Source organism: Aplidium turbinatum, chromosome 1 (assembly GCF_918807975.1).
Source record: "Aplidium turbinatum chromosome 1, kaAplTurb1.1, whole genome shotgun sequence".
NCBI classification, from domain to species: domain Eukaryota; kingdom Metazoa; phylum Chordata; class Ascidiacea; order Aplousobranchia; family Polyclinidae; genus Aplidium; species Aplidium turbinatum.
This window is the reverse complement of record NC_137472.1, coordinates 35,369,188-35,496,170: the sequence shown is the minus strand read 5'-3', so window position 1 is coordinate 35,496,170 and position 126,983 is coordinate 35,369,188. Positions and strand designations below refer to the sequence as shown.

Genomic DNA, 126,983 nt, shown 5'->3' with positions numbered 1-126,983 from the left:
AAAACGCAAGTGCTTTTTCAGGTTACTGCAAAATATTGAAAAGGTTTCAATTTCAGTGATGGTTTTCGGGAGATGGTTCCACACTTTAACTCCACTAAACTGAATGGATTGTTGAGTCAAGCTTTTGGAGAAGTAGGGGAGGAAAAAGTGATTGTTGCTTCTGGTTGATATTGAGTGCAAATTGTTATTAAGTTGAAATAGAGAATTAAAGCATTGGGGTAAGTGATTGTGTTTGAGTTTGAACATAAATTTTGCAGTTTCTATTGTGTATAGTTCGTCAATTGTGAAGAAATTATGGGATTCAGAGTGATTTGATTCATGTTTTGCAATCATTTTTATAAATTTGTCGCAAATCTTTTGAAGCTTTTTTAAAACAGTTACATGACCATGCTTCCATACACTTATGCAATACCGGAGATTGCTTTCAATTAAGGAATGGTAAAGGCAAATCAAATTGTTGGTGTTTAGGTAGGGCTTAACCTTGCAGATAACTCCAAAGTTTTTGCTAAGTTTTTGCAGTAAAGATAGCATGTGGGGTTTCCATGACAAGTCTTCGCTCAGCAAAATGCCCAGAAAACTAATAGTGTTGACACGTTCAATGGGTTGATTGCATATAGATAGTGTGTAAGAGAGGTTTGAAAGTTTATTTGTATTATTGAATAACATGTATTTTGTTTTTTTTACATTTAGTGATAACTTATTTGCTGCTAACCAATTTGTTACTCCTGTCATTTCCTCATTCGCCATTTCGAAAAGTTTATCATAATTTTTACTGCAAAAGAATAAATTGGTATCGTCAGCAAACATTATAGATTCAGAGTGTACTAAACATCTCGAAAAATCATTAACATAGATTAAAAATAATAGTGGTCCAAGGATCGATCCTTGTGGTACTCCATAACATATTTCTCTTTTAGCAGACATTGAGTGAGATACTTCTACAACTTGAAATCTGTTTTGTAAGTAACTTCTGAACCAGTCATGGGCTATACCCCTAATACCAAAATAGTAAAGTTTGTTTAACAGAATGTGGTGATCGATAGTATCAAATGCTTTGGACAGGTCCAAAAATATACCTAGTGTTGTTTCTTTTCTTTCAATTGCATTTGAAATTTTATCAACAAGATGTAATGCTGCATGACTTGTTGAGTGATTTTGTCTGAAACCAAACTGCTGACCATAGAAGAAGTTATTGCCTTCTAGAAAATTGTATATTCTATTGTACATTATTTTCTCAAGTACTTTTGAAATTGATGGTAATAAACTGATAGGTCGATAATTACTGCAGTCTTCTGCTTTCCCTTTTTTAAATACAGGTATTACTTTAGATGTTTTGAATGATGATATGAATTTGCCATTGGTTAAGGATAGGTTAAATATATGTGCAAGTGCAGTAAGTATATTGTCTGGGGAAGCTTTTATAATTTTTGTTGGTATTTCATCAATGCCACAACTTAGTTTGGATTGAAAGGATGTGGATGATTGAAATGATGTGTAGTGTAGGTCTACAATAAAAACACCGTGAATACAGTCAATTTTCTGTGTTTTAGGAGAGTGATCGGCTCAACCGACCCCATCTCCTGAATCCACCACCGGGGTATATGACCTTTGACCAAATGGGGGGAGGATCTGCTTTCTAGCAGAAAACACGTAGATTCAGCAGCGGATCCAGCAGAAGGATCCACCTAATTCATCATCATGGTCACGTAGCTTTCCACTCTGAAATAGAAAAAAGTTTCTTTTTCAATACTTTTTTGCTTACTCAATCACGACAGATGAACATAACCATGGTGACCTGAACATAACCTACGTTATCAGTTATAAATGCGTCTTTAAGTCAAGACCAGACTTATGGGATAGGAAGGCAGTTATTAGGTTACTTGCTTGCCTTAAAAACCTGAAAAAATGCGGTAGTCACTTTAACATGACAACTCACAGAAAAATCCTATGACACCGTCAACCAATCAGAACATGTTTAAGTGGCCACCGTCCAATTGGAACCCTTGTAGCACTCAGTCAGGGAGTTGGTCCGTTTTTCTTGTTTTTTTTTCTGTGAAAGTTATTGTAGCCTATGTAAAGTGTTTTGCAATGTTGGGAAGCTATTTCTACACGTTAACCGCTAGATATGAGGAAACCACCTAAAGCACACTGAAAATAGTGCTTCTTTTTTAAGATTCAGATTACTAGTAAAACTTCTTTTTGTATTATATGCAAATCAAATGAATTCAATAATACGAATGAATAATGAATATACAAATGACTTATCAAACAAAATGCTTTCCCTTTAGCGACATCTGGCGGATGGATTAATTCACAGACAAAAACTTCAAAACTTTCTTCACACATGTATCATCTATGGATTCTATGCATTCGTATAACACCCGACGCTCAAGCTCCAATTTGTTTTATGCTCAACAGGCAAATACCCAATTATTCCAAAAAAAAAGTTTAAAGTGCATGGGAATTAAGGTATGGGAGAATTTATCTCAAAATTTGCAAAAATACTCTTACTCAATAACAAGGCCTATGAGAGGGGGGTACGGAGGGTACGGCGTACCCTTGAGGGCCAAGGACTGTGATTGTTGGGGGGCCCGAAATTGTGATTTTGTAGTTTACGCACAAAACTGCTTGGTTAAAACCATTCTAAACGAAAAAATTCAAACATAAAAGTTGTTATTCTTTAGTGTTGAGGGGCCCGTAATGTAGAAAAAGGGCCCGGAAAGGTAATTGAAGGCATTGCGCGCAAATTAGGGGCCCAAAGTGGTGATTATATGCTTTACGTGCAAAAATATTTTGTTGAAAGCATCCTAAATTAAATCATTAAAGTTGGTTATTCTCCTGTCCATGGGGGGGGGGGGGGTCATAGTGCAGCAAAAGCAGGTTTGAAAAAAACATAGGTTTTTAAAAAAAATAAACTATTTGAAAAAGGTAGTTTCACGCTTATTTCACTTCAAAATGAATTTCGGAGCAGAAGCCGGAGTGAATACTTACGGAGCAGGAGCGCAGCCGGAGTAAAAAAAGTGACTTCGTTCGCTTCTGCTATAGGCATTTGGTGAATGCAAAAGTAATGAAGAAAGGTTATTGGTCAGATGATTAGGCTACAGTGATTTGATTATGTTTTAACAAGATGTTATGTTTGAGCCTTGGTAGAGAGCTTGACTTGTTGTTCCAGATACATAGCCTATAACACACAGTAACGTTAATGGAGTTAACATTTTTTACTAAACACACAAAAAACAGAAAAAAACTACTAAATCCAACGTTTTCAACACCGTATTATAGTGTCCTCATCTGGAATAATTATAGGCTATATCTAAGAGAAATAAATAAATGAATTTGAAAATTTTATATTAAAGCTGTAGCCTACAAGCGATACCTTTCAACAGCACCATCAACAACTGACACACAAATTCAATGCAGGATACACAAATTGGCGAGGGACAGATCACATGATATGCACATTCAGGGCCGGATTAAGGTTTTATGGGGCCCTGGGCTGAGCTGAAAGTGGGGGCCCTTATCAAGTGACATTTTTCGCTAAAAATTAATGGTGGAGTGGGGCTACGACACGGGCCCAGTTGCATGTATCGGTGGCACCGAGTCCCAAACAGCGGACCAGTGGCGTAGCCAGAGAAAAATTTTGGGGGGGGCGAAATATTTGATGAATTGAAGAGAACAACAAAGTGTTTGATTTAAAGCCATCGCCACTTGATGTGCAGTGGCGTATCCTGGTGGATTGAAGCAATAAAAGTGGTAGGGGAGTTAGAGCGTGCCGAAGGCACGTGTATTCTAGGGGGGTCCGGAAGCATGCTCCCCGGAAAATTTTTGAAAAATTACACTTAAATAATGGATTATAGCGCTTTCTGAAAACACTTTTAGGGTAATATTTGTATGAAATTTATTAGCAGATAAACAGCTATTAACTTATTAAAGATAGTTCTTACACACAAACGAGCAAAAACTGCGGCTAAATTAGAGAACACCAAAAATTCAGCTACACAAAAACTCAATAACTACACAAAAACCCAACAGAGTAAGCCATTCTGAAATTGCTTCCACAAATTAGTTTAAAGAAACGTAAATCGCGCAAATTTTGCGCGATTTACGATTTGCAAAATTTATTGGTGTCTTTCTTTGTGTCTAAAACAAGTCCTTGGGGGTGTTAAAAGCCAGATGTCTTGGAAAACGATATAAATTTCTACAAACTTTATTATATTTTTAACAAAGGGCTCAACTTCGGAATCCAAACTTGGAAAATTTGGGGGGGGGGGTCATGGCCTCTTTCGCCCCCCCTCTGGCTACGCCTATTCAGCGGATCACCTTCTTGTTTGCCTTCGGCTTGTCACCCGGTGCAGTAGGTGGGACCTGTCAGTGTATAACTCAGTTGCAGAAGAATGTGTCAATCTGTGGTGTATCAACAAACTTTAGAAGGCTCGATAGAAGAAGAAGAACTGCATCATATCTAACTGACCATCTTGTATCAGATAATGTCTTCAAAACAGGCAAACCATCTAGGAATTTTGGATGGACTTGCCAACGATGAGTAGACGAGACGAGCCATGAATAAAGGCTTTGCAACAATTCAAAAAGCTCAGCGGCAGAACGGCATGTTTCTACATGACATTTAGGCTACCGATTAAACTAAGTGATTGTGCTGTGCAAGGGACATAATGAGCTACACTACATTTCTAGCGCAGAAGAGCTTGAAGACCGTTATACTTGCCACTCATATTGGCAGCATTATCATAACTTTGACTTGTAATCCGTACCATTTTCGGATATGAAAGTATCAAATAAATATGTTTTTTGTTAAAAAAACGAAGAAAAATTGAATAACTGGGGCTGGGCAGGGGTGCTGCAGCACCGCAGCACATATGGGTGAGCCGCCCTTGCTTGTTTAAGATACGAATTAAAGCAGTAATCTCCAGCTGTGCAACTAAAAAAATTAGTATATTTTTTTCTTTGAGGTGGGGGCCCCCAAAAGTGGGGGCCCTGGGCTTCAGCCCAGTCCGCCCCCCCTTAATCCGGCACTGTGCACATTGCACGACACCAAACACTAAATAATAATTTTATTGCGGTAGCCACTTTAACAAGTCGAAATTCTGCCACTGAAATTGACTAGAATGCATCCGCCAACCAATCATAAGTTACGGTTTAAGTGACGTAAAAAATGGCGAAAAGAAGATTATAGAAAGCAAATTAAGTGATGGATTTTTTGTCAGCTGGTTGGCTTAGGGGTTAGGGTTAGGGCTAGAAAGTAGTCATTTCATTGACGCGTGTTCGATTCTCACCGCTGCTATTGCTCTTTTTCTTCTGTAATTACCAAATAAAGTTCAAAACAAGCATTAACTCTCTGGATGAGTGCTAGAAGGGTCACAATTGGACGGTAGCCTCTTATAACACGTTCTGATTGGTTTGCGGTTGCATTGTAGTCAATTTCAGTGGCAGAATTTCGACTTGTTAAAGTGGCTACTTTTTATTGCAGCCTGATACTATTATTGCGCACAGATGTGTAATTCTGCAGTAAAATGTTGTATGGTGTGCAATATGCCTAAGCAAGCAACACGCGTTTTGACAAAGACAAAGGGGGCCCGGAGTGAGAGGGGGGCTCGGAATGACTCTTCGTACCCCTAGTAAAAATTTCTCTCAGAGGCCCTGCTCAATAATCAAGAGCTATAAAAGCGATATCCACTACCTGACTTTATTTTCAATGTCATTATTTTTTGCATTTCTTGTGTCCGTATTTTTTTTTTTTTTTTATCTGCTCTTACTTCCTTCTCATTCTTTATTGTGTCAATTTGCTATTTAAAATTGCAATACTTGCTTTCATATATCTGTTTGTGTGAGAAAGTGCAGACTCGACGACCTCCTACCGACCTGCGCCTTTTTAGGGCTACGGTCTCCCATTGGATGCACACTGTACGTTTTTGTTTTATGTACGTTTTGTTTCACATCCAACAACGATAACACCAAAACCATTTTTTGTTGTGCTTATTACATAGGCTACTTTTTTTCATGCAAATCGGATTGAATGCCTGTTAAAGAATTTTATATGCACATTTTATTGTCGTATAGTTCGTCCAGGACAAATGCGTGATATGTGCCTTTTATTACATTTCAAAAAAACTTCGTTTACAGTAGGCTACGTACCTAAACTTAGAAAATTATTCACTTGCCGATAAGCAATATAATTTTAATGGATCTTATTTTATAGCCCCACCGGTCTCCTCAGCATTAGGAAAATCTTGTAGGCCTAGTGAGGTATTGAAATGATATCACATCGGCTGCATAGCCGAGTGGTGAGAGCCCTGGAACGGCAATCGAAAGGGCGCTGGTTCGACACCGCTCAAATCTAAATGTTTAACCACCGGGTGAATGCCAGGATACGACAAAAAAAACATAGGTTTTTTACTACAGCAAGAACCAGATATGCCTGTCATGCTGTTGTTCTTTCTGAGTTATCACACCCTAAACATGTAGCTAGCTTAACTTAGTTCCCATCAATTTGTAGTCATAGACCTTTCAAACGATTTCCGGCGCACTGGCTTTTAATTTTCTGTTAGTGACCATGGGTAAAAAGGTTTGGCAAAATTACTACTCCATACTGCAGCGTAGCTAGCCCATATGATTTTTAGTGTTTAATAATTAGTACTTTTTTTTAAATCCACACATTCAAGAGTTCCTTTAACCGTACCTGTTACTGGCGTAGACCCTATGGTCCCACCCTCTGCTAATTCAGCGATTTCACATAGAAGCAGTGACGCTAGAAACCTGAGATTTCTTGACTTTTACTTTTTTTTCTTGCCCCAACTTTTAATCCCGATTATGTTGGTATCGGATAATTGTGAAGTTCACAATAAACCTTTTGTCACAGCCAGTTATGAAATGCAAGAAACTTACTGATATTCAATAGCTTGATTGACAGTTTACTATTAGCGTGCGGTTTCATTTTGTGTTTGTCGGCGGCGCTAAAATTCCATTTTGTACCCAGGCAGCAAAATCCGTCATTTTTACATTGATTCAATGTCGATTTTGCTGTCTGGGTAGGGAGTCGCGATCTGACGCGTTATGAATCATTCTTTGCTTGCAGTGGCAGACAATAATTAGGAAGGTAATTTGTTATTTGCGCAAATTGCTTTGTAGTGCAAAAAGTGCATGGAATACTGTTTGCACAGAAACGGAAAAAAAATTGATGAAATTCTGTGTTCAACGCAAGAAGACTTTCAAAATAAAACGTGAACTGGGAAATTTGACCAAGAAATGGCGAAAATAGGTCAAAAACCAAGTCTTTATCACCTTTTCTACCTAAAATACACAATCACGAATATATTTTGTGAAATAAATTGATTGAAGTGATAGATAAGGCTTTTGACCAACGGCATACTTTTTCCCGTTGTTATTTGATATAAGCCAACGGAGTAATTAGCAATAAGAGAGACGTAGACCTGATGGTCTCGGCCAGTAACTCTTGCCGCCAAAAGGAAGCAGTAACAGATACGGTTAAAACTTTCTACAGACCTCAGAGTGGAATCTATTGTATGGGCCTAGAGAGAGGTAAACCCTTCGGCCAATAGGCTACTTCTCGAGGTCGAATGTTTTTTGCAATTTTATAAGCTGCGAGTGTCCAATTTGATTCCCTGTTTCACACGTTTCATGCAGTTAGTGAATCAGAGGCGTATACTCAATGGAAGCAAGGGAAGCATTGCTTCCCCTGTCAAAATTAAAAAAAGACAAGATGATATTTTTCAGTAAAACAATTTCGTGATTTTTTTACCTGAATACGAATTAAAACAGCTTATAACTCGTGTCCCCGTATGATTTCATCTCGGTTTTAATTTTAAAAAGTTGGAAGCTTACGGAAGCAGATGTTCGTATTGCACCCATTGCTCTCGTTTTTGCTATACGAAAAAACAAGCGAGAAACAAAGAAAAAAAAGCAGCGCAAACTTTGCGCGATTTACATTTCTTTTAATTAATCTGTGGAAGCAATTTTTAAATTGCTTACTCTGTCGCAGGTTGCCAAATTGGCCAAATTCCTCGAATTTGCCTTTATTTAGAGTCTGTTGGCCTTAGAAATTATACATTTGGCCTTTTTCTAGATTTGGCCTTCAATTTGGCTTTTTTTTACAATTAACTCTTCAAAATGCATAATAATCAATATTTCTCATATATCGTAACCTCACCAGATGAAACCATGTTCACCATTGTTCAATACATGTTTTTTTTTTTTTTTTAATTTATTTATTTTATTTTTTTGTTTAATACTCGTAATGTGGCGTCCATACTTGTTTAATACTCGTAATGTGGCGATTAAAACTCATCCGCTACAGTCCTTTTATACTTGCTATTTTTCTGGCTACTTTCAGATTTATTTTTATTACAATTTATCAAAATAAGAGCTACATTTAATAAGTTAATAGCTGTTTATCTGGTAATAAATTTCATACAAATATTACCCTAAAAGTGTTTTCAGAAAGCACGATAATTCATTATTTGAGTGTAATTCCGGTGGGCATGCCCCCGGACCCCTTAGAAAACACGGGCCTTCGGCACGCTCTATTCCCCCACGAGTTTTATTGCTTCTCTTGCTCAACCCACCAGGAGACGCCACTGTAGTGAATGTTTTTAAACAACTGTGTCTGTGAACGCGGAGTAACCGTGTGGTGAAGATATGTCTGATTGTCTGATCAACGCTGTAAAGGTTATTCTTAAAAGTTGTTTCTGGTATAGCCTACCACTTCATTTTTGTCAGTAATGCTGTGCCTGGGAAAGATAAACAACATGAATCACTTAAAATCGTTATTGTGAGAGCAGGTTGGCTAACACGATTTCTACAAGTCCCCCCCCTCGATAGCTCGGTAGGTTAACGCGTGATTCTGGAAAGAAGAAGCTTAAAGATCGACTGCCAGGATTAAGCTTTGCAGGAAAGTTTCCCAGTCCGAGGAAAGAGATTCAATCATCAATTAATCAATCAATCAATCAATCAATCAATCAATCAATCAATCAATCAATCAATCAATCAATCAATCAATCAATCAATCAATCAATGGTACTTTAGCAAGTCTTAAAAGTGGCCTAATCTGAAGTTTCAGCTGTTGTTGTATAATTAGGTGTTATCTGTGTACAGGGTGGAGGCTGTTAAAAAAACATTTCCCAGTGGGTTTTGATTTACTACTAGCTGGGATCACCATTATGTGTGTACAATACATGGTACACAGCCATAGGCGTAGCCAGGGGAGGGGCGAAAGGGGCCATGCCCCTCCCAAATTTTAAAAGTTTGGATTCCGAAGTTGAACTCTTTGTTGAAAATATAATATAATTTGTATAAATTTATATCGTTTTCCAAGACATCTGGCTATTAACACTCCCCAGGACTTGTTTTAGACACACAGAAAGACACCAATAAATTTTGCAAATCGTAAATCGCGCAAAGTTTAAGCGATTTACGCTTCTTTTAACTAATCTGTGGAAGCAATTTCAGAATCGCTTGCTCTGTTGGGTTTTTGTGTAGCTGAGTTTTTTGTGTTCTTTAATTTTAGCCACAGTGTTTGCCCTTCGTGTGTAACATCTAGCCTACCTTTAATAAATTAATAGCTGTTTATCTGCTAATACATTTCATACAAATATTACCCTGAAAGTGTTTCCAGAAAGCGCTATAATCCATTATTTGAGAGTAATTGTGCAAAAATTTTCCGGGGGAGCATGCCCCCGGACCCCCTAGAATACGCGTGCCTTCGGCACGCTCTAATCCCCCACTAGCTTTATTGCTTCCCTTGATTAACTCACCAGGATACGCCACTGCACATCAGGTGGCAATGTCTTAAATCAAACACTTTGTCGTTCTTTTCAATTCATCAAATATTTGGCCCTCTCCCAATTTTTCTTTTCTGGCTACGCCACTGTAGGCTACACAGTACACAGTCATCAGTTTCCATACCGTTTCAATGGCGTAAAAACTTTCCAAGTAGGCTACAAAATTGTTTGCTGTTCGCCTAATAGTTTACGCTACTTGTTTAGTGTGTTTGTGCGCAAAATAGTGAGCCTGGATCCTGCGTCTCCAGTCAAGGACTTCATTTTTTTGACCAATTAAACACATCGTTTTATAGGTTTTTTAAGTTATGACAAAATAAGAATAAAATATATTCTTAAAATCGCTTTATGTTATAAAGATCTACCAATATAAAAGCCATTCATTTTTGTTACAGTGCACCATTAAAGAACACATCTTGCCTGATTTAGCCTATAGGGCTATAAAACGAACGTTCAAGCCGCATAACGGTTGAGACACGTTGCAAACACAATCTTATCTTGTGGCTGCCCGAGAAACGCCCAGACATCTGACCACGATGAAACGTAGTCTACAAACAACAGCTTCTCATACTAAACAAGAAAAAAAATCTCTATCGTTCAAAAGTCAGAATTGTTCGTCAAAAAGCTGGCCAGAATTCAATTTAGAAATGTATCATTTTTATTTGATACTGTATTTCACAAGTGTAGATATAAAACGACCTGTTTCAACCTGATGCTGCGGGTTCGCTGTGGTAATAGCGACTTGTCACGAGCTTTCGAAACACAGTTCCCCAGTCTTGTGCAATGACAAATAGTGTAGGAGTCAGAGTAGCCTAATACTTTATTTGATATATTACAACGCCAATTTAAAGCAACCTTTTAACAATAACGCTAAACTTTGCAACTGCATGTAACCTAGTATCATCACACTTTTTCATAGTCAAGTTTATCACGTAAAGTTTCTGTTACAAAACTTTCATAGCGTAAATGATTGACACGAGCTTCTTTTCAGGATTTGAATAGTGCTCACACTCTTGTGTTTCGAGAAGGACTATTCTTCCACTATCTACAAGGTCTTTTATTGTTTGATCAAAACGAGCTTTGTACTTTTCAATTGTGCTGCCGCGCACGTTTACGACCAGCATGCCATTTTTCTTCACCACTTTAACAATTCCCTGAAACAGTGAATAAAAGTTAATTGACAAAAACAAAATTACCGTGGGCAAATATAAACATATTTTTGTTATATTTTTAAAAATTCTTGATCAGTTTCTTCGTGCTCATAGTCCATTTCAAACGGTTGTCTCACAAACTAAACTACTTCATTAGCCTACTTGGTTTCGAAATACCTTCAACGGTGGCCTTCTGCACGATAGGCTACAAGACAACAACAATGATATAACGCGCACGGCAGCAGTTTTCTTGCTGAATGATGTTTATCTGTCATAAATGGAACTTTGAGAAATTATCTCTTTTTCATTGAGAATTAAAAAAAGAAGATTTTTCCAGATTGTCATGAAATGCCCTAGAAAGTGCATTTGTGTGGAGTAGCAATATATTTTTGTGGAGAGTAGCCTGACCTTCAAAGCTGTTGACGGAATATGATTGGGAAGAAATGACCCGCTGCTCACAACCATATCATACATTCTGTCTTTTAAAGGAAGTGTTCCTTCTTCATCTAGACTGTGACGTATAATATTTCTGAAAACATAAATATAAGTATTTTTCTTACAAAGGTTACTTAACTTTCAAAACGGTTGAAGCTACGGCAGCTGCTTGCGTGTCAGGTCAAAGGTCAAAACGGATACATTTCCTCATTCAATCCTCTCAGAGTCGACTGCTGACATGTCAATTTAGAAGTGTAATGCAAATATTGTTTTTAAGTGGCAAACTTACAATTAGGCGAAGAGAACCTATCCTGCTTGATTTGCGTCTCTTATGCGGAAAAGTAATCTACCCAGAAATGTAAGAGAACATTTCGTTAAACATTAGTTTTGATTTGTCATTTAATGAAGCTTCATGCTTGGCAAAAGCAGGGATATCTAGAGCAGGGGTCCGCAAATACTTGTTCGCGCGACCCAAAAAACAATCGTTCGAAATCTTCGCGACCCAAATGTTTCGGAAGTAGCCTAAGTTATATAATTTTGCGCAAAACACTTTGCAAATTAAAATAAATTTCAATACGGTTGTCCCCACTTATTATGGCCACATCGGGACCGGACGATTTTGGTTTATTAAGCGGGGGACAATTTTCTACCACTCTGATACCTTCAGTAATTCTGAAATGGACCAAATTGGGCTTACTAAGCGGGTGGACCTATTAACCGTGGGCTTCGTTGTCGTCGTGCAAACCTCTGGAGCCGAGGATCTACTCTATCCTTTTACCACTCCTAACTTAAGATGTTCCCGGACTACACTGGAAGGCTACTAGAAAGCAGCCAGTCTTTGATTTCATAACCCATGACGCGTAGACCTTCCACTCCGTTGGGTAGCTTGAAGATGGTACAGCCATTGATGATGTGGTCTGCGGTCTGTTCCTTGGCACCACATTCACAGGAGGAGGAAGAGGCCAATTTCCCAATGGTGCATGATTGAGCGGAAAAGCCCGACGCCCATACGAAAACGGTTGAGGCGTACCCATGCTTGTCTTTGTAGTGTCAGGCCGATGGGGCATGTGTCGGCGTCGGGGATGAACAAATGGAGTCCGGTGGTAGTTGGCTTCTCTTCAGAATTCCATTTATGGTCCGCCCAAGTAGCCGCAGAAATGAAGTTTATCTGCTTTGTTGATCAGAAGTTGTGCGGCTGGCACGAACGGGTGTCTTGATTTCAATCGACGAGGGTGCTGGTTTGGAGGAGCAGAGATTTTGTGGTGAAGAAAATGGTTAGGCTCTAGTGCCCGTCCGCCGAGAAACAGAGTGGCTTCTTCTCAAACGAAGCTCAGCAAGTCGGATGCCAGCGAGAATGGGGAGATTGTCCAATGGTGTGGGACGCAGGCATCCGGTAACTGTGCAAAGGGCGCTGTTTATGGCAGTGTCGATGTTATGGCAGTGAGCACTGCAGTCTGCAGCACCAAACAGGTGCACAGTACTCTGCTGAAGAGTAGACAAGGGCCAAGGCTGTTATACGCAAAGTGTCAGCTCTAGGGTCACCCCAAGATATTTTGGTTCGGGGCAGAAGGACAGAGGTTTTCCATTGTTCTGAACATGTCGCTCACGATCAGCTTCCGGATTGTCTAGGTGGAAAGCTGCTGCCAAAGTTTTGGTTTCGCTGAGTTTCAGTCGACAGTTTTGGAGATAAGCTGAGAGAGTTTTCATGCCCTGGCTCAAGATGTCTTCCAGGTTTTAACCGTGGGCTTAACCACTGTACTACAATCGAAAGTATAAATTTTCTTGCAGCTTATAAAATTGTACGAAACTCAGCATCAAAGACTACATGATTGTATTTATTTTTGCCATACAAGTTATATTTATGGTAAGTTTAAACCGTTTTGCGACCCACTGTGGATGGTCTCGCGACCCAAATTTGGGTCGCGACCCACTATTTGCGGACCCCTGATCTAGAGAAGGGGATATGAAGGCTCGAAGCGATTGCCTTATTCTCATGACACTACCAGGGCGGTAGTTTGTAGTTCTTTAAACATGTGTTTCTTTTTAAAATCATAAAAAGTTTTGTAGTGCAGCTGGTACAATGAGCTACAAAAGACAGTAAGCAAATGTTACGTAGAGTATATTTAAAGAATACTTGTTTGGAAAGACAGTTGAAAAGTTACCAGTAAGCTATTTTTTTTAACAAAGCCTTTGCGGTAGGCTAGATGTAAAGCAAGTATATGGGTAGTTGAATTAACAAGCAACCATGAGCATGCTGTGATTATCCAGGCCTGATGCTAATAGCGCAATGCAAGTTATCATAACAAGATTTATTAAACTACTATCGGTGCCAATTGCCATTTTACTATAAACACAGATTATTTACGATAAACAAAAGCCCTTCTATTGTCAGACGTAATAAAAGCCTTCGTATCCCCTTCTTTAGATATCCCTGGGCAAAAGACTTCCACTACAATGCTTTTATTTCCTCATCTTTCGTATTATTTCTTCTCATTTATAGTATATTAAGTAGATTTTTCTATAATTTTCTCATGATCTCATGCAACATACGTGATAAAAACAATACAAATGATTATTTTTCACTTTTGTTTTAAACATTTGCATATACGCTATGAATATGAGCTATTTGTAGCATATCAACACCGTAACAATAAAATGACGTATCTTCCATAAGTGAACACACTTATAAAAATACTGCCATTGCATAAGAATTTAAAAAAAAAATGGTGAAGTAGGCCTACAGCAGTGTGACCTGATTAACTGAAGTACGTTGAATCAACTAGCCTAGTTTTGTTTATTCAAAAAGAACAGCATTTTTGTTGATTTCAAAACGATTTAAAAATTGGACTTACTCAGGCTGATGAGTGCTCAGCAAAGACCAATTTTCTTTCAACACCAGATTTGTTTTGTCATTTCAATTCGCATTAAATTATTTTTTGTGAAAAATACGATTTCTACCAACAAAAGTTTTGAACAATTAGATTAGATTTATTTGGTTTTCGGCATGGCCACCTGGAGATGCGGCCTGATTTGTCACATTTTGCAGATTTTGATTACAGCTACTGCTAGTGCTTGACTGACATTTTTTGAGATGTTTTTACTTTTTGCGGTTTCCTAATGACATAAAACTTTTTGTTGCCTTGGGGAAGCAAAAGCAAATGAGAAAAAGTGAGTTGAAAAACGCAAAATCAGACTGTTATTGAAAATTAACAGTCTGACTAAAATCTTCGAAATCAAATTTTCTTTGTTTTTCAACATGTGAGAATGTTAAAACCTATTGTGTCGTCTGGAGAAAAGAATAAAGACAGCGTAAAAATCTAATTTTTAGAAAAATTTATTTAAACGTTCGTCCAAAGTTAGAAAAACCTGGAAATTTCTGCAAAATGTGACAAATCAGGCCATATCTTTAGGTGGCCATGGTTTTCGGTCTTTTAGACTGGGTGTAGGCCTATCCTATAACCTACAGTAATGATAGGTTTCCTCCAATGGATAGTTGGATGGTGGGGGTTGCCTCCGAGATACTGCCACGCAAGAACTATGTTTCGTTTGTCTTTTCCTTTAACCTAGTTGGCATAGGCTACATGGCCTTACAAAGAGCAAGTTCCCACTAGCCTATAAATCAAAACTAATTGCAGGCTGGGTAGAACAGATGCAAAAGAGCCATGAAACTTTTTGTGGCATCATCAATCTGTATTCGGTTTTGACTACTAAAGGTCCCTAAGAGGTCTATGAGATTGCAATAGCTTACTCTGATCCGGTAAAGCAGTTGTGTTAGGTTTATAACACTGCAGTCCTGTCACTGTCAGTGTTTATACCGAGAAAGCTTAGACCTAATAATTTTTTGGGTAAGTGCATTGATGGATTAGATGGCAGAGCACTTTGTTGGGTGGAAGCTCGTCACCAAAATCAACTTTTGCTAACAATGCAACAAACTTCTGGGTCATGGGTTGAAGCTGCAAGAGTGTATTGCGTTTCGCTCGTCAATAGATCGACTGCAACACTTAACACGTAAAATTCTCAAATTCACAAAAGGAAGTCACGAAAATGACCACAAAATGCTCGGTAATCCCAATAGATGAGCGCAATGCTTCCACAAACGGGACCCACAGAGGAAGAGACATACAGTACTTATGATGATGATTAGCATGTAACACATACAACAATGAAGGAGGTGGATAATAAACAATGAAAGAAGAGGATTCATGCAAACTAGTCAAACAAACCTTTCATCCAAACGGACTGCCTCAAGTATTAGTCAGTGTAGTTCAAGCTAGCGCGTAGGCTACTCCTTATCATGGAAATCAATGAAAACTATGGTTCACCTGTAATTAAGTTGTTTCTTTTCTCCAACAAGTAACATCTCTAAGTTTGCATCCAAAACATCAATGAGTCCATTAAAATGATGTTTTCGCAAGGTTTCTGTCACACGACCGGTACCTATGTATGTACAGTACAATCGTGCACTATTATACAGCGGAAGAAGTCAAGCTAGTCTGAGAGTCAATTACTACGATAGATTAAACTTATATTTTCGAAAACAATTAGGAGGTCCAATATTTTACAATGACAACCCGCAAAAGGATGATGGATTCTGTAGAATATAGCCTACAAGCTAGCCTAGTTGTTCCAGTCGGTTAAGTTACAAATCAGTTTGAAAAAAAAGAAAACAATTCATTGACAACGTGGCTCAATACCTTGGCGACCTATATATAGGCAGTCATTCTTGGTATCTACCATTTTTACAACAGTGCTTCATCTCGAAATGTTGCCTATAACTTTTAAAATGCTACTCAGTGACAGATCTGTCCTCTGGCAAATCAAGTTTTATTTTCCGCATTTGCAATGTAAAATAAATGAAGTTAGATCGTTAATATAATAAGTAAGCAGAGAATTCTAGAATTATTAAGATGAAAAAACCTGACGCAACTTTGATGTTTATGATTTACCGTAATTAAAATCATAAAATTTTCCACCAACGATATAATGATTTGCGTGTCTGGTCAATAGAAAGCCTTCAATAGTGCAAGACCCATAACTGTGACATTCGCTAGCGGGGTTTTCATCGTAGAACGACGTAAAACCGTGATAATTTTCATCCAAAGATGCAGTACAAAGGATACAGTTTGAACAACAGTAGCTTATACACAAAACGTTTGAGTTGAATTGCAATAAATACAAAGTAATTCTGGACTTTTCAAGATAAAATTTTCAGTTGATCACTTTACACTGTTACAGTATAAAGTGAAAGACAGGAAGTGTTCTCATTCGTTGTGAGAATAATATAATGTAAGTAATAATGATACAGTTGCTTGTAGGCTACAACGCCATGATTTAAAACATTTGCCTTTTTTATCCAAGCAAGATACAAACGATTGCAGTGTTGTTTTTGTTGTTGTATTTTTATAAACTATTGTAGTTTCAACACATGCAACTCCGCTCACCTGAACCAATATCGAGTATCACACTTTCTTCGTTGAGATATTTCAAAGCCACCAACGCTGTTTTGAAAGGAACTTTGCTACCTATGTTCTGATAATCTGCGTCGTAAGTCTTGCTCCATTCATCATAAGCTTTTTGGGCTTCAACAAAAGAAACACTGTCAACTACTTTACTTATGTTTTTCAAAACTTCTGTATGTTTTATTTCCGCCATCTGTGAAGGTTTACTATAATCTACTGTTTATAAAAAAAGCATTAATTTTGTTTTGTTGAAATTTGTAACTAAATTAGATTTTGCAGTGTTCCCAGTGTAGGCAACGTTATATCGACCAAGACGAACTCCAAGCAAATTAAACAAAAAAAAACGGGTGTTATTAGAATGACGAGAGTCTTGGGTCAGCTGGTCTAAGTAGTTTGAGAAACTTTGATATTTCCAGCCTGAAAATAAATCACTTTTTGCATTGATTTTCTGACTGGGTCGATGAATAAAAGGCAAAAAATTCCATTATAGGATTGACTCAAGAAGAGATGTTAGCAATAAAACTAAACTTAATGCAGTGTACAAGTTATACATTCTAATGCAATTACAAAATTTCTTGCGTCTTTCTGGTGACTATATGCTTAGCTAGGCTTCAACATGATGTTGAAAATGATAACTAGTTTTGTTTAGGACTCCGACATTTATTCAAATCAGCACAACTTCCTAAATCTGCTAAAGCGAGTAAAACTTCCCTGTTTTGCAAAACAATAACGCTGCACAAAAATACACTGACAAAGTAAAGAAATTAGCAGTATACAAAATGTAGAAACGAGAAAACTATCGCGTATTTTTTATTTTTAAGTTCGGACATAGAAAAAATGTTCTTGACCACGCAAAATGCTTCCGACGCAAACCTATTCTTCATTCTTTCACGGATTCCTGACAATGCCAATGCCTTGTATTGTCACCACGTGCACAGTTTTATCGATGTCTATCCGTGAGCGATTCGCTTTTTTAGAGCTGTCCACTTTGCACCTCAGTGCAATCTGCACTAAGTTGCAGAGCATGCTCTCTTTTTTGCGGTACAACTTTTCGTTACTGCGGTCATCTTATTGCAGGTTTTGTTTGTTCTGTGTCTAACAGTTTATCTAGCCACGTCGCACTGGAGTGCATTGTACCAAATTGAACTCTAAAGCCATCAAATAGATTAGCCTACTTTTCTCGACCACCACAAAGGGCGATTGACCGGCAAACAAAATAACATTGTTTGCCGACGTTTCAAAGGCAAATTGTCATGTTTTGAGGCTGAAAACTAAACCAGTTACCAAGCTGCTATCGATTGAACGCTATTATTAAATAGATTATATTTGTATAAAAGAAGTGCAAAATGCGCATTTGCTCTTTGTGAGGCATTAGACCATTTGAACTCTTGTAAAATAATGATCTGCTTTTGATGTTCTTCTGCAGCGCCCTTTCAAAACTTTCGGACCCCTAAAACTTCAACAAGTAGCGTCATTATCAAATGTTACGAACGACCTTCTAATGCAGGTTTCTAATTCGAGTATAACATATTGCCTAAGGCCTAAAAGAAATTATTTTGTCACAAAATTGATCACAGGCTACAAGAAGAAGCCCATCGATACAAGAAATAAGTAAGCCTACAACATCGTAAAAATGTTTGATTGTGCTCAGCATTAACGTAGTCACTTACCAGCTACACACGTTATACGGTACGGTAGCCTACTTTAGATTTTATACCAAGAATGTTGCTAAACGGGACGCTTGCTATATATTTTTGAACCAGACTTCTGCCCTGACAGATAGGCTTACGCCCTGTTCATAATAGGCTACACATACACTGACGTTCTTGCTGTGGAAGTAGGCTATAACAGGCAGCATAAAATTTGTTGGTACAGAATGACAGTAATTTTTTCATGCATCACGATTTGTAACTGTTCAAAATCACTCGGACAAAAATCTCCCATGGATGAAAATTCCTCTGATTAGTCATGTCGTGGAAGTAAGGTATTTCAAATATATATTAGGCTAGACTATTGCATTTGGTGAATTTTCAATTTCCTTTTTAGACTGTGATATCTGCAAGTAGCCTATAGTCTAAAAATGGTAGTCTGAGAGTAGGCTATACAATAGTAGTTGATAATGTGGCCTACAGTTTGAGCAGTAAGACTGAACGTTACACGCACCATCACAATGCGCATCTTCCAAGCGAATAAACTAAAAATGACATTTAAAACAAATACAGTATACGGTAGGCTACTGAAGTAGCCCACGGTTGATGAAAAATCCGCGATTGCCTGGCCTCCTGTGGTTGATTTATTCTTGATTTTCAAGAAATATCAACGATCAGCATGAGGATAGCAGGTCTGGACGAGACTTCCTGTTTGAAGTAGGAGACTTATTGTTGCTTACTACAAAACACCATCAGCCGTAAGGGGACTCGGTCGTTGCTTCAAAAAAAGTGACCTGCTGCAGACTTTTACAAAAAAAACATTTAATAAACTCAAAGCATGAGACAGTAGGCTATTGGGCAACGAAAAATATGGCCTATGTGAGTGAGTTATGGTGTGCCAAATCTTGGAGATAGGCTACTTTTGGTTCTAACAGCAAAAATCCAAGTTTCACGTTTTGGAGCCAAAGTAGCTGAGACTGACGTAAATTTTCCATTTATTTATAACAGAACTGATTGTTTCGAGTTTGACTATCTTCAGGTCTACAAACCAATCGTGTAGCCAAACCACAATGACTGTTTTTCTGCTTCTTTATTGGGCAGAAGTTGCTTTTCCCTTCTTCGACCAATGCCGTGCCTGACCAAATATATATTTTTCTATGAATATAGGCTACACCTTTACACAGTGAGGTGGGCCGGACAAAACAACTTTTCGGGCCAAAGCTGGTCCCAAGACCATAGTTTGGTGACCCCTGTTCTAAACAGGCGATTTCTATGATGTTCACAGAGTTCTGTGAGCACAAAAAGAATTGTTTCAATGCTGTACAGAGTCCTTGCCAAACCTAGATAGAATGTAGGCTAGACTGAACGTACTGTACAGTAGCCTATATGCTCATTTGCAAAACAATGTCACAAAAAGCAATCTTGTGCTACCGGTCTAGGCTGCAGTAGGCTAGAAGAGTTGTTCCTGAACTTCCTACACACAAGAAAATCAGAAGCTATCCAGCTACGTAATTCGCTATCATGTGTCAGATCATTTCAAATGTTTAGCATGATCTGAAGCCTGCACTTCGGTAGTAATATTTTACACCCCTAACGTTGCGCATTAGAAATTGTAGCCTATAGGCGCTTTTCTAAGAGCAGTTGTGGGATGCTCGGTTCGACACGATGCAAGAGCATGCGACTGGGTCTTTGTGGATGCAGCTTGCAATGATATGTTTAAAGGTGGACAAGAAATTGGCTTCCTTGGTATCCGTTCCACTTACGGTAATGTAATTTTTTAGTCACACGACGTAGTGGTATTTGTAGCTGTTGTTTTGGTCATGCTTCAGCAGTTACAAATTTCCTGTATCGTAGTATTTCAAAGGCAGTAGTAACATACTGACTGTGCAGGCTGAAAATGCACGATTTGCCTTGTATTTGCAAACCATAACTTTAAATGCGTTTTACTCAAAATGACATTTTTTTGCAGTAAATGTTAACTCATTTGTTTATTTCTTGTCCGAATTGGCTAAAAATTGGAATGCATGCTGGTACAATGGTATTGCATCAAACTATGAGAGCTTTTTTAAAATTTTATTTCTTGACCATTTTATTGAAAAAAAAGTGTATAAATATTTTCGCACACAAGTAACTTTCAAAAAAAAAATTTTTTTTTTCGGAAAGTGACATTTTAGAGAAAAAAGCTCTCATAGGTATTTGCATATAAGGTAGATCTAGCACTTCATAACATTTCTTGTTGCCATATGGTGCTGGTAGTGAGAAACAGTATTTTGTATTAGCATGTCAAAAAATAATTATTGAAATATTGTCTGTGTTTGAAGGAAGCTCATTGCATTAAATTAAACTTTTATTTCATGAGACTTGCATATTCAGATGCGTCTTTTCATGCCCTTTTCAGAAATATTATATGGTATGTGGGGGTTCCCACAATAGTTAGCTTATCTGAGGCAAGCTTCTCAGTCATCAGCGAATATTGGGATTTCATTAGAGGTGTCCCGTTAAGTTAGTTTCTCCTACAGTATATTTCTCCCAGAAATCAAGGTCTCAGTGATGAGAGAGCTTCAAAGAGGAGTTTGCCAAGTTTCCGTGTATAGCATAATTGAAAAAAATGCATTAACTTAGAGGGAAACTATTTTGAAGGCGACAATTTGTAGTTTATGAAAAAAAATCATGTTAAATTTATAATAACAGTCCCATTATTTTGTCATACCTTGTATAGGCTACGTCGGTTATCAGTCTTTTTTGAGTGCACCGCATGGAGGTAAAGCACACTAACAAAGTGCGCCAGCTAACTAACAGTCCGTCTCGATAGCTCAGTTGGTTAACGCGTGGCTTCGTGAAGCTTCAAGATCAAGCGACGCTGGTTCGACTCTCGAGGTGTGCGCTTGAGCAAAGTATTCAAAGGAATGTTCTCCATTCAGCGGCACCTAGTGAATGGAACTGTTTCCCTACAACACTTCAACAATTGGAAACTTCACTCTGCCAATCTAGGTACGGTAACCGGTCCTGTGAAAAGCCTCTACAGTCTGCAAAACTACCAGGAATAACCTATCAAGACTTTGTTAGTCCGAGGATAAATATTTAAAACCAACCAAGGTTAGGAAACAGTATTTTAATCAAGTCAAATTAATTGCCTCGCACCGACTAGTGTTTAATCAAGGTTGTTTTATATATCCATACCGCATTATACCGCATTATACCGCATTTACTATCCATACCGCAAAGCCGTTGCAGCAATAATAACGAGGAAGAAAAGCCACGATCCATCGGCAAATATTTGCTCTGATGTTAGCACAGACTAATTACGAAATTGTCCACGCAATAGCGTGATCAATTAATCTATTTTTCCATGCAGTAGATACAGGAGCGAACACTCAAATCTGAAAAGCGGTTTTGGTCTAACTTTTCGTACAGAAATAGGGATAGCAATCTTCTTACCTGTGCCATTTCAGTTTTTGAGTTTAAACAAACATTAGCGGGATTAGCCTGTTTATTTTGAAATTCGTGTTTCGGGTTATTTCACTAAATATTCGTGGTTAGGAAAATCACTATATGGTAGACTAATCATTCTTAATTTATCCTGCAAAGCAGACTATTGTTTACAAACCAAAATTTGCTTTTTCAAAGCGTAGGCCTATACCAGTACTGCATATGAAATTGGTTGCCTGACCATTGACCACCCATTTCCAAGAGGGATCACGAATATTGTGCTAGTTCCTAATACAAGAAGAATATATTTTATTACAATGTATTGATCGATAAATGTAATGTCTATAGTTGGGGCAATATATGGTTTGACCCCAAAAAAATTGCAACAAAAGGTTTTTCAACTGATTTGATTAATATTGGGTGTCAGTATTGACATATTCAAAATCTTAAGCGATCCAACTTCCGGAAAGTGGTTATTTTCAAGATGGCCGCCAAACCATTAAAATAACAGTAAATTGACCATAACTCGATCATTATATGATTAAAACATGTAGTTTTGGTTCTATATCTAGGTTTTTATACCCTGTAAAGTCAATGAGACAATTCTCAGAATTGTTGAATTATCTGATAGCCTATAAATTCAATATGGCAATCCAAGATGGCCTCCAAACCAATAAAATAACAGTAAATTGACCATAACTCGGTCATCATATGACCAAAACATGTAGTTTTGGTGTCTATACCTAGGTGTTTATACCCTGTGAAGTCAATAAGACCATTATCAGATTTATTGAATTATCTGATAGCCTGTAAATTCAAGATGGCCGCCAAGCCAATAAAATAACAGTAAATTGACCATAACTCGGTCATCATATGACTAAAACATGTAGTTTTGGTGTCTATATCTAGGTTTTTATACCCTGTGAAGTCAATGAGACCATTCTCAGAATTGGTGAATTATCTGATAGCCTATAAATTCAATATGGCAATCCAAGATGGCCTCCAAACCAATAAAATAACAGAAAATTGACCATAACTCGGTCATCATATGACCAAAACATGCAGTTTTGGTGTCTATTCCTAGGTGTTTATACCGGTAGCCACTTTAACAAGTCGAAATTCTGCCACTGAAATTGATTAGAATGAAACCGCCAACCAATCATAAGCTACGGTTTAGGTGACGTAAAAATGGCGAAAAAACGATGATAGAAAGCAAATTAAGTGATGGATTTTTTGTCAGCTGGTTGGCTTAGGGGTTAGAGTTCGGGCTAGAAAGCAGTCATTTCATTGACGTGGGTTCGATTCCCACTACTGCTATTGCTCTTTTTCTTCTGTAATTACCAAATAAAGTTCAAAACAAGCATTTACTCTCTGGATGAGTGCGAAAAGGATCACAATTGGACGGTAGCCTCTTATAACATGTTCTGATTGGTTGGCGGTTTCATTCTAATCAATTTCAGTGGCAGAATTTCGACTTGTTAAAGTGGCTACCGTTTATACCCTGTGAAGTCAATGAGACCATTCTCAGAATTATTGAATTATCTGATAGCCTATAAATTCAATATGGCAATCCAAGATGGCTGCCAAAACAATTAATAATGAACAATAACAATGTAGGCCTATTGGTTATAGAAAAAAAAACGGTGAATTTCTATATATATTTGAGTAAACTAAGCAGGCATAAAGAGTTCATACGATGTGGTCATGTACAGTAGACTCTTGACATAATCAGCGTAAAGAAAGCATATGGATCAAGTATTACTAAAGCTCATCGCTGTCACTCTTGATGCCATCGTCTGTAACTATGTGATTGCTGTATGGGTTGACACATGAACCAGTTTGACATGGTCTACATTCAGCATGGCATGGTAGCCCATATCTCCGGCAACTACAGTGAGGTGGACACGATTCGCAATTGCAGTGTATCATTTTCAGTAGGTTGTCCGGGGCAGCTTTCATGTCCGTCATGATTGGAACCATCTGATTATTGTCTACTGTCCATCCCCAGTCTAGAGCATCCACACCATCGTCAGTAGCCTACCCATCCAGACCATAATCTGGTAGTAAACTCTGAGGCAGTGGAATTTGGTAGAGGATGGTGTAGGTGGCAAACGTTCAGGGTGAACAAAGGACTTGGATGTTGTAATTTTCTTGACCAATGTATTGCAGCGCTGTGTTTCCAGGTTACTACTTCCATCGTTGCCAAACATATCGGTCATAGCTTTGTTTCCAAGATCCTTAATCAAACAGATGATCTCTCCATGCAGGAAGTGATGAAGCACAAGCTCAGTACATGCCAACCCGTCTTGTTTGAAGCTAGACATTTTTTTCGAGAAGCCGATAAGCCTCAAATAGCTACCGCCATCACAGAACATGCCAGCAGTGTGACGTCAGGCGATTATGAAGTAGTGAAAAAATCTGCTCCGAAAACCGATCACTACGTTCTTGATAGGGGGGTTCTTGTTGCATCGAGTGCTATGGAAAGCTGGAGACAGTTGTGGGTCTATTGTACAGTCGTATGCAGATTATACCATTCGTCATTATCGCTTAGCAACGGTGGTCTTTGATGGATATGGTGGTCCGTCTTTCAAAGACAATACCTATCAAAGACGCGGCATGAACGTCCACCGGGTTGTTCACTTTACTGCAGACACCAAGTTCATTAGAAAGAAGGAGCAGTTCTTGTCTCGAGCTTCCAGCAGTGGCCGAGTAGTTAGCGCGTTGGGCTCGCAGTCGAGAGCCTGCATGTTCGACTCCAGCCACCCGCACTTGCTGTTGTTTCTCTGGGCAAGAAACTGCGGTGGTCGAATAAATTTGTGGCAGAATACGGTGCGATACTGATGAGCTCAGCCTCATGGGCGAAACACGTGTCTATCGCTGTCAATTCTTGCTACAAATCGGCTGCCGAGAAACATATTGTTGATTGGATGGTCTGAATGGCTAGCGTGGAAGCTACACCGTTATGGTTGGCGAATCGCAGCTGCTCGCTGTACTAGTGAGTGCTCAGCCTTGTGCTGATAGCCGGGAAGAACGCCCCTTTCTTCACAAACTTTACGATAATTGCCTCTACCCAGTGATCAATTTCGAGTAATGGGTAGTACTAAATTTAAGTCAAAAGTAGAGTAGACAACCGGAAACAGACATTGCCGTCGGCTGCAGCGTGGGTCAGGTGTACGTCGTACACCGATGCATAGCGCTCAAGTCCGCTTTCCCGCAATGCAGGATAAAGATAATAAAACAAACAAACAACAAGCAAGGATTAATTTCTCTAATTTCTGCTCAACTGAGGAATAAAAGCTGCAATGTGATCAACGCACCAGGTGATGCAGATGTTGACATCGTCAAGACGGCAGATGGACAGCCCTCATTGACATAGTACGACTTTAATTGGTGAAGGCACGGCTCTTTTAATATTGTTACTATACTATGCTAACACAGACCCACACATTAAAGACCTTTACTTCCGCTCCGACAAAGCTTACTCAACCAAGACACACGACATCAGCAAACTGAAGGCAATCACCGGACCAGACATAGCCTATGCTCATTGCTCACAGCTCCTCTTCATTCATACATTCACCGGTTGTGATTCAACGTCAAGGATATTTGGTATCGTGTCCACCTCACTGTAGTTGCCGGAGATATGGGCTACCATGCCATGCTAGATGTGGACCATGCCAAACTGGTTCATGTGTCAACCCATACAGCAATCACATAGTTACAGACGATGACATCAAGAGTGACAGCGATGAGCTTTAGTAATACTTGATGCATATGCTTTCTTTACGCTGATTATGTCAAGAGTCTACTGTACATAACCACATCGTATGAACTCTTTATGCTTGCTTAGTTTACTCAAATATATATAGAAATTCACCGGGTTTTTTAATAACCAATACATTGTTATTGTTCATTATTAATTGTTTTGGCAGCCATCTTGGATTGCCATATTGAATTTATAGGCTATCAGATAAGTTAACAATTCTGAGAATGGTCTCATTGACTTCACAGGGTATAAAAACCTAAATATAGACACCAAAACTGCATGTTTTGGTCATATGATGACCGAGTTATGGTCAATTTACTGTCATTTTATTGGTTTAGCGGCCATCTTGGATTGCCATATTAAATTTATAGGCTATCAGATAATTCAACAATTCTGAGAATGGTCTCATTGACTTCACAGGGTATAAAAACCTAGATATAGACACCAAAACTGCATGTTTTGGTCATATGATGACCGAGTTATGGTCAATTTTCTGTTATTTTATTGGTTTGGCGGCCATCTTGGATTGCCATATTGAATTTATAGGCTATCAGATAATTCAACAATTCTGAGAATGGTCTCATTGACTTCACAGGGTATAAAAACCTAGATATAGACACCAAAACTACATGTTTTAGTCATATGATGACCGAGTTATGGTCAATTTACTGTTATTTTATTGGTTTGGAGGCCATCTTGGATTGCCATATTGAATTTATAGGCTATCAGATAATTCAACAATTCTGAGAATGGTCTCATTGACATCACAGGGTATGAACACCTAGATATAGAAACCAAAACTACATGTTTTAATCATATGATGACCGAGTTATGGTCAATTTACTGTTATTTTAATGGTTTGGCGGCCATCTTGGAAGCCATCTTGAAAATAACCACTTTCCGGAAGTTGGATCGCTTAAGATTTTGAATATGTCAATACTGACACCCAATATTAATCAAATCAGTTGAAAAACCTTTTGTTGCAATTTTTTTGGGGCAAGGTCATATATTGTCATATATTGCCCTAACTACTACGCTCAAACAGTCAAAAACATGATAACCTACTATATTTTGTTTTTACATTATAGATTAAACTAAATTCTTATTTTATTGTTTGGTGACTGACGAAGTGGGTTCGGTACCAGGAAAGGGGCCCGGTACTTTACCATATGACGGCTGAAACGGCTGTTTTAACCTCTGATGGCAATTTCCTTGATCTGATTATATTAAGACAGGGTTGTCCAAACTTTATGGGACGCGGGACGCATTCGGCAAGGAAATTAGATCGCGGGCCGCAGTTGACATTTTTCCTCTTATACACTGTCTCACCGTACCAGATGTAAAGTAAAACACGTACATGTGTAAATGAATCTTTATATTTATCATAAAAACATATTAGGGAATAGATTAAAGAAGCTAAGATGTGAATACTACGAATAAGAGAGTTTTGGAAATTTTAAGCAACGTCAGTAGACCAGGAAACCTTAAAAATAACTGACAAGTATGAATAAGAATAAACCATAAATTTATTCGTAAAAAATATTTAAGGAAGTATGTAAAACGGTACAGTTTACTTAAAATTCAGTGAGATGGGTGTGCCTGTATTTTGGAAGCCAGCTCCTTTGTGTCAATGTCAACTGAGGTTAAGGCTAAACGAAGGCAGGCTTCGAGAGATGTTTGTTTAAGTAGATTCCTCTCTTTGGATTTAATCGACTTCATTGCGGAAAATGCTGCTTCACAAAGGTAGGTACTGCCAAACATTGACAGCAAGTGCAATCCAAAACGGCGTAAATTAGGATAATGCTCTTCAGAAAGAAGAGGCCAAAATTGAGTGATTGGCAGTGTAGCTTTGCTTAATAAAAACTGGTCACTTTGCAAGTCACACAATTCAAGCTGCAAATCGTCATCGGCTTCTGATATAGTTATAGTCAGCGGAGCATTGAATACATTGAAGTTTTTCTCAAGGTGCCGGAAATCTTGAAATCGCTTGTTGAAGTCTTCAATCAGGGTATCAGGGTATCATACTTGGTTGTTATGTCACTTATATGCGGATTTTTATAAATTTACCATTTTAAGGTTGTTTTTCTAGGGTCGGCTTATATGCGAGGATATACGGTAATTTTTAAAAGTTTTCTAGAAGAGGCGGCGGGCCGCATTGAAGGAGGTCGCGGGCCGCATGCGGCCCGCGGGCCAGGCTTTGGACAACCCTGTATTAAGATATTGAAAATGTTTGAAGTCGCGGGGAATCTTTTAAATCCGGGCCCCCTATAAGATTGATGGCCCGGGTCCAAAAGTACCACCTAGAACCCTCTGTCAATGCCCCTGATTAAGGTTATAATGTTTAATATCTTTTCAGGTATTACCGATTTATTGTTTTTGCATATTTTTCAGGGCTTTCTGATGATCTCCCTTTTTGGGTGAAACAGGCTGTAGAGGTTTTCAAATTGTTTGTCTGAAACTACATCTTTGTGTTTTAAATAAACTAAATTTTAGCCAATGATGTTCTCAATCTTGTAACCAGTTTTTAAAACACTAAGTTTTCGTTATACCTAACAGGCACAATGAATAGCGTAAGTTATATGTGAAACAAAACGTAATTACGGAATGTTTTAATGGTAAATGGAGAAATAAATAACATACCACTTTAAAAAAAAATTATCGTAAAATAATATTAGAACATACGATTGCTTTGACAATGCATTTTAATTACGATTATCTCATGTCCGATGTGCGTTACACCACAACGTTACACCTGATTGAAAACCACCGGTGTATGTGAAGCCTTGAAGAGGTTGTCCATTTTACAATACTTTCATAACAAAAATACTTGACATGATAATTTCTCTGGCGTTCGAAAAGTGTTCACATGCTTTTATTTCAAGAACATCAACTTTTTCCATTTCTTGAAGTTCCCGCACAACCGCATCGAAACGAGACCTGTATCCCTCAACAGTGCTGTTACGCACGGACACAATAAATATACCGCTTTGCTTAAGCACATTAATCACTCCCTGCAATGAATATTTACCGTTAGGTTTAAATTTATTTGCTCTTTTTTCGTTAATCCACTTATAGTCGTTTGAGTTCCAACCCACATCCTTTCGAACGTCAGGGAGACCTTTTTGCCGCTTAGCAAGCTACCAAACTAACATTTGACTTAGTGCAGTGCTTCCCAACCTTTTTCAGTTCGCGACCCACTTTTAATGCAAGTTTTATTGTGCGACCCACAATGAGATATGACATCTTTATTATGGCAATATGGCATTTTTACAACTGCCGTACGCACTGATAGTTAATGCGACACAACACATCTAATTGTTACATATTTGTTACATGGTTGTATAATTGTTACGTAATGATAATGCAATAATTTCCCGATCTAATAGAAAACAGGGTGCACAATTCATGAAAATAGAAAGTCAACAAATGAAGTGAAGATAAGAGTAGCGATGGCGGGGCGCATTACTGTTCAAGACCAAACTGCGGCTTGTGAGATCCATAGTAATGTCGGTATTTTTTAGATAATTTTAACATTCAGTAAATTTAGAAATGCTTTGCTACCCACCTGAAATAGCTTTGCGACCCACCACTGGGTCGCGACCCACCGGTTGGGAAGCACTGACTTAGTGGACGTTTAATTAATTCGAAGGCTTAAACTTATTTACAGTTTAATTCTAATGTTTTTGAAATAGAAATTTGAAAACAAGTATTGCGATAATTATAATATGTCTCCACACAAAATAAGTAGTCATTGAGAGTGATGGACCGGATGCGACATTTTTTGTAGAAGCCGGAAGCAGGATATTCAAGGAAATGTCACACCGGCCGGGGGTCGTATCTACTTCACACAATCAATGTTTCAATGCCGACTGCCAAAGTTGGTAGTAGGCTACACCACTTTAAGTGGTTCCGGCGCAGAAAATCCACCGTAGATCCGGTCACACTTTGACTCAAGACATCGAGGACTGCTTTGAGACAAAAAAGAAAGCTGGCGCTCTCCGTCTAGATCTCACAGCTACCTATGAAACTGTATGGCTCCGTGGCCTTACTTGCAAGCTGCTTCGCCTGCTTCCTGACCGACACATGGTCCATATGATCATGGAACTTGTCAGGAATCGAAGCTTCACCCTTTCCACCGGAAACTCACGGCGAAGCAGACTGAAACGCCTGACAAACGGCGTCCCACAGAAATCGATCATGGCTCTACTTTTTTTCAACATCTAAACCCACGACCTGCCAACCACGGTCTACGCAAAATACGCTTATGCGGACGACCTTGCAATTTCCACTCCACTAAGTCGTGGGAAGGCCTAAAAGACACCTTGATCCAGGACATGAAAACCTTCTCAGCTTATCTCCAGAATTGGCGACTGAAACTCAGTGAAACCAAAACGGTGGCAGTAGCTTTCCATCTAGGCTACACAATCGGGAAGCTGATCGTGAGCTACATGTCCCGAATAATGGAAAGCCTCTGTTCTTCTGCCCCGAACCAAGGAATCTTGTGGTGACATTAGACAGATCGCTCACATTCCACCACCATTTGGTGTCACTGCGCAAAAAAATGACATTCCGCGCTGCGCTACTCAAGTGTCTGGCAGGCTCCAGCTGCGAGGTGATGGCTGACACTTTACGTATAGCAGTGTTGTACGTTGACGGCGTCAACTTTTTGTTGACGCTGAGGCTAGCGCCGTCAGTTTATTTTTTAGTTGACGGAAGTGATTGCCGATTTTAAGCGTCAAGCGCTATGCGTCATTTTTTGTTTTCATGGAAAATCTCGTTTCACAATAAGAGTTTCACAATGTATTCTGGCCAGCGCGACTCATCCGAATTACCCGATTTCGAGTTAGTTGGAATAGCTACCTGGAATGCAAGCGGAAGAAGTTCGCCAAATAGTGATCACTCATATCGTGATCAGTATCGAGAACGAGGGATCAGAGAGAGAAAGAGAAAAATCAATGATATCATCGCGGTGGTTGAAGGTACTTTATTTCAAGAGCTCTATATGCCCTTGAAAAGAGCGATGTTGGTGCAGTGGACCTTGTTAAAAGATTTATATAATTATGCTAAGCCATCACAGCACGCTTGGAACAGTGATACCTTTCCGAGTAAACGTTTTCAAGACTTGTTTTTGAAATACAACACACCAATACCATTCAGCGCTGCTGTGGAACGCATGTTTTCACTTGGAAAGGACATTATGCGTCCCAAACGCAGCAGATTGTCAGACAAACGTTTTGAAATGCTTGTGTTTCTACAAGGAAATAACTAATAAGCTAAAGCAGCTAATTACAATACAGTCTCAAAACATAAAACCTGCTCTTTATTTATAGCTATTGTTAGCCTAAGCTTGGTTGAAATACTTCTGTTTTGTGAGACCCTGGCTAAAATAGCGCTAGAAATTAGCGCTGACGCTGACGCCGTCAATTTCTTTACGAGCTTACGCAGTACTTTACGCCGTAACGTTTTTAGGCAATTCGCGCTGACGCTGACGCCGTCAATTTATTTCATTGACGCGTACAACACTGACGTATAGCAGCCTCAGCCCTTATTGTCTACTTTTCAGCAGAGTACTGTGCACCTGTTTGGTGCCACAGTGCTCACTGCCATAAACAGCGCCCTGAGCACAGTGACCGGATGCCTGCGTCCCACGCCATTGAACAATCTCCGCATTCTCGGTGACATCCAACCTGCTGAGCTTCATCGTGAAGAAGCCACTCTATCTCCTCGCCTACCGGCTTTGGAGCCTAACCATCTTCTCCATTACAAGATCTCTTCTCCTCTAAATGAGCATCTCCGTCGAGTGAAGTCAAGACACCCAATCGTGCCAACTGCTCAACTTCTTATTAACGAAGCTGATAAACATTTCTGCAGCTAATTGAGCGGACCACAAATAGAATTCTGAATGGAAGTCAAGTACCACCAGACCCCATTCGTTCATCCCCGACGCCGACACACGCTCCATCGGCCTGACACTACAAACACAGGCATGGGTGCGCCTCAACCGTCTTCGTATGGACGTCGGGTTCTTCCGCTCAACCATGCACCAATGGGAAATGGCCTCTTCCTTCTCATGTGAATGTGGTGCTGAGGAACAGACTGCAAGCCACATCATCAATAACTGTACCATCCTCAAGCCACCTAAAAGGTCTTCGCGTCTTAGATGATAAAACCAAAGACTGGTTGCTCTCTAGTATCCTTTCAGCATAGTCCAGGAACATCGTGAATCTAGGGTAGTAAACGTATACCCTTGACCCCAGAGACTCACACGACGAAGAAAAAGAATTTCATTTTTTACACCATTCATTTTTTTCGCTACACCATTTCATTTTTTTCTACAAGACAACAATAAAAGGTAAAGACAACTTTCACGGCTTGAAATTAACTAAGTCTTTCTGAAAAGCAGAGAAAGAGAATTATGATTAAGAAGAACATCATTGCGCCTTAGCATTTTTACAGTACCGTAAATGCAGTTGTGCACTATAAAAGGCATCTGATGACAGATTTATATTGATAGATTTCAAAAGCATCTTACTTTCAAAGCTGTGGCCTGAATATGGTTGGGAAGAAATGCGCCGACGCTAATAACCACATCGTACATTTTATCTTTTAAAGGAAGTCTTCCATCTTCATCCACAAAATGACGTAGGATGTTTCTGAAACACAACTCTAATTTTTCAAAAAAGGTAAGTTAGTGGTACGTGGTGTGCATAAAACATGACAGAATTCTTTAAGCAGCTAGGTACCGGTAATGACTGTTCTTTCCACATAATTATAGAAAAACACATGACCGTGTTGCTGCAAATAACCAAAAGAACCGAAATGAGTTCACAACATTCGAAACACAATCCCGGACAAAATGTGTACAAAATGAAAAAAAATTAAAATTATACATAAAAAATAACTTTTTAAAACAAAAATAAAAAGGGGGTTAGGTATAACTTATGATATACGGGTGATGAAGTCCTTCACGCACCATTGCGCAGTTTTTAATCAGAATGAACCAAAACAAATTTGTTGACTGAGGGCTAAAAGTGTTGAAAGTGTTTCAAATTGCTTCTAACAAATTAAAATGCAGAATTGTGCACAGCAGGTTAAAATGTTCTGCATACCGTTGAAAGTACTTTCTGTATATGATTTTGTAAAAATGACTTTTGTGAACAGGACATAAAGACCAGTCATTTGTTGCAATGACGTTGAGTGTTTGATCTGAGGTTATAGTGGGCCCAAATAGTAGGCCTATCTTTTTCAGAACTTAATTAAGATCATGATCAAAAAATCTCAAAATTAAATACAAGATTTTATTTTCTGTTATGATGTTTTTTAGATATGGCAATAATGTTGCAGCCAGGCAGTGCAAGCTCTTGAAGTTTTAATTTTTTTGAAAACATGCTTGACCTGAGATTAAGTTGTTTTTTATCTCCAGCAGCCAGCATGTCCAAGTTAGCATCCAAGACATCAACGACTCCATTAAAATTATGCGTCCTCAAAATTTCTGCCTCAACGGAAGTACCTATTTGAAAAACGTCAATAATTTAAATATTTTCAACCTAACACATGACTATTGCACACCCCTTTGTTTAAAAACGTCACCTCGCATGCATATAAAAGGCATAGACTCCCCAGGGATGTTCCGTAGTTTCATGCTTTTTTGCCGTGTGGTTTGTTTATGACATTGCAATGAACGAAATTTCAAGAAATTATAATTTATTTTTACTGATTGAAGGAAAAAAGACATTACTGTCTCAAGTTTTACACCTGCGAAGGAACCTGAAATCTGGAGTGACATTGCACAGTTTTGCATTTTTTTACTTTTGACAACGTGGTTATAAAAAAAGAATGAAAAGTGTAGTTTTCCAAGTCCAAGTCTGCAACGTAGCCTATGGAAGAATGTTATCGTTACTGGAATAACACTCGAGAACGTCCTACGAAGCGTTTTGCTAGACTACGTGGGAGAAGGTCTGCGGTTGGCAGAAATGCAGACCTCGTCTCGGTCAACTCTCAATACCGAGGGCATGGAGATACTCCATTAAACAGAATGTAAGATCCTTGGCCACCAGCCCTCGCAATACGGAAACAGACGTTAAATCGCGGAGATAGATAGAACACAAAAAGGTTTTGGATACAAACAACGATGAAATGCAGTTTTCAGATCTCCGTAAAAGAAAAACATCATGTTGTGTTATGTCATTGTCAGTTATGAATACAGATTAAAGAAACACAATGGTTTTGTTATTTACACATGTAAACAAAATTTCTTTTGAGTGATTCTTGAAGGGGGTGCGAGAACTGGTCGGTGATTTCAAAGTGATGCATCCAAGGAAAAAGGTTAAGAACCATCAGAGTGTAACATGCTGTCCTGGAGATGGAAACTCACTAAGCCTCTTGATCAAAGCAAAAAAAAATGCATAAATGGTTTGCAAAAGTTATGAAATTGCATAGGCTACATATAGTTTAAACAATGACGAATTGACAAACTTCCAACATGATACGCGGTTGACATATAGGTTGGAAAACTGTATTCTTATTGACGCCACTTCACTCACCTGCACCAATGTCAAGTATAACACTATCTTCCTTGAGATATTTCAGAGCCAGTAACGCTGTTTCAATAGGAACTTTGAATGCTAAGTTGGACATATCTCTATCATATGCCACACTCCATTCGGTATAAGCCTTTTGAGATTGATCAGAAGATTTAGCAAGATGAAGTGCACTCCTTACATTGTACAACGCAATATTTCGATTTATATCTTCCATCTGTAAAAATTCATTATCATTAACAACCTAGGCTGCATGAGTATAGTCTCCACAGTGGCAAGCAGCTGGCTGATGAGAACGTCTGTGTTACATTAACTTGCAATCATGCAGGTGACATGTGTTCAGTGAAGAGCAATCTGAAAAAGTACTTTGTGCCACGTGTGATTCAATATTTACATAGTCACCACAAATTTACCCTAACTTTTCAGCCATAGCCAATAGCCATAGCTTTTCAGCCAAAGCCATAGCCAGCCAATTGAAGCAAGGAAGAAACGTAGCTACAGTAGGGGAAGGGAAGGTAATTTGATACACTTTTAACATTTTTGCCTGTTAACTGAAAATTACGTGACACAAACTATTGATTTTAAGCTGAAATGAAAGTCTGATTCCTTACACACTTTTTAAAAACATTTTCACTTTTCTCTTTTTGTTAATTTTTTTTAATTGAAATTTTAAAAACGTCACTCAAATGTATCAATTTACCTTCCACGGAAGGTAAATTGATACACCCGGAAGGTAATTTGATACAGTAAAACTAATACAGAAATCCCCTCTGACAGCAAAGCAATAAATGAAAATTTAATATGTGGTTGGCGTGCTTGGGTGCAAAGATGACTGTTGAGGCCTATGTGTGCGGCGAAACTTATGCAGTGGGATGGACATGGGAAGGATCATTGGCTGGAGTTCTTATTCAAGAGGGGTGCTTTGCGCTGTTCTCATTTTTTGACAGCAGATAGCGTGTAGGCTTATGAAAGCCTATATAATAGTTGTTTCCCAAAGTAGCAGGTCTTCTTAATAAGGAATAACTTACTTAAATCAACTAGATCAATGACAACATTTATTACAGTCACAAAAAAGAATTTAATAGACTGTATCAATTTACCTTCTCCACATGTATCAATTTACCTTTTTTTTAAAAAGTTATAAAATTCTGATTTTTGTATGCTTGGATGCACATTGCAGAAAAAATGTGAGATGCCCTTGAAGCCTTATCAATGAGCTGTCAAATGAGTTTGGTTTCATCTTTCAGGAACTTTTCTTTAATTTTCCAGACGAAAATAATCATGAGTTAAAAATTTTACGAAAATAATCAAAAAACACACTTTTACGATTTTATGCCATAAAAGCACGAGTTAGCTGCATGGTGCAATTTTTGTAGGCATTATTTTCACAGATCTTCCACCTAATGACAATATTTTTGACCAATATTTTTGTACATTTCTGTAGGGGAGGTGTGTTAAATTACCTTCCGTATCAAATTACTTTCCCTTCCCCTAACTACAGACAACTGCTTTCATCATTTCATCAACTACAGTTTGTGGTAGCCCACTGCTGAGCAAAGGTCTTCCTCTTTTCTTGCCAATCCAGTCGATCGTGTGTTTTATTGTACCAGTTTGTTGTTCCACATTCTTTCTCAATCTCGTCTCTTCATCTCATTTTTAGCTATCTTCGTTTGCGTTTGTTTTCCTAGGGAGTCCAAGTTGTTAATTTGATAGTCTATCTGTTGTCATGATGTCTATGCCCATGACGATATTAGTTTTTGATGGTTATCACAATATCTCGTAATTTTGTTTCATTTCGACTCCATTCAGCAGTTTATTTGTCTCACCATGTTAAACCAATTTTAATTCGTTCGTGTGCTCTTTGCATTGACCTTAGTGTAAGAGTTAACTTTTTGTAAGTTTTCAAGTTTCCGAGCGATATTTAACAGTTGGAAGAACACAATCATTTGTCGTAAACTTGTTTTTTGAGAGAAAGGGTCAGTTTTGACTTAGATATTGAACTTGCCCTGTTGAAGGCTTGCCAACCAAGTGATATTCTTCTTGTTATTTCATTTTTTTTGCTGGAGTTAGTTGTAATTGTTTGACCAGAGTAAATATATTGATCAACTCTTTCGATTGTTATTCCATCAAGTGTAGCAAGTTATTCCATCAAGTGTAGGAGGGGGGGGGGGGAAGAACAAGAACCTTCTCGTGGTCCCTCCCGTCAGTACCATATCTTCTAAAAAGAAAGATATGCGAAGCGAAGCTTGTCACACCCGAGCAAACCAGGCCCGAGTTCAGCGCAGGGTGGATAAGGAAACGCCCTTCTCAGGGCGCGGCAGCTCCTCTGTCGAAAAGTACCGACGACCCACCGTCCTGCAGCTGAACACCGAGGACATTACGGCCAGCAAGCTCAGCATTATCGAGTACCTGGCCACAAAACATCAGGCCCTCGTTATTCTCCTCCAGGAGACCCACTGCACATCTGTGGATAAGTTAGTATTACCCAACTTCACACTGGCAGGCCCAACCATCAGCAGGAAACACGACCTCGCCACGTTTGTCCATGAGCAACTGAGCTGGACGCCAATAGACCAGTCCAATGCCCAATCGGAGATAGAGTGGCTGTGCATAGACATATCAGGCTACCACATCATCAATATCTATAAGCCACCACCCTCACGCTTAAAGTGCCTCTGACAGGAAAATAAATTCGCTAAATTTACCTAAGATACCAAAGAGATGACACTAACAAACTTCCCTGACCAGCAAATCGTAAAAAATATCAACAGGCTACTAAGTTACACGCTTGTAAACTTTCGTTCACTTTCGGCGAATCCGGCACTCATTCAATTGCGAAAATAAAAACGGCAACACCGCTGTGACGTCACCATGGGTGGGAAGGATACCTTCTTTCTTTGTGGTGAGTTGGTAAGGTATGGTACAACCCGGGACTAGGTACAACTACTGCAAAGCGTCAATGTGTGGGGCTCTGTTGGTCTGAAGAATGTGCAAAATGAGAATTACCGAAATGAAAAAGTCAACTTATTATTACTATCAGGTTTAGATCAAATATGTTGAGTTTATTTTTATCAAACAACATCTCAATTCAATTGAAATTGCAGTTTTTCTAAACTCTTGTAGGGCTACAATTTTGATAATTTTTTATTTGTCCTAATCTGGCTATAGCCGTTTGCAGTGTAACAGCAGTATCTCACAAACAGTACCCTTAATTTATGGTTGAGGTAATGCCTGAAAATTGCTGTTTATGTGACAATGTCGTGACAAAGACGTGTGCTATCTTTTCGCGCTTTCAAACAAAACAAGGTGCTGAGAAGAAAATAGTCAAAGTTTTCTTCCAGTGTTCGAAAGTGGGATGGGCCATACAAAACTAGTCGTATATGTTCTCTTCACTTCATTGGAGATGATTTTGTTAACACGACCAACCCGATTTGGATCTTCTCAGCAATGAGTGGCGTGCTGGGAACTCTAGGTAGTGCGTTTGCCACAAGTGCGAGTCTATGCCCCAGCCCAATGAATGTGTATGTTGCCATGAAGTGCCACAGACGAAAGAACTTTTGAAGAAAGACAAGAAAGAAGCATCTATCTGTGTTACCAATTTGACAGATTTTGAGGCACACTTCCATCCTGCAGTTCTGGGTACTTTTTTTTATGAGGAGCAGGAAGAACTGGAGAAAAAGCAATAAACCGAAAGGAGAAAACGGAGACCCATCAAAAGAGTAAGGATGTTACATTAGGCTAAAAATACCCTAAACGCTAAAGAATGCACACTAAAAGAAGTGATTTTATTTCCTTGCAGGCAGTATCAGTAATTAGTCGCTTACAGGCATGTATTGGAGTGGATACTACAAGGTGATGCTCTCGGAAGCAACAATCGGATTCTTCTTCGTCGTATGAGCTGTTCTTCTGGACTATATGTTTGGGCATGATGTCATCAGCCACTCGACAGTCTCGTCATCCAGGGCCTTCAGTCCAGGCGCTCCATGTGGTGGTTGATGGATTGGGCAGTCATGGACGACATGATCTACTGTCTGGTGTGTGGCGCCACACTCGCATCCCGGTGAGGGAGCCAGGCCCCATTTGCACATGTCTGAACGAAAGCGACCGACGCCGGTTCGTAGGCGGGCCGGACCCACGCAAGTCTTGCGAGGGACATTCCCGGAGGGTGGGGATCGACGTCGGATAGATCCCCACCCTCCGGGAATGTCCCTCGCAAGACTTGCGTGGGTCCGGCTTAACCGCCTACGAACGTGGTGACAATCGGATTGTGCTGCCGTCATGCATTGTTTGGCGAATCCGAAACAATTTTCCAAGTCCAGATGGCCGTTACACCGGATTTCAATGGCCAACTAAAGGCACATTATGAGAGAGAGAGAGAGAGAGAGAGAGACTTTTATTTATTTATGAATAGTGATGAATGATGATGAATTAAATATGAATGATGATTCGTACGATTTCTTCATTTTTCACTTCAAGTATATTTTAGGTTTTGTAGGAACGTATCCAGTAGAGTTTTATTAAACTGCAAAAAACAATAAATCTTTGAAAAAAGCAACCGCTTGTACCAACTCCGACCAAACTGTGATCCACCAATTACATCTAGAAAGCATTTGTTTTATCCGTCGCTAACGACGCCCACCCAGGATGACGTAACACCACCAAAGTCGTCCCAGAGCAGTGAAATATAGAGTTTCGCCAGTGGTGGCGCTGCGAAGCAGTCGTTTTGTATAAATTTCGCCTTAACCAGTCGAGCTTCGAGGTTAAGATTAAAAAGTTCGCTAAGCATAATTCTGCGCAAGGAAATGCTTAGAAAAGTTACTATACTTGGGTCCAACCTGTCAGGGGCACTTTAACACCAACAGCCATCTCAGTGTTTCCTCAACCCAGCCTTTATGCTGGCGCCTTTAATTATCACCACGTTGACTGGGGCTACAATACCACCAATACTGACGGAGATAGCCTGGCCTCATGGTCAGCCAATAATAACCTCACCCTACTGCAAGATCCAAAGGGTGCAGCGAGCTTCCTCTCTCTCCGCTCTCAACCAATGAGAACGTCTGTGTTACATTAACTTGCAATCATGCAGGTGCAGGCCCGGATTTAGGGGGGGAGGGCAGAGGGGGCAGGTGCCCCGGGCCCCCCTACGTGGAAAACATGTGATTTTGTGTTATAATTTTTCCTTTCAGCCTTTAAAGTTTCTGCAAATTGCTGTGCAGTACTGGATTAATGCTACTGTAGTTGTAGAGGTGATTTTTCGCGCCGTAGGTGCGAAAATTTTTTTTGCACGGGGGCCCCCCGATCTAAAAGTGCCCCGGGACCCCATTAGCTAAATCTGGCCCTATGCAGGTGACATGTGTTCAATGAAGAGCAATCTGAAAAAGTACTTTGTGCCACGTGTGATTCAATGTTTACATAGTCACCACAAATTTACCCTAACTTTTCAGCCGTAGCCTATTTGAAGCAAGGAAGAAACGTAGCTACAATAACTACAGACAACTGCTTTCATCGTTTCATCAATTACAGTTTGTGGTAGCCCACTGCTGAGCAAAGGCCTTCCCCTTTTCTTGCCAATCCAGTCGATCGTGTGTTTTATTGTACCAGTTTGTTGTTCCATATTCTTTCTCAATCTCGTCTCTCCATCTCATTTTAGATATGTTCGTTTTCCAGGGTGTCCAGTTTGTTAGTTTGATTATCCATCTGTTGTCGTGATGTCTTTCTATATGACCTGGAGACCTGCCCATGACGATATTAGTTTTTGATAGTTATCACAATATCCCGTAATTTTGTTTCATTTCGACTCCATTCAGCAGTTTTTCGTCTCACCATGTTAAACCAATTTGTAATTCGTTCGTGTGCTCTTTGCATTGATCTTAGTGTAAGAGTTAACTTTTTGTAAGGTTCCAAGTTTCCGCGCGATATGTAACAGTTGGAAGAATACAATCATTTGTCGAAGACTTGTTTTATGAGAGAAAGGAGCAGTTTTGAGTGACCTATCTACAGGGGCGCCGGAACGGTTTTTGACTGAGGGGGCAGGATTATGAAAAAAAGGCACTTTTGTTGCTGAAAGGCCAATTTTTTTAAAAGTTTTAAGACCTAAGTATAGCGATAATGCTCATCCATCGAGTAATGATACAAGCATAGTGGCGTACGCAGGATTTTCTCAAGGGGGGAGGGGCATTGAAAATGCTTTGGAATCAAAACAAAAAATATTAAAAAACGTCCATTTGCTAATAATAGCCGATAGGTTACTGGCATAGGTACTCAGCCAGTGGCGCCGCCAGACCTTCAACCATGGGGGGGGGGCAAAATATTGACAGTGCAAGACAGTGGCGTAGTCAGGAATTTTGAAAGGGGGGTGTTGACGGCCTACGGGCGAAGCTCGATGGCGTGTTCGCCGAAGGCGACACTTAGCGGTGGGGGGTCTGGGGAGCTTCCCTGAGAAAATTTTGAAAAATTACTTTCTGTTTGGTGCATTCTGAGAGCATTTTCAACAAAATTGTGGGTATGAATATTCCTGTAAAATGGTGCTGTCCGGTGGCATAGCAAAAGAATAAGATCATGGTTTCTTCGGCATTTTTCGGAAATAAAGCTAAGTCTCTATGTTTTCTTGTTGCTAATTCCAGGCTGAGATATTTGAATGTTTGGTGTTGGCAAAACTCGCTCTTTTAATGCAATTCGTTTAAAATTAGGCAAACTTTGTTTTAGAGATATAGGTTGATTGCTTTTTTTTGCGAGATTATTACAGTTTTATTATTTATCAATTTTCTCCTTGGTTGATCCAAAAAGCAATCTTATTCCGGTAAGTCACTAACTTTTATGCTTTAAACGGTTAAAAGTCAACCCAAAGTTTAGAAAATGTAACGTCATAGACGTCATACATCTTGAGGAGTATCAAACAAAAAGCTTTGAGACAATGAAGTTACTTTGTTTTTGATATATTCAAGTTTTGTATAACGAATAGCTGTTTAGACGTTAATCTAGATTCAGGGGTCACCAACCTTTTTTGCATGCGGGCCACTTTAGTACTAAGGAGAGCTGTGGCCAGGGCCGTAGCCAGACCGCAGAGCAAGGGGGGGGGGCAACTTTTTGTTAGGGGGGGCCGAAAAAATTTAAATGATTTTGGCATTTTAACCTTTTAAATACCGGTATCCAAAAAAATTGCAATATATCAGATTAGTGTTAAGACCAACACTGGTCTCTTATTTTATCCGCTAGTTAAATCACGGCAACCATATTACAATGACCAACATAACACAGCAATTGTTGACTTGTTGTATAAATAGCGGTACTTGTTATGAGCAAAAACTTTAACTGGCTCGAAGCAGCTAGTGCCGAGGATTTTGATATACAGTATATGATTACATTCCGCCTATACACCCGTGAGCTAGTCTATTGCAATTGCAGTCGTGGATGTTTGGATGCAAACCGTCTCACAAATAAGTCTAAATCGATAGATTTCGATACAGAATGTTCAAAGGCCATAAGCACCAAGTTTGCCTGTCTTGGTTGAAACATGCTCGGTCTAGTGGGAGCGTCAACCCTTGTTAACACTGAGAATCCACACTCACAAACGGCAGTGCTAGATCCAAATGTAGCAATATCTGCTGCAAGGTTCAACACTTCACAGATCAGAAAACTAGAAACAAAATTTACTTACACTGATTGGATTGAAGACAAAAATTTAACACTGCTTAAAAGATTTCGGAAAGTAATCGATTACGGAAGCCCGCCGTCGTCTTCGCCAAAGATGACACCCCGCGGCGGGGGGTCTGGGAGCCCTCCCCAGAAAGTTTTGAAAAATTACTTTGAATTTGGTGCATTCTGAGAGCATTTTCAACGAAAATTTGGGTATGAATATTACTGTAAAATGGTGCGGTCCGGTGGCATAGCAAAAGCCAAAAGAATAAGATCATGTTTTCTTGGGCATTTTTCGGTAATAAAGCTAAGTCTCTGTGTTTTCTTGTTGCTAATTCCTGGCTGAGATATTTGAATGTTTGGTATTGGCAAAACTCGCTCTTTTAATGCAGTTTCGTTTAAAATTAGGCAAACTTTGTTTTACAGACATAGAGACTGAAAGCACCATTCTCAATATCGTGACGTCACACGCGTGCCAAAAGGGGGGTTGTAACCCCCAACTCCCCAACCCCCTTGGCTACGCCACTAGTACCGAGAATAGCGACAGCTGATATCAAATAGCCTTTGTCGGCTGCGTAGCCGAGTGGTAAGAACGTCTGCGCGACGTTCGAAAGGACGTGGGTTCGACACCGCTCCAGAGCACGTGGCTGTGTCTCGGCAAAGACACTTAATGGCAAGCCAAACTAAGGGGAGCAGCTGACTCGAAGACTATATGTCACTTCTCTGCTTCCTGTCGTCTGTTGTATCGCATCTGTGATCGCAGTGTAGGGCAAAGTGGGGCGTGTTGTCACAGGGGCGTGTTGTCACAGCACGATTTCCATGTGATAACCCAAGCGTATAACCACGAGTTTTCAATGGAAGGCATAGTTTTCAGTTCTCTTTCGTACAAGCAGTGAAGGTTAATAAATTTGTCACCACAGCAGAAATTATGAGGGGTGCCATTGAATTTTGGGCAAAATCAGGTTTTATAACTAAACTAAAAAATGGTCTGGCAAACTAAGGTATGATCATAACTCAGGAAAGATACCATTCGTTAGCTTTAAGCCTGCTCTTTTCATCATACCAAACAGATAAGACATGCAAGTAGAGATGTGCACATGGTTGTTGAAACCACGTGATTTCATACCACGGGGCGTGTTGTCACAGCTGTGACTACGCGCCCCGTGGTGTGCATTTTTAATATTAAGAAACATAAAAAATTATTTATACTTATACAACGAGGTAATATGCGTATTTGTTAAAATACAACGCTTTTTTAGGAAATAAAACTTAATATTAGATAATGATACACACATATATTCGATAGTGACACATAATTCTCAAGATGACATTTTTATTGTTTTTGACAATGGGCATAAAATTTTTACCAATATGTTGTAAATTAAATTTTTTTGCATTTTGCATATTTTTGTATTCGTTCAGCCTGTATTAAAACCATTTTTTGTTGGTTTCTGTCATATTTTAGTCATAAAGCATGTGCAGAAATTTTGTGACAACACGCCCCGGGGTGGAGCGTGTTGTCACAGCCCATTAACTTGCATTAAACATGCATTTATGTAAAAACGAAATAATCCAGAAAAACTTTAGCTGTAGCAAAAAGAAGTCGAATGATACCTCTTTCAATTGCACTATCTAGCATCTCGATACCATTGGTACAGAACGAGATATATGCTGATTTGTAAAAATTGTGACAACACGCCCCACTTTGCCCTACTGTATGTTATCGCTATTGGCGCTAATAAAAACACGATTATTATTATTATTAATTTGTACCGGTTTGTAGGCCTGCTGGAAAACCATTCCCTCTTTGTTAGGTTATCATTCTTTCCCAAAACATTTTCATTTTGCACAGTTTCTGACAATTTTTCTACCAACCTAACACGTGTTGGCCTTGGTTGAATTGAACATGTTGAGGTTGCCAAAGGAGGGGGTAGGGGGGGGGGGAGAAATTGTTTAATCATTTTAGCTGTTAACTAAACAAAACAATTGTAGTTAATTGGGCCTAGGTTGGAGCTCTGCAACGGAAAAGATGGTCAAAATCATTATAATTATAGCTGTTGCTCGAAAATGTTGGGATTTTGCCAGGGGGGGCGAATTTTTTTCAGGGGGGGCTAGGCCCCCCCTGGCCCCCGGCTGGCTACGGGCCTGGCTGTGGCGGGCCGCACTAATAAAATTTTAGGTAGATTAACTCTTATGCTAAAAAAGAACGCATTTCTTACCCAGTAGCCAGCATTACATGTTGTTAATATTTATCTTAGAATACCGCAGCAACAAAATTAGTCGAACAACGCTACTGCCAGGCCAAACTCCTTTAACCCTTAGAAGGTTGGGCTCCTGGAGTCTTGCTCAGTTTGGCTTAGTTTATAAAACAACATTGTTACTTGCTTTGACAGTGTAATCCAAAACATATTAAATGCCTTAATCTACGTCGTTAACTACTAAAACATTTTTAAGGGGGGCATGGCCCAATGCCCCCCTGCGTACGCTAGTGGATACAAGTGTCCGGTATACAGGGAACAATGGCAAGGAAGGGCATCATGCTATGTTATAATGATGTAGGCTAACCTACTGTGATACAGAATTTTGTGTAGTGACTCGTGAATATTATTTTGAGGCAGAAATGAAAGATTATAATTAGGCTAAAAGCGAATTGCTGAAATTGTTATATCGTATTGCAAAATGGGCAGTAGCTTACATGACCTTAAAAGGGCACCATTGCCCCTCCTGCCCCCCATCCACAGACAAATTGAGGGCAGGGGGCATCCGTCCCCCCGCTTCCGGCCTATCTATTTTGTTAAAAACAAGGTTTGACTACTTTTGCTAAAACGTGATCAAATCTTTATGAACTAGAGATGTTCGAAGCAAATCCGGTAAAGGACTTTATTTCGTTTGAAAAGTTCAACTCAAAAAGAAAATCAAGGCAAAGAAATTATCAACAAAATAAAGCAATATGCACCATATTTTGCTTGAAACACTGCTACGCGAAATCATTGTTTCTATACCTTGACCAAACACTAAAAGCAAGCTCGCTCGTTTTGCGTTTCATGACTCTTTTTGCGTACCATTTCATACCTTTTCGTACCCTTTCATTTCATACTTTTTTCAAGCGCATAACGAAACCAAATTACTACAATTTCAAAATTGTAACGAAAGTAGCAACAACAGCTCTAGCTATAGCACACAACCGACGTAGGCTACACTACAGTTACACCAGTAGGCGTGGGCTACGACTTTTTCTGCAGTAGAGCAAAGATGATAGATGAGCGCTAACAAAACAGCTCAGGTTATGACGACACAAACCTCATTTTGCCACAGACCTAGTCAGTGACTAGCAGTCACGCGGAACTCTATAACAGAAATGAAGAAAACGAAAGAATTTTCTCTTAAAAAACGAAAGTTTGTGTTAACTTTTTTTTCAACTTAAAACCAACAACGAATTTGCCAAAATCAGATTTCATTGAATTGTCAAGTTAAAATGAATGGTCCCAACACACGTGAAAACTGCTGGAGGGCAGCGGACAAGGCGTTGGCTTTCCAACTACGCAAACCTGGGTCGACACTGAAAAACGCCGCTCAACTCTACCCAGGATGTAATAAATTTGGTGAACATAGTTGCTGAAGGAAAGGCGGCCGAGAGAAAGTAACTGGCCACCCTACTCTCGTTTAGCCGAAGGCTGAGTAGGCCTATAATTAGAACATCTTCTCATTCCCCAAAGCTCAATAACTGAGTATGGGACCTTTATTTTTTTTTTAAATAAAGCAGTGCTTCACCAGTAAAAATAGACCGGTTGTTTAAGTTGGTAGTTTGCTTTTATGGACAGCAGCCTGGTTTTGCTTTAGGCCTGCAATCCAATTAAGCATATAAATAATAAAAGCATATCCTAAAGCAGGCAACAATTTAGAAATTTGATACCAGCTACAAATTTTTTACTTTTTGTTTCGTCACTGAAAACGTTTGCACTATAATTGTTTTTGCATAATGGAAGTATGCTACAAGTTATAAAGATTAACTCAACATAAAACTACTACCATTATGCAAAAACTGTGCTAGTCCGCCCCGATAGCTCAATTGGTTAGCGCGTCACTTCTGGAACGAAGAAGCTTCAAGATCAAGCGGCGCTGGTTCGACTCTCGGGGTGTGCGTTTGAGCAACGCACGTTAAGGACTGCTCTCCATTCAGCGGCATCTAATGGATGGAATAGTTCCCCGGCAACAAGACTTCAACAATCGGAAACTTCACTCTGTCAATCTCGGTGACCGGGCCTGCGTCAGTGATTCAAAGCCTCTACAAGTATGCGAAACTGCCAGGATTAAGCTCTGCAAGAAGCTTTCCCAGTCCGAGGATAAAGATTCAATCAATCAAAGTTAGTCTTTTTCAAGTTTTGAACTGAGAGGCAAAAATATTTCAAAACGGAGTTCAGGCACCAGTGGGACATTTTGTTCAAGGACCTGTAGAAAAGTATAAACGTAGGCTGTACATTTACAACATATGATAGTGTTGACAATTTTTTTTTCTTATAAAAGTGATGGGACATTTAAACAACTCCATTGTGTAGCCTATTCTGTTTCGTTTCAGTAGGCCAGTGTTTGTTTTAGAAGTTTGATAATATAGTCTAATATCTCTTACGAAAAGTTTGTAAATCCAAATCCTCTCATTTGGTTGCGGAAAAAGTCTTTAACATCAACCAGCGTAACATTACGGTTTGGTATGCATGTAACTTCGCCCGCGAAGTGATTTCTGTATAGAAAACGTTAACTCTACCTATTATAAATTTCAGGGAGTTGTTAAGGTGTTGAAAAAGAACGGGACATGCATTGTGTCCACTCGTGGCATGACCACAGATCCGTACAGGATCAAATTCGACAAGACTGTTCAAGACCTTGTCGAGACTGGGAAGATTCAAGTTGTCGAGACAAAAACTTTTCAACGTTTTTCAAACCTCATCGAAGAAAACACAACCACATTATTCGTTTTGAAAGTGTTGTAAAGTATGCCACACAACAAAATCCATCATTTTAAGAATGTAAAATGACGGATTTTGCAGTCTGGGAATGTAGGCTACTGGTTGTGCACGTATATTCTGACTGATTACAAAATCTGCAACTGGGTAATACAACTTCAATACACAACGTAGCTATTGTTCCGCATTGCGAGTAGGCTACATAGGAATAGGATACCGTTAAACATCAAACTATTTTCTTCCAAGCGATATGTTTGTAATGAAAAGTGTATCGGCAAATGTAAAGTGAATGCAGGTTGTCGGGTGAATAGTCGAATGACTTGACCCATAACGCAGCTTTTGCAAATTTGTTCACTTAAATCAAATGTTGGCTTTACTCAATACAGTATCTTTAGTTTGCAAAGGTCGCTACTAACAAAGCCTAGAAAGGAAATGCCGACATACGGAGCATTTCCTGTTTAGTTGGGTCTCTACTTTGCACTGGTCTGGGGTGTAAACTGAACGCGAAGGCTTGAACAACGATGTCAGCTTAAGTTTTGCATCATGGAAAATGTGTTAGCTGAGAAAAAAATCATGGCCATCAATGTGATTACACACCTTTATTTTGAACGTAAGGAAATATACAGAAACAAATTTAATCGAATACAAGGCGTGAGAAAGCTCATTGTTAGCACTTAAAAGGCACGCGAAACTTGGCAAATTTACAACGTAAAAAGATGCACCTTCACTGAGGTAAAATACAAACTGCAGCACCACAAAGAAATGTAATTTCAAGTCATTTAAAACGAACAATTCGATCTCTAAAAACGCGATGAAGTGTAAAATTTCTAATGATAATACGTCGACTGCTCATCCAGGTACAATCTAGATTCTAAGAGTTAAAACAAAAGCACGATTTTCTGTTTACTGCATTTGGCGATGAAATAAAACTGCAGCATAATTAGGCATAAGAGCAAAGAAGGGTAATGAATGGCCCAAAGAATAAAAAGTTGTGCATCATATTCCGAAATAGTCACATCACAATATATGAAAGCGAATTCACAATTTTGATGTCCAAGTCTTCGACCACACAACAATATTGCCCCGATTTGTTCAATCAACGTCGTGTGTGGTTCAATGCTGTCACAACCAGGGCTGTGGAGTCGGGTGGATTTTGGCGTGGAATTAAAAAAGACTGTCTCCGTCTTGATACAAAGCGATAACCAATAGAATTTATGTTTGCAATCTTTTTTCAAAATATTGTTTCTTGTTCTCCGCAATGCGCTCTAAAACTTTACCAGAAATGAGAAGTGTTTGTTCTTATCAGTTTTTGTAAGTCGCCATTTCAATTTCGATCACAACTTAAGTGAAAATAAATGAAAAAAAAAATCGAAAAATAACATTTCCAAAAAGTGTGTTGCCAAAATAACATCTGGCAACACTGAAAGGAGTTGGCCAGTTACAAACCGAAGGATCGGAGTCGTATATTTTTCGCCCGATTCCACAGCCCTGGTCACAATCACCAGAACACGATAGCTTTGCTGGCTGGCAGATAACATGTAATGTCACAATGAGTAACGCAATCACGATGAGTCAGTAACAGGGGAAGGTGGAGGATTGTACAGGAGAGTGCAGTAGCTTCTCTCGGTGATGGAAGGCGAAGTACGACTTGGTTGTGTCAGAAGGACCGTCTCTTCATCGTCCTCTTTTGCATGCTCATTGATCTGGTTTGTGATCTCCTCAACCTCCGGTGTGTCTTCTACCTCAGTTGTATCGCAGCATTCGGACATATACTGGCTGCGGGGAGTCGGAGGAGGTGCGTAGGGATCGGAGTCCGAGTTCAGGCCAGATAACTGACGATTGTAATGTCGTCGTCGCCCACTCCGGGGTCGTTCGCAAGATGGGGGGTCCAGGGTATCACGTGCGCTGCGCCGGGAGAAGCCGGACCCACTGGTTGAGGTGACATGACGGCCGTTGTGTTGGTGGTAGCAGTGCTGGCAGCAAGAGTGCTGGTGATAGTATGGGGGAGGTGGGTCAGGAGGGAAAGCCTCTGGGTTGTAAGAGCGACAGCTTTTACACTCAAAATCCTCGCAAGTATCGGTCGTGCACGGGGTGGGGGGAGGCGGGCCATGTACAGGCAACGACTTCATATGCCTCCTGTGAATATGAAAACGAGTTTTGTAATTAAACAAAGTAACACGAATTCTGTTTTCGCTAAAACAGTTTAGATGCCGCTTAGCATCACCAATTGCCAAAGTTTATCGTGACCAACAGAATCAGCATCGTGATTGCGCCATTGGTAAAGTATGTGCCAAGACAATAAGTGGAACAAAGTTCGTAATGCTGGTGAGGAGTAGTAGAAAGATTCGACGTAATAGCTACGTTGTCATCGGCTAATTCGCGAAAGAAATAAAAACTGAAGACAGTCTGTACCTGTGCCTGTGACCGTTCTTGCACCGGTAGTACGAGCTGTTTTGCATCGATTGACTGTCAGATGAGCAAAAGTAATCGGGACCACAAGTCTCGTCTGGAGTTGAATACAAATCCTACAGAGAAAAATTGAGGATGAGCAAAACTTAGAAATGAACGAATCGCATTTTATGAACAACATCAAAGTCGAACGTACCAACGGTTGCCGCTTCCCGCTTGAAGTGCTCGAAGCACCCGGTATTCCGGGCCGCTCTGCCAATTGCCCGTCCCGGTAGGCAGGCCAGCCGTTCCTACTTGTGCCACCATGAGACGCCGAGCCATTGGCACTGGTCGGTGGGACAATGGAAAAGTTGAAATAAGGTTTTTTACTCCCCCCAGATAGAGTGGTCCGAGTGGGATTGGTGTTGTTGTGAGGTTGAAACTCGACGTTGAGGTTAAGATGACCGTCGGAGTTGGGCGTGAACATGACAGTTCCGGGAGGATACTGGTTGTTGTTGCCATGCAACTGTAAAAAGAACATTTGCCAAAAAACTAGTTATAACATCTCGATATCCATTTGGGCATTAGTTTGTCAATCGATATACTGTAGATCAGATCATCAACAGAAGTTCCGCGGAACATGTAGTGAGGTTCAGTGAGTAAAGGATTCTTAGAGGTTCCTCGTTTCTAAGGGGAATTAATTGCTTGTTTCAGTAAATTGATGCATTATTCTAAACTTTTAGATCACTGAGCCGCGTTCACACTTCAAGTAGGGAAGTTAGTTAAATAAGAGATTAAGTGCAGTCAACAGCCGAAAGAAACATTGATAGTTGTTTATTGATTTATAATTTTTGTGTTTGTGGGGTACCGTGACAAACGGAAATGTAAATCAAGGGTTCCGCCATGACAAGAAGGTTGAAAAGCGCTGGTATAAATAAACATTTTTATTATGTTAGTATCAACGAAATATTATCACTATTTTCATCAATTACAATCGATTATCATTAATTATAATAATTAACCAATTCGTTCATTAATCGACGTTTATGCTAAACTTAGTTCCTCATACGATTCCACAAAACAGTTTTGGTGAAATAAAAACGCGCGATTCAAACGCCAACTTGATCTTCAACTAGGTTTCACAGCCGATGCATACGATCCCGTTGTCAAAACAAGCCAAGCAATATTTATGAAAGCAAATAGCCACAGTCACCATGCAATGTCGAAGAAAGAGGCCGATTCCAATCACAATGACGCAACCACAGGCTATCCCAATGATCACAGGCAGCTTGTTGTCGTGCTCGGTGTCGACGGTTGGACCTGAAGACACAATACTTGGGTAGCAACACGGAACGCATTTGACCATCATCGGTCAAGAATTAAAGTATCAAGGTGTGCGCTACCAGCCAGTGGAAAGTTGCCTTTTTTAGATCGTTTCAAAGTCTAGTGATGTAGAAGCGATGTAAACACGGCGACTTCAACTGGCTGAATTGTACTTGTACAATGTACATGACACATCATTTGCAATTATACGAATGAAGTGAAGTGAGAAAAAGATACTTGCAAGCTGACATACACCAACCACCAAGAAGAGAAAGAGAAACCTTGTCAACTGAAACAAAAATTGAAAACGAAGTTAGATTCAAACAACAGATGTAAGAGATTCGAAGCTAGTCGGATTACCCGTCTACCAAGCAGGTTTCGCAATCGCCATAGTGCGAGGTACAGACAAGTAAATAAACTCCGGCATCCAACAGACTTTTCAATTCAAAAGCTCGACTGCAGCCTAGTTAAACTATTTAAGAATAATGCATTGAAACAAGCGAGGAATATTCAGCAAAGAGCTTTCATCATATCACTGAGCAAGATTTCTTGGCGATTTTTATTCGCTACAGAAAAATGAAAATCCATGACTAAAGTTTTCTGTCAAGTTATCACGACAACCGTCAGGAAAAGCAAAGGCTTTTAAAATAAAGCTAGTCCAAGTAAAGTAAAGTATAAAATAAAGTAAGTCCAAGAGAAAGTGGGGAAGGTCAGATGTAACTACAGTGACTTCAGAATTGCAAAATATGAACAAAGAAGAAACCCAGACGGCAAATCAGTCATTTTTAACATAAAAACGATTGATTTGCTGTCTGGAAACTTGATAATTCTGGCACTGCCGCGGCAAATCATTTTTGTGGAAGCGTCCCGATCGGAAAAAGTTGCCATTTGTGCATTGTTTTAACGCAGTTAGACGTGGAAACGATGTAAAACGGCAACTTCTGCGAGCCGGATGGTGCATTTCTAGAAGTAATCGACCGAAAAAATAGCAAGCGAATTGCAAAAAGATAATTGGGGAACGAGGCAGGACGCAGGAGTCCCTTTTTCAGAAAAACCAGAATTTCAACAGAAACATTGATTTCAATCGTCACACAACTAATGGAAAAGTCAAGCATAGAAACAGCCACCCCTGCAAAAATTTGCGAAAAACAAACAAGTTGATCATACTTGGAGGGCATATTCCTTGACAGTCCTTGCAAGCAGACGCGGCTGGCACACACTGGTCGTTTCTGCAATGAATCTCGCCCGGCAGGCACGGAGCTGTGAGGGATGAAGTGGTTAGTCGATAGATAATTAATTGGTTATATTCAGGCTTGTGTTGGAACATTTTAATTAAGCGGACGTGAAAGCAAAGAAGCCACTCCCCGTCTCCGCCTTCCAGCATGTAATCGCGAGTTATCCAAACACACGGTCGCTATTCCCGGGTAGGTGTCGAACCGGCGTTCTTTCAAGGGGAAGTTTGTAGTCATAAACTTGAATGTGCATAAGCGCAGATGAGAAATGTTCTTTCTACATTCATTTTCCTGCATTATAACATTACAGTCATGTTTGACAGACAACTTTTGTTAGCGAGAAAATTGTGTGAAAAGTTGCAACGAGAGAACATACAACTACAAATGGTATAGATGGCACATTGTTCGAAAACTAAAATCCCATAACTTTTCAGTTTCAGATTTTTCTTGCTTTCTATCAACATTGACAGTGGGCTAAATATCATTCAACTCACAGCAATTCACTTCGTCTTGACCGTTCAAGCAATCAGTCTGGCCATCACAAACCGATTGGTAGTCGATGCACTGCGCATCCTTGAGTCTGTCCAACAGCTCAATGTCAGGGGAGGTGGCAGAAAGTGATCCGCACATAAACTTCCCGCTACATTCCTGTCAACGATAATGTAATCCCAGTCAGCAAAACCCGTCAGTTTTGCTGAGTACGATGTGACATTGTAGTGAATTCCTTTTTGGTATTGTGCAAGGCCATTTGACTAATCAGTCGTTGTGCGCGGTCACCCTAGGCAGCGACACAATGCAAACGCTTGTTCGCGTTTTTGAGTCCTTTCACTTTCACAGTGCACAGTTGTGAGAAGGTGGCTGGTGCTCTTTTTATTTAGAGCAGTTGATGTTTAAAATTGTACTAAGTGATTTGTTAGCTATAGCTTTATTCCGACTCTTTCGTTCATTGAACGTTACAATAATGCTGTAATAATGTGGCTTATAACATTAATATATAAAAATCTAAAGTGTACAGTGATAAATTTATTCTTAAATCATGAAAATTGCAAACAACTACAGCTTTCAATGTCAATGTCTGAAGTGTCAATGCTGAAAGTACACGAGTTACCTTTGAAGTATCACAATCGATTTCGTCTGTGTGATCGTCGCAATCGCTCTCTCCATCGCAGCGCCATGATAGAGGAATGCACTGCTGCTTTTTCTTGCACGTGAAATGTTTGGCGCTGCATGTGGATGGTTCACCTGTAAATGTAAAGCATTCGCTTTTGTGAATAAACTCAAAGGCAGCACATTGCTTGCTTCTCTTTCACATTGTATTGGTTTCTTTCAGCGCGAACCACAACGCAAGGTTGTTGCCAAATCCTGGTCTTATAAATCCCACAGGCAGCGGTCAAACTGTGGGAGAAATGGCGACTTGAAATTTCGTTTGAAAACGCTTCTTATGTTTTACGTTAAAGTTTTGCTTTATTAGACACAAGGCCATGAAAAGATGTCGTCAATTACAGGAAATTGGGCAAAAGATGTTATTCAGCGACGACCACGAAGCCATAGAACTAACCGCAGTCGGAATGATCTCCACCGACGAGAGTGAGATGGTTTGGGCAGGAACATCGTGTGCTCCCGTCATCTTGGACAACGCATATGTGAGAGCATCCTCCATTGTCCATCGAGCAAGGATGAGTCTCTGCGATAACAACATTTCTCACGTTGCGTAACGTGCATTGAACGCTTACTACACATTCTGTGCGTGACGTGCATTGAACGTTCACTACACATTCTGTGCGTGACGTGCATTAAACGTTCACTACACATTCTGTGCGTGACGTGCATTAAACGTTTACTACACATTCTGTGCGTGAAAAAATGGAACTAGACTTACCTTACCTTTACACGTTCGTACTCTAAAACTATTGCAGCACTTTTTACTTTTTCCGCTTGTTATTACAACTAGTTCACGAGCGTATTTCTAACTAGTTTGCGCTAAAATGTTTACTTCTATTGTAGCAACAACTAAAAAGTCAGAACATGCTCTTGCGTCGTTCAATTCAATAATTTAATTCGTTGTTAACTTGTTGTGGTTGCTTAGTATAGATCAGGATAGAGCTTCTGTCAAGATCTCTAGACTAAAGTAAACAAGAAATCGCTTGCTCTTTAATATAAAAATGTTCCGATCAACTGCTTCATTTCTCTAAACTTTACCGCTGCTTTTTCAAACGTTTTCTCAACGTAAATGGACTAAAGCCTGTTACTAAAACAAAGTTTACGAGGCAGCAGTAACGACCGATCGTTCTAACCTGACTGGCAAACGTTAGTGTGATCATGCTTTGCCTTATTGTCAAATGTTGCATTAAAATAACCATGACACTACTACCCACCTAACACGCTCTCATTCACGGAGATGACGCTGACCATGTCACGAAGGTTTCGAATTCGACTTTGTATTTTCTTGCGACCTGAACCATCTAACTTGTTGGCACCTTCCACCAAACCGCCGTCCGTCTGTGCGTCCACCCAGTACAGTTGCTGACCAAACACTGCCAGTCCAACTGGCCGGTTCAGTCCAGTGTTGATAAAGTTTGATCGACCGCTCCCGTCCAAATGCGACCATTCTATCCTGGTCTGATCAGCCCAGTACAGTCTGAGTAGAAAGCAGATGTTACAAAAATGTGTTCGGAAAGATTTATCTTATCGGGAGAGACTCTGCTAAACATATCTGAGCTGTCAAAATTTATTTTCCCATCGCTTTATCGTTGCTGGAACGTCCAAGGCAGGGGTTCTGAAACTTGTTAGACATTTTACCACCCCCGGTATAAGAACTCCTGGTTTACCGGTTGAAATGATGCAAAAAGAGTAACTTTTAGTGAGTGAGTCGCAAAAGAATAGAAAACTCATACTTCCGCGAATCTTGATCGACAGCCAGTGCTGTGACGTTACGTAAGCCACGAGTGAAGAAGACATTGCAATCAGAACCGTCAACAGCGGCTTGCATGATCTTGAAGCGACAAGAGTTAACGCTGCGACACGGATTGGTGAAATAAATCCGACTGAAAATAACGCAAGAGTTAACGAAATTCAACTAAAAGGATATCATAGGATTGAGTTTACAAAACTGACTTTTCTATGGCGTTGACATGTCTATTTCTGTAGCAATATCGAGGGAACACGACTTTCTTCAATATCATTGTTATCAAAGCCACAACTAACAGGCCAATTTGTCGTAGCTTTAGATCAGAAAATCTCCATGCTACTCACCCTCTCATAGAATCAACAACAATCTTCCTCGGTAATATCTCGATTAATTTACCAAGACTGCTGACACAACCAGACAAGATCGTACCGACGGGTCGACCATCCAGACGCATCACTTTGATCTGAAAACAATCATCAAGTTAAAAATGACGTCGCTGAATCACCACAAACAGACCCAGCTGATTGCCGCTCATTGCAAACTCACCGATTGACAAAAAATAAACAACGGACACCTGTCATTGGTGAAAACTTACAGAGTTGGAAGTGCTATCGGTCCAATACAGAAATCGGCTGTAATAATCCACAGCAATATCGAAGGGATGTTGGTTGGTTCCGTTGTTCCGAAGCAGCACGGTTACCTGCAGCAAAAGCATAGTGATCAGCTACAAGCCTTTTAAATACACATTACGCAGGGTATCTGCAATGGTGAACTGCAATGGTGAATAAGTGCGAGTTCAATGGTGACTTTCTGCTGTGTCAAAAGTAGATCAGATTTGTGCTTTATCTAGAAAACCGCCACAAACCGCACCTTGCCTCAAGCAATTAGTTACTTTCTTTCTACAAACAAAAAACAGAAAGCCACCTGTTACCTGCAAATACTAGACAGAATACCTCGCTGTATATTTCAAGCATGGTTGTCTTCAACCAATGTTTTCGGAAGAGCAATTAGAAATAATTTTCATCCCATCTCACCTCTGTGCCGTTTGGTCGGGCACTTTTTAACTCTCCAGTTTTGCAATCCAACCAGTAAATCTTTTTGCCAATTGGGTCGTAGTCTATCGAGCATGCGTCCTGTAATTAAACATGAAACAGCTATGTAATGGGGGGAGGGGGGAGTTAGTCGGCCTTTTTTTTTAAATTCAACTTTCGCCCTGATTTTACAATATAACAGTATATTCTAAGACCCTTGGTAAAAAATTGAACTTTCCGCCCAAAACTAGCCCAGACAGCTATATAGATTTTGACTAGCTTGACCCTATGCCCAAAGACGAACATTTGACTTGTTTAATGATTACAAGTAGGCGATTGTTATCACTATTTTTTCTAGCAATAGTTGCAACTATCACTAATTTATATACATTAGGCCTACTCCTGGGCATGACCTACATAGGACCTTATCATTAAACTCTTCACAGTGTCTAAAAAGTTTAATGTTATGTTGGAACATACAGCATGATCAAACGCCTGTAATTTTTAAAAATCCTTCAGGTAAATATTTGTATGAAACATCCGACGTTTGTTGTAGCGGAGATTATTTTCCTTCCGAAAGTAACTATTTCTACCGTGGGAGAATAGACTATGCCTATTATAAACAATAACATGTTACTTTCAGGGACTTTGACCTGGAGTAGATTTTACATATATTCGCACGAAAATAATACAGAAATATTCATGCTCTTCACTGCACGAAAGAGCAAAAAGCCTTATTTTAAGTGGATAAGGTTAATATACAGTACATGTATTCTCTTATTTCTTCGTCAGTAACGAGGCCTATATAGTATATATCTATCTTATCAACGATAAGGTTTAAAGTTATGTGTTTGTAAGAATGATATGTATTGACGAAGTCATTGTGGTGTGGCAAAAGCTGTGCAATACCCTTGGGTCAATTTAATGTAGTAGCCTACTATCCGTTTCCTGTATCTGTATTTTCGATACGCTCTTGCGCATGTGCGTAATGCGCACAAGTTAAAATGACTACTTTTATGTGTTTTACGATGAAAGCAAAACCAAAAATCTGTTTACGGTTGTCTTGAACATTTTCAACATGTTTTAGCACAGTAGCAAACAATATTTAAACTTTAAATGCCATAAACAAAAAATGACCTCCGAGCAATACAACGCAATTTCACGCGAAAAGTATTTTTCAGGGTAGGAGGGGGAGTTTTGGACAAACATTTAAAAAAAGTGATACCAGAGGTTTTAGAATATACTGTTGTATCCTAAAATCACGGCTAAAGTTGAAATTAAAATTATCCCCCCCTAATTGCAACTAAGTAAAAATTATCTTTACTTTGGCATTTTCTTTTGAACGTCAGAACGTTAGCTTTCACAAATAATAACACTGGAAAGTATGAAGTTTCACTCTACAGTGAGTGTGGCATTAGTAACAACGTTAGAATTTTCTCAACCAACTTGTATTCCTCTGATGGGTAGAACAGCATCCGGACTAGGCCGTGCTCGTTTCCTCCTAGATCCTGATCTTCCATCACCGGGTACAACAGCTACATCGCTTCTTGGAAGCTTAAAAATGATCCTTGTGATATGGCGAGTTTGACTCAGCAAGAGGAAATTCAACGGTTCTGGACAAAAAAAATTAGACAAAAAAATAAGCAATGCCTTGGAATTGCTAAGTGTGTGATTTCAAAGCATGAGAGATTATTGAAAGTAAACTGCCAGTTTCCTTGAACTTTTTCACAACTTAAATAGTCAGAGCATCGCAGAAGTAACAATTGGTTACAGAGCAGGGATGTCCAAACTCTTCCCCAAGCGGGCCAAATTTGATAACGCGGAAGTGCCCCTGAGCCACAAATCTCTGATATACTTGTTTTGCTCGAAGAAAGGTGCATCATATAGTAATACTGTGCAATTTAATATCATTTTGATACAACAGAGCAATATGCAGGTTTAAGTATTTTGTTATATAAGTTACATATCACGGCATGTGATAAGTTAGAATAAGTTATCAGCTTTTCCATTATGAATTAAAGCACTCAGAAATTTTGTACAGTACAGCTGTTTTGATGTGAAAAATAAAAGTAACGTCTTGATTTCAATACCCAGACTAAATTGAGTTCGAAGTTAATGGTAGACAAGCATAAAACAGCACTCAGGTATGCGAGAGTAGTTTTGATCTCAAGCGGTGTTGTTTAAGTCCATAGCCGAGAACATATGCTCCCATAAATAATGTATGTTGAGTCGAACACGCTCAACGTTTTCTTTGCAAAACGTTCACATGTCTAAATTTTTTTTATCCAGTTGCAGGTAAACAAGCACAAGGGAAAGATATTTCTGTCGACTTCGGCACTCAGCGTCGTAGTGAAGCTCAATAGCTGCAGGCAAGCCGGAGACTCATCAAGGTTCACGCAGAAAAAAAATGAACAGCAGTAAGTACGGCATAATCCCGAAAGCGGTCGTTAAATCCGCTAGGAAGAAAATGAACGAATGCTGGACTGTTTCAGGGTATCACTTATAACTATATCTTTAGGACAATAATAGTTGATTTCGCAATTATGGCGCAATAATGATTCAACTGTTCTCGCTGGCTTTACTCTTGTCTGAGAAAATGCTGTCTTAATCTTTTTTAAATGCAAGTTGAATTGGTATGATTTCTGTGTGTCTACGGGCTAAAAATAACGCATTGTGAAACAACAGGCGCGGGCCAAACAAAAACGTATCGTGGGCCGAACGGTGGACGCCCCTGCAACAGAGTTCCTACAATTCCAGGTTGACGTCATAGATTCTTGGTTACCTGTGCAAGTCGTGTTGTCACTATTTAAATAATAGTGAGCAGGGCAAGAACATGTGCAACTTCCACCCGGTAAGCTGAAGCAAAAATACTGACATCCACCATTGTGACGAGAGCATGACCTTGTACCACTCTGGCGTGACGAGTGGTAAACCATGATGTCATCAATGTCCTTCAAGCCCGACTCAATAACGTGTCTGAAAATAAGAAACATAACAATGTCACAATTGTCACAACCAAGTGAAGACAATTTTTGTGTAATAGTCAATTATTAAAAAAAATAGACGCCAAATTTAAATAAAATCGTTTTACAAAAGTGGGAAAAGACCGATTTCTTTGACTACCCTGTGAAGTCTCAAATTTAAAAAAGTGCACTGCAGAAGACACACTGCAACGTTCTAAGTACATGAAATCAATGACTTTCCGCCAAAAACTTGTAGCATAAGAGTACCAGGTAACGTGCTGGTTCTGATTGTTTTCGTTGACAGCGTATACGAACTCGGATTGGCCTGAGAGTGGAGATAACATATTTAAAAGCGAATCAAAACGATTCACCATCTTTCTGCGACAACAGCACTATTGAGTGCCATGTGGCTGTGATGGTGAAGGCCGAACTTAAACCTTATTCACTCACTCGTTGTTTCCTCTGATCTTATTGGCTCTTTCGATCGTCTGCAGCTTGGAATCCGACCAATAGACATACTCTCCATACAACGCAAGACTTGAAATGGTTTTAGTGGCTCCTCCCACCACAATTTCCAAAACATCACCTCCTAAAGATTAACCAATACCTTAAGTAATCATATACGACCTGAAGTTCATACGATTTCACTTATTCTTTCATATAAGCTTTAGAAAGTTGCAACGGTAATTTCTTATATCAACGCACCGTTCATGTCTGAAGACACAATAACATTGATGTCAAAATCCACCCAATACAATCTCTGCTCTTGGTAGTCGATGGTTAAGGAATTGGCTCTCCCGGTCTTTCTTTTGTTAATTTGTACAATGTTGCTTCCGTCCATTTCGGCCCTTTGTATGCAAGGCTCGCTTCCCCATTCCGACCAGTAAATAAACCTGTTGAAAGAATCAAATACAAACAAAATTCTTACAAGCGAATTGATTTCCTGCACTGTGGTACTTTAAATCATAGATTGCAATGCTATGCTGGCTGTGAGATAAAATACCATGAAAAGATAGAAAACTAACTTTTTAACACAACTTGCTTGATCGTATGGCAAAATTTGAACAAATGTACATCGTGAATACGTCACAAAAAGTGTTCAATGCCACACCACAAACGAAGTCGAAAAAACATGCAGCGAAGACGCTCATTTTGACTTGTCGTAAAAACTTAAAATGAAGTAATTGCAATCAGCAGGGAAATTTTATGCTGTAAGAAGGTGAATGTTACGACGCTTAATGGCTGGGTTCCCTATATGTCAGTAACAGGATAGATTAGGAGGCCACACAGAGACTAATCAATGAAAAACGGAATTAGTAATTGGTTGGAATTGGCGAACATGAAAGTTTAACAACTAACATTTGTAAAACAATTTCCAGTCGCCAGTTCATAGAATATAAAAACGATGTCTACCAAAAGCCTTACCCATGCATAGGATCTAGTGCCAGACACCTCGGGCTGTCGATGTCTTTCCATATGACCGATCGTCTGCTGGTCCGATCCATGTGGGCCACCTCTATACGATTGGCAACCGAGTCGGCCCAGTAAACGTTACGACCGATCCAATCCACGGCCAGGCCTTCCAGCATCTCGATTCCAACGTCGATGAAAGTCTCGATATTCGATCCATTCATGAAGGATCGCAATATTGTCTGCGAATAATAGAACAGTGATCGATGTCGAACAACTGCAAACATGTGCTTTTCAAAAGGAACAAGAATGAAACAGTGATGAAGGTAAAATGCGCACAACAATGGTTGCTTCTTCAAGGCATGCAAGACTGTTGCATCATTTTCAACCTAGACAGAATGAAGCGACTAAGTGACGTAGAACTGTGCGATGAGTTCAGGCGACATCCTTAGCATCGACTGGCCATCGGAGAGCATCTCACGATGATTCAATATAAAAACAAAACGATCACAAAGCAAAGCGTGAAAATAAAGGATTTGATTTTGACAAGAACATTTTCCCAAACCCTCATTCACATTCACTTTTCGATTTTTTTTTAACTTTTGAGCTATAATTGACAGTAACGTTGTTTTATCTAATAGCAACAGCTTGTAAGACAGTATTTGAATTTTTGTCTTGTAGACCTATTCTGATTGTTGGCTTCAATACGTTGCTTCACCACAGCCAGGGTAGCATAACTTTGTGATAGACATATCAAGTTTATGAATGCAACACGTGCACAGATACATTAGTTTTTCTTGCCAATCTCATGTTGCTTGAAAAGTAACTTGATGGGAAGAGAATTTTCTGTGTTAAAACACTGACGTAATGTGTGTACGTGCGCGCTTCTGTTTCATGCGTTTCAGACTAAAATTCAATTTTTTTTAGATAAACAAAACAACACAATCGAAGCCTTTCAGTGATGAAAACCTATCAAACGCATGATAACGAATGGCTTGCCGCAAGGGAAGAAATAAGACACATCAAGCTTGAGGAAAATTTTCATTAACCTAATTTTCACCACCCAATACGTTCTCTTAACCTGTCACTTCTTAACGATGGAGCTGGTTTGTGTCTTTTATAATCGATTTTGAAATACTTAGCTTTAGCAGTTCTTGAGTGGCTAGGGCCGAGCCGGAAGGCTTTCCATGTTCCAACTTTACACTGAGGAGCCTTCAAAGCTCAACAGGCGAAAAAGTTACAGATATTGAGCAATAGCAACGTTATTTTTAACGTAAAATCAGTCATTGAAATCTCGTTTCAACATTGGCAGATAGCAAGCAGGCGTAGAAATGAAAATAAGGTAATTTGTTTGTTCAAGCATTGCAAGTACGCGCTTCACAATTGCGGATATTAGCAAAGCTCTTATATCGGCAAGAACACAAAAGTCTTCTTCTAAAATTAAGTTATTCAGATTAGCTTTGCCATTCTTTCGTTGGATATAATTGCTCGGTGTTAGTATGTAAACATGACACAGAAACGCATTTGAAGAAGCTTCGTGTTTTTTAGGTACTTAAAGATTACTGGTAACGCGATGGCGTTTAACAAGCTCAGACCAGAGCAAGGTCGATATTTACTTCTATTAAACAAGGCGCATTTGTAATAAACAAACAAGTTTTGCTGAACCTTATGAGAAAAGCGTGATTGAATCTTGAGTTTCTTGAAGTGTGCTTCCAGTTCCACGTCAAAACATAACAAATGCTTATCAGAAAGCAAAGTCTATCATTTTTACATTGTTCAACGTCTACAGACGTTGAATCAAATATTAATATGTAGAATTTAGCAGTCTGTGATTACCATGTCTTTGGTGTTCGTCCAGTAAATTCGGCTATCTTCGGCAGAGAAGTCCAAAAAGCTCGCGTCGACTCGTCGGGAAAAAGGAACGCAAGCGTCCACGCGGGCGGTGTCCACTGATATCCGACGGATGCCTCCCGCTTTAGTGAACGAGAAAAGAAGGAAAGCTTCGGGAACAATGCAGTCCTTCATGTTCGGTGAAAGTTCCAGGTAGGTAGGACAATGGCATTTCTCACCCTGAAAACAATGTGTGAGTGATGAAGTAGACGCTGATGTCTCTTTGACCTTTATTCCGGTTTCTCGATATTGTTGGGAATGAAAAATCACACAGTCACAAGGATCCTTAATTTAGTATGAATCTGAACGATAAAACATGAGTAAATATTAAAACCAACCAGCGGAAACTTGTATAATTTATAGATGAAGCTTTCGATAAAGTTAAACTTTGCAAATTTGTATCACCGAGAAGGCTTCGTTTGTAACACAACAATTTAAAACACACAATTTGTATCACCGAGACAATCACTGAGCAGGCTTCGTGAAACAATACCATATCAGTTGAAAAAAAACATTCACACAAGTGTTGCCCAGGCAGCAAAATCCGTCATTTTTCCATTGATTCAACGTCTGCAGACGTTGAATCAATGGAAAAATGGCGGGTTTTGCTGTCTGGGTATGGTGTGACAGATACAGTCATGACGTTTTCGAGGCAGCTTTGCTGTCAAACAAACCTCAGGCGTGTAGAGACACAAGTGAGAACAGCCTCCGTTATTGAAAGCGCATGGATTTGTTCCTGGACGAACGGTCATGGAAGTTGCTTTCACTCCGAATATATCTGGAAGTTGATCGATGAGGACTCGTCTGGAGTCGCGGTTACCAATCTTCATTTTTTCGATCCTACGCCTTTGCCAGTCAGTCCAGTAGAGGTAATTGCCGAGCAAACTGGAATTTAACGATTATTAGATAATCACGGCAAAATTCGGCTGCTCGTAGATGATTTGTGGCCTATCAACAAATTCACTTTTGCGGCATTTTATAAGTTTTTCACATTTAGTTTTGAAAGCACTAACATAGAACCAAATTCTTTTTCCCGCCTGTCAATAATGCTGTCATGGAATGCAGTTATTTCGTCATTTTTTGACAAAATGCCACCTACAACTGAGGAATTGTTTCAAGCTGGTAATTAACTGTAAAAAAGCAGTTTTCTAGAGGAAACTAACCCGTTTTAATTGCACATTTGATTAAAAGTTTCAAATATTTCCACATTCGATCGAAATCCATCATTGGTAACTTACCTCAAGCCAAATATATGTGGAATCTCATCAGATAAAACAGATTTTCTGTTGGTGCCATTCAAATTAATCATTTCGATGCGATCACTTCTAGCATCCGCCCAAAACAGCAGCGAGTTATCGTAGTCCAATGCTAATCCTTTATGGAAAGTGGTGAGATTAAATCCGCTTTGAACTTAGCAAATCACAACAAAGGCTATGTTTACGTTGAATTCACATTGTTGGTGATTGGCTTGATGAAAGTGGAACCAACTTGTCACATTCTCAAAATCACGTTTGTATAATTTTGCTGCAGCAAATTAGCGAGCAAAATCGGTCCGTCAGGCGTTGAATCAATATAAAAAGAATACAGCACGATTGAAAAAAAATCTCCAGTGCTGTTTGCATCATGTAAACGTCGTATCCCCGCAAACAAGCGCCGGTTCGAAATAGTTTGTTAAAGCAAACAAGAACAAATCTGACTGTAGCCGTGAGGGAGTATCTAAGGATTGAAGAATTCAAAACTTAGAAAGCTTGGAACTCAACGCAATTTGAAGTGTTGGAAACATTGTTCAAGCAATTAACATCCAATCAGCAAAATTCGCATACGTTAAATCAACGTAATAAAATGACACTTTGTTGGGTATTTAAATTCATTCTTTTAAAGTAAAAAAAAGTAAATTAGCAAGGAGCAAGTTTTCCAGTTCAAACATGCCATTATCACTGTTGGGTCAAATAAAAGTTTGCAAATTAAGACGATTCCAGCAAATGCAATGCAGTAAAGAAGAAACAACATGCAAATACAACGCTATAAAGAACTGGATTAACGAAGTCGAAAATCGAGATAATTTAAAATAAGGCAGCGAAAAAGTTTCAATTTTTTGCAACACGTATTCTTCGTTACGCCACTCATTGACCCCAGACAAGACTGATGAAAGCATCACTATAAAAACGACGTTGAGTCGCAAGAAATTGAAGAAACTGCAGTGTGCGTGCAAACAACTCTTCTCTGCTAAGAGATTTGAAAGCAAACTGTTGCAAGATGATTCACCTTCACAAAGGTTAATTGGCTGTCAACCGCTTACTTTAGTCAAGGGTGATTACTGTTAATTTAAGGGTGATTACTGTTAATTCAAGCGGTTGTGAGGAGACTGACACCTCGCCACAATAAAGCCAAATTTATACTGTCAACCTACCATTGGGCCAGTTAACGTCTGTGTCCACAAATATAAGGCGATCGCTTCCATCCAAGTTTGCTCTCTCGATCTTCGCATTGTCACCCCAGTCTGACCAATACAAATGGCCGGCGACTGGATCAAGAACAATCGCCCTGCACACGAAATGATAGCATCTTCAAAGGAATGACAGTTACAAAGAAACCACTAGAAGTACCAGCAGTTTCAAAAAGAAAACAAAGAACTACAAATCAATCTAATCAAGAGACTAGTGCTTTTTCATATACAGTACTGAAAAAAAACTGCCTTTACGGTGGCAAAATCTTTATCATAAATTAAACAAGTTTTCGAAACTGACTGATTTTGTTTACTTATTATTTATATCAAGCTTTGGTAGAGAATAGAGAGTTTACTTTATTGAACCATCATAGACAAACAAAACAAAGTAACCTTAGCAGGTTTAACATGTTGTATTACACAGAGATACAACATAATTTTAAAAAAATCAACTCAAACGTTTTTGTCACGTACGTGTGTCCTCATCAGGAGATTAAAAAAGCACATCGCCTCTTGTGAAACGTGCACTGACAATGTCTCGATCGACCAATTTAAAATCATCTCTCGAGGCAGATCTGAATTTCAGACTAAGATCATGGAAGTCTTGAGAATCAAACGTAATAATCCTGTAGATCATCGTTCCTTTCGTGTGTGTTCTAATTGCTTGTCACATGCATGTATTTTACACGTCATATGATCTGTTTTCCACCGCATAATTTACTTGCAATCATTCTTGTATCAATTGTCTAGTTTGTGATTTACAGATCGGAGTGTCGTTACAGTTATAGTGCATAGTCAGATTTACCTTACAATTTTAATATTGCAGATTTAAGTAACTCCTGATGATGACATACGTACCTGTCGAAAACGTTTAGGTTGATTTTTTTTAAATTGTACATATTATATTTCTGTGTAATACAACATGCTAAACCCGCTAAGGTTAGTTTGTTTTATTATATCAAAGTGAATATGGTGGCAAAGGATTGCTGTCATTAACGGACACATTTCATTCAAACACCGGGACAGTAAATCATTTGCTTTCTACATTCATTTAACGTCTGTAGACTCAATATGGGTCAATGAGAGCGTCTGTTGACGTTGAATCAATGTAAAAAGCGGATGATTTGCTGTCTGGGCAGAAAATGTAGATGTGAACCTACTTCTAAAGCTGGTTAACTGCAAAATTATAAACGATTTCATCAAAATGAGCTTAATAAAATTACTGAAGATAAGAAAAAAAAGTAAAACCTCGGTTCTTCAATTTTCGTATCGATCAAAACTTTTCGTGAAGTTCCGTTCAGTCTGGAAACTGTGATGCAGTCTTGGCCTGTGTCGGTCCAATAAAGATTTCTGGCTATCCAGTCAATGGCCATGCCGTCCGATTGCTCAACGTCTGGCACAATTGCTTCAGAACCTGCAAATTAAATTTAGATCCGAGTAGTGTGAGCAAGTATGGTTAATATTTCTGCAGGTGACGAACTTGGTCGATGACGTAAGACCAATAATTTTGAATCTACAAAAAAGGTAAAACTATGCAGATACAACGAAAGCGGTTTGTGAACAAGAAATTGAGTTGTAGAAGGTTTACCCTGGACACAGATTAAGAGTCTGTTCGGTTAATTAAATCCGGCTCGCCCGTTTCCGACGTTATGTACAACAAGGAGACATATTTAGATTATCTCCGATCACACACGTAGCGCATATATCATCGCAAAGCGGCAGCAGATGCGGACCACAAAAATGTTTCTGCTCAGGTTGCTGACAAACAATCGGGAAAGTTCTTGGGCAACCTGCAAACTTCAAAAAAGTAAAGAATCTCAAGCGCCTAGTGCGCAAGCCTTTCCAACTAGAAACAATCAGCTCTTTTGCGTTGTTTTAACGTTTGTAATCGTTGAATCAATATAAAAAGAGCTAATCTTTCTAGCTTGGGTTACGCGTGCATAAAAAAAACTTTCTTACCTGAGCCGTTCAAATGAACTCTCCAAATCGCTTTTTGCTCGTCATCTGTCCAATAGACATATTTTTCGACCGGATCGAATTCAATGGCGACTGCATGCATGACGTCATCAACGGGAATTAGTACGTCACTGTAGTCTTCAGTGTCAAGAGAAATCACGCGCAGATCAGCCCGGCGTGCAAGCAAAAGTATCTCACTGGGACCTGCACACGAAAAAATGTTAATTATTTGCCCGCCACAGATTAACGGCTTTCTATGTGCTTAGCCTAAGCTGGCATGAAGCACAAGCAACATCGAGTGTCTGCTTTTGATACAGTACAGTCAATCATGTTTCTTATTTTGTACAGGAAATTCCTACAGAATGTAATTTTTCTGCTACAGCTTCTCAGAAGATAATCAGGTTCTTGAAGAAGAAGTCTGACTACTAGGTAGACCTGCTACAACTTTAGAAGTTTTTTTCATTGTGAAATCACCAACGAGATAACTGCAATCGCTTAAAATAACACTAGTGCTTGAATTTATAAATAAGAAACGTCTTGTTTCGTGGTTATCCAATAAGAAAAGCTGCTTATCAAAGAAGCTTAAAATGAACATTTTCTTCTTAACCTGGAGTTTGGTGGTCTGCAAATCTGCGTAAATCTAACGCCACGGAAAACACGTTGCGGGTTGTTTGCTGCATTGACTTACCGTTTTTGCAGGTTTTGTTATCTGGTAATATTTTCACACCCGTTGGACACGCGCATCGGTAGTTGGGTGGATCCGGTGATAACAGACACAGGTGAGAACAACCACCATTGTTTGGACCGCATGGATTCCGACCTGATGAAGATATCGTTTTAAACCTTTTGAACACATTGTTCGATCATTAATCGTTCGATCTGCGCGATCTGCATATTAGTCAGGTTCGTTATGTAATTTCGTTCAAAATTTTTGGAGATTAGCAAACCTATACATTTTCGGAAAGCTTAGACCATGAGGAATCCGAAAAACGTTGATTACATTTGCAGAAATGTCCCCATGGCCACCATTTTGAATTTTCAAAATGGCCGCCGCAAAATATATATTTTGATATATCTCGGCTCCTAATAAACTTAGAAACTTTATCAAACATGCTAATTCCATATTTTATGGGTCAAGAAATCCATTAGAAGCATACCTAGATACCAAGCGTTAACTACTTTGCAATTATCCGCCATATTGGATTTCAAAATGGCCGCCGAAATTATATTTCGTTACATTACTACTTATATACAGTGTTACGTCGTATTTGTCCGTAATTAAGTACAAAAAATGAAAATAATGAAATGAAAAAGTATTTATTCGTATTTGTTGTCCGCGTACTGGAAAGGCACCACACATGGAACAATCATTGCAGTGCATCAGAAAGCAAATGTTCCAGGAGAACTAATCGCACCAAAGCTCGAACTTAGTGCAGGTAAGAACTTATCAATCCTTCCATATCATGTGCACATTTAGCCATGTGCCAAGCCAAAACCAGAACTTGACAACAGAGCACGGAGGTTTGAGGCCAACACAACAGGTGTTATTCAGTCAAATGAACTGACCCAGTTAGGGTGGGTCACAGCATCTACTTTGTCCAGAGCAAGAGAAAATGATGAACAGACCAAGATCCCCGGATGGGCAGGATACAAGTCACTGATCTCATCTTGCCAACCACTCACTCACGTTGGTGCACTGCCCCTGCTACCTGAAGTTGCTCACGAGTGGCCTACTATGCTGACTGTGATTCTACAAGTATCCCAGCAGAAGACGTTAGTCGTTGGTCAGGGGTACCCAACTGTGATAACCTTCGACATGGCCCTCTACGAAAAGGCAGTATAGTTGCTAGACGCACGGGTCGACCTGAAAAGAGAAATTGTTTCCAGACTGGGTGAGCTGCATGCTGTGATAGGCTGCACTAAGAGCTCTCCGAACTTCCATAGAGAACTCTGGGGTTGATGATGCCTGGATCGAAGCCGATGTGTATAGATCTGCGATCACAAGACAAATTCTCAAGTGTGCGCACTACAAGAAAACTCTTCGTGCACACATCCACACTTGCATAGATTTGTAAAACTGGCCTTGGATCAGTTTTTCACAGAGAAGCCACATCTGAAGTTTATCTGCTCAAGATCAGCAGATAAGGTCCAGGAGGCATGTACAATGTACATCGTTATCTGATAACAGAAACATTACTCTTGAATCCATCTCGACTGCTCATGACCATCTGGAACGAATCCTCATAGATGAAGATGTGATGCAGCAATCGAAAGCATGGGAAACGGAAAAGTCCTCTAATGCGATGTTCAAGTCAATGATGAACTATGTTCACCGTCTGGAAACGATCTTATTCTTTGTCGAGGCATCCCGGAATGCAGATCTCAATCTCCATTTGCAAGTTGGTGAGGAACTGAATAAGTCCTAGATCGGATAAAGTACAAGCGCATTTGGCCACGGTATATTGCAGATATGCATGACCTGAAGATCAACCACCCAGAGACTTGGTGAGAACTTCAAGAAGGCAATGTGTCTGTTAGCAAGGGTGAGATCCCATTTGTGTCCATTGGTGCAGATCGTGCATGAGAGCAGTTCAACAAGATGATAAAAGTCCGCTCTGGACTAATTGGCATTTCTAACAACACGAATGCCCGGCAACGGTTTTTCCTGGCTGCACCAAAAATGTCGCGCCTCTGAGAAAAGTTCAAAGAGCATTTTGGAGACACTTCTTCCAAAAAAAGTCACCCTGAAGTACAACCAGCCATAGTCAGGAAAGAGCATGAAGCTGTTGACAAGATAAAAGCTACCGTACTGAGTCACGGAAATCCATTCGCAGTTGAAGGTGATGAGTTGTATAACTTCATCACACACGTATGTGTTCCACAAGAAAATGTCAAACAGATCCTGACCGTCGATGAGCAGGGACAACAGCTCTACAAAGAGTATGCTGCAGAACGCATTAATGGTGATGTCAGCTTATGGGCACCAGTTAAGAAGTAGAACAATCCCATGTACATGTCAAGAAACAAGTAGGAAACAGTTAAGGTTCGTGACCAGTCGGTCGATTTGAAAGAAACAAAAGATCCCTAAGGGCGCTTCATGGTCCTATCCAGATCAAGCCGGGACATTGACCAGAAGAACGCTATCAGTAACTATGAGTTCACCCTCACACCGAGAGCACTATTTGCTCCAGATGGATTAGTTCTACCATGCACTGATAAATCAAAGCTCATCCATTGCCTGCAGCATCTGGTTGAAACTGATGGAACAGAGCATGATGCGCATGAACCAGCATCGGGTGGACAGAGAGTTGACACTGCTAATGCAGAACTGTTACCATCGGCATCGCACATGAGTCAGAAAATTGCCATTGTCAATAGCATGGTGGTCGTCCAGAAAATGACAAAGAATACGGGGCCATCACGACAGTCAAAGATCTTAGCCAACACTTCAATGACAAGCTCATGACGTTGACAGCAGAGTTTGACGAGATTATTCTGGTGTTCGACACGTACAAGTCTGACTCTTTGAAACAGAAAACTAGAGCAAGACGACGAAAAGACAAAGATCCCGTCTAATACCAAATCATGGATGACACCAGAATCAAGCACATATACCACTGAGTAGGTTCCTGTCCCATGACCAAACAAAAGCAGATTTGACACAGTATCTTGCTGAAGAAGTAATCGGGTACAACAAGCATTCTTCAAAGCTGGTGATAACTTCAGCGTCAGGCCACACAAGAAGCAATCTTCAAACATCACGTTTGAAGTGAACAATCACGAAGAAGCTGACACCTTGATGATCTGCCTCGCAGCATCACAGCGGAGTCTTGGTGCGCAGTTAGTCTTCTTCAGTCTGGCCACAGACTTTCTTGTCCTTGCTGTTGCAAACTACGACCAACTCTGCAAACACTCGTCCATTTCCATGCTATCAGGCAGTGATGTACGCGCATATAAAAAATATTGACGCCGTCAGCGTAAACGCAAACGTTCGAACAAACATACGCCGTATGCGTCAACACTACTTGTAAAAAAATTTGGCGGCGTCAACGTCAGCGCATACACTAGCGTAAACTAATTTTGTTTGCTAGGTGCCAAACATTCACACGGTATAAACCACTCGAAACAAACAAGTTTTATCTTGAATTTCCACAAAGAAACACAAGCATCTGAAAGTGTTCATCTAACATGTTGCTGTGTTTTGGTTCCAATATGCCTTTGTCCATTGAAAAAAGTCTTTCAACTGCAGCGCTGGAAGGTATTGGCGTGTTGTAGAGAAAAAATATATATTAAAAAGTATGCGTTGACGCTATGCACAAAAAAACCCGAAAACTTTACGGCGTAGCCTCAAGCGCAAACTATCCAAAAAAATGTGGCCGCAAGCGTTAGCGCAAACAAAAAGTCTACGCCGCAAGTATGCGGCGTATACGTACATCTCTGCTATCAGGTACACTGGTGATCGCACCAATATGGAGAGCTGTAGGACAAGAGAAGGCAAAAGCATTACCCGTAGGTATTCCATACGTTCAGTGGAGCTGATAATGTTGGCAGATTCTCAGGATTGGATAAAACCAAGTGATTCCAACAGTACGCGAAGGCAGGAATGGAAACAATCAGTGCACTAATACACTTACCTGAGGAGAGCACACTATCTCCGAATGTTAAAGAAATGCTGGCAGCTTTGTCTGCACGATGTACTGCCCGAAGGGTGTCCACATAAACAACAATCCAGAACTGAGATGGCACCTGTTTTGCAAGAACTTGGCGGAGAATCAAAACTTTCCTCCAACAACTGGTGCATTAGACTCTAATGCTCTAATGATTAGAGGAGCACGTTGAAAGCGTGCGAGTTCAGAGTCGTGTCTGGTGCCACACCACTGTCATGTGGCAACAGCTCCTTGATCCACTTCGGCATGGCTATTGGCTAGTTGGCTACCATCAGCATGAAAGTGGGATTTCACCTATCACCACAAAGATTTCACCTGCACCACAAGCCATTATTCAGCTAGACCGATGCCAATGCAAAACCAACTGCTCAACCCAGAGATGTTCGTGTCGAAGGAACAACTTGACCTGCACCGACTTGTGCCTGTGTGGGATAGACTGCGAAAATGACGTTGACTGTAATGCTGGAAATAAGACTCAGGACAGCAGCTGTTGGTAAATGTTTGTCCAAAGTATGACAGTGATGTGCAGGCTTGCTTCTAATGAATTTCTTAGTCAACATAACTTAGTACTAGCATGTTATTGTTGAATGAAGTCTATATCTCAACTAGTCAGTAGTAATGTAACGAAATATAATTTCGGCGGCCATTTTGAAAACCAATATGGCGGATGATTGCAAAGTGGTTAATGCTTGGTATCTAGGTATGCTTCTAATGGATTTCTTGACCCTTAAAACATAGAATTAGCATGTTTGATAAAGTTTCTAAGTTTATTAGAAGCCGAGATATATCAAAATATATATTTTGCGGCGGCCATTTTGAAAGTTCAAAATGGCGGCCAAGCGGACATCTCTGCAAATGTAATCAACGTTTTTCGGATTTCTTATGATCTAAGCTTTCCGAAAATGTATAGGTTTGCTAATCTCCAAAAAATTTGAACGAAACTCTTTTTTTTGACATAGTGAACCTGACTATATACTTGCAACACGTCGCACAAGGAGCATCACGAAAACACGTGGAACATCCTTGTAGCTAAAACTCTCATGCCATTGCACAAAATCAGGAACATAAAAATCAAAATCGTGCGTAAAAAGTGAAGAAACAACTGTGCGACTTTGTGCGTTAGTAATCCACAAGCCAAACAAAGACTATCTCACACTGCGAGTCTGCGACAATGAGTTTTGGCAATGAACAAATTCTCTTTAGTTATCAGTCTAAACGTGGAAAAAATACAGACTGACACATCGGTGCAAGAAAAGCACTACAATTGCAGTGTGAGATTCGGTTGTAAGATTTGCTTTAATGAAACACCGCTTCTAATCTTTTCATCAGATCAAGTGAACCCTATTCGAACGAGAATTGATAATCGAAAAACTTTCCAGCTCTAGAGGTCGTGCACGAAGCCAGCAAGTATAATTTGCTTTATGAAAAGAGAAGGGAGAAAATTGTTTTAGCAGAACGGAGTTTCGACTGAGTCTGTTGCAGACCCCATGTCATGAACTGCAACCCCAACGAAAGCTTGCACAAGGTCGGGTTTCATGACCATCACACGCGAACTTTTTGTTGACAGAAAACTTTCATCAAGCGAAAGTTGCGACGAAACAACTACTGGGTGCCGGTTCGTTCGCGTGGGATGACGGTAACTATGTGCAAAACTGTTTGTTTTTGATGAGCCAACCAAAGCAGACATAGTGGGTCTTGTAAAATGCAACAACACAAAGGGCATAGCAAGATGAGATACGCATAACCGTTTGTTTTTACAGCATCGACCGAGGTGGCTCGAACTTGTAGAATGTCCACACATTCCCAACGCGAGTCACAATTAAGCTGATGACAGCTCGAGAGGATTTGGATGTTTGTTATCAACTGAAAACTGTTGTTAAAACATACGCTTTTTGACACAAACACAGGTAAAACGGCTGTTTAACATAAAAACGGTACTTGTTGAAGCTGAATAGGCTTGTATTGCCTTGTCTACGACCATAATCAACTGCGAGATTTTAATTAGTGGTTGTTGATGGTTTCCTGAACAACCGAATTAAATCCGGAGAGCATTCATCACACGGCCTCTAACCGACAACAGAGGTTGACCTGAAAAGCTGCCAGTTCTCACTGCCAACGAGAGCGCTAGTGTTTGGCGTAAATATTGCCAGATATGCGGTCACAGATGGCCCAAGAAAGTTTGAATTTTTAAAACTTTTCACGTTTAAAAAACAAATTTGCAACTGGTCAGAAAAAATCGCAACCTTCGTCAGCCGAGTGACGTTTTGGCCACACGCAGATAAAACACGCAGAACTCAACAACAGGTCAAACAATGCTGAATTTTGTAAGCAATCTAAGCATCCGGGCAACCGTTTCTTGTTCGGTCACATAAGTTACGTTATTTTTCTGCTTGGAGACGTAAAATCAAGGACGTTTATTAACCAAGAGAAAATCGCCAGCTTCTTTTCAGAAATCTAAAACAAATACCAAGCGACATTTTGTTTGCAGCTCGCGTATAGCAAAGACAATATGTACAGTTAAGACAATATTAATAAGATATGATAGCATTGACAAATATTTATACTCGTAAGCATTTTATCTTGCAGCAAATATCATCTGACAAAAGATAAGAATATTTAAACGGGATTAATTTCCATCATGAACTGCATAAAAATAGCAAGTTAATAGCAAGTTAACTCAACAACGGAAATTGAAACTAACCCTAACAACTCTATAGTCTATATTCTCAAAATTTTTTTGTGCATATAATGTATAAATATTTCTGCAATAAAGCAGCAGTTATCGCTCTTGACCCTCAATCAATATGGAATCCAATCACCATTTTTAACTGGATTATCGTGTGATTGTGGAACGAAAGAAACGACCCAGATCAATTAGCAAATCAGCCATTTATTGCAAAAGCGGCTGATTTTGCTGTCGGGGGGAAAGAACCATCACCAACAACAAAGCTATCCATGCAATAGCGTTGTGTCTGTTTGTGTACGTATAGAGCCCAAATACCGCCAGGCGCCAACTGGCAAAACCTTTAAAACATCCACTGAAGACAATTCAGGAAGTCCTGCTCGTTTAATTAAAACAAAGTAAGATTCTACTACTGTTACTTGGTTGTGACGAGTTAAATTTCAAATCTATCACAAAGAAAAGTTAATCTGAAACAGGGAGTTGCCTAATCATTAATGAGTGGATAACACGCATCTTGATTGAAGACCACCTATTTATCTTGCTTGTGGATTTCTGGCAAACGCACTTTCTTCGCGTGTACGAAAAGGATTAATCAATTCACTTTTCATTGCCGATGTGCGAGGTACGAGGTGTATCACAAAATCTGTTCATTTTGCATCGACTCAACGCCAGCAGACGTCAAATCAATCGGAGAGATGGGTTTTGTTTATTGGCAGCTGGAGGACCTTTGTTTGTGCTTTTTTCTCTAGGTGTCTTTACTGCATGAATGACAGTGAGCGGGTGATGTTGCTTATGCGCAATTTACAAGATAAGATTTTCATCCGCCTCCTATTTGTGGTTTTGTGACATGAACAAATTTAGTCATTTTTTATCCATCACCTTCGATCATTCGATCAACTGTTCACCTCTGCCCATTCTTGCATGTAAAGTAGGCTATACTTGTAGAATTAAAAATGGTTACGCGGGTACACATTAACATAACTACTTATATACATGTTTATATATAGCTCTGCATCCCATCGTAAGCATGTGCTGCTTTCGGCGCTTCACAATAAAGATGGCTTTGCATCAGCATAAAGACAAAGTATGGTACGCACACTGCAACAAAACCCGACCAAAACAACAAACAAGCTACACTGCAAGCGTCGCTCACAAACTCACATTAATAAACTGATGTAGTTGGTTGTTATCAAAATCACTCAAAAATTACGATGTTGGATGATTAACCAAGGTAATCACAAGGCAAGCAACCACAAAACACGAATGCGTCTTGTGCTATGAGAATAATGAGATAAACAATAATAGGTTCACGTCACAACATCCAATCCATACAATATTAGCAAGTCAATTTTTCAGATATCAGTGATAGTTCAAAATGCCAATGATCCATGATTGTCTTATCCGTTTGAAGTTACAAAAGACGACCTGTGGCTTTTTCAAGGTGCCATGGGTGAAGGAATTCGTTATTCAAATCACCGCTGTTTACAGAAAATGTTAGAGTGTTACTGAGGAAGAAATGATAAACCTTCCACTTCACATACAACACATTGACGTACTAAGAAGCACATATCGTCAGATAAAAGATATAAACCCTGTATCTCTACACTCTTAAGTCGCCGAATCTTATCAGAAATAATTGCTGGTGAGTATGATGAGACTTTAAGCTGGTGAAATTTAAATATTTAAAGCAAATCTAGGGCAAAGATGCTTTGATCTGGCAGATGCTATTAGGATTAGCGTTTCTTTGGTCTTCCGCGCACCCAAATTATTTCGCTTTATCTTCATTCTACACGACAGAGCAAAACACCAGGGAACTTTAAAACAGACATGGTGTCATGTGATTGTTGAACGAGAAACTTGAAAACAATTACATTATGAGATTTAAACCTAGCTGACAGTTATTAAAACCTTGTAAACGAAAAAAGAAACAATCATGATTAAGCACAGTGACATTCCGCATAGCACGTGATTAACACGCTTCACTGGGCAACAAGCTAAATGTACAGAAAAGCTGTAGCAATGGTTTGGCACTAAATAAATGAGTGTATGTGTATGTAAACTTCGAGGAGTGCATGAAAGCGAATGCCACGAGAAAGATTAATATGAAAATCAAGTTTAATATAGTGTCTTGGAATTCAAGATTAGGTGAATGATTTGGTATAATGACGATTCTACAAAGCGTGTTATGTAGAATCAATAAAACTTGTAGAATCAATAAAAATTGATTATTGACTGAATACAAGTAAAACATTTGGAAGATGTTCATTAAACAATCTGATTCTCAAAAGAATGATGAGCAAACAGTTGATCCAACCTCGCACTACTTCCTCTGACATAGTTCGTTTATTTGCTTTCAAACCAATAATGATGTTCGAGGAAGTAAACGTCTGTGCAACGTTGTAACAACATGGAAAACGAGTAATTCGTATGAAACATTTTATCATCACAACGCAGTGAAACGTAAGAGCGTTACCAACTCTAGTCTTGCAACTTGCAAGCATTTGTAATAAAACTCTGCGCCATATCATAGCGGATAAATAGGTTTTTAAAACAAGGTGTTGCTTTACCTCACAAAACTATCCAAGGTTCTCATTTTCAAACCGTTTGATGGAAGAACTCGCCTGGGTGGTAAAATGTCAAAAATATACTACATCTGTTGATCAACCATTGAATATGTCACTTTTCGATAGCAACTTGATAGGATTGAATTGCATAATTTAAAAGAAAATTACATAAACTATAAAGGAAACTATATAAATTCGAACGTTTTCGGCAAAACTTTCTGCCCTCGCCAGGAAAATAACTAAATTCATCTAAACAAAACAACAGATATTTGGAAAATGTTAATAATAAATGACTGAAATTAACTACAATCTGCTCTTGTTCACGGGCTTTCGATAAATTTTTAAATAAAAGCAGTATCTGTTGGATGGCAGCAGAGTGAATACAACAGTTTTGAGTTTTATTGGTTTGAGTTTGTCCAAGTCACCATAGAGTGCAATCTTTTTAAATAGGATGTGTTTTGTCTGTTTCAATGAAGCATAGGTGAACGGCACTTAGAATAGAAACGATGCATACAGAACATAACGAGAATGGCATGAACTGAAGCCATAGGTCAACTTTTGCTCGAATTGGATGAAGGTGGATCAAACCTTGCCATCAAAAGTTGTATTTTTCACTCAGTTTTTTGGTCTAGCGAGGTTCAAACAACGTAAAAGGACATCTTTAGCAAACGGCTGAAGTGACAGGGATAAACGTGGAAAGTTATAAGATAAAAATTCTTGAGATGTATGTCATCACTTACTGACACCGTGGAAAAGTCTTCAAATATGACACTGTTTTCGTTAACTGTTAAAAACAGACACGAAACGATTTTTTAGCATTTAACAACATATCTTTCAGCGCGCCCAGGTGATAACAACGCATGAATGCAATATGAAACTCTGTGTACACAGTAGCTGCGTCAAAGCCTTTTTAGCTTTCGTGACATCACGATATTCTTGTAAAAGAAACAATTACCGTAAGTAAACGGGGGATAGTTAAACAAAAAACAACACCAAAACTGTGAACTTAGAACAATTGAGGTGGATGAGTCCTGTGGTGACATGCGTTTGAGCGTGAAAAATACTGAAGTACGCTGGAAATGATCCAACCTTTACTAATTCATGAATCATATATGAATTAGTAAATTCATAACCAAGAATAACCTCAATCAACAACAATGAAGTCTCTGACGCGGCGGAATCACCAGGTCAACAACAGAAGTGTCGCCTGTTGGACTGTTGGTTGTGTGCTTTGATAAGAGATTTATTCAAAGAGGAGGTAAAACTTCCATAAGCAACGCAACTGATCCAGGGAGTTAATGTTGTCAAAAAGAAGACATCAAGACTATTGAACAAAGCCAGCGAGGTTTGACATCTTGTTTTACTTCAACGTTGATGTACGTTATATGAATAAAAATTGAACAAATTCTGCTATTGAACAAGTTCCTTTGATATTTACCGACGTTGATTGGTCGTAAAAGACATCTGAGTCACTCAAAGCAAAAGTTATTTACAATGTGTTGATTTAATGTCAGGAAATGTTGTATCAATGTAAAGAAACCCATTTTTCTTTAAACACTATGTCGTGACTGTCGCTGACAGGTCAGAAAATTACGGCTGAGAATGGATAAAACCAGATCTCCTAATGACGCACCAAAGGCTATGGTTTTGTTAACATAATTTCCATAATTTAGTCATTAAGGAGTAATAGAAAAATGGGCTTTTATTTAACTAAGTCACAACTGGATAACACAACTCAGCATCTTTATTGATTGTGCAACAAAATATCAGCAAAAATTTATCTACAAATAAATTTAACAACAGATCCTTTGGCAATTTACCAAAAAAAAAATGGAGACAATCTCAAAAGCATTATCTAGCAAGAATAATTGAAACAGTTGCAGGAACAGCACTAACAACAAGCTTCTTAATGTCCAAACAATGAGAAAATTGCCATTCACCAAGTAGAGCACTACTGACAAATTAGATATCCAGTCCGAACTGGTCCAATGCACTGTCATTGAAGTTTATCAAATCGTCGAAAGAAAATTTCGTTAAGCAACAGAGCAATGATCTCTTCGTAAACAATGGTTCAAAAAACACAGCCGTTTGAACCACTAACTTACAAAATGAAATTGGTTTTGACTCAACACTTCTTTGACGTTGTCGATTCCTCTCTAATCTAAGCTTCAATGCACCTAAAGCATGTTGTGATCCAGTAGTGAGCGTGGTTAACATATTCAGAGCATGAGTGCTCGGTCATATAGTTTAAATCTCAGCTTGAGGCAAATTATACAAATGTACCGTTCATACCACAACAACGTTAGGTGGTTGAGCATGGGAAAAGTCCACAAACAAAAGTCCAATTTAAGAATTATTGTTTGAAATCCTTGCCGTTCTGAATATCAAAAAGGTTCCATGAGAATGCGTGACCAAAATGAAGAGAAATCAAATATTTTCATATGACATTGCAAAGGAAAGAAGAGTTTGCAACTTAGGAAACGTTGACGCAAAGAAGGTGCTGCCTTCAATCGAAAGCAGGTGTGAGAAAGCTTTCTCATTTTTCCCTGTTGGGAAAGTGTACTGCATTAGCAAGCTTTTTTTTCAGATCAGGAAATACTTGCAGAGTTTTGAAGTACTAAGAAGTGCCCACAAGACCGGAATTTGAAATTTTATCCTTTTTCTGGTGCAATGGACACAACATCTGAGAATTTACAGCTCAAATAATTGATAAGCAGTCCGATTACCTGCTGAAAAGACTCCATTCTATCACTATGTACATTAACATAAATTTACAAATGTTCAATCGTCCTTGAATATTTTTTTTTGCGAAAAGTGCTTTTTGTTGATGGATCTACACATTTGCGAGAAAACGTTTTCCTGCAATCGATCTTCTTGAATTGAAATAAACTCGGAGGAAATGATGAAAGATTGAAAAAAAGCAATTTCAAACCGAATTTCAAAAGACGGGATAAAAAGTGTGACTGGTAACAAAACTAAAGCTTATTTGCGCAAGAACAATTATTAGAATGAAAACTTTTGTGTATGCTATTATTGTTTTTGAAACAAGAAGGTGCAGTCCTCCGTCAAACACAACATCTGCACATCGTAAAAATCAATATGTTCTGTAGACGGACAAGGGTAGAAAAAACACCCAATTCAGTGCGTTAATTTCAATAAGCAATATTATTATTATAGAGCATTCTAAATATTCATGGAATTTTGTGAATAGTCAATTGTGAAAAAATATTAACTACAATGCACGTATATATACCTGACTTTTGACGTTGTTGGCTATAAACCTTCAGGTCCATTGGGGAAATATTATCTTCTTTCACTACAACAGGCAAACCAGTCCCATTCTTCAGCATGGAATGAATTGACTCTGTTGCCCAGTCGGTCCAGTAGATCCATTCGTCTTGTACGGTGATGGCGAAAGGATGCTGCAGGGCGCCTGATAATTTTATGTCTTTTTTGCTTTCCTGATGTCGCAAAGGTGCCGGAAAGTTAGTAGGAGGGGTAGTTACCAATGGAGAAATCGGGTTGTTGAACGGTAAGTGCCCCTTTTGTATTCGGTCGCTGTTGATAACTTCTTCCCTGGAAAACGAAGAGTCAAGTTGAGAGGGGAAACTCAAAGACATGTTTCATAGCCTACTCTACATACTTTTATGAAACTGTCTCTGCTCACTCAGGCGCCCATACGCGACGCAGAAACCTACTTCATTTACCAGTTAGTTTTAGAATTCTTAGAAATAATACGGTAAACGTTTGTAAGTGTTACAAATAGTTTGAAAACTTAGTTTCTTAATGTACCGATGAGTTCATCTCTGTATTATTCGGGAAGTAGCAGAATGCGACGATTAATTACAGAAAGTCAAACTTGCACCTAGAGAGGCAAGTAGCCTGCCAGACTTTTCAGTCATTAAGATTTATTTTACACGTGTCCATTGAGTGAAGAAATGAAAATATAATTACTGGCATCTGTTTAACTTCAATATTGTTAACTTCGTGTCGCAACTTGAGACTTGTATTTACAGATTATGAGTCAATGCAGATTGAAAAACCGGACTAAAAACACAATTGAATTAATAAAGCGCTGATAAGAATTTAAATTCTGCAACACCACCACCCGAAGCGATCACTCTGAACAGCGCAACCGCGAAATCAGACGCAAAAAATAACAAAGACTCATGCCATTCGGGTTAGAATTATTCGAACAGCGTCATAAAGACTTGTCAACAATCCAATACTGGTAGAACAAAATGCATATTACAACTACAGTTACAAAAAAAGATAAAATTCACAGATGAAAGCCAATTGTACATATTATGCAAATACCAAGGCAGAAATGGTGTATACCTGTTGGTGCCATCCAAATTCATCCGATGTATGAAGTGATAGTTTGCTTCTACCCAATACACTTTACCACTTTCATAATCAATTGTGATTCCGTTTGGCCAGTAAATGTTATCTTTGACCAAAACTTCCCGTCTTGTGCCATCCATTCCTGCTCGCTCTATTTTTGGCACTTCTCCCCAGTCCGTCCAATATAAATATCTGGCATATTAGAAAATTATAGCTTTTTTGTAATTGTTGGATGACAACAGCTGATGTACGACAGTTAATTATTAAATTGTTAACACTATTTTTTTTTTACTAGGGATGCTGTGTCAGTGTCAAGACCAAAACTGTTTGACCAGGCTAGTTTCCAACAGTGTTTTAACAACGGGAATTATTTGGCAAGAGACTGCAAAATTACTTGAAAATGACCATGAAAACCAGTCATTCAATGTTTTGACCAATCTGGTACGGTACTACTGTACATGGTTTCATGGTATAACAGTAACAAACTTAGCATTTACTGACAGTCAAAACGGTAAAGTAGCCTGTTTTCTCTTACATGCACCAGGATAGGTGTATCAGGAGATGGGATGATTCTATTGGAACTGAATGCTATTTGAATAAAGCTGCATCAGTTGGTGCTTCTTTTTACTTCACATAGTTAGTTGTTATAACAACAGGATCCCGCAGCTAAACTGGGACTTTTACATTTTTTTTTATAATTTCCCAATTTCAAGGATGAAAAAAGTAAATTATCATTTCAACTTTATTAATGTAATCCGAACAGTCTATTTAACACAATTATTCAATACAATGACTCTTTGCTTCGATAATTTTGGTGGTGAAAACCATAAACAACTTCTCTTCACTTCATCAATATTGAGATTCTGAAATGATCTTCAAATGGCTGCTTTAATAGAGTCGAGGTTAGAGTGTTGAATTCAGTTAGACTGTCCTTTAAATATGCTGAATAGACATTAAACGTCGTTCGTATGAAAACATTAGACAATAGTCGCAAACGTTCAGATCTGAGGAGCTACTAAGTCAAATGTCTTTCGGGACAAATATGGGAAGATTCTTCGGATAAATCTGGACTTTTTTGCTGACTCTTGAACAAGCATGACTTTGGTAGTATCAGAGTTTCTTCGAATCCAGGGTAGTAAAATATTTCAGAATCTTCAGATACAGGTACTTTGTTAAGTCCAGCTTTGATGAAATAAGGGGAATAAAATTCTCTCTCAAATGAGTGACTGACAACTGACATGGCATCTTTTGGCCAGTTTTGTCATCAACTGTGTTGGGTCTGCTTTTATCAACCTTTTCAACCCCGCCAGAAAAGTTTTTGTTTGTTTTTGATCTTTTCGAGGGCTCTGGAGGTTACTTTCCACTTTCCCTTCGGCATCAAACTTGGCCACAACTCCATAAACTGTCGTTTTTGAGTAGCCAGTGCTCTTAATAATATCCAAAGGAGTGTTTCCAACACATCTCAATTTGAATAATATGGTTATCCGTTTTATTAATTCTGCCATGTTTGTCAAGAAGTTTGTCTAAATATTTCTAATTACTATACTCTCCTTGAAAATACCTTTATAAGATTATCTGCAGAAAATTTCTTCTTGATTAGAAAAATAAAAATATGCAAAAATGAAAGTTCTAATTTAGCTGCGGGACCCTGTACAATCACAAAAAAATAAAAATACCAAAATAAACTCACGCATGTTCAGGATCCACTGCAATCGCCCTTGGTTGATCCAAACGACTCCAGATTAGAACTTTTCGTGAAGTCCCATTAAGCTCACTGACCTCAATCCGATTTTTATCAGCATCAGTCCAATAAATTTTGCTACCAATCCAATCACAAGTCAAACCATCTGGTTGTTCTATTCTCGAAGAAATCACATCAACAATTTTGTGAGTTGGGTCAGACATGTTCATGTACTGAATTTTACTCTAAAAATAACAAAAAAGTGGTATCACTGACTTATTTACAGAATATTATTTTTTAATACTTTACAATGTCAAAGTTTGATTGATAAAAAATAAAAAAGCCAGTGCAAATAAGTTTCTTTCTCCACCACCTTTCCATAATCTTTTGCATCGATCCAATAGATTAGTTGACGTTCATAAAGAAAATCACATGATCCTGTGTGTTTCAATGTACGGGTTACTATCTGTGTATTATTGGGATCTTTAACCGGGATGAACTGAATATCAGCTTGGTTAACCAACAGCAGCAAGGGATTTTCAATTTCTAAAAGTAAACAAATGTTTAGTTTAGTGTTATTGTAATAAAAATAAATTTGTTAAAGTACAAATATGCAATTAGCTACTGCAGTGTTACCACTATGTGAAGTCTAACTCTAAAATAATAACTATAACCTTGTATATGTCATAACTAAACAAAAAAGACACACTGTTACGATTATTATACCAGCTGAATGCAACACAGGTTAACATCACCGTTTAATGAAGTTTTGACAAAAATCCATAAAGAGTGTAACTATGCTACTCCAGTAGCAAAGCTTAATTATATATTGTAAAAACAAAAACTGAAAAAATTTTCTCACCTGCTTTGGCATGATATTGGCATATCACAAATATTAAAACTTTTATGACTCTTTGAATCATCATGGCTTAATTGACTTGTTATGGCTAGACTAGGTTATCTAAATCCCATTTTTCAACTCCTGTTGCTTGATTTCTTTATTAATTATATATTTCAATTCAGCCTGAAACAGCAGTCATTAAGTGTACCATTTTATCATATGTACTAAACAAACAATAATTACTTATTGAAAGCTTTAGCACAATGCTGTGAGAAAACACAAAAACCTTTTTAATGTTGGCAGAAGCTTTATTTAGCTATAGTAATTATATATAGCCTTTGCGGCAATAGTTCCTTTGCACCACTCAAGCATGACATCTTGCATTGACCAGTAGTCATTTCTGCAAGTTGGCTGGTAGGCCTATATAACTACATGTAAAATTTTGACTGCATAAACAAGAACAAGCAGTGGTGCAAGTTTATGCATTGGTTGCTGTAAAGAAAAAATCCTTCTTAACACTAATCACACACCAAACAAAAAAGAAACAACCAAATGCAATACCGGTACCGTACATACTGTTTTGTGTTCAATTCAATAATCAAAGTTCAACAGTTTCAAATTGTATATATGTATAGTTCAAAAATCATAGTTTCTCAGCATTTATGCCAAGAAGAGAACATCTTTTGCCATTGTAAATCAGTCCAACAGTGCTGTTCACTGGGGACAGAAGTAGGGGGTGTTCTGTGATACAAATCCATGTGCTGCGTGCAAAAATGGATTGTGTGCAGCCGCGTGCACATAATTAAAATGAGAGAGTGTAAACGAGAGAGTTTAGATACACTCTTTACAAGCACGTTTGAGCAACTTGTGTTTCTTTTAAAGACATGTATGACTGGTTTTGAGTGTGCTTTTGCTGGCCAATGTTTATCGGCGAAAAATAGCCGATACACCTAGATCGGCTACCCCTGATATCGGCTGATAAATATCGATTGACCGATATATTGATCGAGCTCTACTCTCAGAGTATGGGCTTGAACAATTCAGGACTGGTCTTCATTCAGAGGCACCTAGTGGATGGAATAATTTCCAGACAACAACAATCTTCACTCTGTCAATTTTGGTAACCGGCCCTGAGACAAAAGCCTCTACGCTCTACAAGTATGCAAAACTACGGTACTATACCAGAAATAACCTATCAAGGCTCTTCAAGGATAAAGATTTAAAACCTCTTAACTAGTAGCAGCCTGCCACCATACTGTGCCTGTACCCAGGCGCGGATTTATGGGGGGGGGCCCGGGCCCCCCCGAAATTTTGTGAAAAATTGTAGAAATTGTATGTTTCCGCATCAAATGGTTTGATATGCTTCTAAACAGCTGATATTAGTCCCTCAGCATCACATTTGATGAAAATGGTTGTTTTAATGTGTATTTTATAGCTTATCGTATATGTCGTAGTATCATTGTTCATATCTGTTTAGCTTTTTCTTTCTTTTTAATTGATTTTTAAATTTTCTGGCCCCCCCCGAAAAAAACTCTTAGATTCGCGCCTGCCTGTACCTAAATGTTTTATGTACTGCAACAGTTCAAGACATTTGTTTGTCAAAGTAGATTACGGTAGCCTACTCAGTACATTTTTGAAACATGAAACCAAACATGAACTGTTGCAGTACATAAAATACTGCAACAGTTCATGTTTGACACTTGTTAGACAAAATGACCACTTCAGAAACAGTTTTGTGTTAATCTTTACTTCAGAATTTGAAGTAGCTTTACAGGTAATATGATGCAATTTTCTAATTAATCGCGATGAACACAAGCAATCCACCGAACTCAGCAGCCAAAACTGAGTAACTTACTAATTTAAAATTAAAAGTTTTATGACTGGATTACTGGAATGAAATGATATATACCAATACCAGAAAGCAGGCAGAGTTTCCAAAAAACTTATTTTAATTCTGAAATGTTTTTTTCATGTGACTTACATTGCAAACATGGTAGCCCTTTCAAGTCTGCACAGTCCAAAGTTTACCAAATACTCTTATTTAAAGTGAGTTGGCTTTAGCACAAGTTGTTGACATCTAAACTTTTAGTGGATACGATAAAAAAGAGAAAGCCCATCGGCTGCTTGCGCTTGGCAGCTGATTCAATGACTAATATTGTCTTTCGCTGCTTCCTGTCTGTTGTGGAATCTAGATTGTTATGGTGCTGTTTTATTCGTATTTTTTGTAATTGTACCGTATACTATTCCCGCAACTGATATAATAAAAGGTTTTTCTCTTTCTTTCCGAGTTGTGTAGCCTAACGTCGACTTGTATTTATACCTTTCACCGAATAGACAAAAATGTCAGTGTGTCTTTAATGACAAAACTAAAGTTTGGTTGCTTTCCAGTATTCCTCTGGAAAACAATGTAAACAAGAGGAGAGTTTTTGGCTTTGAGCCCAAAAGACTTATTAGGCTGTGTGAAAGGGTAAGTCAAAAAAACTTTTTTTTTTACAAAACATGGCGGCAACCCCCTCAAATTATGAGGTTGGTACTAGAAACTCCTCAGAGTTTCTAGTACCAAAGTACCAGTTTCTACCAAAAAAAAAATTGAGAAGATTTTTTCAAGTATTCGCCAAGCAATTGCCCTTTCAAATTTTCAGTATAGGAACATAATAGACCATATGGGAAAACGTAGGCCCATAATACATTTTTTTTTGGGCAGGGGGGGCTTTTAAGTGATATTTTAATCTGTATGCCCTTGCTAACATCTAAAATAATCATTTATGACTGAAATCACCACATATCTGGTATGAATCAATGTTTAAAAGATATAAGAAAAGTTTAATTTGATCGAAAAAGAGTAGCAATATTATGCCTATTTTTGTAAGGGGAATCTTAGTTGAAAGCCTGAACACCGCGTCAAGGTGTCGCCCATCATCCAGGTTTCTCTTATTTGCTGTAAGATCAGGCAAGGAAATCTTTTTCACAGTTAACATATAATTGCGGTGATGAGGCAAACGAAACTGAACTAAACTCCCAATGCGTCAATAATTACATCTTGGAGGATGAGAATGTGGCTTTTTTGAAATAGCCTATGGATAATATAATAGCCAGTAGCTATATGACAATATGACCTGTTATTCGACTTTACTTCTGTTGATTTGATCGATTTCGCATACTCACAGAGGCTTCAAATTATTGACGGAGCCCCTAGCCCCGATTATGCAAAAGTAAATTTTTTTAAACCATCTCATGAAAATGTTCCGTTTACTAGGGCTCGAATCCAAAAGTAGCCTACCTCCCTGGATCTCCTTGTCAACAGGGCCTCTGAGAGAAATTTTTACTAGGGGTACGAAAAGTCATTCCGGGCCCCCTCTCACTTCAGGCCCCGGTTGTCTTGGGCAAAATGAGTGATGTTTGCTTAGGTGTAAGCTTATTGCACACCATTCAACATTTTACTGCAGAATTGGACATCTGTGCACAATGATAGTATCCACCCCGTTAGCTCAGTGGTTATGTAACATGTACCATGTTTTTAACTAACAAAATTATATTTTAACATTTAACCGAAAATTATCAGTATTGCAAAATGCATTTCAATGCTGCAAATTCAAAACCTAACGTTCTCATAGAACATAAGTCAAGCTTCCTGTTAACAAACGCCACTCACACAGAATCTAGCTCAACACATCTGTATTTCTAAAGCGACATAACTATGAAACCGGTATAGCTTTTCCCTTGATTCTTACGATAGCTGTTATTGATGAAAAGGCTCTACCGGTATATTATGAAGTAAGCGGGGAATTGAAAATGACAGGCATTCGGAATTTGACTAGCAAAACGAACGGACTGAATTTTAGAACGAAAAGGTTAAATTCACGCCGGGAGAATGTCACTCACCCGACACCCGTCTCAATAAATTAAATTAGTTAGGTATTTTCTCAACTCCCCGAATACTAAAACTTGTAATATTGATAAACAATAAAATGTATGATTCTATTTAATTCGTTTGCCTTTTGTAGGAAGTCATACCCCTAGACTAGACAGCCAGAAGCCTAAATTATCCTTCTAAAGTAGGATATACTTTTAAATTAGAGACTTAGAGTCTCAATATACTTTTAAATTATCCTTTTATTTTATAACCAAATTACGACAGTAAGTTAGGTAAAACCCTACACTGGTTTTGAATTTGCAGCATTGAAATGCATTTTGCAATACTGATAATTTTCGGTTAAATGTTAAAATATAAATTTGTTAGTTAAAAACATGGTACATGTTACAGTTACGCGCACGGCTCAAGATCACGCTGCGCTGGTTCGACTCTCGGGGTGTGTGCTTGAGCAACGCATTTCAGGACTGCTCTCCATTCAGCAGCACATAGTGAATGGAATAATTCCCCTGCAACAACACTTCAACAATCGGAAAACTTCACTCTGCCAATCTAGGCAACCGGCTCTGTGTCAAGAGCCTCTGCAAGTATGCGAAATTACAAGGAATAACCAATCAAGGCTTTGTCAGTCCGAGGATAAAGATTCAAAACAAACCAGGCTGCAATAAAACTATTATTTAGTGTTTTATGTTGTGCATATCATGTGATCAGTCTCTCGCCCATTTGCGTATCCTGCATTGAATTCGTTTGTCAGTTGTTGAGAAGTGTCGCTTGTAGGCAGCTTTAATGTAAAATTTTCAAATTTATTTAGGCTATTTACAGTTTCTCTTAGATGTAGCCTTACTAGCCTATAGTCATTCCTAAAGAGTACACTATGTGGTGTCGTAAACGTTGGATTTAGTAGTTTTTTATGTGTGTAATCGTGGGATGGTGCAGCGGTGGGGCGTGCAGCGGTGGGATAATGCGGTGGGATGGCGCAGCGGATAAGGCGTTGGCTTTCCAATTATGCAAACCTGGTTCGACTCCCGGCTTACGCTGGTTGTTGACAAACACCGCTCACCTCTACCCAGGGTGTAATAAATTGGGTGGGCGTAGTTGCTGAAGAAAAGGCGGCCGAGAGAAAGGAACTGGCCACCCTACTCTCGTTAGTGCCGAAGGCTTAGTACAATGAGAACCTTATCTTCTCATCCCCCAAAGCTTGAATCAAGTATGGAACCCACCTTTTATGTGTGTAATCAAAAATGTTAAATCCGCTATCGTTAGGCTACTGATCGAGTGTTAGCCTATTATGTAGGCTATCTAAAACAAGTCAAGCTCTCTACCAAGGCTCAAACATAACATCTTGTTAAAACATAATCAAATTAATCATCTGACCAATAACCTTGTAATTGACTTTTGCATTCACCACATTCCTAGCAGAGGTAAATACACTTTTTTTGACTCCGGCTCCGCTCCTGCTCCAAAAGTATTGACTCCGGCTCCTGCTCCAACTCCGAAATTCATTTTGAAATGAAATAAGCCTGAAGCTAACTTATAGCCTGCCATTTTCAAACAGCCTACTGTAGTTTTTTTAAAAACGCAAAAAAGCTCAAAAACAACCGGGTTTTTTAAAAAGAAATCCTAGCGGGTTGGACTTTTAAAAAAGCCCGGGTTTTTCTTAACCTTGCTTTTGCTACACTATGCCTCTTACACTACACTATGCTACACTAGTGCCCCAAACAGAAGAATAACCAACTTTTATGATTTAATTTAGGGTAGTTTTAGCAGAAACTTTTTGCACGTAAAGCAATAAATCACCACTTTGGGCCCCTAATTTTAGCGCAATGCAACTCAATTATCTTTCCGGCCCCTTTTTGCTACATTATGGGCCCCCCAGGGCTAAAGAATAACAACTTTTATGCTTGAATTTATTTGTTTAGGATGGTTTTAACCATACATTTTTGCGCGTAAACTTTAAAATTACAATTTCAGGCACCCCAACAATCACAGGAATGGGCCCTCAAGGATACGCCGTAACCTCCGTACCCTCTTTCGTAGGCCTTGCTTGTCAACGCTATTGGGTGTTTAAGTACAATAACTTCGGCGAACAAGCGGTTGAAAACATGTAGGCCTACTGTAGCCTACTTCTATACTATACGGTTGCCTATAGTAGGCCTAGGCTTGGAACAAACAAACCCAAGGGTTCATAGTTGATCGGTCCTCATTTTAAAAAAATTGACGCACAGCATTAGGAATAAAAGATGCATTGGCACGTGACGTCATAACGCGTAGTTAACTGTCAACGTAATGTGGATGCATTCTCTAAAAAATGTAATGCCAGTAGGCTAATTTTGTTTTGTGTCCATTTTCACTTCATAATTGATCTACAATGCAATTACAGCTGCATTGCAATAAAAAGCTGGAACCAGTGGCGTAGGCAGGATTTTCTCAATTGGGGCCATTCCACATTTTTTTCGAATCGAAACGAAAACAAATTGAGCAAAAAACAGTTACCAATAATAGCCTAACCAGTAGGCTATGTCATGGCATATTACTGCGTAAGATTAGCCTAAACCATTGGCCTGCTTAGCTTGCGTTGATAATTTTTTTTTGTTGTTGTTTACAGCAACTAGTTTTCTCAATTGGATAGATTTTGTACCGAAAACAAAAAATGTGATATAACACTTTTTACGTCGTAAATAAAGTTGTAGTAGCCTACACGACGTAGTGAACTTGTACTCAACCCAATGAATAAAAATTATTGACGTACGTTCAGTGGTTACTGGAGGAGTAGAGCGTTCGATATAACTTGGCATTTTTTTCTATCTAGAGTAGCCTAATGCTATGCTTTATAGTCTGACCAAGTGACCAAGGTTTAAGGTAGCCGAGGCTATTTGTTGGTAAAATATAAACTCTTACGGTTTAAAATATAAACTTACATCTATAAAACAGTGTTTGAAAAATACTACCTTAAACAAGCACCAAACCTAGAACGAGTGAACAAAATATTTCGTCGGTTGTAGAAATGGGCCTACAATTAACACTTGCAATTGCAACAATAGCGATTTAAATTATTGTTACGGACAATCGTTCTCTAAATCAAACGTCACATAAAACCGTTAAGGTCTACTTTTAACTTGGCGTCTTACGTCATAGAATATTACTAAAAAATGAGTAGAGATTTCATCATCCCTTCGTAACACCTGTAAAACATTGCACAATCCTTTTGAACACCTGTGAAATTGCATAACAATGCATATGGACTATTACGTCACAGAAGCTGGTTACGTGCTTTTGGAATATCGCAATCAATTCGTCATTTTTAGAATTGTCGTTAGAAAGGTTGGTCGAATATTAAAACTGTTTTGCTTGTGCTTACCATCTAGACGAAATTTCCGTCTTTTATCCTCAGTAATCTGTATTGTGGTGACAAGTTTTAGTGCGTACGTGTTGCGCTTCCTTTTCGACAGCCTGTGGCTATTTTTTCTTGAAATACAATTCGTGAAAAGACGTTTTCAGAAGAGTATTTTTTCAGTGTCATCGCATACAGACGAAAGGATTCTGGAATTTTATGTTACAACTTTCCCACGAAGGTATTATGGTTTTCCGCTGTGACCAATTATACAACATAGGCTACAAAAGAAATTCAAAAAGTGACAGGAATCTCGAATTTTTTACTTTGAGCGTCTCGCGTTCAAAAACTTATTTGTGATGTCATAAAAGACTCAGCAATGTAAAAGTTACAGGAAACCGGCTCAGTGTAACCGTGCAGGTTCAGAAAAAAAAAGGAATAAGAATAGAGATATAATTTAATTAAATATAATAAATTACAAACATACTAAGTTAGCCTACTTCTGTTCAAATAAGCTTTGACTAATCAATTCCAGTTTCAATTTCCAAAGGTTTTACAAAAGCTGCAAGTGAAATAAATTTTTGGCAATATAAAAGCAATTATTATTTCATCAAAAAAGACACGCAAGCATGCAATCATGAAACGTGGTAAAAAACGCTGAGTGATTAGGCTGCAACGTGGATGTAGGCTACGAATGTAATAAGTTCCAATTTCCAACGTCTGTACCAGAAACACAGGAAGTTTTGTTGCAGCAACACCAGCTCAGTGGCAGAATGGTTTCGCTTTTGGTTCTGGTGCTGGTAGATCTGAGATCGATTCTAGGTCGGGCCAAACTGCACACTTTAAAAACGGTACCGATAGTGTTCTTCTTGCATAACGCAGTGAGAATAAGTCAGGCAATAATGTGATGACATTTTACACCGGATATAAAATTAAAAATGAGCCTTATCGCAAAAATACCTTAGCTGTTGTAGAGCGACAATAAACAAATATGATTATTATTGTGGCAGCCACCTTGACTATGTATTAGCCTACATATAGATTTACAGTAGTCTATAAAGTAATGTTAACGAAAAGAATATGAATAAGCCAGAATAAGCCAACATGCATATTAGCTTGTATACCGGAAACAACAACATGATACAAATGGAACGTTGATGCGGGTAGGATTGAAATTATGTTTAAACTTTAAAACCTACAGTCAATCACTACTTTCAATGTCAAGGAGTTTCTGTAGCCTACTGTCCATCACAGCCTAGTATAAAAGTTGACATTTCTTAGTTTGCGATGATTTCTTCCAATTCCATGCCGCATCTTTGACAAGCTTTCCTGCAGAAACAACGTAACACAGGCCTAGTGCAATAATATGTATTTTTGTACAGCGTTCTTCTCACTGCAGATAGACCGAGATAGCTTACGTTGCTCTTAGCTCTTTGAAAAGCATAGCCTACGCTGTGAGTTAGAATTAGATGACAGTTTCTTGATATTGCAGCCTAGTGGTCAATTGTTTGCAAACCAAATGATTACTGGTTCACTGATCAAGTTCAGCATTTTATTAACAGAACTTAGTATTTTTATCGTTGATTTACTTTTGACTACTCTTTTTTGAAAATTTTTTATGCCTCCAGGCGTATTGCGTTTAACTACTCTTCACAGCTCATCACACAAATTGGAGAAACGACGTTAGTTTGGTTTTGGAAAACAAGATCGCTCAATTTGCGCTTGGTGTTTGCGTGTTGGTGTGCAGACCGAAGTAAGTTTTACAAAAAAGTTCAACAAAAGAAAGTTGAACATATGGCGAAAGCTGGTTTTCTAATTGCAAAATTCCTTCCAAAAACAATTTATAAAGCGCTGCGGAGTCAAATCTTGTTTAAAGTATTTTGTCAATGAAGTGAAACCAGGTTTGTAGCTATAGAATCAGCTAACTGCATCGAAAACAAGTTCAGAACTGACAGGATTTTTAAAGAAAAGGAAAGTTATAGCCTACAGTGCTCATCAAAATGGGAGTTAGCATTGTTTTTGTTGTAGGCCTACAGTATAAGCAGTCATTTGCGAAGTGAGCGATATCGACCCTCAGGGACACAAGATATACAAAAGGGGCAAAGACCCCAGATGAGGCGATAGGGAGACGATAGTGCATTTTCAAAAAGTAAAAATAATCGCAAACTTGTATATACCCGCTCATATGGGTCGGCGCAGGACCATGGATTCTTTTATTTCCAACGTCTTATTTGGTAAAAAAAAAGATTTTTAGCCGCGACATTGTTTCCATCAAAATGACGAAATCGAGTTTCAATCAGCAAACATTGGGATTTACGGTTGTGCCTGGTAAAAATGTCTCCGAATATTAACAACTCTGTTGAAGATCACCAAGCTCATCCATCTAACTGAAGAAACACTAGGCTACTTATTATGATCAGTCTACTTATTTAATTTATTCACAATAATTTTTTTTTTGTAACTTGAAGTCTTTTGCAATGCTGGGATTACTTGGTTGGTTTTGAATCTTTATCTTCCGACTAACAAAACCTTTCTTAGTTATCCCTGACAGTTGAGCATACTTGTAGAGGATTTGAATCATTGACGCAGGTCACGTTACCGAGCTTGCCAGAGTAAATTTTCCATAGTTATTGAAGTGGTGTTGTCTTTGAGCTACGCCATTCACTGGGTGCCGATGGATGGACAGCAGACCTGAAATGCGCTGCTCAAGCGAGTCGAATCAGCGCAGCTTGATCTTGAATCGGGCGCTTAACCACTGAGCTGCGATGATAATGTAGCCTGTAGACTAGCCTACTGTAAGGGGGCAACAGTACATGAAGTTTGTGAACACAGCTCCACTTATTTTTGTCAGCTTAACTTAATAATTGTTTTTGTGTAAATCGAGGATTGGAAACAAATAGCTTATGTTTTTTATGGCAAGCTACAACTTTTATAGCCAAAAAATTGTTTACAACTGAATGAAAAAAGTAGAGAAGGAGCGATCTTCCTGGCGTCAGCACTACCTGACTACTCACTATTGAACAGCGAGCATTGTGTTTCGCTAACCATAGCGGTGTAGCCTCCACATTATATAGCCATCAAAACTTTTCCCAAAACCATGTGTTTCTCGGCAGTCGAGTGTAGCATCAATTCAGCGATAGACACGTGTTTTGCCCATGAGGCTGGGGCTGATATCAAAATTAATGATTTTTTTGCCTGCTTTCATAGCATGGTTTTGTTGTTTACAAGCCTACGGAGGAGGGTGACTAGTCCTCACGCCCTTTAGTCGACATTGCCTTACATGCGAGAGTGAGAGCTCTCGATGTTAGGTTGCTCAACTAAGGCAAGTCGACCACTCTGAAAAAGATTTAAAAACCAAACCAACCAAACCAAGTGCGCTGGCTTACACATGAAGTGCTTGGTCAAGCAGTTAAAAACGGTGTTTTTAGTCGTCGTTTTTTTTCGTTTTTTGTTTTTTATTCGTTTTATTTGCTAGTTTATCAACAAGGTGAAGGAAGCCTTTGTGGAAAAGAAAAGGGTAGGCACTTCAACGTATTCCCCTCTTCGAAAACAATAACGCAATCAACGTATATGCGAATCAGCTGATTTCAGTCATGTGACTCAGCACGTGATATTCTGATCTTTCGGCGTATAAGACTGCGAGCAAAGAAGCAAAGCGGGCGGTGGTGAAAGCAATGAGTGTGGCATATAAAGACCTGTACAAAAGCCTAAAAAGTGAAGATGGACTTTTGAAGGCAACTCGAATGGCCAAACAAAAGAATAAAAAATCCCAAGATGTCTACCAAACGAAGATGGTGAAGGATAAGAACGGACAGATCCTGATAAGTGATGCAGACATTCTAGAAAAATAGAGAGAGTAGGTCTACTACCAGCAATTGATGAATGTCGAGAATTCAAGAAAACATGTGACCATAGATCCAACAGTGGATGAAGATGTGACTGAAGTTAAGGAGGAGAAGTTATCGAATGCCTTGCAGGAAGCGAGGAAAAGCAGTTGGACCAGATGACATTCCAACAGAAGTTTGGAAAGTGTAGAAGCGACTGGAACGAAATGGCTAACCGCTATTTTTCAGACGATAATGAAGACAGAGAACATGCCAGATTAGTGGAGAAGTAGCACTTTCATTTCAATTTTCAAAGTGAAGGGAGACATACAAGGGTGTGGCAATTATTGGGCACCAAACTCACCTTGCATGCGTTAAAAGTGTGGGAGAGAATATTAGATAAATAACTCACAGAAAAAGTCACTATTTTACAACAGCAGTTTGGTTTTATGCCGGGAAGAAGCAGATGTAATATTTGCGTTGCGTAAGCTGGTAGAAAAATATATAGGAAGAAAAGAAGAGCTGCATTGACCTAAAAAGAGCATATGATCGGGTACCAAGACAGAAGATTTGGAACTTCTCTCGAATAAAAGAAGTGGAGGAAAAATATGTCCGCCTAATCGAAGACACGTAGCTTACCGCCTACCAAGAAAGTATGAAAGGAGCAATCTGGCACTTCTCCTCTTAACTTGCCGTCTGAACTATACCTATTGATTGTAACAATTGGTATACGTATATGATTGTATCCATTTCATTAACAGAGACTTTTATAACCGATCTCTTTCCTATTTGGTTTTCGTGTAGGCTATATTTAAATAAAATGTTAAAATTGCTGGTATGATTAATTAAAAAGCATTTTTATTTTATAATTAGCACGTTGTTTTGTTAGTTTAGTAGCCTAGCGGCCACCATGTTTCTACGGTGTATTTACTTATGTGTTGCTGTTAGTGTTGTTAGTGCCCAAGTTCAAGATGTTTGTTTGTCAATGAGAAGCGAACCTGGTTCGCAGACAATTGAAGAGAGCACATCAGGTTCATTTCATCATGGCCGGCCGGGAAAAAAAGGTAATACTGGAGCGATGGGACCTTCTGGCCCTAAAGGAGATGTTGGAAGTCCGGGACAATGCAATTGTGAAACATACGAAGAGCTTCGCGAAGAAATTCGACGTTTACGAATGGGTAAAATTTCATTTCTATCACAAATTGATTAGTATTCTCGTCCTTAGTTCAAACTTAATATCTTTACACCCTTACTTCAAAACTATGAGTTAGGGAAGATGTTAACCTTCAACAATAAAAAGTCTGTAAAATTGTTCTTATTTGATGTTTCAGTAGCTCAATTTGTGTGCACCTGAAGTTCATTTATACATGTGTGGTCACAGCGGTAAACCATAATCTCTTCGTGGGAAAATTGTAACATAAGATTCCCGAATCCGTTCGTCTGTATGTATCGACCGAAAAAGAAACACTTCTTGAAACGTCTATTCAATAAGTGTATTCCTGTAAAATTAGCCCGCGGCTATCGAAATGGAGTGCAACGCGATACACCACTAAAAACTGTCACTACGATACAGATTACTTGGATAAAAGACGGAGAATTTGTCCAGCTAGCAAGCACCAAATAAACCAGTTAAATGTGCGACCGACTTCCAACAAACAACTTCGAGAATGAATCAGAAAAATTTGTGATAACTCAAAGGTACGCCAGCAGTAGCGCGACGCAACATTTCATGTTTAAACAGGTTTCAAACTGAAACAGGTTTAAACCGGTTTGACAACTAACCGGTTTGACATTGACAACACATGATACACAAATTGTTTGAATCACTCACGTTTAAGTTAATACGCAAATACAAAGGGCATGCAAAGAATGAACAGCAATAAGAATAAACACGACGATACATGAAATTGGTACCATAGGTAGTAGGTACACGCAAAAAATGACGCTGTATACCATGGTTGCGATAATAACCGACTGTTCCGGGCTCAGACAAGTGTCGGCCACCGCAGACAAAACCAGGCTCAAACCCTAACACTTAGGTGTTCTTTACGGGGGCGAGGCACGAAATATCCCTCAACACATAGTCTACTTTCACTTTCCCCGTACTCTCATCATAGTTGCAGACGGCAACTTTAGCTCTGCGAACCACAGGCTTCCCTTTCCTAATTTGTGGAACTACCTCATGCACCTTCCCAAGTTGATACTTCCCACGTTTACCAATGTCCTGGAGAGAACCTACCACTACAAGTTGACCAGGCTCCAAATTCTCGGCCATTTTTAGCCATTTTTTCTGGCCCTGAAGACCTGGCAAGTAAAAATCGATCCATTTACTCCAAAACTGCTGAGAAAGTGACAAATTGAACCAATAATCCCTTCTTAATTGGTCACGATCATGTGGTTGCCCAACAGCACAGTATGGGTCTAAGTATGGGGTCAAAAGTGAGGCAGGGGTGATGACAGTAAAATCCCTAGGGTCGTCACTCAAAGGTACTAAAGGGCGTTCGTTCACGATCTGAACGGCACTGCCTGTGTACGTAAGCAGTTCAATAAAATTGGGCTTACGACTTGAAGAGTCCAAAATGTGAAAAAAATGCAATTTTAAATTGTTTAACCATTGCCTCCCAGGCGCCACCTTGCGCCGGAGCATACGGAGGTATAAATTCCCAGTTTATCTCTCTCTGTCTCAGGGCGTTGTGAAATTCAGCTGATTCTATCAACTCGGGTAACTTCTTTTGAAAGAAGCATTTAGTCACATCAGCCATGAGACCAAATCTACCAAGCCGAAATCTAGCCAAGACATCTACCAGAGGGTTTAACAAGTCAGGACCCGAAAACATTACATCATTAACACAAGTTCCTCGAAATTCAGACTTGCCATCGTAAACAATGCGCTTTTTTAATTGTGACGTAACAAAGTATGGTAAATACCATTCAAATCCCTTGACATTTCCTGCTTCACCAGTACGTTCAATATAGCCATTTGATTTAAGATCTTTCATGGTGTCAGTAAGGAAATCACGAAGTTCAGGTTGTTTTAAAGCCTTCTTCCTTAAAGCAGCAACTCTATCTGACGCCAACACAAAATTGTTAGGTAGATCAATATCTTCCTTCAACGGAACAGGTATCTCAAATCGACCATCTTTCAACTCAATATTCGGTTCAACAAGTTCTCTAGCCAACTTATCATTGCGAGACAATTCACAGGTTTCATTTTGCAACGTCAGATCCTGAATGACTTTATTCAGGTCTGCTATTTCCATATCACGAGACTCAATTTTACGCTGAAAGCCAGAGATGACATCCGACTCTGAAGACGTCTGCACTCTGCACACTTTAGCAACGCTTTCATCTAAGGGTGACTTACCACCACAAGCCAACCAACCGAGAGGAGTGAGTAAAGCATGTGGTTCACTACGATTTTCACCAACACGCTCTTTTTTTGCCCACATCAAATAAGCGTTGTCGTTGCCAATCAGTACATCTACAGTACTACAATCATTCAAATGAAACATATTCACGTCATGAAAATGACGGAAACCATTTAAATCTTGTTTATGCGGTAAAGTTTTAACATCGTCAGCCCAAGCTGGGTTAACCACCGAAGTTATATCACAAAACAGTTCATCTGTCTCTAACGACTGGATGTTGAGTTTGACAAGGTCAGCACAAGTAGCTTTCTGACCAGCCAGGGTATCCATTTTAAACGACGCTTTATCGTACGGTTTAAGATCAAGTTCACACACCAAATCACTCGAAACAAACGTCAACTGCGAACCAGGATCATGCTGACAATACACCAACTTCGATTTGCCAGTCATTGGATTCAAAACACGAGCAGCAGTAACGCGGTTAAAGGCTGCTTTAACATTTCCAATCTTAACATTACGCACAGGAACTCTGGCACGAGCATCATCTTTCCCAACCGAATCCAGAGAATCACGTGACGTCACATAAAAATCATGCAGAAGAAAATAGTGTTTCCTATCGTTGTTAGGCCCACACTTACGACAGTTATTTGCATGAACGCAATCCCTAACCATATGCTGGCGCAAACAATTCAAGCATTTGCCAGCTTTCACAATGACATCTCTCCGATCTTTAGGTGTCAAGCGCAAAAATTCTTTACAATTAGACAAAAAATGATATTCAACTTGACCACGTGACGAACAACAAATGCATGCCGGCAGGTCTTTACGTCTGGCTTCACCACCTCGCGGTGCGCCAACAACAGTCGAGTACTGCGAACTCCCTGACATCACATCATCATGGGGTTTTACGGACGTCTGCCTAACCGGACATGAAGACAATTTTCCTTTGCCAAACTTTTTAAATTGCTGCGACTCACCAGAATCGCCCATTAGCATAATGCTAAAATCAGTCGACTTACGCGTTTCCTCCCGTACTACAAATTCAAACAAACTCTGAAAAGTAGGCTCATCAGTGCCACCATACTGATCACCTAAAAAGTCAAGATAACGCTGCTTAGCGTCAAACAGGAGTCGCTTAGCCAAATCCAAAACAAAACGTCCTTCCAATTTGTCACGCTGACCATAAGCTTGCGCGTAAAGCAAACACTGCGATAATTCATCTTTAAACTCTTTCAGATCACTGGAAGAGGTCGAAGTCAATTTGCTACCATAGCGATACTTTCTAATTTCTGGTTCTGCGAAAAGACCTCCACGAACCCCAAAACGCTGGGACAAGCGAGCTAACGACATTTCTATCCTGTCTTCCTCTGACAAGCCAGGGGTGTCAGAAACCAAATTAGCAATCGTTTGCGCAGCTGTCCTAACACAAGCTGCTTGTAATAAAGTCAAACGAGTCCCCTTAAAGGGCGAAGCTGCCATTAAGGCCGTAACACGATTTTTAAAGAAGATAAATGGCATATTATTACCATCGTAACCAATCAAGGCCGCCTTATCGAAAAACGTCCTACTATTTTGGTATTCAAAAAAGCAATCCTGCTGTTGAGAACTCGATTTAGCGGGAGAAGACAAGCTATATCCCTTAAGGGGCTGAGTGGGCTCAGTCACGTGCACAGCCCGATCACGATCCTCACACACGTTAAAATCAGGAGACGCGATACGCCTCTCACAACCACCCAAATTACGTGTAGCTGGGCGATCAAAACCTAGCGGCGCAGAAAACTGTGAAGGGGGCAAAGCATTACTACTAATGGCGGCCCCGTGACCTGTACGCTCTGGGGGAGGAGTTCGGTTGTAATTCGCAGACCTTGGCTCTACAGCATTCGGAAGACCCTTAGCCGCGGCCCCGAGACCTCCTGAAACAGCTGGAAAACGTGTGGATTGCCCTGGTCCACTCACAGGTTGAACGGGCGTTTGGAAAAGGTTATGTAAATTAAACTGCGATTGATGTTCATTTCTGGAATGCCTAGAAGAGCCCTTCTTAGAGCTACGCCGAGAGCCCACCTCTGATCGATATTCAGCTAAAACTACCTCTTTACGTTGTTCAGCCCTCAACTGAGCGTCTTTGAGTGCGAACTCAGCAGCTCTCGCGGCGGCCTCAGCTGCTCTCGCTTCGGCCTCAGCTCTCGCGGCAGCCTCAGCTCGAATGGCCTCAGCAGCTCTCGCGATGGCCTCAGCTCTCGCGGCAGCCTCAGCTCGAATGGCCTCAGCTCTCGCGGCAGCCTCAGCAGCTCTCGCTTCGGCCTCAGCTTGTATCTGGAGCTCCTCTCGTCTTAGCTGCAGGTTAATTTGTGCCACTATCCGAGACGAAGTCCTAGACATCCTAGTGCTTACATTTGAGGCGCTATCCTCAGGATGTATGTCAGCATCCAACATATCTGAGAACTCACTTTCTTTTTGTTCAAAGTTATTTTTTAACGAGTTAAATTCGGGGTCTACCCTATCACGAAGTTCTGCCAAGATTGCAGAGTTAAAGATTTTAGTCAAAAGAGCATGGAAATGCCGTAATTCCTCTTCTAAAGTAGATAACTTAGATCTAAAAATTAACAGTTCCTGCTTATCACTCAAAGAACCTAGGGCTACAGAAAGTTTCCCAATTTGAGTCAAAATATCCCGTCTAAGATGCCGGGCCTCTCGAACTGACTTAGCCTCATCGTTATTGGGTCCCTCCCCAGAATGGCCTGCCCGACCGCAAAGAACATCATCAGGCTTAAACTCAGTCGAGTCTACGGCGGTCGAGTCCTTGTCGCCACCGAGTGTAGACATATTAAATGTTGGGGCTAAATTAACAATTAAAAAAAAAAATTAAGTTACACAAACACACAAATTTATTAGGCTACAGTAGTTATAAAAAACTTAACTGCAAAGACCGTAAAAATACAAAAAAGAATTTAAATGCACGATACCGTAGCTGTACGAGTATGAAGTCCTAAAGTCCACAAAACTTGCTTGGATTCTTCCACTTGAATCTACAAGCACAGATGGATTGTCTTTTAATCTTCTTTCTTGCCAATGAATGTCAAAGTTATTTTTCTTCTGTACCAAACTGAGAAGAAATGTCTTTACTTTTCTTTGCTTCTGTAAGAGTGTAGACTACCAACCAACAAATCTTCTTTTATTATTTTCTGTACTTCTAAGTAGTTCTTCTGCACTAGCTGACAACAAACACGTCGTTTATTTTTATGCCTTCAAGTGCTTCTTGGCCTACCACCTAACAAAAATTGTCGTTTATTTTTCTTGCTTTAATTTCTTCTTGACCTACCAACTGACAAGAACTCGTCTTTTATTTTTATGCCTTCAAGTGCTTCTTGGCCCACCAGCTAACAAGAACTCGTCTTTTATTTTTTATGGTCACAGCGGTAAACCATAATCTCTTCGTGGGAAAATTGTAACATAAGATTCCCGAATCCGTTCGTCTGTATGTATCGACCGAAAAAGAAACACTTCTTGAAACGTCTATTCTTAAAGTGTATTCCTGTAAAATTAGCCCGCGGCTATCGAAATGGGGTGCAACGCGATACACCACTAAAAACTGTCACTACGATACAGATTACTTGGATAAAAGACGGAGAATTTGTCCAACTAGCAAGCACCAAATAAACCAGTTAAATGTGCGACCGACTTCCAACAAACAACTTCGAGAATGAATCAGAAAAATTTGTGATAACTCAAAGGCACGCCAGCAGTAGCGCGACGCAACATTTCATGTTTAAACAGGTTTCAAACTGAAACAGGTTTAAACCGGTTTGACACAGGTCTTACGATCGATGGTGCAATTTTGGCTCATGTTTTAGGAATTTCCATGACGTAATATTCAGTAGACCCGAACGGTTTCTACATGACGTTTGACCAGGCGAACAACCGTCTGGAACAATGTGATCACATATGGCAGGTTTGGCCGACAGTAGCTCGCGAGCAGCATGCTTCTATTTTTCCGGTTGTATGCGGCTTTTAAGCTAAGTATACAAATTTAGCCTAACATTACGTAGCATAGACCTACGGTACTGGGGTCAGAATAACTATGGTCCCTTCAATCTGGTAATGCGCTACAGTCTACTCTACATCTACAATAGGCCTATTAAGATTGAGCTGCTATTCAAAAGTTTTAAAATTTATAGCAACATTGGTAAACAACTCGATTAAACTACAATTAAATTACCGCAAGTTCAGTAAGTGCAATATCAATTTAAAGTAACTGAATCTGACATCAAATTGTATTCACAGAGACATGTACCAGCGGTATTTTTTACAATGGTTCGTGCTTCAAACTTCATTACACTCGTGGTGTTGGAGTTGAGTACAACGAGGCTGTGCGGCTTTGCGGCCTGAATAACGGAACCGTGGCCGAAATAATGTCAGATCGAATGTATGATGCAATTTACAACACAGTTGGACAGTATTGGGTGGAATACACTGATCGTGACGTCAAATACGTCAACGTTTGGCTTGGTTCATCTTTTGCGGTAAGTGATGAGCAAGACTGTTCTGTTATTATTAACATTAGAACCCCTGGAATAAAGTATATTTAGAACTCCGGCAATGTTGATTTCGACATTGTCTTATTTTTCTGCCTCTCACATGTATAAAACAGTGTTTTTACTACAAGTCATCATTGATAAAGTTTGTAGCATGTGAAACACGACATTTGAAGCAACGCTTGACTGAACAAGTGTTAAAACCACAGCAAGCCAATGGCGATTGGTCAATGGTCATGCATCTGAAAGACTAATGTCGAAATTGACATCTTTGGAGTTCTAGTTTTTAAGGTCGATGGCTGTGTTGACAACGGTCTATGGCTCTCTTTTGGTCATTTTTATGCAAAGTTTCAAGTGCAAGTTAACCTGGCATTTAAAACTGCAAATAAGCTTAGTTCAACAGTTTTTCAAACAGAATCATCAATGCTGTAGCTTGCCAGATCATGCCGCATTTTTATAAATCATCACAAGCGGAGAAAAGTATAGCACCAGGGAAGGATCCAGCTAAATAGCATTAGCAGGGGACGATTCCAACAAAACACAATAAGGTGTAGAACTACATTAGTTCAACCTTACAAAAACACTGTAAATAAACTTACTTTTTGTGTTTTAAGGAGGGCGATCACCCCAATCGCCCCCTCTGGATCCGCCACCGCCGTGCACAACATCGGTCTATGTTCTGCGTAGCGTTTTGCACTTGTACCATGGGGCTAAAAGATATTGCGATGTAGAAATACGAGAAATAACCAAAAAGTTAAAAACACATGGTTTTTTTCTGTCAAAAGCACTTTAATATTTTTTTATATTCGTGCAGTTATTTTAGAGAATTTTTGACCGTTTGTAAAATAAAAACCTTCCTGTTTCAAAATAGTGGCACAAAGCTTCCCGAACAAAATAGCTTACTCAAACACGAACGGCTTACGAATGAAGAACATTCGTGTTCGTACGAAGAGCTTAGTTGACCTATGTGGCTCTGCTCACTGAGGTTTGTAGAGTGAAGTTTTGGCATGTTATTGAAGTGTACTGGTGTGTTATTGTATTTGTTCCTTCTATTAAAGAGTTGTTTTTGAGGTGTGTTGTTCAAGGCCAAACCCCAAGAGTTACGTCAACCATGCTTGATTTTGCTGTTGTTTTGCTTACAAAACGATTAACTCATACACCACTTATTTTTATTATTAGCCTGATGTTGGAATTATTAGCAAGAATGGAACAAAGATAAATATATCCTCCAAATATTGGTTTCCACGATATCCAAAAACAAACGAGAAATTTGTAAATCTGCTTTTGGAGTGGAGTCCTTCTCCAAATGCTCGAGGTCTATTCAACTATTTGCCTTCTTACACGCTTGGCGTTCCACTTTGCCAGTATACTTTGCATAAATAAACTTGTATGTAAATTGTCCGAAGCTCCATAGTGCAGTGATTTTTATAGGGCTCGTTCACACTACAAGAACACTTTGCAAAAGCAATGAACGTTTAGCAAGATAAAAACCATTCACACTGCAAGAAAACTAAGCTAATATTAATAAGGACAACCTTTATGTATTTAATAAAACGTCAGTTGAGTTCTCGCACTATAATCCATCACGATTCACGAGTAACACCACATGGAATTGGGTCTTAAAGTAGTGTTGTTTTTTTAAAGCCGTGATACTATCTTATTACACACCTATATGCTACAATAAATTTATTGTTGATTGAGCCTATAAGGTTAGGCTATACATCAGTGGTTCCCAACCGGGGGGGAATTCCCCACTAGGGGGGAATTTTGCAATTTTCAGGAGGGAATTTGGTTTTAGGATTGTAAAGCTTTTTAAGCCTAGTAAGTTGGCCTAGACAAGAGCTTTAAAGCATTGAGGAGGAGCCCTTAACTTCCGATTATTTAAGCAACTGTGCATTGACATGGATGCAAACCATCACGTAGGCCTACTTCTTTTTCATGCAAATACTCTATGACTTTCAAAAGGAAACGTAACCAAGCGAGTGTTTGAGCTCAGAGAAGAACTTAAATTATTTTTTGACCTTTAAATAAAATTGGAATTTGCTTCGTTGCTGAATGATGACAAATGGATTAGATTCCTTGCTTATTTAGTTGATATGTTTGGTCCATTGAATAAACTGAATTTGAAAAGCCAAGGGAAAAACACCAATATACGGTATATATTCAATCGCCATCTCCGTTTGAAGCAGATTGTGCATCAACATTGATTATCTGTATCCATGCGCTTTTGACATATTGATACCATGTGAATTTACAAACTGTACTGCTTCCATGCTGGCTCAAGGCAGGTTGGAAGAGAGTGATTGATTTATGTCACTGTCATTAGGAGATTGTCTTAAGGTAGGCTTTGCTGTCCTGATCGCGGGAGACTACGTTTTGTCTGGCCTCTACCTTCCGACCAGCCTGGCTTTGGTGGCCCTTCCAGGAGCAGATGCCAGTACCGCTCAGCATTTAAAGATGCTTTGGAAGCTTTCACTAGCAAGCTTGATGATTGAAAGAGAAAAGTTAGAATGAACAATCGAACATGTCACCATATTTAAAGAATTATCATCGGTGCTGGTTGTTGACGGCAAAGAACAAGTTCTTCCAGAATTGGAAAAAGAATTGATTTTGCAACATCTCACAGCATTAGAACTGGAATTCATTCGATATTTTCCTGAAATTTATGACGATGGGCTTGATTTAATACGAAATTCATTCATATTCTTGATGGAAAAAGTTTCTGACAAATTGCCAAATGAATTTTTAGAACTCAACGGATTCTTGCACAAGAGACTTATTCAAAGAAAAAAAATCAATCACTGGATTTGGCCATTAACGTGTAATTCCTATCCCAAAGTGGCAGAGACAGCTATTCGAAGTATCCTTCCGTTTGCTTCCACCTATCAATGCAAATCAGGTTTTTCAACTCTTGCAGATGAAAAGAAAACAGAGAAACAGATTAGATGTGGAGAATGATATTTGTTATGCTCTTTCCAATACTCTACCACTACATTCATGAGTTGTCGAAACAAAAAATCACAAGCATCACACAGACTGTTAAATGCATTGACTCTTATATTTTGAATGTCGTTGGCTCCAGCTCTTGTCCGATCGAATTTGGCTTTGGATGGTGGTCATATGTGGCTTTGGAGGCCCAGTCTATGATGGGAAGGACGTGGGAAAAAATCACATTCTATAGATGGTGGGGGACGTGGTAGTTTTAGCTTTTCTATTCTAGTGTTTCGTTTTTCATATGCCTTTTGTATTCTGCTTTTTTCGAAAATTTTCGTGCTTTCCTTGGGTTTTTTTCTCCAGAGTGATCTGTCACTAGCAAGTTGTTCCCATGAATCCAGATCAATGTTTGCATGGTTGAGGAAGACTTTCAGCTGGTCTTTATATCTCAATTTTTTTTCTTTTATTTGAATAAAATGCTTTTCAGCAACGTTCTTCATTAATTAAATTATTTTAATATGAAAAGGAATATTACAGGCTAAAAAGCTTATTACTAGTGAAAGTTTAGTTTATCTTACAAGACTTAGATTAAAATATTAATGTAAACGAGTTTAAAAAAAAACTAAATTTATAAGGGGGGAATTTAGATTTGATTATTGACTAAAAGGGTCCATCGGATGAAAAAGGTTGGGAACTACTGCTATACATAATAGCCATCATCCTCTGCACGAAGCGTGGAAGCCTACCGGTAATTTGAGAGCCGGATACCGTTGGACTTTAGTCCTAGTTTCGTGTACTTATACATATGTGAACGTTTTGAATCACTGGCAAAGACCGAGTCATCAAACGTGTAAAAACAAAGATTCTATTTGTCATTGAAATTAGCGCCAGTTTTTATAATCCTTGTAATGTATGTCGCTAAACATTGTTGGATTGCTGCTTCTCAAACATAAACCCCACCCGAGAGTTCCACCACCGATATTTGATCTTCTCATTTCTTCCTTGGCAGAGCCTTTTTTTTATTTACTGAGATAATATGCGCGACGATTCTGCATTCTATTATATTGTTTGATTGTAAGTAAGTTTTATTTCTATATAAGCATCGTTGAAACGCAGGTCAATAAACCATCCAAGCCTTTCAATTGCTTGAGCTAGTGGTCATGAACTTTTTAAAGTGTGAGAACGACACATTGCTGGCCTAATAAACTATAGAGTTGTTCGAACCTACAGGATATTTAGGCTACTCAAGCGCGATCGAAGCTTTTCAAATCCGTACTAAGTAGGCTATAATAACTTCATTCGACACGATACAAGAAGATCCAAACGAAGTTTTGTATCGTTTCTAAAGCGTTTTGCAAGATTTTTCTTCAAACCTCCTGTAGACCTAAGCGTAGACGCCATGCTTTTAAACTATATGATATAGCCATAGCCTTGTGCTTTTCAGTTCTAAGCAGAGGCGAATTAGCCCACAGGGGATTTGGGAACTTTTTCCGGTGAGCAGGTTGAAATTTTGTTTTTAAGTTTTGGTTTTATGGTTCTTGTTTGTTTATGCTATTTCATGCAAGCAACAATACGAAATTACTTAAATTTATTTCAAAACAGAGACAAAGGTTTGCTTGAAACGTAGAAACTTTACTTTTCTTGAAAGTTTTTTACCATTCTAGCAAATAGGCCTATCATACCATTCTTGCCTACCAAAACCATTCTATCATTTAGAATGCAAAATACTTTTTACAATAAATTGTTCAATGAGGCTATAGCTGTTAATCTGACCATTTGCAGCAATTCATTTTCAATTTTTATCTTTTTATTTTTTTTATGGAAATTAACAAAACTACGTGAAAATGCTTAACCTCCTTTTTTCTGAAAAACACTTTCTTGTGGCTTAATTCAAGTTTTCAACTTATTCCTTTGAAGAGCACCGACTAGTTCAACAGTTTTCCGATACCCTCATAAGCCTACTTGTGCATGCTTCCACTTGAAAATTTACAAACATTGGTTGTTTAACTTTTGAGCTGAACGTGATCCGCCGGGATTTGGAAAGTTGATTTTTGTTTGAAATATTTCCAATGACAATACTTTATTACGCGATATTTTCGTGTTCAGCTTTAAATGATGAGACTTTGTTATAAAGTGCAATAAATCACAGTTCAATAGAGTAGACATCCAAGTTAAATCGGATATTTAGTATGCTAAGCGAATAAACACAAAATCACACGATCATGAAACAGCGATGTCATCGGATTGACACAAAATATTGGAATATTCTAAATAGAATATTATTTGCTTGTCAAAACAATTTAGAATTCTACTCTAATGTCATAATCTACAGTGGACTGCACAATACAAGATCTAGCCTACAGTATACGTGGAGTCGAAACTTAATCGAATTCAAATGAAATATGCTATTTTTGAAAAAATAAATAATCTTTGTTGCTACTACAGGAATTCTACACATATTGCTGTCTTCATCTTGAATGCTGCGGCGATTCCGCTCAGTCTAAATCACTCCTTAAGGAACACGCGGCGATCATGGCTATAAGCTGAAAAGAAACGCATTATAGCTCCAAAATAAAGTGACTAAATATTTGTGGAGCTAATATTCATATAATTCTTTCACACAGCTACACTAATCTTTTATCAGGAACTATAGGCCTACTCTACTTTGGTGTACAGCATAGACAAAGTGCAGCAGAGTGTTTGTTTGTTTATTGGAGTGAAGCTGTTAGTGAATAACTGACGGTCACAAAGTAAAAGCTTTGTTACGTGGTAAGATGGTGCAACGTGCAAGGTTTGATATTTTGGAAGAAATACTCTGACCGTAAGCAAATTTATAAATTGCAGGTGGATAGACACAGTAGAGAATCTGGGCCACATATTCTCTCCAGCAACTTTTTCTCCGATAGCCTAATCTTTTTTCACGTTCTCGTATGCAGTGTCCGAACCGGGATTAACAGTTACGCTACTTTCCCGATAAATTGTTCTAGTTTTATTTCTAGGTCAGGGGAAAATTTTAGCAGTTGCAGGTTTTGCTGTGGTTGTTTTGTTGGTTTTGTTTCTTTTCAAACCGACTTACATTAAATAAATATCGTTGTTGATTTGAACAAAGAAAGGCCAACACTGCAGTCATTGATACATAGCCTATTCATAGACGTTAAGCATAAAAACAGTGGTAGCTCACCATAACCACAGCTATCCCGACAGAAACTCCTCCAATAATAAGCAGGTTTTGTTGCACCCATTCTTCAATTGCTGATGTGCAACCCTAAATGAAAATATTATTTTGATACAATTGCCTAAAAAGCATTGATTATTTTACTTTCTTCATTTTATCTCGATTCCTTCCGAAAAAAAAGAAGATAAATAATAATGTTGTGGTTTATTTATTGTCGCTCTACAACAGCTAGATTCTTAACGACAGGGTTCATTTTTAATTTGTGTATCAGATTTACGATGTTTTTTTTACCAGACAATAATCCTCACTGCGTTGCGTACACTGTACAGTAAGAAAGAATCGTAGCGTTTTTAAATTCTTTGGTAGGCTATAACCTGACCTGGAATCGATCTTAGATCTAGCAGCACTAGGGCCGAAGGCGAAACCCCTCGGCCACTGAGCTAGGTAATTGAAGGTATTTACATATTAAGTAAAGAACAGTAGGCTGTAGATTGAGTCGAATTTATTGCAAGATTACAAGTGGCCCTCGAAAATCAATTAGACAAATTATTTTGGTTTGATATTCATTATTACTTTAAAAAAATATAATTTCATTTTGACGCAAAAACTTTCTGTCTAGGTTTTGTTTCGAGCAATTTGTTTCTTCGTGCCCTCAAAGCGTAGCAAGCATCACCGCAAGGTATTTAAAATGTTAGTTCGGGCTAAAATATAGCTTAAGGGCTGAGACGTAACCTATTTTAAAAATCACTTCAAAACAAAACGCTACAAAAGTTCTTTGTCGTACTTTTGTTTCTGCTTGAATTGCATTTATTAGCAAAGTATTTTGTTTACTTTTGATGTACCGGTAATACTGTACCAACCTTTCGTGTGACCTGATAACTTGTGGACTATAGGTAGTTTTAGTCCGTCTTGACTAATTGAGAAAGAGCGCTGTTGGAACAGCATTGTGATGTCATAGCTTATTCGATAATCAAACCAGAAAAAATAGGGACTTGATGTGTGGGCGACTAATCTTGCGTGGGCATTATTTGACGTGTGCTTTGTTGCACTGATAGGCAACATCACTCCAAAATGATCAACGTCGCAATGATACAAGATCTACAAACAACCAGTAAGCTTTGCAAAGGAAAAAAATACATTATAGAAATAGGCCAGTGGTTTTCAACCAGGGTTCCGCGCAGGGTTGTCAGATTGGAATAATTGATTCCAGATCTGGAATCAAAACGAACTGTCTAGTAGAGAAAAAAAATGTCTGGAATCTGGAATAATTTTTAGAAGCAAATTGGGATTATTTAGACATGTCTAGATTGTTTCGGTAATTGTCTTTTTTTCATTGCATTTAGTAGCTGCAACGCGTGCGCGTAACTTTCTGCCCTAGTTCCGTCTCTTTCTTTGAAACTTTGTTGCTGAATTGCACGCTCTCTGGCGCGAAAGCCTGTCTGTGAGAAGTGTGACGCAACCTAGTTAGCTGACAGGACTTTCCGCACACTTAACACTGGGTTATATTTCCATGTATGTTAAGTTTACTTTTAATCATTATGTTTTTAGGTTGTTACAGAATACAGTACCGTAGTTATTGTTAAGTACCGGTACGGTATTTATTGATTTTCATATTTTGTTGCATCGAAGAAGTTAGATAAGAAGTTCAAAAATCCAAGCGTATGTGAAGTTTATTGTAGGAAGAATATGGCTCTACGCAGTGGCGTATCCTGGTGGGTTGAGCAAGGGATTGAAGGGAAGCAATAAAACTCATGGGGGGTAAGAACGTTTTGAAGACACGCGTATTCTAGGGGGTCCGAGGGCATGCCCCCTGGAAAAATTTTGCAAAATTACACTCAAATAATGGATTATAGTGCTTTCTGGAAACACTTTTAGGGTAGGCTCGCTTGAAAACGTTCTATTTCAATGAACATTATGACTGAATGTACCGTATTAATTATCACCATTGTCATGTACAGCGCCCAGGAGCATAGTTTGACTGTGGATGTGGCGCTATATAAATATTGTTATTATTATTATTATTATTATTAGGCTAATATTTGTATGTACGGTATGATATTTTTTAGCAGATGTACAGCGATTAACTTATCAAAGGTAGCTCTTACACAAACAGGCAAAAACTGGGCAAGGCTTCTCAGCAGGAGGCAACCCTACGTACATTTTTCAAGAATTCTAATGATATAAAGAAAAAAACAGTTGCTCTTTCACTTGCTGTGTTCATTTGTTAGCATACATCGTTTACACTGCCGACCATTTGACAAACTTTTTCAACAAGCACGCAGGCACAGATATAAAATTGGGGTGAACAAAGGCTACAAAACTTGATAAAAAATGTGCTGGCATCATTTTATCGTAGGGATATTTTCATTTCAACATGAAGATTCTCACCACTACTTATTGTAAGTTATATCATATTTACATTACAATATAGCCTATATATTATATTTACATATTTACACTGCGTATTTAATGGTATTTTGTTTTAGACTTAAAATGAAATGTCTAGAATAAATTTAGAATAATTTAGAATCAAACTGACATGCAATCTGGAAGGGAAGGCTACAACTAATCTGACAACCCTGGTTCCGCGGAACCCTAAGGTTCCGTCAGTAAGTCTAGGGGTTCTGCAAGTTTACATTTAAAATCCGAGAGTCTATTTTATTATTATATGCATATTGTTTAAATACAATCAAATACTGATTAGGCTTGCCACTATTAATAAATTTGCAAAACTTTAACACGTTCGCTGCGATCTCAAATTTTCGTTGTTTTCTTGTGGTGCGATTACATTTAACTTTCTGCTTTCCCACCAAATCGTCAACATGTTTTCTTCGCTTCAAAGGAGTTCTTTCAGACGTTCGTAAACCGGTGAGTCAAATCGCCGTGAACGTGTTAGAGATCCAGGGATAGTAAAAATCATTTTGTTTTGCCAGTATTAGGTTTGTTTTTATATGGATTTATAATTTATAAAATTTTGCTTACAGCCTTACATGAGTATTTTAATTTTATTTTATTAATCAAACGATCAGTGGCGTAGCCAGAAAAAAAATTGGGGGGGCCAAATATTTGATGAATTGAAAAGAACGACAAAGTGTTTGATTTAAGACATCGCCACCTGATGTGCAGTGACGTATCCTGGTGGGTTAAGCAAGGGAAGCAATAAAGCTGGTGGGGGGTTAGAGCGTGCCGAAGGCAGGCGTATTCTAGGGAGGTCCGGGGGCATGCTCCCCCGGAAAATTTTTGAAAAATTACACTCAAATAATGGATTACAGCGTTTTCTGGAAACACTTTCAGGGTAATATTTGTATTGAATTTATTAGCAGATAAACAGCTATTAACTTATTAAAGGTAGTTGTTACACACAAACGGGCAAAAACTGCGCTAAAATTAGAGAACACAAAAACTCAGCTACACAAAAACTACACAAAAACCCAACAGAGTAAGTTAACGATTCTGAAATTGCTTCCACAGATTAGGTAAAAGAAGCGTAAATCGCGTAAACTTTGCGCGATTTACGATTTGCAAAATTTATTGGTGTCTTTCTGTGTGTCTAAAACAAGTCCTGAGGGGTGTTAATAGTTAATAGCCAGATGTCTTGGAAAACGATATAAATTTATACAAATTATATTATATTTTCAACAAATGGTTCAACTTCGGAATCCAAACTTTGAAAATTTGGGGGGGCATGGCCCCTTTCACCACCCCCCTGGCTACGCCTATGTAAACGATGTTTTTGCATAAGTCAATTAAATTATGGGAACAGGGGTTCTTCGAGCTTTTGGAATGTTTCATTAGGTTCCGTTCTACCAAAAAGGTTGAAAACCACTGAAATAGGCTGATCAATGATAATTATCTTAAAATCCATTATGGAAATGACTGTAGAGCCTTGCTTGATTGATAAAATGGGTTCAAGTGGAAATTAAGTAAAAGCTAGTTATGGTTGCTACAACTGAAACTAATTTCAAGATATGCTACATTCTACGACCTACATGTCTATAAGTAAGTCTACCGGCAGTCCCTTATGCAATTGACATAGCTGCAGCTTCTGATAGCTTGGAGGAACACGTGCTACATTTGACATAAGTTATAGCTATTTTTAAAAGGTCAAAAATCATGATCATGTAACTAAAATAATAAATACCTGGGTGTTCAAATAGGTTTGTAGAACAGAAAGAGACAAGGTATTGTCTTGACACTTCGCCGTGTCGATATATTCGCCTCCTGCAATTTTGCAACAGCTCACAGGCCAATTTCCACTGAGAAAAGTCGGCGAGGTTGTCACTGACACTTCAAAAACAAAATGCATATGTAGGTTAAGTGTTTGTTGCAAGGTCTGTAAGCTTGACCAGGGCCGTTAAGAGAATAGTTTGGCCCTGGTACCAATGAGATCTTTGGCCTCCAAATCAAGTCATTTTTAAGAAAATGTGTGCTTTATTCAAAGAATATGTGGTGACTTTTTCAAGTTCTCGGGCCTGTTTCTAAAAGTATCTCCTGGACCCCTTGTCAAAGCTACTGAGCCTGACTATGGGTTTAGGACGTGTTGCGGATATTTTCATCCAAACAGTAACACTCAACATAGTTTTAACAGTGATTCAAGTTGTTAATACATTAACAATAGCTTGATGAACAATATGCGCAACTGAGGCAATACGCTTATAGCTTTCTTCAATATTTATTTCGATACACTATCAGTTTGCTAGGCCAGCGCTTGCTTAGATATTTTTTAATCAGTCTCATACCGTATAAAAGCTTTTAAGGTTAAAGATATGTTCAATAGAAAATATCTCGAAAACTACTGGCAACGAAACGAATTCTTGTTGGTGAAAAGCTTCTTTTTTGATGTTTATTTTATGAAGAAATTTGTTTCGTTTCTTTTTGAATCCCTTTTCATATTTTTCATTTTTTTAGTAGCTTAATTATTACGGCAAATCATCGATGTCAGAAGCAAACGTCAATTTTGGCATTAATCTGACATGTACATGGTGGCAGGGCCTGATTAAGGCTCACAGGGGCCCGAGGCACAGCTAAGTTTAGGGGCCCCTGTTGGCAATCGCTTTCAATGCAATACCATGTAGTTTCGGCGAATGATGAAATATGGGCTAACAAATAGTTCAAGCAAAACTATAACTTCATAAATATTAATTTAGCCAATTTACCTACAACTTTCTAACAGTAGCCTATGAACACTCTTATACTTGTTACAAAAATTATTGGATGAAAAATCTCTCTAACAGATTGGAAATTGAGCTCATTTCAATTTCATACCGTACTGGAAACACTAGCAAAATATATGCTACATTTGAATTTGAACTAGCAGAGTTTATTAATTGATCCTTGAAACCAGTGCTGTGTTAAACCCTTTGTGGGCCCCGGGGCCAGAATAATTTTGGGCCCTCTATCGTCAAGCAGACCTATAATATTGTGTATATTTTCACTGCACCGACATGGAAATGTGGTTTAATTCAATAGACTTTCTCACCAGTTTAGAAAACAACACAAGTGTAAGTAACGGCAAACACAGGTCTATCATTTCTTAGCTACACCTTTGCTCGGAATGAAAGCCAAAAGTGTTAACAATTTCTAATAAAAAAAATACTGGCAATGGAACATATCAAGCATATCGGTCACGACGCGGTGATACCATCGTACAAAATTTTGATTGTTTGAACTTTGCCGCCCACTACTGCGCAGATAAAACCAAAACTGTAGAAATTATTAATTTCCATTCAGATTTGGTCATCTGGTAACATTATTGTTTTCCTCATTTTTATTTTTTATCTGGCAACATCACTTGTTCTGTCAACCAAGGTAAAAACATTGTAAATTGTAATAATTGTAAACAAAAGCAGTGTAAAGCGTTTTGAGGATCAGGTGTCAATTATTTTTATTCAACATTATTTCATTCCAAGGCAAAGCTTTCATAATTTTATGCAGGCATTCAAGTCTAATTAAAGTTTTTAGATTATGGTAGCCTAGGTTAGTGGCAAGAATAAACAGGTCCCTTGTGTTAAGAATGATTTTTGTTTTGTACCATACAACATGTGATATGTCAGGCTTATAAGGTATTTGAAGAAAAGAGCAATTTCATGTGCATATATTCAGAAAAAGTAAATACAGAAGAACGTTTCTGCTAACAGTACAGGACAGGTTTTTCCTGCTCGCAACATCACTAGTCAAGGATATTTATAATTATGGTATTGTAAATGTTAAAAATAAAATGATAATTAAACTATCAGAAATACTATTTTGCTTAGGCTACACCTAACAATTTTTTAAAACAAAACACTTTTATTGGTGAAAATAAATTGAATCTGTGAATTCACAAAGGGCCTAACCCCATTTTTTTTATTTTACTTTTTGTTTTTTCCAATTTCTTTCAATGAAAAGAAATTGAATATGTGAATTCAAAAATGGCCCTCCAGTTTTTTTTTATTTTTATTTCACTATTTGTGCTTTCCGATTTCTTTCAATGTCTTCTAAACTAAATGATACTTAAAAAAAAACAGCCAAATTTTTCAAACACATCGGTAAACACATAAAAAAAACCTATCAATTTTTACATTGATTTTGAAATGGGCCCAACTACAGCAATTGCACTTCAACTTCTTTATAGTTTCTCCTCAGAATCCTCACTGAGTGAACTTTTTAAGTATGATGCTTCTTTCCAGTATGTTTAAGCATATAATCATTATCGAAGTTTCACCACAAACGTAAATGACCAAAATAATCAAAATAGTTGTGCCAAAAACACTTTGTGGCAATTAGGCCCTTTTTGAATTCATATAATCAATTGCATCAAATACATTTCAGTTATATGTTAAATACATTTCTGCAGATCATGTTACTAACGTTATCGCATTTTAACTTTGTTTTTAGAGATGTTTCCTTGTAGTTAGGGCCCAAATTTGTATAATAAGGCCCAAATTTGAGATGTTTTAGTATAATAAGGGCCTAAATCATCTTCTTAATGGACAAGTACATGCAGTGAACTTTAGCAACTCAAAAAACACTTTACTGAAACGCAAAAATCTATTATTTGTGGGCCCCTGAGATGGTGGGCCCGAGGTCCGGCCCCCTTTACACGGCACTGCTTGAAACCTATAAAAGGATTGACGCCTACGGTACTAAGGTAAAAAAATTGGGGGCCCCCAAAGCCAGGGGGCCTGAGGCCTGTGCCTCGTGTGCCTCATGGTTAATCGGGCTCTGCATGGTGGTGGTATTAATGAGTTACAATCGAAAACGTTATTTGTGTATTCATAATCGACTTGATGAACAAAATTTAAATGAAAACATAACCGAACACGATAACGAATATTTTTTTAAGTCATTATGTTTCATTATAAATCAAAATTACCCAGATTGCTCTTCCATTCCATGTGTTCTTTTGTTTTTTGCAATGCTTTTTTATATCAAAATAGCACTTCTTGAAGCTGGGCGTCGTAATTTGATAACCACTTAACTTTGCTACCTTTTGGCCTTTTACTACTATCCTGAGAAGGGCGTAGTCAGGGGAAAAAATAGGGAAATTGCTCCGTCCCGAAATATTTCAAATGAAAATTTTTGTATTTTGTTACAGCATCACTTGACAAAGTTTTACTCTTGATTTAAGCTGAAACTACTCTCAAAATGCGGTATTTTTTCACAATTTTATGGGGGACGCCCCTAAGACTCCCTTCTGCTGGGTGTTTCGCCTTTATCGTCTTGTTGCCGGGTTTATTGCCATGTGCAAACGTATTTCTTTACCCCCTCCTCTTCGAAATTTTGTGCTGGCTACGCTCCTGCAGCCTAATATGCCTTCTATTATGCATCGTAGCCTATAAGTTACTGGTACTCATTGTAGTAAATCGCGCTTCTAATGAGGCTGATGAAAACCGACTCTGTGGTAACGATGGGTAGTTTATCGCCTTGTGTTGATAAGCGGATATGTGGTTGGTCAATTGGTCAAAGTGAAATCCGGCCTTTGCCAAAGCAAGTGCCAAAGCAAAGAAGTACTTATAGTAAAAGAAATACAGAATGTAAATTTGGCTAATCAGAAGAATTTAAACTAACTTGAATTGGTTATGTTATGTTATGTTATATATGGCCGAGTGCCGAGTGGTTATAGCCAGTGGCGTAGCTAGGGGGGGGGGGGGGGGGGGGGGGGGGGCGGACCGCCCCGGGCGGCACGTCTGGGGGGCGGCACTTTCAGACAAGACGTTTTTTTTTTGTTGATAATGCAAAAGTACACGGAAAATAAAAGCAAACAGAATGGCAACGTTCAAAACAGTGGCGTAGCCAAGGGGGAGGAGGGGTTTGGGGGTTACAACCCCCTTTTGGCACGCATGTGACGTCACAATATTGAGAATGATGCTTTCAGTCTCTATGTCTCTAAAACAAAGTTTGCCTAATTTTAAACGAAACTCCATTAAAAGAGCGAGTTTTGCCAATAGCAAACATTCAAATATCTCAGCCAGGAATTAGCAACAAGAAAACATAGAGACTTAGCTTTATTAAGTTACCGAAAAATTCCCAAGAAAACATGATCTTATCCTTTTGCTATGCCACCGGACAGCACCATTTTACAGGAATATTTATACTAGGGGATTTATACCCACATTTTTGTTGAAAATGCTCTCAAAATGCACCAAATCCAAAGTAATTTTTCAAAATTTTCTGGGGGAGGCCCCCCAGACCCCCCGCCGCTGGGTGTCGTCTATGGCAAGGACGCCGGCGGGCTTCACCCGCCGGCCCTTAAAACCCCCCCTTTCAAAATTACTGGCTACGCTACTGGTTCAAAACATACAATAATTACACTTTAAGTCAATTAAAAAAAATTCATTTTCACATGCTTTTTCTTGAATGAGCGGCAAAATCTGAATCCGCCCCGGGCGGCACATTCCCTAGCTACGCCACTGGTTATAGCTTTTGGCTTTGGTGCTGGTACATCTGAGATCGATTACAGGTCAGGTCAAACCGAAGACATTAAAAACTGTACCGATTGTGTTCTTTCTTGCATACCGCAGTGAGAATAAGTTAGGTAATAATGTGATGACAACGTAAACCTGATATAAAATTTAAAAAAATGAGCCCTGTCTCTAAAAGACTTTAGCTGTTGTAGAACGGCAATTAATAAAACCATAATATTATTATTAATTACTATCATTCTGACATTATAGCTCCTGAAAAGAGTCAGACGAAAACCTGAAGCGAACTATGTGCAATCTTCAACTCGCAATTTTCCAATTTTGTGCCACCAATCAACTCTACAAGCACTTACTTGTGCTGTTCATAGTTTGGCTTGTTCCTGTTGTGTTGGATTGTGCTGTTTCAGGAGCAGGAATGCTGGTAACCGCCACATTTGTCATCGTCATATTCGTCATAGTCATATTTGTCGTCATCATAAGAGTTGCAGTTGCTACGTTATCAGGCATTGCGCTGGTAGACATAGAAGAGTTCGAAGGGTTGTAATTTATGAAGTCACCGGTTCCGTTGTAACCGCAGCATTGAAACTGTGAAGACATGACGATAATGACACTAATTAAATAAAGTTCGTCACATATTTTTGAAAACTTCTGATTTTACTCAGCTACTAGAAGCCTGTCTGCATTATCATCCCCCTCTACAATCCACTGGTGGGTCACTTCCATTTTAACAAAAAATAAACTCTCTCGCATTTTCTAGAAAAAATTATGTATTAAATGCAGCGATTGGCACAAGAGCCTGCCAACCACCACTCAACTTAGCTACTTGTGCTTAGAGATGTGAGTCGTTTTTTTTGTGTTTATTTATTTTCAAAAAACATGTTTGTTTTTTTTAAATAAAAAAGTAAAAAACTTTTGCTTCTCAGAAATATTTCTTCTGAAATAATCAAGACATCGATCAGTTACTAAATACAACTTTGTCACTAAACATTTCATTAAAATCTTTTTTTGACTTCACCAATGATCCAAAAGGATGCGTTGTATGATAAAATAATCAAAAAAAGTACAGAGTTTCACACTAAACTTGGCCAATGCAAGTTTATTATACGTTGAACTTGAAAGAACAAAAATTTGCCAATTTAGTGTGGTGCTGTTCACTTTTTTTTATTGATAAGTTAACCTGTATCAGTCGACTAGACCAGGGGTCGCCAAACTTTTTTCCCTGAGGGCCGGATTGCTGCGAGATTAACAGCTGCGGGCCGGATGCAAATTGCGAAAAGGTTGCGAAAAACAACTTGCAAAAAACAACTATTTAGAATCTCCATTGACTTGAAATGAGCACAATAAATAACAAAGTCAGCGGTGGAATAGCAAAGTTGTGATGAAAATCGTAAGGTTGCTGGAAAATTTATCCCCTACTGTGATACTCTGCAGGGCATCGTACTCTTGAAACAACATTACATTTTTCCAAATTTGACCTAGGCGGTCCCCATTTGCGGTGGCCTAATGATAAAAGAAACATAAGAAGAAACAATATGGAAAAAACAATGCAGGTTGCGTGTAGCTCAACAGCAACGTCAGTACTTTACAAAAAGTTTTGTAACTTTTTTCCTTAACAGTTGTATAGTGCAGCTGTTATTTCCGCAGCACGTGGCGGGCCGAATGAAATCAGTTCGCGGGCCGGTTCCGGCCCCGGGCCGTAGTTTGGTGACCCCTGGACTAGACTGTATTTTAATTTCTTATCATCAAGGACCGCTTCACTGTTATTTATTTATTTATTTGTCTCAATTAGCCAATTATAATTATCACTGATGAGTTTAGGGGTGGCTGCTGGACTTGAAAACCTTTAATGGTCACTTTGCATGTAATGCTATTTTCATTTTCATTTTTTACTGTGATCTTTTCAACAGTTTTACTGTACATAGTGTTTTGATTCATCCTACATGTTTTTTTTTCGCAGAAGCCAATAAATATCGATCTCTTTCTATAAAATCAAATATAGTTATTACTATCTGAAGCCTTTACAAATTGTTTCACCTAACGGATCATCAGAAGGTCTTATTCAAATAGAATAAGACCTTCTGAATCTATTTGAATAAGACCTTCTGATGATCCGTTAGGTGAAACAATTTGTAAAGGCTTCAGATAGTAATAACTATATTTGATTTAATTCGCTCTGCTTTGCCTTTTTGCTTGGCATTGAGCACTTTTTGTAGTATTAATAGTTTTCATTGTTTTATCTCTCTCTATAGATTCACCAATTAGACTTCAAAGAACATCATACTACTCCATACGATTCTTGTTGTAATAGGCTATAAAATAGGTTATGTGAACGATGCAATGAAAGAAATGAGAGAAATGAAAGAAATAAACAAACTAATAACAGGAATTAAGACAAGCAATAAAAGAGGTTGACTGTAAACATGATCGTTGCTGGGACCGACGAACCCTCTTCCTCATCATTATTGGTAGCACTTGAAGTTGGGTGGTTCATTGGTATCACTTGCTGAGCATGCGACAACACTTCTGACTTACAGAACTTAGTCAAAACATCAGCAAACTAATTTATAGTAAGTTATTCAGCAGCTGCTGTAAATCAACACTTTCTTTTGCAATTCTTTGTTATGATAAGTGAAAACAGTTATCACTTGAAAAAATGTATGAAACGATTGGAAATAGGATAATAAGAATAATAATAAAACGAATAAAAATACAAAAAAGTAAATAAAAAGATTGAAAAAACGACGTAAAAAGAAAGCGTTTTTAACCATCCCTAAATGCTTCAACTTGCTTTAGCCTATTCCTACCACGCACTGTATATTGTGCTTTACCATACACATTCGTGGCCAATGATGATAAAAAACATCCGAGTTTGACGTCAGTCGTCACTAACTAGGACTCGACTCCGTTTCTGACTCCAAACATTGCAAAAGGCTATGAAGTTTAACTACATAAATTAGCAAAAAATACTTCTGTTATGAATAAAAAAGACCTCTCCGAAAACTTGCAACTGCAGCACTTTTGAACAATATAAGCTACAGTATAGACAAGAAAAAAGAGGACAAAAAGCCTTGTCTTTATAGAGATACAAATGCGGTAGGATGGATGCAAAAGCGCCACTTTAAAATAACACGTTAGCTAAGAAAAATAGGGCGTGTAGGTTTTTTTCTTCCTACTGTAGACTTCGTAACAAATTCTGGGCCTCTAAAAACGTAAAACCTGGACCACACCTGTCAAGTCTAACATGTTAGTCACTCACGCGTGTGTTGCAAAAAACCTTTACTACTCATTACTGAAAGGCATTTTCCATGAAATCAAGAGTAGTAGACTCATATTATTTCTTGTATAAAGTCAAACAAGGTCATTCATAAAATTTCTCCGCCATTCTCTTAAATGTAGCTGTTGTGAATGCTGGTGTTTCATTATTAGATTTGGCTATTACAATTCACAATACACTGTGTATAAATCATTGACAGTTGTTGCTGCTAAAGTTATAAGCTAAATATGATAATTAAATATCTTTTAGCTTTGTGATTTTCTTTATAATTTATGTAAATCTTATTAAAGTAAAGTAGGCTACAGATAATTATAAAGCCGCTGGAGTGTTTAATCAAACAGAGCTACACAAAAGGTAAACAAGATTTCGTACAAACTGTTGCACAGAATCCACTATCACAACTTCTTCAGCAATAGCATCATATGCTTCCACATACCGCTTTAAGTTTTCATTGATGGTTTCATAAAAAAACTGCAAAATATCAAATACGGCATCACATCATCACTGGATTTACACTATAGCCTACAACCACTTAGGCCTACACTGCTTATATAGTAACTATCACACAACTTTAAACTTACTCGGAAAAAGTTGGTCGTCAACTATGCTGGAAACTAGCAAATTTTTAGTTAGGACTTTAAAACAAGTTGCAGCAATATTGAAACAAGTTTGCTCCATTGAATAACTTCAGTATTGCGGCAAATATTTATAGACCTATAGGGTACCGGTACACAATTTTATGACCCATTGTAAGCCTTTACTTTTGTTTTGAAAGTTTAGTTTACAACCCCAATTAACCAGCAGCATAATATTCTAAACATTAAAAAGCGCGCAGGCACATTTATTCAAATTGTGTTTACATCATGGTTGTAGCGGGTAGCTGCCCAGGTACCCAAAGGCAGCTACCCGTGTGGGCTGGATTTTTTATTTAAAAAAGCCTGAGTTTTTTTTTAAAGAACGTGGCTAAATCTACAAAATTAGCGTTGCCAGTTGAAGATTTCGGCTTTGATTTGAGAAAACGTCAAAGCTGTTCAAGAAAAAAACTTATGGCAACATCTGTGATGGAGCAAATTTTTTTCTCAAAACTTTTATAAGTTTTATTGTCAACAACTAATCAAATACTGCAAAGTTTGGGTGCTCATCGGAATTGTTATCTTTTCTAGCATTAGTTTTGTTACAAATATTGCTAGAAAAGAAAAACAAATCTAGTCAATTTTTTACATTTAGCAGCTTTAGCAATCACCAACCCAATGCCTAGGAGCAGGATTTTTCACATGAATGCGCAATTGCATGAACAATAACTCAACTTGTTTTTAGACCAATAAACAAATTCGGTAATAAAAAAAAATTGCCTATTTTTACGTGATAAAACACATTTTTGTCTATAAAACTAGCGTTTTTTATCAGGCGGGCGGGGTTTTATTAAAAAAAAACGGATTTTTACAACCCTGGTTTACATACCTGGCCTCCGAAATAGAATGAGACACTGAATACAGCAACCAGACCAAGAAAAAGAAGACCCAGAATTCCAAAATACTGGAAATAAAAATGCTTTCAATAGTTTGTTCAGACTTACAAAAATTGTTAGACAATCAATTCAGTTTATTCATTTCAATTTATGAGGAGGAAGACAAGCACCTTCACGTGGTCCCCCCCGTCAGTAACATACGAAATTATACAAAATACGTATGCGAAACGAAGCTTGTCAAACAAGAGCTAATGAGACTGTTCAGCGCAGGGTGGGTAGGAAAATGCCCTTTTCAGGGCACGGCAGTGCTCGCACTGTCGAAAAGTAGGCCTACCGACGACCCACCGTACTGCAGCTGAACACCGAGGGCATCACGGCCAGCAAGCTCAACATCATCGAGCACCTGGCCACCAAGCATCAAGCTCTCATCATCCTCCTCCAGGAGACTCACTGTACATCTGTGGATAAGTTGGTAATAACCAACTTCACACTCGCAGGCACAACCTGCAGCAGGAAACACGGCCTCGCCACGTTTGTCCATGACCGGCTGAGCTGGTCCTTGGTTGACCAATCCCAAGCTCAATCGGAGATCGAGTGGCTTTGTGTAGATGTAGCAGGCTACAACATCGTCAATGTCTACAAGCCCCCACCTTCGCGGATAACATCAACAGCCATCCCAGTGTTCCCCCACCCCAGCCTCTACGCTGGCGATTTTAACTGCCACCACACTGACTGGGGGTACAACTCCATCAACAACGACGGAGATAGTCTGGCCGCTTGGGCAACCAACAACAACCTCGCCCTCTTATACGATCCTAAGGGCGCACCGAGCTTCCACTCTGGTCGTTGGAACACTGGCACGAACCCAGACCTGGCTTTCGCAAGTGATGACCCCGATGATCGCCAGCCGGACAGACGGGTGTTAGAGAAGTTCCCAAGGTCTCAACACCGACCCTCGCTAATCACGGCCCCTTTGCTTGCCACACCTATTCCGAGCAAGCCTGTCAAGCGATGGAACTTCAGAAAGGCCGATTGGGAATACTACAGCTTCCTCACAAACGAAGCTACGCAGTACCTCCCATCTCCACACACCATCAAAGTGGATGAAGCCTACCAGGACTTCTGTGATGCAATCATATCTGCGGCAAAAGACTCCATCCCGCGAGGTCGACGGAAAAACTACATACCTTGCTGGGATGTAGAGTGCGACAGGCTTTACCGCGACTTCCTCCGTTCCCCCCAGGGTACCGCCACCACCAACTCAGCAACAGCCCTGCTGGCAAGATTGGATTCAAAGAGGAAGAAGCGCTGGACAGAAGCCATAGACTCAATCGACTTCACGCACTCCAGCCGCACAGCATGGAGTACACTCAACAACCTCACTGGCAGATCACGTGCCTCTCGTCGCCAATGCCCCATTTCAGCAAATGCCATCGCCTCACAACTTGTGAAAAATGGAGTGCACAGAACGAGAGACCGTGAATCAGACAAGTCCGTCCTCAAGGAAATGACGGACCTCTGGAAGGTCCCAACACCTGTCGAGGGCAACATCTTTGGTGAGTTTACCCCAGAAGAATTTGCCTCCGCCCTCCAGCACCTAAAGCCAGGCAAATCTCCGGGCCTTGACCACCTATGCCCGGAACTAATACTCCAAGCTGCCCCCTCTATGAGGTCTTGGTTAAAAGAATTCCTTTCCTGCTGCTTGCGTCACCTGCACATGCCAAGAATCTGGAGAAGAGCCCTAGTGGTTGCAGTCCCAAAGCCGAAGAAGCCCCCAGGGGATCCGAAGAGCTACCGCCCCATCTCTCTGCTCTGTATCCCCTTCAAGATACTCGAAAGACTTATCTACGCCCGTGTCGAACCGATAATAGACCCTCAGCTCCCTCGGGAACAAGCCGGCTTTCGCCACGGAAGATCAACTGTAGACCAGGTCACTCTGATGACCCAAGACATCTAGGACAGCTTCTCGGCAAAAAAGAAGGCTGGCGCCGTGTTTGTCGATCTCACGGCTGCCTACGACACTGTATGGCACAGCGGCCTTACCTGCAAACTACTCCGTCTCCTTCCTGACAGGCACATGGTTCATATGATTATGGAACTTGTGCAAAACCGCAGCTTTACCCTTTCCACCGGTAGCGGCCGACGAAGTAGACTACGTCGACTCAGGAACGGCGTCCCACAGGGCTCTGTCCTGGCTCCCCTTCTCTTTAACACTTACATCTATGACCTGCCTGACACCATCTCCAGGAAGTATGCTTACGCAGACGACCTGGCTCTCCTGCATCCAGCCGGAGATTGGCAGTCAATGGAGAGGAACCTAAGCCAGGACACGTCAACTATATCAACATACCTCCAGAAATGGAAGCTACAGCTCAGCAAGGCAAAGACAGTGTCGGCGGCCTTCCACCATGGCCACCTGGAGATGTGGCCTGATTTGTCACATTTTGCAGATTTTGATTACAGCTACTGCTAGTGCTTGACTGACATTTTTTGAGATGTTTTTACTTTTTGCGGTTTCCTAACGACAAAAAACTTTTTTGTTGCCTTGGGGAAGCAGTAGCGAATGAGAAAAAGTAAGTTGAAAAACGCAAAATCAGACTGTTATTGAAAATTAACAGTCTGACTAAAATCTACAAAATCAATTTTTCTTTGTTTTTCAACATGTGAGGATGTTAAAACCTATTGTGTCATCTTGGGAAAAGAATAAAGAAATCGTAAAAATCTAATTTTTAGAAAAATTTATTTAAACGTTCGCCCAAAGTTAGAAAAACCTGGAAATTTCTGCAAAATGTGACAAATCAGGCCGTATCTTTAGGTGGCCATGCTTCCACCTAAACAACAAGGAAGCAAAACGTCAACATTACCACCGATGACGAACACCTCCCCTACTGCGCCGAACCCACCTACCACAGCTTCTGAACAACGTTGAAGATCTTGGAATAAGTGCGGCACACTGGACGAACTACACATGGAACATGGAGTGGCAAAACAACACCTCCCGACTCCGTGATTTCCTACCCGACGTCGATCTCCACCCTCCGGGAATGTCCCTCGCAAGACTTGCGTGGGTCCGGCTTAACCGCTTACGAACCGGCGTCGGTCGCTTTCGTTCAGACATGTGCAAATGGGGCCTGGCTCCCTCACCGGGATGCGAGTGTGGCGCCACAGACCAGACAGTAGATCATGTCGTCCATGACTGCCCAATCCATCAACCACCACATGGAGCGCTTGGACTGAAGGCCCTGGATGACGAGACTGTCGAGTGGCTGATGACATTATGCCCAAACATATAGTCCAGAAGAACAGCTCATACGACGAAGAAGAATTTATGTTTGGAACAATTATAGTTTTTGTATAATGCAAGATTAAAAATCATGCGAACGAATGCTGCTGTAGACTGTATAAGGTCAATTAGATTCCTGATATATCATACTTTCCGGCTTTTTCGTTGTTGCCTTATTGCGATAAAAAAACCTATATTTTTCTAGATATTTCTGGTTAAAGCAATAAGGCAACTTGGTCTACAAAACAACAATTTAAAAAATATTTACTTGAAACTTGCTTTCGTTAATTTATCCGTTCACTGAGTTGTCAAATAGGCTATCAAGATTTAAAAAAAAAATAACCAAAGTTTTAACTTACCAGAGTTAGCATGCATCGGCTTTCCGACACTGCACCACAGCATCCTACAAAAGAAATCAACATCACAAATGCACCCAGTGCAACAATGGTCACTCCAATTGCACCTAGCTGTGATGACGTCACGACTGAATCGAGGGTCATGAGCACGCTTTCACCCACAGTGGTATATTCCAACAACAATCCACAAACGAACAATACCACTCCAGCAAACTGCAATTTCAAATTGACAAAAATCACAAAAATACAGAAGTAAACTTGCCGAATACGCTTTCTATTGTTTTAAGTACGTAGTAGTTTGGTTTATATTTTACTGCTCGGGATAATGTGGCATAGAATGGCTACAGCAAATAGACCAGCACATTAGACTAACACGTTCACATTTACATTGTAGTAAACTTGATTTTTTGTATCGTTAATGATCGAATTATTTTACAAGACCTTACACAGGTTTTCTGCATGCCAATGGGGCTAAACAAGCAACACATTGCAAGTGTTCATCTATCAGGAAAAGGGGCATGAGCATTAGCAACCTATATTTGAAACGCGTTTTTTGACTACGTTACACAACTTAAAAACTTATTGTAAACTATAATTTTAATTCTATTTAGTAAGCAACTTCATTAAATAAAAAAAGGAAAATGCGTAGTTCATTTAAGAGATCATATTTTAATCACTCAAAAGGAAGACACATTTTTGTTGAAATCATGAACTCCTAGCCTTCAAGCTGTTCTGCATTGTTCGCACTTTGTAAGCTACTGTGCAAGAAAAATGAAAGCGACAAACACTGTAGACGAATTTCATGCAATAAACTAATTAGTAAAATTCAAGGATGAAGTTTTAGCAGCAAAAAAAAAATACCAAAAAGGGTTAATCGGTTTAGCACATGAATATTGAGCTATTTTCTGGAGCTTTTCAAAAGTGTAGAATTATCTTTTAGCTGACAATATGGTGAAACTGTTTCTACGCAAGCTAACAATAACAACTTCTTTCTTTAATAAATGTAGCAACAATGTGACACTCAGTAGCCTACATGTGACAAAGCCTACTGGGCTGTTACTCACCAATACTATGACGTTCAATCCTATGAGACATATTTTTGTTCCCTTTTCGCTCATTTTTTATATTGATTGAGAAAAATGTACACGAAATTATTTAACTTATCTCTAGAAAAACAACAAAACTTTATAAAACGTGAGCACCAATTTACGATGTTGGTATTATTTTAAATAACAAGTCGGCCTTGAAATTGATGATTGACAACAACATAAATTTATTGAAAAAAAAGCAGGTTAAGTGTAAACCTTAAAGATTATGAAGGGATGCACATTCCAAGCAATCTCTGTAGGACAAACTGAATAAAACTATGTGGAAACTGTTTGGGCCTTTTGTTGTAGAAATAAGGAAAGCTGCGGAAAAAATAAAACGGTTGATGAACATGACGTTAAATTTGTAGAAATAATCTTACAAAACAGTAGATGACGTCAGTTAATAGCCTACTCT

At 39.1% G+C, this 126,983-nt stretch overlaps 5 protein-coding genes across 5 annotated transcripts; 1 reads left to right on the top strand and 4 right to left on the bottom strand.

Annotated features, from left to right (window-relative positions):
- Positions 1–10,262: 10,262 nt before the first annotated feature.
- LOC145765231 (malonyl-[acyl-carrier protein] O-methyltransferase-like) lies at positions 10,263–17,047 on the bottom strand. The gene is made up of 5 exons (XM_082577020.1): positions 16,837–17,047; positions 15,718–15,832; positions 11,369–11,489; positions 10,819–10,963; positions 10,263–10,357 (listed from the first exon to the last, which is right to left on the bottom strand). Exons 1-5 carry the CDS (start codon positions 17,045–17,047, stop codon positions 10,263–10,265), a joined length of 687 nt encoding a protein of 228 aa, XP_082433146.1.
- Positions 17,048–28,298: 11,251 nt separating this feature from the next.
- On the bottom strand, positions 28,299–34,441 carry LOC145779845 (uncharacterized). Its single transcript, XM_082591505.1, has 4 exons — positions 34,242–34,441; positions 33,094–33,208; positions 32,231–32,351; positions 28,299–28,709 (listed from the first exon to the last, which is right to left on the bottom strand). Exons 1-4 carry the CDS (start codon positions 34,333–34,335, stop codon positions 28,500–28,502), a joined length of 540 nt encoding a protein of 179 aa, XP_082447631.1. The 5' UTR covers positions 34,336–34,441; the 3' UTR covers positions 28,299–28,499.
- A 12,977-nt stretch (positions 34,442–47,418) lies between these two features.
- Positions 47,419–83,315, bottom strand: LOC145776373 (low-density lipoprotein receptor-related protein 6-like). The gene is made up of 30 exons (XM_082587774.1): positions 83,183–83,315; positions 82,694–82,866; positions 82,330–82,565; positions 80,634–80,831; positions 79,549–79,871; positions 67,070–67,201; positions 66,385–66,585; positions 65,674–65,839; positions 64,390–64,523; positions 63,218–63,353; positions 62,654–62,864; positions 61,926–62,159; positions 60,105–60,331; positions 59,385–59,572; positions 59,130–59,268; positions 58,499–58,692; positions 57,163–57,329; positions 55,720–55,818; positions 55,281–55,385; positions 55,030–55,148; positions 54,672–54,821; positions 54,153–54,415; positions 53,336–53,461; positions 52,886–53,019; positions 52,272–52,425; positions 51,713–51,805; positions 50,436–50,542; positions 49,440–49,748; positions 49,247–49,359; positions 47,419–48,970 (listed from the first exon to the last, which is right to left on the bottom strand). Exons 1-30 carry the CDS (start codon positions 83,244–83,246, stop codon positions 48,397–48,399), a joined length of 5,469 nt encoding a protein of 1,822 aa, XP_082443900.1. The 5' UTR covers positions 83,247–83,315; the 3' UTR covers positions 47,419–48,396.
- Positions 83,316–95,263: 11,948 nt separating this feature from the next.
- LOC145768562 (uncharacterized) lies at positions 95,264–103,775 on the top strand. Its single transcript, XM_082580092.1, has 3 exons — positions 95,264–95,365; positions 101,837–102,075; positions 103,267–103,775. Exons 1-3 carry the CDS (start codon positions 95,266–95,268, stop codon positions 103,468–103,470), a joined length of 543 nt encoding a protein of 180 aa, XP_082436218.1. The 5' UTR covers positions 95,264–95,265; the 3' UTR covers positions 103,471–103,775.
- Positions 103,776–106,598: 2,823 nt separating this feature from the next.
- Positions 106,599–126,648, bottom strand: LOC145774750 (uncharacterized). Its single transcript, XM_082586056.1, has 8 exons — positions 126,545–126,648; positions 125,484–125,693; positions 121,835–121,909; positions 120,746–120,844; positions 117,453–117,684; positions 112,338–112,483; positions 108,203–108,286; positions 106,599–107,564 (listed from the first exon to the last, which is right to left on the bottom strand). The coding sequence occupies exons 1-8, from the start codon at positions 126,596–126,598 to the stop codon at positions 107,517–107,519; spliced, it is 948 nt and encodes a 315-aa protein (XP_082442182.1). The 5' UTR covers positions 126,599–126,648; the 3' UTR covers positions 106,599–107,516.
- Positions 126,649–126,983: the final 335 nt, after the last annotated feature.

What these genes read in the sequence shown, in the direction of transcription:
- LOC145765231 (XM_082577020.1), bottom strand. Translation starts at nt 17,047, where the DNA reads ATGGCGGAAATAAAACATACAGAAGTTTTGAAAAACATAAGTAAAGTA. An exon ending in AAGAAACAACTTAATTACAG is followed by an intron (nt 11,490 to 15,717) that starts GTGAACCATAGT and finishes TTATGTTTTCAG; the next exon opens with AAATATTATACGTCACAGTC. An exon ending in CCTTCTCGAAACACAAGAGT is followed by an intron (nt 10,358 to 10,818) that starts GTGAGCACTATT and finishes TGTTGTTTGTAG; the next exon opens with ACTACGTTTCATCGTGGTCA.
- LOC145779845 (XM_082591505.1), bottom strand. Translation starts at nt 34,335, where the DNA reads ATGTCCAACTTAGCATTCAAAGTTCCTATTGAAACAGCGTTACTGGCT. An exon ending in TATACTTGACATTGGTGCAG is followed by an intron (nt 33,209 to 34,241) that starts GTGAGTGAAGTG and finishes TTTTTCAAATAG; the next exon opens with GTACTTCCGTTGAGGCAGAA. An exon ending in AAAAAACAACTTAATCTCAG is followed by an intron (nt 32,352 to 33,093) that starts GTCAAGCATGTT and finishes GTTGTGTTTCAG; the next exon opens with AAACATCCTACGTCATTTTG.
- LOC145776373 (XM_082587774.1), bottom strand. Translation starts at nt 83,246, where the DNA reads ATGATGATTCAAAGAGTCATAAAAGTTTTAATATTTGTGATATGCCAA. An exon ending in CCCGACCAAACGGCACAGAG is followed by an intron (nt 55,386 to 55,719) that starts GTGAGATGGGAT and finishes CTTTTGCTGCAG; the next exon opens with GTAACCGTGCTGCTTCGGAA. An exon ending in CGTGAATGAGAGCGTGTTAG is followed by an intron (nt 53,462 to 54,152) that starts GTGGGTAGTAGT and finishes TTGTTATCGCAG; the next exon opens with AGACTCATCCTTGCTCGATG.
- LOC145768562 (XM_082580092.1), top strand. Translation starts at nt 95,266, where the DNA reads ATGGGACCTTCTGGCCCTAAAGGAGATGTTGGAAGTCCGGGACAATGC. An exon ending in AATTCGACGTTTACGAATGG is followed by an intron (nt 95,366 to 101,836) that starts GTAAAATTTCAT and finishes TTGTATTCACAG; the next exon opens with AGACATGTACCAGCGGTATT. An exon ending in GGCTTGGTTCATCTTTTGCG is followed by an intron (nt 102,076 to 103,266) that starts GTAAGTGATGAG and finishes TTTTATTATTAG; the next exon opens with CCTGATGTTGGAATTATTAG.
- LOC145774750 (XM_082586056.1), bottom strand. Translation starts at nt 126,598, where the DNA reads ATGAGCGAAAAGGGAACAAAAATATGTCTCATAGGATTGAACGTCATA. An exon ending in CCAAACTATGAACAGCACAA is followed by an intron (nt 112,484 to 117,452) that starts GTAAGTGCTTGT and finishes TTGTTTTTGAAG; the next exon opens with TGTCAGTGACAACCTCGCCG. An exon ending in TCGGGATAGCTGTGGTTATG is followed by an intron (nt 107,565 to 108,202) that starts GTGAGCTACCAC and finishes GTTTCTTTTCAG; the next exon opens with CTTATAGCCATGATCGCCGC.